Below are 134,779 nucleotides of genomic sequence, written 5' to 3' on the forward strand. Positions count from 1 at the left end.
TATGGAGAGGGACACTTGCTATGAGCAGACAGCGAGGGTTAGTTGACAAGTTGCTGGCAGTAGAGGTGGAAGCAAATATAATTGAGTTTAAATAGGGATTAAAGTTGATTATATTATAAAATTGCTATTCACAATTATTTTAACAATTATAAAATAATAAATATGAGTACTTAAAAAATTAGTACTTAAAACTGAAATAAAAAAATAAAAAAAATTGTTGGGTAATTATTTAGGAATAATAATAGTAATATTATTTAATATTCATTAAACTTATATATGTCATTTAAACAAAAATTTTAAAAAATATAAAAATAAAAATATATATTTAAATTTTTGTAAATAAAAATAAAAATATATATTTAAATTTTTTTAATTTATATATTTTATTTTTATGCTTCTAAAAAAAAATTTTATTATAAATCACAAATAACATATTATAAATTATATATAAAAAATGTAGTAAAAAATTATATATAAGTAAAATACATAAATAAATAAATATATTACATATATAACATATTATAATATTTTTAAAAATTGAACAAAAAAATTTCAAATATTTCAAAATTCATTTATATACTATAGCTTTTTGAATCAAATCTCTAAAATATATTTATATATACATAGATATATATATATATATATATATATTACTATATATAGATATATATATCTAGATATCTATATATAATATATATATATATAGATATATATATATATATATATATATATATATATATATATTTTTATCCCCCTGATCCCATGAAAATGGGAATCAGGGTATAATGTTTTTTGTGTAAAAGTATGTAACAGGCAGAAGGAATCATCGCAGACCCCACAAAGTATATATATTCTTGATCAGCACGATGAGCTGAGTCGATATAGCCCTGTCCGTCTGTCCGTCCGTCCGTCCGTCCGTCCGTCCGTCCGTCCGTCCGTCCGTCCGTCCGTCCGTCCGTCCGTATGAACGCCGAGATCTCAGAAGATATAAGAGCTAGAGAGCTGAAATTTTTTGTGCATACTCGTGTATACCATACGCAGTACGAGTTTGCTTTATTTTTTCGATAACTCATCCGATAACTTTTTATCGAGAATAATTGAAAAATTGATTTTGTTTTTTGAGCCTCATTGGAATACTATTAGACATAGAGACTTCAGATTTACTGTGTATATATATGATGAATACAAACATTTTGTAATCAACAGATTTTGGATACCACGCCCCCTTCGCCCCCAATTTGCAAAAAACGTATTTCAAGTACTAGAGACTTGTGCTTTAGAATGTACACACATTTTGACCATATGATTACGGTCTGAAAATTTCATTAGGATTGCATGTCTACAAAAAAAGTTATTCATCAAATAAATTCTCATACTATTGCCCACACTGCAGCGCAGCCCAAGCGCAGTCGCTGCTTACTGCGCAGTTAGCAGAGCGCGGGCGCGTGAGGGTGGATGCATGTGTATGTATGTGTGCGTGCATAAAAGAAGTGCAGAATGATAAGAATATCAGCTTGGAGGGTTCAGGGTATCTCCTAGTCGAGCAGTCTCGACTAGAGTCTTCTTACTTGTTTTTTTTTTACCTATTACATATGCTCGCATACAAGTCTCACAAGCCAGCCTCGCTTGGTCATTCAACAAAGTGGCCTAAAGTCAGCGTCCAGCTTATCAATGCGGCTCATAAAAACGACTAATACGCCCGAGTGCATTTGCATGCGAATTGGCTATGCGAACAGTCAGAAAGCTCAAAGCTAGAAAATTCATTGGCAAAAGTGTGAAAATTATAATAGATATCAATAAAGTTGTCGAAGATTCGCTTGATTTTAATTGCTGTCGCCGCCCGCCCTCCGGTCGATGTGGCCCCCGGCAGCGACATAAAATAGCAAATCTTATGATTTCAATTAACGGGCAGAGTGATGCGTGATGCTCAGCGCCATCAAACGCACCACCATCGATTGCAGCACTCCAGCGATTCGGACTCACACTCCCGCCTGATTCGGCATTAAATTACGTTTTTATTTGCCGTTTGCCGTTAACCGGAAATTGCGACATACGCACGGAAGTCAACTCAATAAATGGCCGACGTTCCACACGCTCTGTGGAGCACCTACATATACAGTAGAGCCACCTTCCGCACCCACCCACCCAGCGAACCAGCAGCCACTGCAGAAACTAGTTACACAAATTGCAAAACGAAAATAAACGAAACTCTATCACATTTATGAAACTTCAACTGTCCGAAAAATTGAAAAAAAAAAAAGAAAACCAGAAAATATTGAACAAGAAATTGGAAAAAAAAAAGAAAATTGTTTTTCAATTAAAAAGTTTTTTGCTGCTGCGTGCAGACAAATTTGGCATTCAATTTGCCCACAGGACAGCTCGCAATGTGACTGTCTGAGAGTGAAAGAGGGAGAGAGAGAGAGAGAGAGACAGTGTGTAAAGGGAGCACCTGCTCAAAGTTAACACAGCCGCATAGGCATTACGATATGTGCTCAGCTATTGAAAGATGCAATTTGCACAATTTGCTGCCTTTCATTTTATTGTTTTGTAAATTCGATATTGTTGCAAAAATATATTTAAATATCTTCAATTTGCATTTGATTTAACTAAAATCTTAATTACTTTTATGTTTATATTGTTTGTATTTTATTTTATTTTATTGCACAAAAAAGAATAGTTTATTATACTTTGACTTGACTGAAACTAAGGAATGTCAATAGTGCATGCATTTTATTTCTAAATTTAATATCGTTGTATATGTAGAGAGGTAGGCATTCTGAATTTGTATTGGGTTATATTGTAGTCTGAGGCTCCTGAGCTGTTTTATATGCTATATTGAGCTTAGTTTATGTTTCATATTGTGTTTTTGAAAACTGGAATATATTTATATGGCTGACCTATAAACAGAATTATATGCATAGATATCATAAAGCTCTACTATAGATACTCTATATAGTATATTTAGCTACATATAGATACTCTATATAGTCTACAACCCTACCTATCTATGGTATATTATCTATATTTATAGAATTCTACCTATAGATATATATATCTCCTATAGATATTTTCGATCTAGATAATATATACAAATGTTTTACTATCAGATATCAAATCTTTGGCTTTGCATTTATACTTAAATCATATTAGGTCTACACCAGAATATCTATAGATAAACCTAAGAACTTTGTAATAAACAAAAAAAAATCACACACCTTGTTAAATAACATTTTTATATTCGTTTTACGTTGATTTTTTTATAGGATTCCCGTAGACTTGCCCAAGAATTCTAAAAAATTTCATAGTAGAGACATAGAGCGGACTATCCTATATAAATTGAGTGAGCTATAAGCTTCAATTCCATTTGTATTACATTCTACTTATTGATAATTATAATTTGTTTATTATTAAATCTATAATTTATATGATAAATAGTTTATTACTAATTATCAACTATTCTCAAATTAAGTTTTTATTTAAAAAAAAAAACTCTTTCAAATATATAAATTTAATTCAATAAAATATACAGAAATAAATAGAAAATTTCAGTTAATATATATTTACTTATTTATTTTTATATTTCTATATATTTATTTATTTATTTATATCTGCATAAGGAAAGATTCTATATATACATTTACTTCATCTCCCAACACAATCTATAGCAATCCTCTTTTACTCATTTACTTCATCTCCCGACTGTCTATGGCAATCCTCTCATGTCTCCGCTGGCCACACACATCGATCTCAAGGTGTTAACTACCCTGTCTTCTGGCTGCCTCGCTTGTTTGCAGAGAGACGTCGCCGCGACCTTTTCGATAAGCTCCAAAAGTCTGAAGTTTGCTTAGGATTTAGCGCAGGGTTTACTTCATTTGATGTTTAACTTTTATTTTATTCTATTCTATTTATTTTGTTTTTTCTTTTTATTTATTTTTTTTTTTTTTGACTGCGGCCATAAATTATGCGCAGTGCGAGCATATTTTATGGCACAGGGCTGGGCCTGGCCAGGCCAGCGAGCAACACCTGCGGCTCTGCTCAACTTCCTGGCTGGGTCATTAGGCAGTCAAGGAGCATAATCGAAAGAGAAGAGAACAAGAATTTTTTTTTCTTTTGGGGGGCTTTGGTACGTACAGTTTGTTTGCCGATAATGTCGCCCGCATTCCAGTTTGCTTTCGATTTTTGAGATGCGGTGCACGTATGCATAGAGGCGAAACCCTTGCCAACCCCGTGAAGGCAGCCGGATAAGGCGATTTTTGTGGTCTCGGCGTGGCGTTGGCCATTGCTAATCTTAACACAACATTTAACTTGCCTACTTGGCTGGCTATCGTGAAGCCGCACCACCCAACCACCCAGCCACCCAACCACCCAGCCACCACCCACTGTGCAGTGCACGTGTGCAACATTACATTCGTCCCATTGCAGGCGTTCGTCTTGCTTCTTGGCCATCGTGCCACGCGCCACATTTCATGTTGGCCAAGATGCAATTGAGTTGAACTAATCCAAATATTATCGCAGCCATGCAATGACAATAAAGCCAACATCATTAAAAAATTGTATGCTTTTGATTAATAACGCCAGGCCCCGCCCCCTGTCCCAACACAGTGCGCCCTTTGATCAGCTCTCAGTGTGTTGATAAATATTTGATAGCGAAAAAAAAAATGCACAGTGTCATCTAAAGGAAACACACACACACACACACACGCACACAGAGAGAGATATAGAGAAAGGGATCCATTAGGCAGTGATACGACAATTTGTAAAAGGTCTCGAAATGTTTTTCAGAGTTTGCTCGCAAATTGCGTGGGCAGATGACAATTCGAGCGGGATTTAAATTTGTTTACCCGCGCGATATGCAAAGCAAGGCGAACGTGTCGGAGGTGCAACAAATTGGTTATCCTAATGGACAGCTGCGAATGGCTGCACAATGCCAGGCAAATAGATTATGTTCGCCTCTATCTGGATGTTCGAGTCAATATTTGTAGATATGTATGTATGTATGCATACACTGAATCAGTTTTATGTTTTCAGTTTTATGTTTTCTCTTTGCTTCGATGAGGATATCTAACGGAGATATATTTACTTTGCTAAATGTTAAGGGTTAGCTTAGCGAGGACGTCGATTGTGTGGGGCGAACTTTGTAGTGCTGGGAGTGATGTTAAGATAAGGATATGCCTAATGAGAGATTTTTTATTAGAATGATGTTGATATTATTAGTCACTGCACTGTCTGGCGATATCTTAGGATAGCAAACTCTGAAATATTAGTATCATCTTCAGCCATGCTTATCCAGGGTAGAGCCACTTTTGGATCTCGTATATAAACCTGAATAACCAGGATTGCTACTCGAAGTGCCCAGATGGACAATATCAAGCCGCGCTGTCTTGCTGTTATAATTATATCCCATCATAATGACAATGATAAAGATAATTATAGTTTGTTTTTTTTTTTATAAGGTGAGCTTAGCAAAAATGCTTTCTGCACACTTAGTCAGATCGTCACCCTAAATGATATATATGCAGGCTGAAAAACTTCCTCTTTCCGGAGGTACTTTTGCAGCCCAGGTGCATAAAATACCGCAGGACTGAGCATTATTCCTCCATAAACTTCAAGCTGTACTCGAACTGCTCTCGTTCTAGCTGCGCCCTATTCTTATGATTCCTGTGTCTAGGTACTTAGTAAACGAATCTACGTATACTAAGCAACTCAATTCATTATGTTATCTTTAATAGAGAATCTTCTCTGCCTATTCCATATTTTCTTCAATTAGTAAAATAATCTATACTAAGTAACTCTCTTCATCATGATCTCTAATTAAATTTCTTGGATAGGTTTAGAGACTTCTTCTATTCACCTTAAGCAGTAGAAATTAGCAATGTTAATAATTATAGTATTAAAATTTTTTTAAATTTTATTTTATTAAGTGTAGAACCGGTACAAACAAAAACAGGACAATAACAATACAGGGAGGTAAGTTAATTAATGAGCCGAACCCCCTACCGAGCTATGGGGATTTTAAAATATAATATTTAATGTAATAAATAATGACAATTTACAAAATTAATAATATATTAATAGTTTTCATCAAGTGGTTAAATAATTCGAATATTGATAATAAAACCTAAACTACTTCAAGTCATTAACATTTCTTAGCTAAAATTATGTAATTTCGAACAATGTAATTTGTTAATTTTAGATCCACACCATGCGGCTGCCCGGCTCTACTTGATTAATAGTGGCTTTAAGTTTTGCATTAGCTCAACGCCTCATTGCGCATTCCGTTCCAATTATAATTTCATGGCAGTACAAAAACTGTGGGGTTGGGGGTGGGGGTGCGAGAGGCTGTGCCGCGGCTCATTAGGCATAATTTATGAATGGGCTGTCAATAAAATACGAGTGAGTGTCCACAATGGTTAGGCATCGAAGTTCTCAACGACAACTTTCTAAAAACTCAACAGAAACGTAGCTACTTAGGCATGCGCACAAATTTATAATGTAATAAATCAGATCCAAATGGCTTCTATATACAAGAAAACCAACTCGTCGCGAGCCAATTATTTTAATAGTTTTTGGCAGCAACAACAATAACAACAACAACAACAACAATCAACTGAGTCAAGGGGCCAAACCACTCGGATTAAGCAATTCAGTGTGAAGTGCTGAATGTGTTCCATGCAGCCAAGAGCTTTCAACACCCCGTCAAAATGCTTTGACAAGCATCACGCTAAAGGAATGCAGCCTTAATGGCATATGCTCTATACGCATACCCCTCACCCTCCCTCTCTCTCTCTCTTTCTCTTGCTCATTTGTTGTGTTCATAAAAATACCAAAAATTACTTTCACTCAGTGTTGCCCGTTGCCCCATCTATAAAGCAAAGAAAATCAACTCGAGTAGCTGAGGAGAGAGAGATAGATCGAGTGGAGGGAGGGAGCAGAGAGAGAGGCGGAGAGATTAGGCGCCGCTTGCTACGTTAAACTAGCGATACAAACAAATTATAAAATGCATTCATTTTACGATCCAAACCGAACAGGTGACCACAGAAAGGCGTCGCCTAATCATCAAGTGTGAGTAGCTTAAAAGAGAAGACAACAACAACAACAAAAGATATTTAGATGAGCAGCCGAGACGAATCTGCTTAGCTGAAGGCTACAAAAAAGATAACAAATTATTTTCAAGCATGTGAGATAAATAATTAAAGAAAAGCATTTGAATTAAGCAGACCTGATATGCCAGCAGCTTTAATGAGCTACAAAAGCAACGGCGCCAATCCTAACTGTTGCCGGTGGAGTTTCTATGGAGATAAAGTGAATGAAATCTTAAGTTATAAAAGAAGCTGTTCAATATTATATAGTTGATATTTTGAAAAGCTTTTATCTCGTTATGAATTCATCATTTTTGAGAGTGTACTTAGAAATCTTGAATATTGTTTAAAACTATTTATATATTCATGAATTTCTATTTTGACGCCTTTAAAGTAATCCCCATCTGATATTCTACTTTAAAAAACTGGTGCTATGTCGTCTATAATTGCTTAATCCTTCCTTTATGGTTTTGACCAAAACTTAACTATAAAGATCCCTTGGTTTATATTTTGGGAATATGCAGAATTTGAAGATGAGCAGTATAAGAACTAAAGTATATGAACTGATCATGGTATAAGAACGGATAAACAGACAAATAGCGATGATAAATGTAAATCTCTTTTATATTTGTAAAGTATTCAACTTAAGGGAATCTGCAATATATAAACATAAAATATATTCTATTTGATTAATATCAATATTTACTCTAAAATAAATATACAATATTATAGACCAAATACTGACATTAATCAATTCAATTCATATTTTCCGATTACACATATAAAAAGAGTAAATAGAGATCATCACCTTATTGAAAATCCCAACGATTAGTCGTGCTAAGAACCCTGCCAGAGCCCAGCAATATGTTTCTTGTGAATATTTTGTTCAGCTCCTTGGCCAAGCCCACCATTTCTTATCTGTCTAAATTCTTATCACATTCAAATGGAAAAGCAACGTATTAGATCACTCGGCACTTTTATGAGAGACAGCCAGACAAATTGTCATTGCCAGAAATCTGGTTAAAGGTTGCCAAAGGCTGTGGCAGTGTGAGAGAGAGGGAGATAGAGGAGAACAGGAGAACTGCATAGAGAGTGAATGGGACCATAACTAAACCCTTTTGGCCACGTTGAGGGTCTTTGTGGCGACAACAATAATTCAAATGAGCGCCGCATTATTCAAAATCACGTGACAGTTGGCGGCGTTAACGAATCGAGTCAGTCACTCACTTTTAGTTGGAGAGACCCGCGACGCTTCCGTCTCTCCCTGTCTCACTATTACACACACTACTTGGCTGTGATTCATGGCGGACACTCATTATACCCGGCAGTTATCGGAAAGGGGTATGATGGACTAGAGAGAAGTACATAAAGTATTCTTGAAGATATTGCAGTTGTCATAAGATCTCTCTCGTTTATCGAGTTTATATTTTACTTCATTGGCCTAAATACTTTGCGGTATCTGCTAGTCGTGAATTCCCTACTACTCCTGGTTAGTCGTTGCTGCTGCTGGCCTTTTCTCCTAATCGCCTTGGCGACACCTTCGCTCGCTCGTAGGCGCGTTATCCACATCATCAAGCGCGCAGCCCCGCCGCAGAGTTGCCAGACCGTAACTAAAATGAGATGCCAAACAAAATGCAATTACGTGTGTGTGAGCGCTGCGAGTTGAAACGGGTTAGAGGGACCAGGAAAGGTCGCAGGGACAGGGCAGCGAATAAAATTCCTTATCGCGCAGATAGCCATACACAGAGTGGGGAAAAAGAGAGAACGAGAGAGAGAGAGAGAGAGAGAGAGAAGCTGGAGAGGGGGTCAAGATAAGTGCCGGCAACAAAAGGCGCTGCAGCAATTAATCTTCGCTTCTGAGTTGCCTTCCAGGTGAATTGTGTGGCATGCGCCCCCGGGGCACACACACGTTTCTATGTGTGTGTGTGTGTGTGTGTGCGTACATCCACTTCTCTGTACAAACAGAACCTTATGCTGCTTGGACTGCATTCAACTTTAACTTATTGAATTATAAATTATTGCGTGGACGCCGTCTTGGCAAGACCTTTGCCAAACGTGGCCAACAAACTTTTGGCCATTGACAGCTATTTGTATGCCCGCCCACAAAACGATAACAAGTATATTCATTCCAATAAAAAACTCTGTACTGTTGGCACTTTAGTTTAGTTTATCGAATAGCCATTGCAGCAGTTAAGGTCTGAATAGTTAGAGTATAATTGAGTCGCATAAGGTGGACAAATTGGAATTTAATGAAGCCTTCTTCCTAAGTAGGACTTCTCTCTAAGGTGGGTGAACTTTAACTTTGGTATGTATTATATACCAAAAAAAAAATTGATAGAAAAAATATATAAATAAAATAAACATATTTTAAAATTTAAATATTATTGAGTTCTAATATAGTTTGACTTACTTTTCTATGATTTCTACAGATTATGAATTTATGAATTCTATGGGCTTCATAAGTTCTACAAGCTCTATAGACTATGTAGTCTATAAATTCCGTGTTCTATTGGCTCTATGGGCTCTATAAGCTCTATAAACTCTATAGACTACATATGTAATCCACAGATCTTTTGCTGTATTCATTATATGAGTTCAACAAGATCCACATATTCAATTGCTGCTATGAAGTCCATAAGGATGGGCTCTTTTGGTTCAATGGATTCAATAACGATCAAGGATTCTATTAAGAATAAGCTAATTCAACTTTCTAAATATTATTTAGGGAATTTTTCCTCACTTTAAATTCATAAAACTATACAAACATATTTTCTTCCACGCAAATTTTTGCTAAACTAAGAGCGAACATCACGCAGTCGACCCAGCCAGACGGCAAAATTTCGCAGTCATTTTCGTTTGGCCCAGACCCAAAAACTCGCATGACCCTAGTAATTTGCCTTATGATTTTGGCCTGACTCGTCCGCAACGTGTGAAAAACTCAGTCAGGCGTAAGTGCGTCCGGGCTTATGGGTGTCTGGATTGAGGCTCTGGAGGTTCAAGAGGTGGCAAAGCATATGCTCGGCATTCACCTTTTGTGTGCATGGGTTTTGGCCACAGTTACGCAGCGAAGCGTAAGAGATGGACACACGTCTAATCACCTGGAAGTAATATGCAGTTATCTATGCGATTTATTGATCCCGTCTGACATTGAAACCCATAAAAGAGAAGAAGACCAAAAAATTGCTGATGCTTCAATTTGCCAATCCGAATCCGAACTCGAATTGAAATCCAGTTTGAAATCTATTAAATAATTTCAGTGCGTGACAAACATCCCATTGACCTAGATTTTGTAGTTTTCAAATATATTTCGAGAAGTTTTCGAGATGAGACTCAACGAATTCAATGTTTTTCTGTTTTCAGTTTTTTGTTTTCCACTTTTATCTTAAGTGCACTTTGAAGCATTTTATTTATTGCACGACTTTTTCTTTCTTTCTTTTCGGAAAGTGTTTCATAACTCAGAGAGCAGAGCTCGCAGTCTCAAGCCCCGAACCATGGACCACACGTCGCCTCTGTCAAGTGTCGCCCGTTTTTAGATATGATGGTACCATCGTCTCATCCACTGCAGAGGAGGCGGCGTGTGTGGCTTTTATTGTCTACACACATAAAAAAAATAATACAAACCAAACCAAAACGAAATGAAATTTACTATTTGTTACATTTTGGGCGCATCATTTGGTGTTTTTTTTTTTTATCTATCTATCGGGGTCTTTGCCTCTAATTGCATAGAAATGCGTCCACATTCATATATATGTCGCCTCAGATATTCGCCGGGCTGCGTTTACATTTTTTTATAGCTCACTGAGGGCCTTTGTCTGGCCTGGGAGTCTGGCATCGTTTATAGCGCGCTTCAATTTGATCTGCGCTCGTTGCGCAGTTATTGTCTCTGTGCTTGTGTCGCTCGTTTGATGTATTCGAGATAAGGGCGGAACTGAGCTCTGACCTTTTGGCAACGGGGCTCCAAGCCGAGGCCCATTCATCATTTGGCGGCCTGAACTTGACCTCATTCGACGAAGCAGCCGATGATAAGCTGTAGCAAGAGAAAAGTCTTACGAAATGTTATAGAGAGTTATCTGGAGAAGTAATGGAAGACAGATATACTGAGAGATTTTACAACATCCACTATAATCTAGCTATCGATCAGTTAGGTTAATATCCACATCAATTAATTTATAAGAATTTTTTTGTCTTAAACTCTAAGGCAATCGATTTTTTTTAATTCCATCCATATTCACTCCACTTTATATCGTTCTGATGTGGTGAATTATCGGTTCAGTCATCGATAAGTTAATGTATATGATAGGTATATATCATTTACTTAAATAATAAAACCATCTCAAAATCGATCGATATATTTATAGATACAGGCTTATAAACCACATACGTAAGTATTTTTCCCATGTTTATTCAACAAAATTAAATTATTTTGTACATGATATGATTGGGATATGATATGATTATTGATTATATACATTTATCGTCAATATAATAATGGTCTCATTAACAATATAGATGAGCTATAATTATTATATGCATTGAGGTAACCAGTTAGTGCATGTTGTACCCAGTCGGAGAATGGAAATTGGTCATCCTTTTCACTTTCAGCTGTGAACCTTTGACCTAACATGAATCGCAAACTATTCGGTAGAAATCCCATGTATAGACCCAAGCTCTTCAGTTGGTAATTTTCGAGCTCATTGCCTATCAAGACATCGTGATAGTAGCCAAAGCGACAGCTGTTGTTGCTGTATTTAATAGTTATCAGCAATTCGTGTGGCCTTTTCCAGCTGCAGACAATGCAGATTCTGTTTCATTGGCTTGGTTCTTGGCGGATGGAGTTGCGCACCATTTGAAGGCCTCCGGAGGTCAGTACGACAAGTCTCAAGTTGTTGTTTGGTTCGACACAACTTTTGACTGAGTTGCAATATCTTTTTATCTTTCTTATCTTTGTCCGCTTGGCATTTCCAAAGCTGTCTCTGCATCTCATGCGGTTGGCGTTCTTCATTCTCGATCATTGGTGTCCATTCGTGAAGCTCTTTTTCCATTTCTTTGCGTAATTCTTGAAAAACCTCTTCTTCTTCAAGTATGCTGGCTGCAAGTTGATCGATTTCGGACAACATATTGTTAATATCTAAATCGTTGTCATTCTTCTGGCTTGACGCTACTGTCAGCAACAGCAACAGAAGAAGAAATTCCATGCTAAATTTTTGGATTATTTTATTTGATTTGATTTGCTTCTGTTTTTGCTTAATATACAACTGTCGGCTCGCTAATTTTATACTAATCTGAGCAATGTGCGAGAGCAATATATTTATATACAGTTTTTATTTGAAGCTGTTGTTGAGTGGCTAGCGTAATATGACAAAATATGAATACACTACATCAATATTTACTGCATCACTGAATTAGTTAACTTGTTCTAATGAAGGTGGAGCTATGGTGGACTGATCAAATTATTTGATTTAAAAGAGATTTATCAGTGTCAACTTTTTGGATATGGAAATATTAAAAATAATATAAACAAAAATTCCAGGCCGTCATAGAAGAAATGTTTACGATATCATAGCCATAATAATTTTTGTAAAATACCATTAAAATTCTAGTAAAAATCCTTTTAAATTGTATTGAAAACAATATCAAAGTTTAACGTGTACAAACCGAATAAAATATTAAAATAATAATAACATATAATGTTGATCAGTGTTAGTGTATATTAGGTATTCCTGGAAATAAGATTGGGTGTATGCTCTAAATATACCCGGAAATAGCACAGCCTCTGAAAGCCAACCAAAAAATAACACATGAAACTTAATTTCTACATAAATTGAGCATATTCTCATGAACTAGGCGAAAAATTTTTTATATTAATTCATATATCTTTGTATTTACTCTAAATTGAGTTAATATGTAGAATAGCTTTATCATTATTAGAAATAGTTTACTTAGAGCTCACATTTCACATAAATAAGGAAATATTTAAAATACAATTTATTTCGCTGACTTTTCTTTCCATTCTGTTTATTTAGTTTTTTAACGATCCACTTCAGTTGAAACTTGATGCTGAATTTTGTCAGCTCTCAAGACTCGGGCGATAAGGAATTTGTTGGGCTGTGTAAAGCAATTGAAGAGGCTATCGCATGGGCTACTGATAGCCTTCACAAGTTCTGACTAAAATTATTTCGAATTACTTTTAGTCTGAGAGTCTGCAACCCCGTGCCTCAGTCAGTCGACATTTCCCACAAGTTCAGCGCGTCATTTGCCAAATGTGTTGAGCGTATATTTGAGATTAGAGAAGAGGAAGAGAGAGAGGGAGAGGGAGAGAGTGAGATGATGGGAAAGCGCGGTGAGGTAGGGCAATTGATTGATATTCGCGCTGGCTTTGACTGCTGTTTACCAAAGTGATAACGCGGCTCAGATTATGTTGTGATCCGATCACAACTACAAAGAGTGTGAGTGTGAGTGTGTGCGTGTGTGTGCGCATCATTTTTCACATCACGTGCCACACGCGGCTAGCAAATTGCGACATTTTGCAACACGCGTTTGCAACCTCTTAAATTTCAACAATTGTCGCATCGAGTACTTACCCTGCTCTACCCTCTGATAACTCCTGACCCCATCATCATCAAAGCAGCTGCAACAGCATTTGGCAAGCATTTGCCAGCCACACAGCCAGACAGCCAAATCCTACTACGTCTTGTCTGCCGCGACAGCCACTCAAATTTCCACACAGCCAGACCAGAGCCGAGTCGAGCAGACCTGACTAAAACTAACCCATGCAGTAGTAGACGAGACCACCCCATATCATATTCCTTCCTTGGCATTCCTTTTTCTTTCGCTTTTTTTGGCAGCTACTCTACTCTGCTGGCTTTCAATGCGGCTATAAATGGAATTAAAATTCCAAATTAGCTTGCTGCAGTTGCAAATAGTCAAAAGCAGACTCTGGAAATAAAAATAAAATAAAATGCCAAAGCATTATGAATTTATGTGCGGGATTTTAGCAGGATTTTAGCAGGCCCTTAAACCAGATGATTATTTAAAATATAATTTATAATATTAAGGAAATTTATGTAAAAAATTTAATTTATATGTTGTGAGTAAAGTTCTTGCCATAGAGTTGAGGTAGTCAATGATCTTTGAGTAAAATAAATATTGATTCAATTTATTTATTGGGACTTTTAACAAATGAAACTAAATTTCAATCAGATATTTAATTAAATTTAAATAAAATCATATCCGATTTTAACTATATATTATTATTTGATATAATGCATATTTATCTATATTTAATAATCTGATGTAATAGAGGCTTATAATAATTGCAAAATTCTGTTAAATTGTATATTTTGGTAAGAAGGTAATAGCAGTTATTCTTCAGAGAGAGGCAGTTCTTTGGCTTGGAATTTTTTTTATAAGAATAATAAGTATGTCAAATGCAGCTGTCAATACAGATGTATGGAAACCCTAAAAGATCAAGCTCTCTAGAGTGGGATGTCTGAGGTACGAACGAACAGTTTCGAAAGATAAATATCAATCTGCCAAAACCATATTCAATTTCCTTCCTTCGGGAGTTAAGCTCTTTTAGTTTCACTATTATAATATTGTTCTATGGCTTCGCCGAGATGATTGCAATCTTTAATCATAGTTATCTAGTTATGATGCTGCAGTGGATTTTAGATATATTCATATGAATTATGTAAAAATATTAAACTAAAATGTTAGCTTAGTTTTAAATACTTAAGCTATATCCCAAGACAATTTTTAAGAGAGAGAGAGAGAGAGTGAGTGAGGTCCACAAGTCGCAGAAGCCATATATATAGGTGTCCTGTTCAATGTTTGCCACAATGATAATCGAAATGAGTTGCATACTTATTACCACAATTTAGCCATCCCGCACCGCAACTGTCCAGCCGCGACCTCCCCCTTGCCATCGTCCGTTCGCTGTGTCCCGCCGTCCAAGGCAATCAATGCGCTGCTGATTGCGTTTTGCCGTAGCCGGATTTAAGCGTCATTATTTTGTGTAATCCCCTGACCCATGTGAAATAGGGGCAGCCAGCACGCAATCGAAGCTCAATTTTACTTTTCGGGAAATGCGTTCAAGTGCGAAAAAAGAGAGAAGAAAAACACAAAAATAAAAACAAAAACAACAACAGCAACAGCAACAACAACTGCACAATTGCTAATGGAAAACTGAGAAAAATCTAGGCTATCGAGGGTTGGAGTGGAAAATCGCTGGGTGAAGTGGACTGCAATCGTATGCGCACATTAGCCGGCTGTTTGTCATGGCTGTGGCCAGCTGCACCGAGTGCCAGTAGCTCCTACTAGCCCTCCTCCTCCTCCGCCTCCGCCTCCGCCTCCTCCACCCCCAGTCAAATGAAATTTGCAAACAATCGAAATTGAATTTGTGTCTCGAATTTGATTTTCGAGCTTGAGCTCGGATGCATGCGGCTGCAAATGAAGACATTTGACAACTTGATGACCGCGCATACATAGTTGCCACAGTGACACGCCCACACGCGGTGCCGCACAAAAGCCGAGGAAGATGGCAAGCTGGAAAGAGTACAAATCACTCAGCAAGTCGACGTCTGCGACGCATAAATGTCTCGCAGCGAAACTGCATTTTAATTGCCCAACAAAATTGAGAGGCGCTTCGCCAACTGACAGGCCATACAGGCAGGCCGAAGAGAGAGAGAAGGTCGACAAAGCATGGACTGGCAGATACCCTGTAGACTTACAAATTGGACTAGCTGTGAATGAAGTACGTAAGCATTGTTTTGATTTTGGTGTAAGTAATTGCACTAAGTGCATTGAGCTAATAAATCACTGAACGATTGAAAGACTGATTGACGGCAAAGCCCATCATCTATCAGAGTCTATACGAACCACTACAATTTTATTGAATGACTGATAGATTGACTGACTGACTGATTAACTGACTGAATAGTTGACTGATGGAATTTGTCTGACTGACTGATTGACTGCCTAACTGATTAAATGACTGACCGAATTGACGTTTTGACTGATTGATTGACTGACTGATTGACTGACTGATTGCCTGACTGACCTGACTAAATTGACTTTTTAACTAATTGATTCACTAACTGAATAACTGATTGAATGACTGATTGACTATGTTTGACTCACTGATTGTGCACCTGACTTTTATGATGAACTGACTTGATTGACTCACACTACTTTGATGCCTGACTGATTCATCACTGAATGAATAGACTCGACTGAATGACACTATTATTGCTGGCAACATGGCTACTGACTGATTGAAGATACTGACTGATGAGATCGACGATGACTATTGCTGACTTGATTATGATATAGATTAGGATGATGATAGCCTGACTGAATTAACGATCTGTTACTGACGTACTTGAGATTGATGAAGTTGGCTGTTCGGCTGACTGAAAACTTAAGGATTGCTGACTGGTAATGACTGCCGTAAGTATTGACTGGCTGACTTGACTTGGCATTTTTTAATACTTACAGCAAATATTCACTCTAGATCCACTTAACATACTCATCAATTTATTTACCTTTTACTCAACTCCTCAACTTGCTAAGAATCCACTCAACAAAGCACTCGAAAATCTACAGGGTATATAAACAACAAAACGACCACAACGGTCACAATCAGCGTGATTAGCTCGTAAAGCTGCGGCATAAAGTAAAAGGTTTTTGGGGTTTTACAAAAAGTTATGAAGTAAACATAGAGAAGAAAAGAAAAATGAAAAGACTTGAGACTCGGAACTTGGGAATATATCATAGAGCGTTTGCCCCTTTGAACAGATGCAGCCCACATGTGTTCCGGGAATGGGAAATGGGACTCGGAACGGGAATGGGTATACGGCAGAAATGTGGCTATGGCTATAGCTATGGCTGTGGCTATTGCTGACTGAGTATGGGGGATCAAGCCGCGTGCCGCATATACACGTGTGCCATAAATTTTATGGCATGTTGCATGTAGCATGTTGCCTGATGCTTGAGTTTGAGGCCTTTCCGGGTACGCTCTTTGAAGATGTTGTCCAGTCAAAGGTCGTTGCATCATAAAGCCGCGAACATTAATGACGCCTGGACGCTGGCCAGTTACGAATCGAATAGAACTACAAGAAGAAAAAGAGATGGAGAGAGGAAGAGGAAGGCAGCGACCTCTTAAGTATGCAGAGAGACATGTATGTGTATTTGTATATACATATTTGGATTATTTGTCGCCAGCGTTTTGTGTCGCCCACACAAACTTGCAATTACGTTGTTTATTCTCAATGACAAGAGCCAAATGGGAAATGCATACAAATACTCGCATGCACTGGCACAAAAACCAACTCTGGCAGCCAACATCAGCAGCGTCCGCCACCTCTGCCTCCGCTCCAGTATTGCCTCAGTCTCGGTCTCAGTCTCATCTTCATCGTCAACATCCTCATCAGCATCATTATCATCGCCATCATCATCATCATCATGATTATTGTTGTCCTTTGCGAGGGCATGCAAACATGCAGACATGGATGAAAAATGGAAGGAATCAAACGGCAAATAATGCAGACTACGACAGTGCCAACAATAACATAAGTAGAAAGTAAATATTAACTATGGAACACTTGAGAGTATCGACGAATCGTTGCTCTACTCCTGGCAAGTGGTGTCAGAGCCGAGCAGCGAAGAAGGAAATAGAAACTTAGAATAAAATGATAAATATTATAATACAATACAGTGCTCAACCCTCAGTTGGATTTAATTTTATAATAATTCTAACTTAATAATAAATAAATAATAAATATAATTCAATATATATAAAATAAACATTAAGAGACTCAAAAATATTAACGTCTAAAAAAAAAAGAAAAAAATAGTTCATATAAAACAAATTAATTAGTTAAAATATTTAAAAATATCTATAGCTTTTGATATCGAAATAGAAGTATTTAAAATAATATTTAAAAAATAAAATAAATAAAATTTTAATAAGTTGTGTATGAAATAATAATAATTTTATTTTAGTAATATTAAACAAAGAGGCAATAGCTAAAAAACTAAAAATATATTTATTTATAAAGTAATAAATATAATAAAATAAATGTGACCATTAAAGAGATTTGTTTATATATATGTAATGTTTCAAATGAAAATGTTATTTTAAATAAACTAAGAACAATGTTAAGTGTTTTTTAATGCAAAAAATTATAAATTAAGTGAATAATTATTTATAAATTGTTATTTATTGAATTTAAAATTTGTAATTATATGTTTTTTTTTTTTCTGGAACTAAAATAAAATACTATAATAATATAATAATTAAAAAGAAATTATTAATCAGTGCTAAACTTAATATTGTAATATATGAATTAATATTTCATTACACAATATTTTATTTATTTATTTTCACTTCATTTCTCGCTAATATATATTTCATATATTTAATTTACAAATATTATATAAATAGTTCTCTCTATTGACAATCGTTTTACTTGGTCTCTCACATAAGATTTCATAAATGTTTAATACTCTCCACGAGGAGTTATTACAATGACGCCAACGTTGGCTTATGTCTTGTGCTAGTTTCTTGTTTTTTCCTTTTTCTGCATATTTTAGCACAAAATGAAGAAATAATTTGAATGATACACACATACACACACACAGACACATCTGTATACAACTATATAATGTGTAGTAGAACCTAGTTCCAGTTGCTTTGCTCGACTGTGGTGTCAACACAATGGCACCAAATTATTTAATACTTCAAGTGTCTGTACGTACTTCTAGACCCGGATCTCTGTGTCGCCGCCTTGGCTGCTGTCCGCTTATTGTATATATGTGTGTGTATATTCATGTGTGTGTGTGAGTTCGCTCAGCAATTGCAAAAATTGTAAAATGTTTGTGTAATAGGCCCAGAGACATGTCACACTCACAGAGAGCATGCATATTGTCGCCAGACTCCATGGCTGAGCTCTTTGAGCGCAATCTGCAATTGCTTTTAGTTTGAATTTCATATTTAATGAAGCTGCATTTCTATTGTTGTGCACCCGAAAAAAGAGGAGAATTTGACATCAAATTGATTGTGTGTGACTTGGATTTTTGCCTATGCAACAAATGAGGCAACAAAGCTGAGCGAGAGAGTCGACCAGGGAATGCTCTAGAAATGTATTTTGTAAGGGTATGAAGAGCGAAGGAGTAGCAGAAAGTAAAGTGAATTATTGATAGAATACGTAAACTATAAATATTTAGAATTGATTAATTAATAAATAAGACTGGAGTATTCAGAGGGTGTAGAAATAATTTAAGATTTTTGTAAGGGGATAATATGATATAAATGAATATTTTTATAAATATGTATTTCTTTTAAAATTTCTTAAGGTATTATATTATAAATATTCAAGCTGTATATATCATATCATAGCACATTCATTTATAATTTAAAAAACTAAATTAATTCTACATCCACCAAGTGCTTGAAAATATGCCACAGTCCACTTGTGTGAAGTGCATTTAAATGAGTGAAAAGCCCAAATTACACAATGCTTTTCCGCACTGGCATGAAAAGTGTTGCCTAAAGCTAGCCACTGCATGGCTGAATGAATCCAGATGAACAGACCAACAGCACCGCAGTCCCTCTACCCAAAACTATCTACGAGCGACGAGCGACGAGCTGAGCATCGATTTTAAGCGTTGCATTTCAATGTTAATTTCCATTCGAGCTGAAAAGTGCAGTGAATATCAAATTTCAACTGACTGCTGACTTGCTGCTCGTCCACCATCCTCCTGTCTGCCACGCCCCCGCCCATAACCGCCCCCTTCGGGCGCTTTTACAGGCCATTGCAAGTCAGCACATTCCTGGATCATTAACTCAACTGCACAATTCGCCTTTAACAAGCAATTAAATCGAAACAAAAAAGAAATGCGCTGCACAGCACTCGAAGGGCTCGGGGTGAAACGAATGCCCGTAAAAGCTGTAAAGGTGAGCGAGAGAGAGCGAGAGAGAGAAAGAAGGTTATTCACAGAGCTAACGAGTGGAACAATGCAGTTCGGATAAAATCGCTGTGACATTGATTTATTTAACAATTACAACAAAACGTAAATTTTATAATTATTGCGCATGTAAACATGAATTGTGTCAGAGAGAGAGCAGGGGAGATTGGCTGAGTGAGAGAGAGCCAGCTAATGCCTGCGAAATGTCAAAGTGAAGTGACAGCTGCAGCAAAAAGTGAATGAGTTTTGAGTCTGGACAAAGACACAAACCCCTAGCGCCGTCTTTGCTTCAAATAATTACTTTTTGAGAGCAGTGAACACATCCTACCCCACACCACCCTGCAACACCCCCTGCTAGCAACCCCGTGGCAACGCGGCGCCCCTGCCCCTGCTCCTGCTGCTGCCCCTGCTCCTGCTGCTGCTGCTGCTGATCCTGCCCCCAATCGCGTCGTCGGGTTAGGCTAGCCCGCTCGCATATGTCGCCGTTGCGATTTTAATTTTGAAATTTATGCCAACAGCAGTTTGAGAAACTGCAAAGCGGTAAAAAAAATAGAAGCAAAGCAAGTTACACTCAATTTAAGGGGTGTGCACGACCAGGAGATATGCTGTAAATTGCAATTGACAGTAGTTGTGGATGAAAAAGCTTAGATTTTTTATTTATATTGTCAAATCTTTTGGTGTGTTATGAGAGCCTCTACGAGTTACTATTATGGGTCCTCTGTTTGGGTATATAAAAGATGGAAGCATTTGTGTATCTGCTAATAGAAAGTTTGATATGAAAGTAAACTAAAAACTTGTACTACATATGGAAAGTTTTAGATGAATGAAGAATGAAAAAGAGAAGGTAGAGCACTGCTTCAAGTTTGTATATAAAATTGATCAATATGATTGATCAATATACACATATATCCATATATCTGTGTCCCACATGAATCAGAGATATTCTTCATAGCTCTTCACAATATCAAGCTAGCCATTGTCCTTAACCCTTTGTTTGACTACAGGGTATCAAAAAAACGCAGTCAGCAGGTTGCCAAGGGGTTGGCAGCAGCAGCAGCGGGGTTGGGGTGTAGTAGATAAGAGGTAGCGGGAGTATGAGGGGCTGCGGGTAGTTGGCAAAGCAAATGAGGCAGCCGTATGACATTATTTGTGCAGCACTTTTTGCGTTTTAGACCCTTTATGTGTGTGTGTGTGCGGGTGTGTGTGTGTGTGCGTGTGGCGTTTGTGCCGAGTGGCTTCATCAATGGACAAGGCTCAAACGGTATCGGCAACATTCATCCTGTTCATCAGCCTCATCAACGCAAAGTAAATATTTGCATAATGTGCAACTGTGTCTGTGTCTATGTCCATGTGTGTGTGTGTAATTTGTGGGTGGCAATGGGCGACAGCAGCACTTGGCATGTTTACTTTACAAAATGCAATAACAGCAGCAAACGCACAGAGGAAACACAGCAGGAGGCAAGACAGTGAGAGAGCGGGATAGAGGGCATCTGTCTGTGGACGTTGCTAAACAAAACAACATTTGGTTACCCACACATAAACACACATGCCAAGCAGCAGACCGCATGATATATTATAAAAATTAATTGAAAAACCATTCGAGTTGTATTGAGTTCCGTTAACAATGCCATCAATAATTACTCCTAAGAAGACCCACATCTCCAATCGAGCTGAGCACTCATCAAAACTTGAAAATCATCGCACAGAACATGGCATTATGAAAGGCTAATCCTTGGAGCACCCATTTGTACAACAGAGCCAAACATAAATACGCACACACACACACGATTGAGAAGTGCTTGACGATGAATCATCAACAGAAAATACCTGGAAATGATGACCGAATGCTGTTCCTTAAGACGACCTCTGTATACACTAAGCTAATGGACAAATTTATATTAATTTTCTATTAGCTGTTAAAGGCTAATTTAAATTATAGAATATAATATTCTAATAAATAACAACAATTTTTTTTGTAAAAGTAAAAAATGTGCTTTAAAATAATTATTCAAAATAAATATGAAAATTGATAAAAATCAACAACAAAATATATAGAGAGAATTTAAATAATATTTTATCTAAACAAAAATTGATTTAGAAAAAATGTAATATTTATTTTGCTGCCGTAAATTTTGTTATTTTATGTCATCAATTTTGTTTAGATATATATATTTTATATGCTCCATATATATATTTTTGTTGATTTTTGTCAATTTTTATATTTATTTTGATATAACATATATAACATATTAATATATAATTCACAAAAAAATATATATTTATACAAAAAATACTTTTTAATACTTTAAAATTTTTAAATACATATAGGAAAAGATTTTTATATTTACAAAAAAATAATAATAAAAACAATAAAACTAAAAATATTAGAGCACTCTAAAAAAATGAAATAATTCAATAAAATACTTTGTAATGAAAAATTAAAAAAAAAAAATGTTAAATCATGTTTCAATATTAGAAATAATAATTATAACAAAATTTCTATTGATTTGTTGAACTTACATTTTTCTATTTATTTTAAAAAAACTTATACCAACAAACAAACTTCACAGTCAAGTCGAAATGCCTCCCTCCAAGTAGTGTGGAAAATTTTGAGAATAGTTGTTAACAGCAGCCGCTTCCTGTGCCGCCCGTGTCTTTTGTGCCAGATATTCCAATGCGAGAGGAGCGTGTCTCGATGTGGTGTAGGGTTATCTTTCATTCTGTTTCCATTTATCAAATGCAGTTCACAGCTGTCGTGGCTGGAGGAAGAACCATGCCTAAGTGTTTATCGCTGTCTCCAAGTGTATAGCGCCACGCCCACTGGACAGAGATGCTGCTCTCTCACTCTCGCTCTCTGCATTGAGAGCGAAATGTGTCCTGAATTGTACTTGAGATTCGTCACATGTCATTTGCGCTTATGTAAATAGCCAGCGAAGGGTGTTCAAGTGAAATTGATAGTTTGTGAATGCCATCGACACGCTGTTGCTAATTAAAATAGATGATCGATGGACCAGGAAATTTCGAGTAAGGGTAGTCAGCCTCTCGCGCGCGCTATAAAAAAGTGGCGCGTGCAACCCTTGAGAACCGGAAATGGCCAACGGACAAGAAATGAGACCAAGACTCTCTCACTCTCTCTCTCTCTCTCTCTCTCTCTTGCAGTCGCTCTTTGTAATGCTGTTAAGCCCCAGCTTAGCCACACCTCTCCAAGCCGAGCTGCCTGCATGCAAATCTCTTGTGACAACATAAATATAGCAACATGATTTAAGATCGTTGCGGGATCAGCCACACATTTACAGCTGGGATTACAAGTCGGCGCAGCACGCGGCAGCAGCTTCGATCGGACTCTACTATATACATACATACACTTATTGTAGCTGAGAGTCGCGCACCGGGTGGTTCGTGGTTCCCTTTTTTTATGCGAGGGGTTAGAAAAATTGTTGATTAGCCTTCTGCGCAAGCGGAAATGGGATGGCACAGCGTCCCGTTTTGTAGTTGGTTTTTTATGCGCACTGCTCCCATAAATTATTACTAAACGTGCCACGGCCTTTGTTGTAGCCATGTAATTGGGTTTGCCATGGTGCTGAAACTATATACATACACATACATACGTGCACGGACTAGCTGTAGGTAGAGAGACTGCCAGGGGCCTTCATAATCAAAAAATAACAAACTGCGCAGGATAATTGCAGCGAACGTTGTGTAAATTGTGTTTGCCCAAACAATGAGAAATGCGACATTTTTTCCCTGGGCTCTATGCCAGGTTTCGTCACAGGTAGTCAAAACGCGAGAGATGTGTGATGTATGTTTGGGGTGCGAATAGGTTGAAACACAAACTAATTCGCATAGCTGACTTAGCTATGGAGCAGGGGTGCTATCAATCATTGACTCGATCAGTTTCCCGTTAGAAAACTGATGAGTTAAATAGTCAAGATGTATGAGTGAGAAGGTGTAGATATATTTATTGAATATATCGATTCGATCTATTTATCGATCTATTGTTTATCTATGTTGTTTCATCTAAAAACTCTTCTTCTAGACCTAAAGCTTGAATTACCTCATCCATAGTCAATAAAAGTATCTTGAGATTATTTATGTACCAACCACAAATTTTTATACAATTTCTTACCAAAATCCCAGCATTGAGATAACATATTCATAATCCTAATCATGTCAAACTCGTATCAGCAATCACTCAAGAAATCTTTCTTATAACTTAATGCTTCATTAAACCTCAGAATTGATATTAACTGAATTAATTTCAAATTTTCATATGCTTAAAGTCTTTCGACTGCGCTCTAGCTAGCATAAGCTGCAGCTCATCATAATCAGATATCTTGGATAATCTCTCACTAATTTATGCCTACGCCTAAAGACATTGCAGAGATCTATCATAACATCAACGGAATCATGAAAACTTCACATTTTGGGCAAGCTGCTCCTCGATGCATATAAATAGGGGCATGTAAAGTTTTCTTAGTGCTGGGAATATTTTGTTTTCATTAACGATGCGATGTCAATTTCGAGGCATAAATTTGGAACGTGGCTCATAAAGTTGGGAATGCAAACAGCTGCAGCACAGTTCAAAGCAAGGGGTGTGGCAGTGTAGGGGGCGGGCATTACAAATATGAATAATGTAAATACGGCAAAGAGCAGGACTATAAAATTAGCACGAAGTGCGCCTCAAACTAATTGCATTAATATGTCAACATGCTGCGCTGTCTCGCTGTATGCGAGCGAATGGGAATGTGTGTCAGAGTGGGGGAGTGGGAGAGTGGGAGAGTGAGTGCATGGCTCGCACTACTTAGGATTACACAACAGCCAACAGCAATTTCGAAAAGTACTTAAAGTTTATTTATTTTGCGTCTGCTCGACACGCAAACATAAAAACCAAAATAAAGAAGAAAATTCCGAATTGAAGGGGGCAGAGGAAGTGAGAGTCCGCTCACTGAAGAAGCCGCAAATTAATTCAGTTGCCACCCACTTGGCAAACGTTTGTCGAGTAAAAATATTTTCTTTTAGATTTCAAATATGAATTTCGTATTTGTCTGCTTGGTAAATGCTCTCAAGTGCTCAAAGACTTGCATTCGGTTTTTCTTTTGCTGCTTCTCTTCTTTCTTTTTTTTATGATTTATGCGACTGCGATCGAGTCGAAAAATCAACACATTAGCAGAGTGTACGAGGCCTTTGAAGTGCCCCACGGCGAAGTGAGCGAAAGAGAAAATGAGGGGAAAAAATCGAAAACATATAAATGATGTGATAATTTGGCAAAATATTAAAACAATAATTAAAAATGCTTTTGGGTGTGAATTGCAAATGATTTTTTATAGAACAGACCAAAGTTTGTGGATGATCATAGATACCCTGTAGAAAGTATATGTAGTAGTATAGTATAAATAAATATATTATTAGTAAATACTGATAATTTTATAGTATTCAAAAAATTAAACAAAAAAAATTTTTATTGAATTATTATAATTTTTTTTTTTTTTAATTTTATAGAAATGTATATAAGTATATAATTGGAATCCTAAACAATTTTAATATTTTATTTTACAATTTATTAATAATAAAAATAATTTATAAACTATAAATGCCTATACCTATAATTAAAAATAATATATGTATGTATAAAAATTTTGTAAATATTTTTTTTATAAAATATATTTTATTTATATTGCAGAAAATTAGCGGAAAATATTAATATATAACAAAATATAAATAAAATAAATATAAATAAGAAGAAAATTTAAGCATTCATTTCCTTTTCAAACTGCAATAAATTACATTTAATACAGAAAATTCTTACAGGGTATCTGCAAGTCACCCACCCACTTAGCCCATCCGCAACGGCTTGTTGTGTTCTGTTTTTAAGTTGTGTCTCTGACACATAAAACAACATGCGCATGAAAAATGAAATTTATGCATTTTGTTGAAAGGGTTAATGGGGCGTATGCGCAATGCGCTTTCCTATGCCGCCAGCAATCGATCATTGTGTGTTTTTTAATTTCGATACATCCATGTAGTGCCAGAGTCTAAAGATATATGTTTCCATACTGAACTTTGCTCAGCAGCAAGTACTTCCCTAATTTATGTACAAAATTTGTTCAACAAATAAATCTGAGAAGTTTACAGAATTTCGTAATGAAAATAAACGATGTTTATTTATAATAAGGAAACTGGCCACCGAATTGGACCTCATTGAAAAGAGAGCAATTTGTATATAGTATATAGTAAATTAGCTATATAATATATGTGCATCAAGTTTTGGGTGTGTGATCCGAAGCTTTGCTAATTAAACTTAATATTGACAAATGATGCCAATGTTGGACAATGTCAAGAAGCTGGCGCGGGTGCACGCTTTCGCTCTCCCATTATGCTCTGCAGACACTCGCAGTCGAACGCCCTCGCACCCTTAAAAAGTGTTGACAGATCTGTGGATGCCGCATGTGTCGATGTTGCCGCCTCCGCTGATGGCGTCGCGTCTGCTGCTGCTGCTGCTGCTGCTGCAGCGACTGTAAATGATGCATGTTTAATTGCCGTCGCATTAATTAAATTTTGGTAGAGCGTGGCGTTTCTCTTTTGTGCGTGTGTGTGTGTGTGTGCGTGTGGCCTGCTCTCATTTACATACAGCGTGGGCCACACAGGCATTGTTTTTGTTGCTCTTGTTCCAACAGATATGCCCAATAAGTCTGTTAATGCTGCGACGATCAACCGACTTGACATCAAATTTCATTTTTTCTTGAGAAAAAGTTTTGTTTTCTAAGCGTCGCTGTCTGAGTAGCTTTGCATGAATAAATATTTATAGATAGTTATATGGACAAAAGCAGCGTTGACAGAAACCAAGAGCAAACAAATTTGTTTGAGTTTCCTCGAAGCAACTCTCTGTGCTTCTGTAGAATCGTATGAGTAGAAACTTATTCGGGGCTTGAAAGTTGATTGGACAGCAACTGCTTATGATGTAGGTATATGTATATATAACAGATATAAATATTGCTAGTCTAAGTTGAAAATATATCAAAGATATCAGCAGACTCGCAGCAGAGTCTCTGCCTCTAGCTTTTGCCAATCCAAAGTTAATTTCGTATCCTCACATTCACCGCCTTTCCAGCATAGACTAAAAATACATCTCACAGTAGTCTGCTCAATGCCTTAACTTCCTTCCCCAACTACCCATAACAAACCCATTGAATGACTTTTTCACTTGCTTCACTCACTCGTTAGACATTAACTGCGATTCAAGTTGAAGTCAAAGGCCGCTGTGGCATCTGGCGCTGCACACTCATAGATACATTTGTATCTTGACTTGGCTATCGGCGCGATTGTCGCATGATTAATTATACAAATAAGAAGCCACAGGCATGGCCGCAACAATAGCGACACCTTGAATGTGCCACGCCTCGATTGAATTGATTGAATGAGCGCATGAATAATTGTTAGTTGGCAATGGCAACCGAAATGTGAACTCATCTCTCGAGTCGGCTTGTATGTCTTATCTGACTCTGTCTCGAGCCTAAGACGACATTAACAATCTCATTGTTGTTGTTGTTGCTGCTGACTGCTGCTGGCTGTTGGCTGTTGTTGTTGCTGTGCCGCCTGTCTGCGTATTTAGCCTGTGATTCACTTTTTGGTAGACAATTTATACAATTTATCTGGCCTGGATTAGCTCCGACGTCCAGACACAAACGCACCCACAAAATCCTTTGGCCACTTGACTCATTAGGCGTACATTGATACGCCATCATCATCATCATCATCATCGTCATCATCATTATCGTCATGATTGTGGCTGTCATCATCATTGTCAGCCGGCAGCAGCAGTGGTCAGCAGCATCTTCTGCTGGTTTGCATGATTTGCATTAATTTGGCAAATGCTGTCGATGAACGGACGCGTCCGATAAGCGCTGACATGGCTCCAGCTCCAGCTACAGCTACAGCACCAGCTACAGCTCCAGCTCCAGCTTCGATTCGCTGGCCCATTAATTAGCCCACGCCATGACGTTCGCATAATAAATTACCAATTCATTTCGGGGCTTAGCATATTGTTGTTGTCGCTCGTGTTGTTCCTCTTGCTGCTGCTGCTGTCCGATTTGCTTTCGCTGTGGCCACAAGCCTCTCCATGTCCAACAAGTAAACTGCATTTCGCGCCACACAGCTCAGAAAGCACATTCCGCGAGGCCTCATTTGGGAAGCTGGAAACGGTTTTTGTTTCGGCCACAGGTTAATTGAAACATATTTGGGTATTCGGGCCTGATTTGGATAGATGCAATGGACCAACCAGAGTATCTGTATCTGTATCTGTATCTGTATCTGTATCTGTATCTGTATCTGTATCTGTATCTGTATCTGTATCTGTATCTGTATCTGTATCTGTATCTGTATCTGTATCTGTATCTGTATCTGTATCTGTATCTGTATCTGTATCTGTATCTGTATCTGTATCTGTATCTGTATCTGTATCTGTATCTGTATCTGTATCTGTATCTGTATCTGTATCTGTATCTGTATCTGTATCTGTATCTGTATCTGTATCTGTATCTGTATCTGTATCTGTATCTGTATCTGTATCTGTATCTGTATCTGTATCTGTATCTGTATCTGTATCTGTATCTGTATCTGTATCTGTATCTGTATCTGTATCTGTATCTGTATCTGTATCTGTATCTGTATCTGTATCTGTATCTGTATCTGTATCTGTATCTGTATCTGTATCTGTATCTGTATCTGTATCTGTATCTGTATCTGTATCTGTATCTGTATCTGTATCTGTATCTGTATCTGTATCTGTATCTGTATCTGTATCTGTATCTGTATCTGTATCTGTATCTGTATCTGTATCTGTATCTGTATCTGTATCTGTATCTGTATCTGTATCTGTATCTGTATCTGTATCTGTATCTGTATCTGTATCTGTATCTGTATCTGTATCTGTATCTGTATCTGTATCTGTATCTGTATCTGTATCTGTATCTGTATCTGTATCTGTATCTGTATCTGTATCTGTATCTGTATCTCATCCGATCCGGATCATTGCACTGACCATCGCATTGATTGTCTCTCCACTCTCAAAATACTTTGTGTGCGCACATAAATCAATAAGGTAAAATAACTGTAAATTACAAAAGGATGTTTCGAGGCAATAAACGTAATTTCCAACGTGAGTTTGTTATGGCCATCAATCGAGCACAGGCTGAAGTACGTTGATAAGATACAACTTGCAGCTAGACAGTCGTAAAGGGCTAGCTAGAGATGAAAAGATACTTTTTATAGTATATAGAACGCCAGACAGGCAGCAACTGTCACGCTCAGGTAGCGCAACTCCCCATTCATAAAAACCATTCGAGAGTAAAGCGTGCAATAACGGGTCGCACGTATCTCCCCCCTCGCTGTCTCTCTGCCGTATGCCTGTGTCCGAGGAATGCCAATGAATTTCTTTTCGCCAGCCTGACACTTGACGTGGAGACAAGCTACAAGAGAATGAGAGAGCGAGAGAGAGAGAGAGAGAGGGAGGAGATGTTGGTGCAAGCGGAGTTGAGTTACGCGCATGCAATGGCCATAAATAAATGCGAAATGCATTAAACGACGAGGCAGCAGCAGCAGCAGCAGCAGAGTCAACGAAAATCTGTTGTACTTCGCTCAGCGCACGTCGACGTAATTAATTAAAGCATTAAGTGCTAATTTTACGACAACTCGATTTGTGCGTCAGGCCCACCAGGCTCAGGCCCATGCCCATGCCCATGCCCCTACCCATGCCCCCCACACCTCACCTGCGTCGCTGCTGCGACCCCAAAGGCAATTTGCATGCTGCCATCGCCATCGGAATTTGGCAGCCAAGTAGGAAGCGAAACGTCTCGTCGGCTGTCAGCGGCGACAGGCGACAGTCAGAGCCAAAAAAGAAACAAGTTCTCCCCAATAGCCCACATATACATATACATATAAATATATATATTGCCCGACGATCTGCGATATCCAACAACAACATTTGTTCAACTTTTCAACTGTCGCCAAGATTTCCATCTGACTTACTGTTTGTCTTCCTCTTGTTGTTTGTTTGCCTCCTTGTTGTTGTTGTTGTTGGTGCTGCATCCTCCTCTCCGTTACATCGTCGCAGTTTGCACTTCATATTTTCAGCGGCCTTTGTTTGCTTTGATGTTATTTTTGGGCAATCTCTCTCTCTCTAGTACCACCGGAGGGCAACAAGGGATGCGGGACGAGGCACCTTATGAAGAATGCTCGTTTGTTGTTGCTGTCACACGAAGAAGTTACCCAGCAATTAATCATATGCATTGCTTTCTTCGCCTGTCTAGCTCGAGTCACTTTTGACTTCGTCTTCTTCTTCTTCTGCAACTGCTGTGTGTATTGATGGCAAATCGAATGGGCATTTGACAACTGCTAGCAAAATAGAAAATAACAAACAAAGAAAAGACAACCACAAAAAATAAGAAAAATATTATATTATTCACAGGCCTTCTGATTTGAGTAATTGGAAAATTTCATAATAAGTCTGGGAATTTATGGTGGGATTTACTATTAGGAAATCATCATATTATTAATATTAAATAATGAACAGTTGGAGCAAAATAATGAATACACTTTAGTTACCAAATAAATTATTATAATATAAAATTGAAAAATGTAATTTTATGTGAAACTTAAATTAGAATGCTTAAAATTTAATTATATTCTGCCTCGTCTTTTAGCGATATATCTTTATTTAAATCGTTTATTAAATGTAATTCTTAAATAATAAAAAAATAAAATAAAATAAAAAAAAATAAAATAAAATAAAAAAAAATAAAAATAATAATAATATTAAAACAAAAAATAATAATAACAATAATAAAATTTTTTAGTAAATAATTTTTATTAATAAATTTTTTTTTTAATACATCTTTTAATGAATCTAACAATCTTAAAACCTAAAAGAAATTTGTTTTCTTAATTTTCTAAATATTTCTTTTGCATTGTATATTTCATTTCCTAAATTTGTTTTAGTACTGCCAAGTGTTAGATCAGCTATGTTTATCTCTCTTCAATCTACTTCTACTTCTTTCCAAGGTAGCCTCCATCTCCCACTCCATCTGCATTCAATGAATCTTGATGAGCAATTCTCTGCCTGCCTGACTCGCTGCACACTTTAAATGTCAATTTAGCAGCCCGCACATTCCTGACTATAAAAATCTTTGGCGCATTTCTAGTTGCTTTGACATTTCTCTAACCAACAAACAGCCACAAGAATAACAACAACAACAACAACAGCAACATCATCATCACGATGTGCTTAAATGCAACAATGAGCCTTTGGGGCTTAGTCCATGTGTGAGAGAGAGGCTAAAGCAAAAGAAATGAACAGAAATTTATCAGCTTCATTGTTAGCTTTATGCCTTATAGACGCCCATTAAAGGATTATAAATGGATGGGCTATCTTTTTAAAGGGTGCTTAACAGAGATTTTATTGTGCAGAGCGGATTATTGTGGTTGAATTTTAAATTTAGTTTATAGCCACGCTCGGCCATAAAGTAATATTCGAAGTGAATAAAAGATAAAATAAAGTTAATTTTACTTGACCACGTTCACTGGAATTCTGTACTCACAGAGCTACCTACAGCTGCTGTATTCGATGGCCTGAAATCGCATCGACTCTTTGCCAATGTGCTCGCAAATTCAAATTCAGGTAGAGAGCCATTAAATTGTAACACAATAGTTGCGAAAATGTCTATAATTACACGAATTGGCAGGGGGAAGGCAGCTGGGCGAGAGGAAGAGAGGGGAGAGGCCATTCGGCATATCTTGAATGCATTGACTGCATATCCGCATTTTGCGATTGTGTGCAGGATGTGCGCAGGACATGAGTGTTGGTAAATAATTGGTTATGGCTATGCCATGCAGAGGGTAGCTGAAGCAGGAGCAGCAGGAGCAGCAGGAGCAGCAGGGAGAGGTAGCAACAGCAGCAGCAGCAGCAGCAGCGGCAGCTTAAATCAAATATATATAGAAATCTATATACCACTCGACTTTTCCCACAGCATTCGGCTGTCCGTGTCGGTGTCTGGCCGTCTGTCAATCGTTTTGATTTCTCAGTTTTTATGCACGCATTTCCAGTTTGGACGTCTGTCAGCCACAGCGAGCTGCATTTCATATCATTTGATGCCTCTCTGTCTGTCTTTTATTTAATTATTGCTGTAAATTTGTTCAGCAATATCATAAATTACAAAGCGACCCACACATACACAGCAATTTTTTTGATGGGCGTTGCTTATTTAAGAAGTGGCCAAAACGAAATTCAGTTTTATATTCTAAATATTTAGGCACACAAATTTGTGAAGGCTTTTGAGTGTTTAGGTAAATGTTGGCGGAGTTGCTATTGGAAATTTGCTTAATTAATTTTATTATATTTTAATTAAAAATTATGTTACAAATCTGTTTTAATTTATGTTTGGGTGCTTTTAAAATAATTAAAAATTTTTTCTTTATAATTTATGAGCAATTTTTTTAAACTATATATAACTTGGTCAGTTGTAAAATTCGGAATATTGAAGGTTCTTTTATAAATAAACTTCAGATGCAAAAGAAATTTCTGAATTTATTTACAGGAAAAAAAAAAGCCTTAAATGAGATCATAACAAGAGTAGTACTCTAATTATAAGATATACGTATATAATCTTAGTATTCTTATTATTAAGTATCTCAAGTGATATTCATATATAAACTTCATACTCATATTCTAAGAGACGTCAACCTTCAATGTTTCCTGTGTGGATGCAAATATTAACTGTATATCACATCCACGACACACCCTTCTATTCGCTTCTCACACCCACAGAGAACACACTCTGACAACAAATGACTTCCTTATGCCGAACATGCAAAAATGCTGAATATGCTCAGCAAACCTTCATTTATTTTCATTTACAAACAACATAAAGTGAACTTTAAATTTGGAGAGCAGCAAATGTGACTTAAGTGATCTTACAGCTGGTATATTCCTTTGGGGCCGACCGCAGCAGAGTGGATTAAGCAATGAACTCGAGATCTTGTTGATGCGTGGGGCAAGTGGCTGCAAAGTAGCTGCCGCTATTAAAGAGCCTCCACTTAAGCTGCTGTGTTTGTGCAACACCCCCAACAGCAACATCAACAGCAACAACAGCAGCGACAACTGTGGAATGTTAATGCGCCAGCCAAAAAGTAGCCCAAGCCCCACTCATGTCGCTCTGTCACCGTTGAAGGTGATTCAGCGGGGTGCGACACTAGCAGAAGGTGAACATCAATTTGAAAACTGAATATATATAGTGCGTATATTTTGAGAAACATTCGATGGCACGCCCCCGCTCATTAGGTGCTGCATACCCCTCCACTCTCTCTCTCTGTCTCTCTCTCTCTCTGTGGCCACACAATTATCCGGCACAGCATCCGTCAACACGGCCCAGAGATCCTCTCTATAACGAGTTGTGGAAGCGTGTTAAGTAATGAGTTAATCTGCGCAGCCTTCGCATGATTAAGTGCTTCAAGCAGCCTTCGCTGAAAGGGCTGAAAGGGGAGGAAGGCGTTGGAGCTGGTTGCTCATGTTGCCTGTAAATAGAAACATTTCGACTTGTGCCGCGTTCACTTGACTGATGAATTATGATTGAAGCTGCCTGAAAATGCGTGCACATTTGTTGTGGCCATCAATTCGTATACCCTGTGAAGGAGAAGTGCTAAGCGTACAGTTGTTAAGCTATCATTGAAGTCATGTGAAGAAAGGCTATTTCAAGTAATCCATATCATGGGAAAATACTTAATAAATATAAAGATCATGTAGAAAACGGAAATATCTCTTGCGATTTCTTTCAATATAGATATAGTCTTACTGGGTTTTGAGGAAGTTGGGCGTAATCTCTAGCCTTTTATGCTGATCTTTCTGAAATTCGATTCACACCTCTCTTTATGATATTTAAAAAATAATAATAAAATAAAAAAATATAATACAAATATTTTTTTAAATAAAAAATGTTAATAATAGTTAAATAAGTAATTTCAATGTGATAAATTATTTTTAATCAATAATAAGAGTTTATAATAAAAAATGTTATGAATCTTTAATTGATTTATTTTACTCTAACTATATACTATATGACTTAAGTATCGAAAAATTATTATATAATAAATATAGCATTGTTCTTTACAATAAATATCATCATTATAATATAAATAGTTCCTCAGAAATCATATACAAAAATCTTATATCGCATTTCTTATTACTCGACAACAAAAATTCATTCAAAATTCGCATATACTAATTTCTAGGGTATTTTCTAGTTCAAACTCCATCACAAACATTCTCTTTACATGTTTTCTCAAGGATTAATCGCGTAAATTAAGTTAATGCGAGAGATTAAGGAGAACGCTGTGATCATTTAGGAACTGGAATTCATAGTAAAACTTATCTGCAGAGCATTTAGCTACCAGTGTTGTTAAGCGGTGGTGCGGTGGTGCATTGCTGTAGTTGCTCTTGTGGTGGGTTAAAGTGGGTTAAAGCAAAAGCCGCTTTTGACGTCGCTACATTTGCGGCTTATCAATATGATAAATTACGATACAGATATCGACGAGAGCCGCGAGCTGTGAGCTGCGTAAAACGCCCGTCCATATCTAAGTAGGTGAAAGTGAATACAGTAGCCACTGGCTCTGATTGACATAATTGGGCTTAGCACATAAACCAAGAAGAAAAAAAAAAACAAATCAAAGAGAAGAACAACAACACGCAGACATCGCATTCGTTTATAGTTTATGATCGCCCAGACAATGATCAATTACAATGCGCAATCTGTATCATAAATATTGTCAGTTTGACTTTTATGAAGAGCAACAAAAAGCATAATTCGAAATTAAATATATATGTATATACATACATATTGTGGTATGTCTATAAGGCTTATATATACAAGTTTTTGCCCAATTAAAACTGTGATTAGCTGAGAGAGAGAGAGAGAGAGAGAGAGAGAGAGAGACAGAGATAGGAAGAGAGAGGAAGCGCAGCTAACTCATTCTAGAATGTATATATATTTGTATCAGTATGTGTGTGTGTGTGTGTGTTTGATACTTGTTGATTTTTGAGGTAGGTGAACACACAGCGAGCCATAAATTATAATTATCGACAAGATTAACTCTTTGCCGTAGCACTTAACGCCGATGACACATGCGCTCAGAGACGGCCTCTGCCCCTCCCTCTCCTCTGCTCTGCTTCTCTCAAAGCCCCGAAACCCCATTCGTAGTGTCCAGCTCTTCAGCCTGTTGCTGTTGCTGCTCGAAAGAAAGCCAACCGCAGATAAGCAGCAAAGAAGACACTAAATCGTATGCGATAGCAGCAACAACGGCAAATTAAAAAAATAAAAAAATTAAAGACAACTGCAGTTTGAATTGATCAATTGACCAAATATTTAATACCCTGTATATTATATATTTTTTTAATTTTAATTTTTATATTTTTATATTTTGTTTTTAAAGTATAATAATGTCAAAATGAATAAGATTATGAAAAATAATTTTTTCCTTTTCTTTTTTAGATATTTGAAACTTAAGTATTTTATATTTTAGATATTTTATATTTATATCTATATATTTTTTTATATTTTATTATAAAAAAATATTTAAATTCTAACAAATCAAATTTGCATTGTATAAAATATTATGTTTATGCAGAAAATGATAATGTGTTCTGTATATACCATAAATTGTATAAAAATAAAGTGTCCCATAGAAATAAATAAATAAAATAAATTATAAAAAAATAATAATTTGTTTTTCTATACAAAAAAGTTTTCCTTGCTAAATAACAACAAAATTCTTTGTAAAATATATAATATAATGATATCGCATTCAAGTATAAATGTCTTCTAGTTCAAAAAATTTTATTATTTACCCTACAAAAAAAAAAAAACCCTAGCATATATGTATATATTACCCCAAAGATAAACTTCTTTTAAAATTGTCTCTCTGAATTCCAGCGCACCTTGATCAATTTCTGATACCCTGTAAAAAATGTATAAATTTCCTGATAATTCCATGCGGCATAAAAACATGACACATGCCTGGCAGAAAAAAAAATTCAACAAAATAAAAAAAATCCAGTAAATAATGCATTCAAAATGTTGCCTGGTAAAAAGCTGACTGAAACATTCCTTGTTTTTGTTGTTAGTGTTCGTTCTTGTTGTTGTTTATTATTATTATTATTTTTTTATTTATTTTCTTTTCGTTTTCGTTGTTTTTTTTTTTTCGGTTTTGGCGATAACTTAAGGGAGACAATGTGGCAAGACGCTCGCCGTTGTCGGCGTTTCCATTGATATCTCTCGGGCAGTGGCAAACAAACGCAAGAAGCTCAAGAATTTATGACCCCCTGTGGCTTTATCGACGCCTCTGTCAGGGCAACCCTCCAGCGCCGATTGACAACAACAACAACAACAGCAATATTGTCACAGCTCTATAAAATGTGAAGAGAATGGACTTTGCAATGCAATGCACAAAGGTCTGCTTACCATGCCCAATCGAATGTGAGTGTTTGAGTGTGTATGTGTGTATGTGTGTGTGTGTGTGTGTGTGTGTGTGTGTGTGTGTGTGTGCTCACTGTACCCACTTCATTCAGCACACATTTCATTCATTGACTGTGATTTGAGACGCCTGCAATCGTTCGCTCTTTGGTAATTTTCAATTTTTTATTGTCGCCAAGGGTCGACGACGCTCTTGACCCGCGCAGATAAGTCTCAATGTGATGCGATCCGATCCGTTTGTCTCTCATCTTATCAACCCAGCTGAAGCAACCCAAATCAAATCTTACTTTTCCTTTCCAGCATCTTTTTTTTTATTGATGCCAACCTAATGCTTAATTATTGCAAATTGCATTTGGACTCTAGAATTAACACGAATTTGGAATTTTCATTCCGTTTCGTTTCGTTTCGTTTGCTTTCTGCGTAATATTTTAATTAGTGGCAACGCTCATAAAACTCGAAAAGAGACGAAACCCAAAGACGTGGCAATTTAACGACCTGCCAGTAGCAGGTCCCTCCACTACGGCTAAGTAGCCCCAACCGTAGGCGACTAAAAATAAAATGTTTAAATGCGCGTAAGAAATCGTCTTAAAAAACGCACATTAACTTTCCACATAAAAACAATCGTGTGGGCCCGAGACTCAAGCATTTCTTTGCAATAGCCTTTCTGCCCGAGCAGACGAGCCGAAACGGCGTCTTAATCTCTGGAGTAGAGACAAGAAAGACGTGGGCTTGACGTTGCCAAAGCCGAACAGAATTGGTTTAAGCTTTATAGAGCTGCTAAACAGGCAAACACTCAGCTGTGAAGCTTCTAGACTTACACACATGCGGGAAGAAAGACAAATCTGATTATTAATGTCCACTCTGAATAGCTTGTAGATCTCCACATATCAACAAGTACCGAGTGGAAAAGAAAAGCTGATTTTATATATTTTGTTTGAAGACCTCTACATATATCTACATATATCAACAGCTTCGAGTGTAGTGAAAAGCCAGTCCGAAATGCCATTAATCATCAATAAATAGATTTAAAAGCATATTAAAGCTTTTATACAAGTTTTCAGATAAGATATCTTTAAATCATAATTTTATCAGTCATCTAATGACTCAGAATGATTTAAAGAAAAATAGGAAAAATACTTAAAGCTATGCTAAAAAAAAAATAATAAAATAAAAATAAAGGTTTTTCCTATATATTTTATTTATAGCATTTATATAAGCCACTATTTATATGTTTAAGAAATGAAAATTTGTTATTATTAAATCATAGGGTTTGATAAAAATCTTTAAAAAAATCATTTTCATTTATTATAGATTTTTTTACATTTTTTTTTACCCTATATATACATATATAAATATTTTTTATTTTTATTCTCAGCTACTTTAATGACTTTATACATTTTTCTTCCACAAATACTATGCAGAACAGATTTTAAGCAAATGTGTTTTTTTATATTGTAATAATTTAATATTTTTCATAAATTTATAGCCTTATATGAACTCAGAGCTTTTTTTTTCAATAATAATTTTTTTTGGTAAGAATTAATTTACAACAAATATATTTAACAATAATTTAACAAATTTCAGAGCGTATAGAACGCTTCAAATTTAACAAAAATTCATATCTAAAGCTGTTACATATTTTACCTTAATTGAACATTTTAATATAATCATATTTTTGCAAATAATTGTAAATTATACAAACTAATATAAAAAACTTCTAGTACAGTATAGATGATGATAACATTTGTTTTAATTTAATCAAAAACTTTCGATTCTGGCATACCTCGCTCAGCTCGTGTCATTGCCGCTTAATTTGTATCCTTGGCACTTTTGCCCTCTTCGGTTTTCCGCTTCGACAGCCGCAGGTTGCTGTTCGGGGGCACTTGAGAAGCGTTTATGGCGCATGCTCTGCTTCTTGGAAGTCTCTAACGACTCAGACGTCTCTGTCTTCCTGTCTATCTATCGGTCTGACCGGGGCACACATCATCATGATGATGATCGTGATCATGATCATTAGTAAGATCATTGCTTCCTGTCTGCTGAGCTGCGATCGATCGAGATCGGATTCGACATTATTGGCGTTTCCCAAGTCGGTGCCCATAGTCCAAGTCCCAGTCCCATAATGTCCGCGTCTGCGTTTTAAATTTATAAATTCTCAAATTATCAGTTTATGGCTGCTTTTAGTTTTATGAACCGATCACGTACGGGCCATCAATGCCGCTGCCGCTGCCGCTGCCGATGACGATCTTTGTTTTTTTTTGCTGCGTGCGAATCTTTATACCCAACTGCCTTCCTCTCTAGCTCACCCTCTCCCTAAACCTATCTCGCACACTCGTTCTCTTTCTCACTTTTTATTTGTTTCGCTTCGCTTCATTTTCAGCGCATTTTTATCGACTGCACAACTAATTAAAAAACGCTTCGCTCTCGCATTCGTATTCACAAAACATACTCCAACTCCGACTGCGACTCAGCAACCCGATCTCGAGAGTCTAGAGTCCCCACTCGAAGTTCAAGTCTGCGCTGGCTGTCTGTGGCTGCCCTGAAGCCCTGAAGGGCTCTGCGCTTGGCGCATTTAGTTTGAAATTTAACAAATTATTTAATGATAGATGGTTGTTAAATTGTTGGCTACGCTCGGCTTAAGCCATGGCATCATTAGCTCTGCGGGTATTAAGTGATTATAGAGGACCTGCTCGATCGACTGACCAGCAAAAGCTGATTCATGCTTATGTGTGGCACATCAGTAGCTCCCATAATTAACAAAGAGCATTTTGATGTCTTGTAAACTGAAACTGAAACTGAAACTGGAGCAGAAAATATTTTATTTTAATTTTTAAGAATTTTTTAATATTATTTTAAAATTTTGTTGTATTTTATTTTATATATAAATTTTATGGAATTTTTTGTTAAATGTCCCACAATTTTTGTTGTATATTTTGCAAAGTTTATTATTTAATATAAAAATTAATATTTCTAATTGTATTTCTAGACTTTTTTGCTTAAAGAATTCTTTAAATCTCTCTATTCCTACAGAATTTCAAAGTCAATTTTTACCATATTTTAAGCCGCTTTATTCCCTTACTCAAACACCATAAAATGTTTTCAAAATTTCACATTAAATTCGACCATAAAAGTAAATCCAAATCCTATTAAACTTTAGCGTTCATAGCTAATGAAATTAAAAGTCAATTAAATTTGAAACTTGGGCAAAATAAAATGCGCGTGCATAAAATATTTATAAATCAAGCGCAAGAGATCACAATTTCAATAAGGCATAAATCCAGGCATTAATTTTTACTCCACATGTATTATGTTGCATAATTAAACATTAATATTGACATTGGATGTGGGCCACAAAAATATGACTGAAATGTGCATGCATAATATATATGTATATATAAATATATGTATATATGTGAAAGCATGAGAGACTTTGAAGATACTCTAGAGAACTAACTAAAAATCAATCAAAAAAATTTAAAATAAACAATAAAAAATTAATAAATATATTATAATAATTTTTTATCTACTTTAAAATAATATATAGCGAAAGAAAACAAAATGGAGAGACATACAGATAGAGGATTAATTTTGAGATTTTAGAGGAGAGACTTATGAATAAACTATTTAATTCTCTCTCTCTCCTCTACCTCTCTTTCTCCCTCTCTCTCTCTCTATCCCTCTCCACCTCTCTCTGTCACTCTCTCTTTCTCCATAGCTTCCAAATATTCATACTCTAGTACTCCATCGTAATACCAGTCCATAACTGCATCTCTAATCAATATATATTTGATGCTCAATAATTTTACAGGGTATTTCACATATTATTTAAAATAAGCTCATAAATTAGGCTTCGTATTTGCAGGCGTTTTGTAACAATTTCATGGGCCTTAAATTGAATACTGTTGATAACTATTTATCAATATTTGTGTTTTATGGCATTTAATTAATATTTTCAGTAGTCGGCGGCGGCGACCACCGACGGCGCGTTTGATAACAGCGCATTCAAATCCAATTCAATGGGTGTGTGCATCTGTGTGTGTGTGTGTGTGAGTGTGTGTGGGTGTTTAAATACAGCTCATACATGAGCTTCGAAATGTTTCGAAATCTAGATAATCATAGAGTGGATTCATTAAAACGAAATATGAGCAACAATACAGCAGCAGCAGCAGCAGCAGAGGCAGCACCAAAAAACAATGAAGCGTGCTATGTGGGGGTATGATCGAATAGCAGATAGCCTGCATGTGCGTATTGAGGGAAGGTTAGTTTTGTTAAATGTATGTTATTGACTAGAGATTTGCTCACATGTGAAATATTATTTGAATAGACTTCAGAATAAAGTTCAAGTAAACGATGTGTGTCAAAAATTTGTTATCGATTTTTATCGATTTTTAAGGCACTGATTATTAAGGAAAGAAACTTGAGCAGAGCAATTCAAAAATCTACCTGCTATTGAAACTGTAAGTCTTATAAAACTATTTTAATACAATAAAATTTTTCTAGCTCATATTCAGGTTCGCAAAATAAACTAGAGAGGGGAGATCATTTCATAAAATGATTCTCTCTCTCTCTATCATTTATTATCTCACTCAACCCCTTTCTCTCTCTTGCTCTCTACTTCTGTATATCTCTACTTCTAGCTCTCTGTCTCTTTCTCTCTCGCTCTATGTCTCTCGCTCTCTGTCTCTCTCTCTCTTTCGTTCTATCTTTCTCTCTCTCGTTCTGTCTCTGTCTCTCTCACTCGACCCCCATGTCTTGCTCTCTCTTTTGCTCTCTCTCTCTCTCTCGTTCTACCTCTGTATCTCTCTACCTTTAGCTTTGTCTCTCTCTCTCTCTCTCTCTCTCTCTCTCTCTCTCTCTCTCTCTCTCTCTCTCTCTCTCTCTGATATCAATCAAGCTTCCTCCACACCTAACAATCTACCCTCTGCCTTTCATTAGCTTGAACCAACTACAGGGTATCACAAAAGGCACCCATTTTTATGGCACTGCTCTCCGCACAGCTGCTGGCGGTCCATGTACACGCCCCCACAGCCCCTGCCAAGCTCATGCCACGCTTTTTGTGTGGCAAATAGTTTTGTAGATTTCTATCGACGCGCTGTGAGTTGTTTTTTGGTAGCACCAAATAAACAGCAGGCGGCATAAATGCAGCCCATATAAATGCGCACACACACACACACACACGCACATGCATACACACATACATATATCTATGTGGATCTATCTACGTATTTTGTTCATGAATTTGTATAATTAATTACATATTTCAATTGTGTGACATTTGGATTACGAAATTGTAATACTCATTCTTTTTGTTTAACATTTTTTATGCTTGTTTGGTTTTTTCTTGTTTTTATGTTTTTTTTTTGTTGTTGTTTATTTTGAACTGCGCAGCGGGTTTAATTATGTCTCATATTGAATTTCTATGCACACAACTCAATTTTATATATATATATATATATATACATATTCCTTTTTTATGCCTTTTTATAATTGTGAAGCACTTCATTGAATATTTTATAGGAATTTGAATGAGTCATACCATTCAATACTGATTTAGAGCGCAAATCGACTCAGACTGATTTATAAGACTGAAATGCAAAAAATTGTATTTATTTCTGTTTGTTTGTATTTATTTTTATTTTTTTTTATTTTTTTTTTTTTTAAGAGAATATATTCTATATATACGATTATAGTATTAATATTTTGCTGAACAATAAATTCTTTTGTATATGTTGAGCTCTCATTGAAATGCATAAATCTATAAACATTCTTAGCTTTATGCCTTTGCCTCTTAAAATCTGAACTTTGGCTTTTATAAATAATCAAATTATATTTCGCATTCTCTTTTATTGTATTCATTTGTTTGTTTGCTTTATTTTGATCAATATGCTTGTATATATTAGTTAAACCGTGTGGCTGAGGCAGTTCAAAATGCTTTAAGCACCGTCATTACCGACTAAAAACCGCCTCTTCTAGGTCTGCCTTCCACCTAGGAACCAGGAGCTACCTCGCATTAACTTGACATTAAATGTAGTCCCATCTGTTCTCCTGCGACCAGTCTGTACTTTTTTAAAGCATCTATACTAACTGCTCATTTGCTGTGCTCTCTGTAGTCTCTACTTTGACTCTACCGACAATTTCTTTAGGGCACTCATACGCCAGCTCCAGCCTATAACCAGTTACTGTAGGCAGTTCAATATTTGTATATGCATACGAGAGTCTAGAAACATTTGTATCGCTGCTCACAAACTTCTTCAATCACATTTTAAATAAACAATAAATAAATAAGTTTTTTTTTTCGGTAGTGTAAATCAAAAGGCAAGACAAGAAAAAACCTTGACACATTCTCCTAATAAAAATGTCAGTATGATGTTCATTTACTTATTCCTTCATGTGTCTATCTATTCATTTGAATATTTTAGTGTTTCTTAAGTTATGTTCCACAATTGAATATTATTATTATGCACAAAGAGGAAAAACGAGCTAACTGGCTCTCGTCTTAGTCAACGAAAACATGATTTTCGGTCGTCGTCATATATCAAGTGAATAATTGAGGCATAAATTCATTATCAAAAAACACACACAGTCAGACGGATTTTTAATTATAATCATCATTCACGTTGGCCAACTAGAAGGGGTTGGACCCAGGCGCAGAAGACGACACTCCTGTACATAAATTTCACACACTCGCATCCATTTCCTGCTCATTATCATATCCCTATGTGCCACATATATATGTATGTATATAAATATTTTTTTTCCCAGTATTATACAATCTACAGAGTTAGATGAGCATGCGCTCTACGCACAGCAGACAAACAGACAGACAGAGAGACAGGCGAACCTCTTCTCCTGGGCTCCACATGAGTCCCAACCCATCTGCGAGTTTCCTCATATGCTGCCTTGTCCAAGAAACCCACTCAATTTGGGTTTGGCTTTGGTTTTGGTTTTGGCTTTTGCGGTTCGAGTGGGCGAATCGTCTTGCGTTGCTTCGCTGCTCGTCGTTGGACTCCAAAAGGTTCGGGTTCAGTCAGCTCTACCCTCTGGAGATCTCAGCTGGCAATCAGGCTGTCACAGACGCTAATTTCAATTATCTCGAGTGTGTGCGTACGAGTAATTTGTTGACTTTTGAGTGCCGCTGCCAAAATGTGCGCAAATTTGCCCAAAGAGAGGCTGAAAACAGCACAGAGGAGGCCCCAAGTCTACTAAATAATAAATAAATGCGGAAATAACATCTTGAAGGCGTTCTTAGGTAGTCCGATTAAAGAATTACAAGAAAATGACCTTAAAGAATATATGTATATATGAAAAAAGACGAAATTTAAAAAGAAAAACACTAAATTAAAAATTAAATAAAAATAAACATTACAAAAAAAAAAAAATAATAATAATAATAATAAAATAAATAAATAAATAAATAAAATTAAAGCAAAATATCATGACATTATATTTTGTATTAATATTATTTTGATTTAATTTTATTTATGTGTTTTTATTATATAAATAAAATTAAGTAAAAGAATATACATATACTAAAAAATAAGTATTTTTTGATAAACAAGATAATTTATGAAAATTGAATATAAAATTATATATAAAATAAATAATTACCAAATTTCTGTTATTATAACATTTTATTATTGATTTCAAATTTTACTTATATTTATTCTTAACAAAAATTCAATTAAAGAAAAATGAGTTAATTTTGTAATTGATATAAAAATATTTAAGTCCACCTAAATTTTTTTTTTTTTTAATATTTAGTTAATGTGGAAATTACGCAAATTTGATTAAATTTAACTCTATATATTAAATAAAAATATTGAATTAGTTTATCATATTATCGGACATTATAATATACTGTTTTCAATTGCTATATAAAACCAAATGTTTTCGGCTTATTAAAGCTTTATAAAATATGCCAGACGAATCAGCTTGCAGAACTCAATTAAAACAAAATAAGCCCCAAGAGCCCGTGAGAACTAAGCTCTTGGCCTTTATTTATTATTTATGTCTATTAGCCTCTATTATCTCGAATGAAAACAAAAACCTCGCACAGCCATTTGAGTCTGTTTTGATTGGCATATTAGCAGACGGGCACAAATTAATTACGAAAAGTAAATGTCGTGTTAAATAAACATTCATTTCATATATGTACATAGATATCAGTCTATATAGCCAACTGAAGTGTAAGATTGAACTTTGGCTGACAATCAAAATGTCATTTCAATTCGTAAGCTAAGAAAATCCGCAATTGAGACGCAACTTACATGTCATTAACAAGGGCTTAGGCAAGATACACAGACTGAAACAGAGAGAGACAGTGAGAGAGAGAGCAAGAGAGATAGTCAGAGACAGTCAGTCAAATAACAATGTGACAAGTTGCGACTTTGACAACTACATTTAAATCGTTCCTTAAGCCAACAAAATATTTTGCCAGAGCCAACTGCGAGCGTTGTTGCCAAAGTTCGAGCAGTGGACTTGGTGAAGTGTGACAACAGCGCTGTTGAGTTACAAAGCATAGTGCTAATCCAGATTTAAGGCAGGTGCGTGCTTAGGGAAGGCATTGAACGTTGCCAAACTTCGGTAGAGGCACAAAGTGAAGTGTGGCAACGGCGCTATACTTTTAATAGCTAACTGGTAAGTGCAGTGTTGCCCAATTTAAGAACTGTGTAGTGTGTCGATATTTCATATATAGCTCTATTATGTATAATTTTGGCTATCTTGGTTAAAAAAAAAAAAAAAAAATTAATCACCAACAACTTTATTAAACTATTCACATACAGCGACGTTGCTTTCAGTGTATAATGAATATATAATTGTATATATATTATTTTATTATACGCATTAAGATATAATATTAGCTATCTTAGTCTAGATAAAAATTAGTCTAGATAAAATTAACTTCTGCCTGTATTAACATATAACATATAATATTAGGTATCTTAGTCCAAATATAATTTTTAAAAATATTTTTAATTTTATTACTTATTATTGTTATCATTCAATTATGATTAATCACCAACAACTTCTGTTTGCTTTCAGTGTTTATTGTATATATATAGTTTTATTATATACATATAATATTAGCTATCTTAGTCCAAATAAAATTTTTTTAAATATTTTTAATGTTATTACTTATTATTGTTATCATTCAATTATGATTAATCACCATAAAATTTATTCATACAAAGCGACGTTGTCTATTTTCACTGCTTATTGAAGTACGGCAACGTCTAACTATTCAAAACTCTTCCTTCGCACCCAACTTTTTGCTCTTCTCCCCCCCCCCCCCCCTCAATTCCCTTGACTCTATTTCATTTGCATGCAACGTTGCCCGTTTGCAGCGCTCGCTGAAGTGCGGCAACGGCGCAACGGTCCACTGTAAATTGGCCAATTATCGGGCATTTGAAATATGTTTTACCTGAACGTTTGCATTTGATGCACTCGCTCTACCTGCGGCACGCCAGGCTACGTGCATTGTACGCACTTGTGACCTTTTACGGTGAAGACAATGCACATTGTTGTTGCCGCAACACCTGTCCCCCCCTCTCTCTCCCGCTCCCGCTCAATACCTTTGGCCGTATACCTGACTGGACCTGAATGCACGCACAATTTTCTATATAAAAGATACACACCTTTATTTTACACTTTTCGTAAATGTATCTGTATCTCTCGAGCTGAGCTGCATTAATGAACTCAGTTCACACTCCAGGAAAGGTTGGCAGAAGGGAGAGTGAGAGAGGGAGAGAGGGGGGAAGAGGTTCGTTATTCAGTTATTGATTATTTAACTAACGTTTGGGAAATTAGGCAGCGATTTATAAAAAGTCTCGGTTTTTTTTTGGGGGGACTTGGGGTTTGGGTTATGCACTTTGATAAATTAATACAATATCTATGTCCATTCAATTGATTTTGAAAATTCATTAGCGGCTTCTAACGGACGCCGATATAAAAATATTATGCAGTTCCCTCTCCCACTCTCTATCCCTATCTCTCCCTCTTGATATCTAAAATTCTGTTGTGAAATGTCTTCAAAAGTTTTTTTTTTTTATTGCACTTTGGAAATGGATGAGCTAACAGCTGGAGAGCGAGTGCGGCACTCGTTCAGATTAGATAGCAAATGGTCAACATTATTAACTCACTTCTATTTTTTGAATAGAGCTCTTTAAATGTGCGAACAACTGGAAATTCGAACAAAAGAATGGAGAACAACAAATATACATGACAAGCTCGAGATTCCTACATGTTTCAAGTTTTAACGAACGCACAATTCAACGCCTTCAGAAGATATGCAAATAGTTCATGAATTGAAATTAAATAAAACTTGGAATAAAATATAGTGTTGGATAAAGAAAATTTTAGAATGTGCAGAAACCACCGGATGTCTAATTTACATTAAAAAAAAATTTATATATATATATATATATATATATGCATCCATCCTTTCGTATCGTTAAAAAACTATACATCAAGCAAAAAATAAAAAAGAAAATTCAAAAATTAATTACCCACCTAATTAAAAGAATTACTAGAGCATATTCGTGATTTTTACCATATTATGTTTTTATGAGCTATAAAAAATAGAAACAAAAGCGACAACAAGACATACTCTATATATAGACATGTTCGCTCATAATAAAAATTAGATTTACTTTAATATTCTACACAATTAATTGCAAAGCAAAGCAAATGTTGCCATTAAACACGCTTGGCAACATTAGAATGTTGCTGAACATTGCGGTGGAACGAAGCGGCACAGCGAAACAAAACAAAGCAAGCCGCTGCAAATGTAAACAAAGCGCATGTAAAGCCAAAACAGTTAATATCCACAGTATGCAACAAGTTTAACAGCGAGAACAAAAGCAACACACACACAGAACTGAGTCTTTTAACAGTGCAGAGAACACACACATGCACAGCCAAGCACACACAGTTGAGGGAGTAACGCGTTCTGTTAACAGTGCCAGTCGAGGTGCTGTGGATTGTGTGTGGAACGTGCGCTGGTAGCTTAACAGGCCGCAACGCTGAAAATGTTGCTAGACGGATTCAATTTGCTGCTGGTACTCGGGCGCTTCGGTTGTGCGAGCGGTTTCGTGCGCTGCCTTACGTTACGTTGCGTTACGTTCGTTTCGTCGAATTTCGCATGTTACACGGAAAATTTATAGTTCGTATCGTCGGCAGCGCGAATTGTCGTGCGTAACGGGCGAACGTCATTGGCTGCACGCGGTTTCCGGTTTCCGGTTCGTAGCGCCATGGCTTAGAATAAACAAATAATTAAAACGAGTGAAATATAAGTGAAAAATCGAGCTAAGTGAAACGACAAAAATCCAAGAAATAGTGAATTCAACAGAAGTTAGAAAAAAGAGAAAAACAACCCGAAAAATTCTTGACAAAATGCATTCAAATGAAATGTGTGCTCACGCATTTGGCTTACAGAATAAAAATAAAATCAAAAAGATCAAACAGCCAGAGGAGAAGAAAAATAGAAACAATCAAAATGTCGCCAGAACGTCGCCGACGCATCTAAAATTAGAGAGCGCAAAGATGCGTCAGTTGGTTGCATTGTTGCAACTGCTGCAACCGCTGCTGCTCGTTTTGGCTGGATTAAATGGATTAACACTAGTTGCCGCACTCAAGGGTAAGTTTTCACTCTGCATATTGCAACATATCTGCCCCTCCTCGCCCATCGTTTTGAAGGCCAAACCTGGCCTTCATATCCGGCCATTTGCACAAATCCTTTGTGGAAGTGCAACAAAGTCTTTCGCCCTCTTGCTCTCTCGCCTCTCCCCCGCTCTCCCCCTCCTTTATTTATTAGCCTCATTTGCTTAGTCTCCATTTGGCTATTTTTGGCTATAGCCAGATTGCAGTGGGGAAATTAAGGCAACGCGGTTTTTATTTATGCGCCGCGTTTGCTAATGGATTTTAATGCCGCTTTATAGACACGACATCATCGCACATTATTCAAAAATATGACCAGACAGACATGCAGAGTAGCATACTGTAGGAGTGTATATGTACATATGTATATTTGGGTGTATATGCGAGCATGTAGCTATACATATGTAGTTCCCTGGAACATTTACCGTCGGCTGCAGTTCACAGTTAGATTTTATAGAAACTGAAAAGTTCTTATGAAAAAACTAAAGAATAAAGCCGGAGCTAAGTTTCTATTGAACATTGTTTATAATGCTGCCGAATGATCTGGTTTTTAGGAATTGATAATATACTAGTTACTTATTCATATTTACAAATACATAGTATACATACATATATATAGTTCCATATCCCATATTTGATCAAAGACTAATTCTCCACAACTGGATCTACTCATCGGCAATTTTCCTTCTCCCTTCTGCCTTTTGCTCATCATCGCTGACTCAACGCACTTTCATATGCCAGCAACATGTCTCTTGTCATCATCCAAGGCTTTCGCTTAAGCATACATGTATAATATACACACATACATACATATATATAAATCTATATGTAATTCTTGTTCGATCTATTCTAAAGCTGCTACAATTTCCATTACACAAAACATTTGTTTATAAAGCTGCGCCGCATTATTTCCTCCCTCTCTGGTGGGCAATTAAATTGTCCCACAATAATCATGAAACCGATTGCGTTGCCTTAGATTCCATTTTCTTGGCCAATTACATCAAAAGCCAAACATACTTAATAAAAAATATAAAAAGAAAATACAAAATGCGATGGAGAAAAAAAAAATAGAGAAATAAGCAAATACAAAACGAAAACAGTTTTTGAGGTCTTTGTGTGGTTTTTGCGGTTAGTTTTTGGCTTTACGAAATTTTAGATACACAAACACAAAGAGAGCTATAGACACACACACACACACACACACACACATACATACATATGCATGCACGTCTAGTATATGTCTATAGACTTAAAGACAAAGTCGATTATTTTGCCAGACTTTGTCTTCATTTGATGCGGTTGCCCATGCAAAGGGAAAAGGGAAAATGCGCCGCTTCACTCACATGTGCTTTGCTGTGAGTGGAAAAACGTGGAAATTGTTGAGGTAGAAATTATGAAAAATTTTGTCTAGAGTCTTTTTCGAATTTAGCTGGTTTTAAAGGAGGCATATTTATAATGGGCAACAATTGAAAAAAAAAAAAAAAAAAAAATAGATGAAAAATAAAATGAAATAAAAGAATTTATGTAATAGAATATATAATATATAAAAAAAAATAAAATAAATAATAATATAATAAATAAATAAATACAAATAACTAAAAATGCATGAAAAAATTAAATTTTTAAATATATTTATTATATATTATTTAGACAATAATATTTTAATAATATAATAGAAAAAAAAGAAAACAGAGGAAAAAGCTAATGATATAAGTGTAGAATTAAATATCAGAAACGAGAAAAAAAAATATAAAAATATGGTAGAATGGAAATTCAAAATATTTGATTTTATAAATTATTTATTATTATTATTATTATTATTATTATTTTTTTTTTTTTTTTTTTTTTTGTACTCTAACTAGTTAAAGAAGTTTGAGTCAATTTTTTTTTTTATATTTATAATTAGCTTATATATACAGAGTCACGCCTCTTGACAGCTATATATGTATATTCTCTATATATCACATTAGCAATCGCCATAAATTTGATCCAATTTACATTTGACTTCACATTCAAAATGTTTCTAAATTCCATAAATCAAAATCTAAAGTTTTCAGATAAACTAATTTCATGCAGAGCTTAAGCTGTGTGTGTGTGTGTGTGTGTGTGTGTGTGTGTGTGTGTCAAGGGGAAATCCCCTTGAGGTCATGTACGCTATCTTACGCTCTGTTTAGAGTTCGCTGCATTAAGTGAGATAATACCAATAAAGCTTAGCAAAATGGTCACCCTTAACCCGAAAAAAAAGGAATGCTGCAACGTGTAATCTAATGCTTATTAAACGCTTTTTAATGCAACAAGCGACCAGCGGCACGCAACGCCAGCGCCCAATGTCGATTGCCAGATATATATATATATGCAGACATTTATATATAACACGATTCAACACGCAGCCGTTGAGCTGTGCGGCTGGCCATGTGGCAAGTGTTGCACGCGACGTTGATAATAAATTGTATAAAATTATCTCTCGCACACGTCACACGGCAGCCACCGAAGGGGGTGAGCTGAGCAGGGGCCGGCCAGCGGGCGGGTGGGTGTGTGTGTGTGTGAATGTCTGTGTGTGTCCGATTGAGAGCTGGTGGTGGGTCAATCGCTGGCTGCTTGTGCAGCAAGCACTAGCAAACACTTACGAAAAAAACAAAATAGAAGCGGAATCAGAGCGGGTCATAAAAATTATCTGCTGCTAAACGCCCTCAACATGTGACAAAAAAACAGAGAAAGGAGGGAGAGAGAGAGAGATAGAGTATAAGTGAAAGAGCTAGAGCTTGAGCAGTCTGCTCTTAATGTTACTCTGGGGAGCGTTTCGCCCAGCTGGAATGCAATTTTTGAAAGAAGCAAACGCTAGAGTAGAGCGAGACAGAGACAGAGTGAGAGAGAGAGAGAGAGAGAGAGAGAGGGAGAAAACGCAACGCTTTGTCCCGCGGGAATTTCTTAAACAATTTTGTTTTATTGCCTAGTTGAGATTTTTGGCAGAAAGAAAGAGAGAGAGAGAACAGACTGTAAAAAAAGTGTTACAATTGCTGCGGCTCAATTTTCGTCTGGCAAACGTTTTAGGCCTTTGGCGCTTTTGTAATTTTGCAAAGTGGCTTGTTTTGTAGCACAGTGTAAGAGCTAAACAAAAACAGCTAAAAAGAGAGAGGAGAGAGGCCAAGGAATTCGCTCACTGTAGGCAACTCATGTGCATTATGCGAAATTGGGCTAAGTAGCAGTTCGGCTAGCTGAAGCAGTTCCTTACGATTTTTGTTGTTCTTGTTTTTGGGTCGTGGGCCATGGAGGCGTGGCTGATAGAGAGTTCAATCTGTGCGAGACATGTAAATGAAGTCAAGTGCTGAGGCTGCTGCGGCTGCTGCGGCTGCTGCGGCAACGTGTTATTTGAACAATCACATGATTGGCTAACTGATTTTGTTGCCTGCGAAAAGATACTTTCAGCTCGTAAACCGAAAGCCCTAGAGTTATGGAAACTAGGCTAAGTGGGCAACATATACATACATATATAAAAAACTAGCTGTAAAGTCCCATTCTCTGCTAAAAAACTTTGTTGGAGCAGATAATTATCTGAGGATTAGCATTTGAGAGTTTCGTTAGGGCATTTGACATGCAAGTTTACTCTGTTTTTGTTGCCTGTGCTATACGAACTCAGCTTCTACTAAAGATGATCTATTGATGTTTGGTATACAGCTTTATAGTGATTATATGTGCGAAAAAACCCTAGAAGCTATGTCATCTCTTTAAGTTCTAGCTGATTTCAGCAGCTCCGAAGCTGAAATTCGGTATCCTGGCAAAGTAAAGTGTAGCAATTGATATACAATAGTATTGCTTCAGAATTATAAGTTATATAGACTGTCATATAGACTAACCTTACTTTTACTGTCCATTCGAACTCAGCTCTTAATAAAGATAGAGTAAAATTTCATATATGGTCTGACTAAACTGATACGCCAGAGCATTTTATCACTAATTTTGTAACTGAATGTGTATCTAACGCGATTCTCTTGAAGAACAGACTCATATAGAACCACTATACTATAGAATATATACAGAACTCATATCTGCTCAAAAACTTATTGAAGATTGATGCTAAGAAGAGTTTCCAAGCTTAATCTACAAACGAAATAGTTCTCCAGTCTCTAAATCTAGCTCTAATTATTAGAAGCAACTATTTCGCTAGAATCGACATCAAATATTTGTAGCTCTATTGGAGTCTTCGTTTTGCGCGTGAGATAATTGATATTTTGTGCTATTTTTTTATTATAATTTTTTGCTTTTAATTAAGCGCTTGCAATTTTTGTGTCCACTGAGCTGAGTTATTTGATCTGCCACGGGCAGCTCTTTCCAGCTAAATAATAATTAATTATGAAAAACCAACTAGCGAACAGGCCGAGTCTCAATTTAAGCTCTCCTCCTGCCTGCCTCCCTGCCTGCCTTCCTGCTGCTGCTGTTGCTGCTGGGAGTCGTTGTCGAGTCTGAGGCTTAGACAAGCGCCAAGTTTTGCCTACGCAAATACGCAGAGTTTTGCTTCCTGGACATGGACGTGATTCTGGACATAAACTTGCAGCAAGCCACACTCTATATAGATAGATGTGTATGTATGTATGTATGTATGACTCTGTGTGTGCAACGAGTCGCCTTTTGTAGTTGATGTTGCTTTACATAGCCGTGGGTTTTCTTTCATGTCTTCCCATTTCAGCTCGCTCTGCGCGATATTAAAAAGAAAAAAATAAAAATGAGTTGGAAAAAATTAAGCCTGGCAGCCGCGTTAAATGCAAACTTTCAGCCGTTATTTTGGCTATTTTTTTGCAGCTCTTTTTTTTCGGCTGCCCAAATGTTGCACAGTTGTTGCATGCAACGAATGCTTGCAAAATGCTGGAGTTTTTCCTTTTCTTTCTGTATGATTTTTTCAAGAGAAGGCGTTGCTCGTACTGCCAAAAGCTCGAAGCGTTTTGCGAGCATAGAAAAATAACACAGAGAGAAGTTGAAAGGTGATTTGGCAGCTAGATTTCCCGCTGAGCTATAATCAAGCTGGCAACCAACACCAAGGGATACTCGGCCATACGATTTGAGGCTGAGGCTTCAAATTCTGCTGAGATTTTAATGGAATTTTTATTTTTCTTTTTCTTTTGCGGTTTGTCGTGACAAAAACTGTTGGATATGGCTATGAATTTATATGAAAGATTTGTATTGAAATCGAAAGACTTGGACTAGATGTATGATGAGCTATAGAGAATCGAGTTCTCATTTATCTTATTGATCACATTATTTATATAGAGGGTCGAGTTCTTGTTTATCTTATTGATGACATATTTCTTATATGCGAGTCATTGATGATTTTAGGAAATGTTTTTATATATGATTCATGCTATATTATTGTTTATATTATATTATATTATTTGTTTATATTATATTGTTATATGTATATATTTTGGCATATACTAAACATTATATACAAGCTGTTCCACAACATATTTTTAGTTTTATTTTCACATTTGGCATTCATATATACTATATATAGATTTTTATATAGTATTTATTCTATATTCCATATTTTTCAAAGTCTCATAATTTCTCATATTGTTTGCATTATTCTACTGCGGTTTCAAAGTCTTTTTAGGGCTATTCCCGCACTCAGCTTTCCAGTCTGCTTCTCTTTTAATCTGTTTAGCCAGCTGCTTTTATTTTATATTCATATTTCTTGTAGTCAAGATTATCCTAGCACATTTCATGAGTAATGCAGCACAATATTATTTTATGTTATACTATAATTGACTATATATGTATATCATATTTGCTATTAAACAATATTTTTTCAATTGTTTAGACTCGCAGCCGTTTTGCTATTTTTATAATAATTTTTATTACACATGTCTGGGATTTTTTATGCATATTTGATATAGCTTATTCAAGTATTTGCTGATTCATTTGCTTGTTTAAATATATATAGTAATTCATAGTAAATAAACTAAGTAGACTTAACAACCTAAAACAACAGTTTTTTGTTAAAAAAAAAAAAAAATAAAAATAAAACTAAATAAATAAAGAAAAATGAAAATAAATAAATGAATAAAACATGCATTTTAATTTATTATTTTCAACAAATATAAATTATATAAACTTTTTTTGAAGAAATCAGATTGTTAATAATAAAATATATATTATATATAATAAAAAATATATATTAAAATATATATATGTATGTATATAAGATTAAAAATACTTAAATCAACCAATATTTGAATAATTATATAAATTATATTAAAGCATATAAAAAATTACCATAATTGCTTTATATTTTAATATCTCTGCAGCCCATAAATTGGCCGCTGCTAATTGCCCAAAAAAGCCATTTAAAGCATAAATTCAAGAGTTGGAAATAGAAATATATAAATATGTGTATATCGAAGCTGGCAGCTTGATTTGCGGCTGTTGAGTAGGTTTTGTGGTTCGACAAGGATTTGCTGCAGCGTGGAGCGTGCAACCAAAAAAAATAAGAGATTTGCATATTTGCACTTGATGAAGTTGAAGCTGAGTTGGAGCTAAAGCTGAAGCTAAAGCTGTAGCTGTAGCTAAAGTTTTCTGCAGCATTTGGGAGTTGGCAGTTGCCGGCAGCGTTTCCCAGTTGCAAGTTGCAAGTTGAGATTTGGTTGGCTGAGAGGCGCTGCCTACGCGGCGGCACACAAACAAATTATATATGAACAAAAAAAAAATTTGCTAGCCGAGTTGCCTTGAGTCATCGTTTGTGTCCACGTTGAGCGTGCCACAGAGTCGCCAACGTTGGCGTTGAGGCACGTCGCCAACAACAATAACAACAACAACAACAGCAACTGCAGTCTGCAAAAAAATAGTTTATAATTTGCTAACAAGCCGATCGACGGCGCCAGAGCCGTCTGCAATTATGACAAGTTGACAAACGGCTTAATCCTAATCTCTTTCACTCCGACATTTCATAAACTGTGCAATTTGGTGGCCCAAAAGCAGATGCCACAAGCGTAGTCGACGCTGGCATTTAAATCAATAAAAGAATGCTTAACGTTTATCGCATTTCTGATATCTAATACCAAGGCAAGGCGAGAGCTGTGATAGTCAGACAGCCGGACAGCCGGAAAGACCGTGTGGACCTGCAACGTTTAGGCCGCCCAAAAGCTCAACTTGGCCCAGTCTCACCCCTCCTCTGTGGCCGTCACTGGCATCTTCCGCCTCGTCGAGTGCGACACATGCAAATTGGCCATGTTGCTAAACAAGTTTGCCGCTCTGGCTCTGGCTCTGGCTCCAGCCGGCACTGGCTCTGGCTCTGGCTCTGGGCGCTGCTTTCTTGTAGTCACCTGCGTAAGCGACAACGACAACGACAACGACAACCATCAACGGCGAGTCGCAGCAATGTGCAGCAGCAACATGCAAAATTGGACTGCGCTGCGTGCAAATAAGGCTAAAAACGGCCAACAACTGCAATGAGAGCCAACTGGGCAAGAGTGAGCGACTAGAAGATGCCCTAGAAGGCAAACATAGATTATGATTGCCATGAAAGTTCTACATTTGTAGTTTATTAGTGTAACTAATAGCTGCTAGGCAACCACATACTCTAGCTCTTACAGTTGTCGAGTTTTAAACAAAAAATGAGGCAGTTCTTAAAGTTCTCGATCTCTAAAAGAATTGATCTATAAGAGTAGACAAAATTTCCATCTTATTTGATATAATTGAGGATCCCACATGCCAAATTTATACATTTTAGACTTTATAGTTCTCGAGATATAATGAAAAGATCCTAAAAATCTCAAGCAATGCTAAAGCTATGAATAAAATGAAATATTTATTAAATTTCAGTATTTCAAGAGAAACTATAACAAATTTGTAGCTTTAGACTTTAAAATACTCAAGCTGGATATGAGAAGATAATCGGTCTTAAAGATCTCGAGCAGTGAATGTAAGAAAGTAAATCTGCTTTACCTTTAGCCCATAAACCAAGTTTTGATGTCCCAACTTATATATTTCCAGAGGTATGCCAAAAGTTCTTAAACATATTTTAGAAATAAAAAATAAAAAATATTAAGAAAATATATATTACCAACACAGAAATTTATACGAAAAAGTAAAAGCATATGCTTTCACATTCCCAATTGTTCGTATATCAAAATTAAATATCCTTGGTTGGGCCAACTGTTTTCGATAACTCGTTTACCCAGTTGCGAATGGCTTTAGGGTATACCAAGTACTATAAACAGACGCTGACGCTGCCACGCAGACAATCAGCCATAAATCTAAATGACTGTCAACCCGTGCAAAAGCAGCAACAACAGCAATAACAACAACAACAACAACAACAGCAGCAACGGGAACAACCTACTATGGTCACTTGGTCTTGCAACATGTTGCCCACAGCTTGAGTCAGAGTCTCTCTCTCTCCCTCTGTCTCAGTCTTCGACTCATTTGCCGCCGCCTGATAAGACACTGAAATATGTTAAGGACCCGCATTCGATATTGATATTGCATTGCCATCGCATTTAGCATAAACATTAAAAACTTTGCTTATTGCATACGGAATATTTGCAACAAATCGTGGGGAACTCCATGAGAAATAGCAAGGAGCTAACGCGATTGACATCTTTGGAATGCTAGACTAAATCTAGTGGTTAGGTTTGAGTTGTATTTGAGTCAAGAAATTTAGGAGCATTTATATATTAAATGAACTCTATTTGATTATAAGATTCATAAAAATATATAAGGGAAAAGGAATTTTAAAAAATAAACTAAATAAAAAAATAAAATAAAAATAATATAATAAAAACTAATAAATAAATAAAGAAAAATATATATAAAAAATAAAAATAAGCATTATTTATACAAATATAATATTTATACAATAATAAATATGTATAAATAGAAATATAATATATATGTACAATACAATTAAATAAAAATAAATATAAATATAATTATATTGAAATTAAAAATATATACATGCATAATAATAGAAAAATAAGAATATTCACAAAATATAATACAAGGAAAAAAAATAACATGACTTCAAAAATTATAAATGAGAACATAAAATTAATTTAATTAATGAAATCATAAAAAATAAATAAGTAATAAAAAATAAAAAATAATATAAGAAAATATTTAAAATGAATATATATTTTAGACTTAATTTTTATCAGTACTTATGAATGTGTTTATACTTGAAAATTTACTTCAGTTAAGCTCGCCATATTTCAACCAATACCCATACCACTAATTCCATTCTCTTTATATATTTTTTAACAAGAAAGGTCTTTAAATATTTTTGTAACGATCTCGGCAATGCATAAGACTTGATTTACAGCTGCAGTTTAACGGAGATTTTAGCTTTCCGCTTTTACATAAATGCAGCAACTATAAAGGCAACCCACGCGCTCATATACATGCTATATAGGAGTTGATAAACCCTAGTAGCTTTTCAACTAGTTTTGTCATCAAATTCATTAGCTTTAGAGTTGCAGCGATTGGCTTCCACTCCGAGCAGAATGCGTTTATATATATATATTTTTAATAGATGCCAAGTGCGAAGCGGGTTTTCTATTTAATTTATTGCACTTTTGCGCCGTGTGGCAAATGGCTAAAGAAATGCGATAGGCCAATCACTTGCAAGAGTGATGCGACACTTTGAATGCGACAGTGGTAGGGGCATGGGCAGGGGCAGGGGCAGGGGCAGGGGCAGGGGCAGTGGCAGGCGGCAGAAGACAGCTCTCGAAGAGGCATGCATTTAAGATAAGGCGTCACTTGTCGACGTCGCCGTCGCCTTGGCATTTCTTATATTTCCCTCGTTTTAGCATTATTTACATTTTAAAAAAGAAAGAGAGACCGTCTTGACTGACAGCAGACGCCGTGCCTCTGCCTCTGCCTCTATCTCTGTCTCTGTCTCTGTCTCTGCCTCTTGCTTTGTTTTTAGACTATATATAAAATGTAGCCTAGGCTCAAATTACAGCGTTCCGACATTTGTTTGAAGAGTTTCGGTTTGTTTGGCTGTTTTTTGTTTTATCTTCTTCTTCTTCATTCTTGTAAAGTAAACATTGCAATCGAAATGTGAACTGGAACTAGAACTGGGTTAGCCGGGTGTGGCTCAATGTTAAATATTGAATCACTGACGCACCTTGTGGGAAATTCAGTACGCTGTCGACTTCTAGGAAAATTTCGAAACATTTATTTGCGCAGTCATCGCGGCGAAGATCTGCGACGCTGCATGATTTGCTCTTATATAAATTGTCGCATCGATTATTATCGATTAATCGTTTATGCCCATGCCTAATTGGGCATTCAACTGAACAGGCTCTACGTGCATCGACTGCATAAACTCTTTTGCTTCATAAATTTCGCAAGAAAACCAAAGAGAGAGGGGAGAGCAAAGCAAAAGGCAGGAAAATTAATTACAAAACGCAGCTGCAATTTGTGCAGCTAATTAATCATGCACAAGAATTTGCATGACGATCCTTGGGGCCAGAGCAAAGGACAGCTGAGTGATCCTCAGCTGAGCAGACAGCAGACAGCAGAGCGAGTTGGGCGTCTCAAGAGCTGCACAGATTGATGTGCGGGCATCGCGTGTCGCCATCTCAATCTGCAGCTCGATCTGCTCACTCCTCACGCGCTCCTCTCACTCTCTTTCTCTGGCTCTTTCTTTGGCGCTGATCTACACAGCACGATCATTAATAAACCGCTGTGAGCTGTCAATAAAAATCAACGTCGAGACTTGAAGATTGCTGTGAAGAGACTGCAGATTGTTGCTGTTGCTGTTGCTGTTGCTGTTGCTGTTGCATTGATTCACACTGCATTGCTGTGCGGATCAACGAACAGTGATCAGTGATCCCAGATCGTTGATCGTTGATCAGTGATCCCTGACAAACTGACATCGTTTGGCACTTGCTGTGATTTGGCTTATGGGTGACAATTGGCTGGCATTGATGTCTGTATTCAAATGCAACTGTTGCTGTTGCTCTTGCTGCTGCTGCTGCAGATGTTGCTGTCGCTGCAGGAGTTTCTTTTTTATTTTTTTGTAAATATTTACTTAACATATAAACATTCCCAGGCATGGCGCTGTTTACTCCCAGTTCAAGTCATAATTGCAGCAGCAACTGCTGCTGCCAGTTACAGCAGCGGCAGCAACATGTCGCCTTATAAACAATATTCAATAATGCATAGAAGCGGCGAAAATAATGTGTGTAAGAGAGCAAGGTAAAGGCTGCTGCTTCATAAAATAATGATGATGAAAATGTTGCAACAACGACAACGACAACGTAAACGCTGTTGTTGCTGTTACTGTTGCTGTTGTTGCAGTCGAGTAGTCGGGCAGCCGGCTGACAATGATGAGGCATGATGACAGACCAACAAATCGAAGGGCAACGCGCTGAATGCGCCCATATCCAAACAGATTCCCAAAGGAAGAGCAACAGCAGCCCCAGCTCAACTGGAGGAGGCAGATTGAGCAGGGAGCGAGCCTGCAGCCAAAGTTGCCACCGTTGTTGTTGCTGTTGCTGTTGCTGATGTTGCTGCCGTTGCTGTTGCTGGTTTGGTGGTGGCAATCGTCATCGTTACCGCAACAGTGGAATTTATTGTAAAACATGCAGACAAAAGCGCAGCGCACATGCGACCAATCGCCAAAGCAACTCGAGGGTTAAACTCAAGCATGATGTGAGCAATTTTTGTTTCTTTCTTGCCTTTTTCTGTTTGCCTCCGCTTTTGTATTATTATTGTAGAGGCCTTTAGGCGTGGTTTATGCGTGACAGCTACTCATGATCATTTTTAGATGGAATAGTTTCAAATGTTGGCGTGTACATATTTAGCGATATGGCAACGCTGTGTAGGAGCTAAAAGATAGCGGAAACTCAAATCGAACTAAAATAGGAAATATGAATAATGTGAGAAGTAATTGCCAAAGTCTGCATGGCTTGGGTAGTTCTTTTAGAGATATATTACTGTCTGGCAACGCTGTGAGCTAAAAATATGACCTAAAATATACAAATCAAGCTTGTCTGAATAACTATTATAAACTCTTTAACTCTAAGTTGATATAGCATATATAATATTCTAAATTTTCCTCAAGTTTTGTAAACATATGTCAACGCCAATCCATTTTTTCGACTCTAAATGCATGCTTATATGTACTGCATTGCTAATTATTTCTCTACGTTGCCTTGAAGCTACTCTAAAACTCGTTTCTAAGCACAAGCTCCACAATCTGGCAACTCTGTCATCGATCTGCCACTCCAAAGAGTAACTTCACCTTACATAATTTCAATCAAACAGCTCAAACGCATTCGCAGTCACATTAAACTATAATCGCGTTCATCTGGCAACATTGTTCGTGATGCCCCTTCGATGGCGCTCTTCGCCTTTTCATGCACGCATAAACATAAACAACAGCAACAGCAAAAAAAAAAAAAAAAAATACATTTTCCTGACCCTGCGAAACACTTTCCATGTGTCTGTCGGACGGAGCAACAAAAAAGAGCAACAACAACAACAACAACGTCTGCCGTCGGGCAGAAATTAATTTTTCATAATTTTTTGCGCCCTTTTTTGAGTGCAAGTCGTGTTGTTGTTATCGCAACTTGTTTCCCCCATTCGGGTCCGCTCGAGTCCTGCTGGGGGTCAAGGCTGAGGTTGAGGCTGGAACTGGAGCTGGGGCTATCTCTATTAAAGTTGATTGTCAAATGCGGCGGCACTTAAGTGATTTTCATAGCGCTTTAATTGAAGTCAAGAATTTGTGGGCTAAAAGGAAAGCCGCTCGCTCCAACTTGGCCAAAAGCCGCCGGTGTTAATTGCCAAAGCCCTCGCAGAGAGCTGTCCCTCTGTCTTTCTCTGTGTGTGTGTGTGTGTGCGTGAGTAGGCGTGTCCAGGCAAAGTTGCAAACTGTTGACAGAATGACGTGACAACATGCAATGTAAATTGTGAATTGTGAAAAAAAGGCGAGATAAATGAAATAAAGCCACGGTTGAGATGCCAAGTCATATCTCTATTAGGCAGCGACAGAGAGACAACGCAACAGAAGGAGAGAAACATCAGCTGCAGATACAAGTTGTAGATAAGTGTGAGCGCTGCATAAATTGTCAACAGGGTGCCACCACGGCGACAGGGTGCACCGGGTCAACGTGCAAGACAATGCGTAGCATGAGAAAACAATGCGTAGGGGTCAGCAGCAGGAAACAGCAAGCATCAGCAGGAGCAGCAGGAGCCGCAGCAGCAAACAGAGTTACCAAGAAGAAGTTGCATTAAGTTGGCTTAGCAAATTTTCATGCTTACCTGCATGCACACAATAACTCACACAGCCAAAAAAGGGAGCGAGAAACAGCAGGACAAGCAGGGAATGCAGGGGACGGTTTGGTAGGGAGAGACCAAAAGCAATAAGCAACAATTTTCGTAGAATCGGAAACCAGAGAAAAACAACAACGAACAAATCAAAGGAGATTGAGAGAGCGAGCAAAACAAAGCCAAAGTTGGCAAAGTTGTATAATTTCGCATTGGCAGGCTTAATCCCACACAGAGTCAGGTAAAACCCACACACAAACACGCACACACACAAACACGCACACACACACACACACACACGCACATTTGCCATAATCTATATGCAATAAAGGCCAGCGCAGTCGAACAGAAAAATACGGAAGAGAGTGAGGCTAACAAAAGAAATCATATTATATATTAAAAATATACATATATGGTTAGATATGAGATACCCTGTAGAAAATACAGAAAAACAAATAATATTTGACAGAAAAAACATAAATGAAATACAAATTATACATACTAGGCAACATTCTTGATATAAAAATGATATATTTCAATCAAATATAGTTACTTAAGTCTATTTTAAAGCGCTGCAACCTCAAGGAACTCAGAGTTGTCCAGTGTTAGCCCTCTGAAATTCGTTATACAAGCATGTATGTCTTTTACAATGATTATTAGCAACAAGACTCTTAGATAATCATCAATCAAAGCCTAAGAAACGTCAGATCAAAGTACTCAAGATCATATTATGATGACCAAGCAATATACAAAATTACCTACATTTTATAAAATTGTATGCTACTAACTTTAAGCAAGTTAAAAAATACTTGGACACATGTAAAATTAGATTAAAATGTCATTCATCGACATAACTCAGCAAGTAGCCTCATTGAACTCAGCAACCACCCAAGCAAGGGCTATGATATTCGGTATACGAGTTCTGCTTAACAAAAAAATGTAAATTTATATAAACTCTTATGTAGATCTTTACATATACATGTCATATAACGTAAATAAAAATTATTTTTCAACTTACAAACTTCAACAATGTCCGCCAAACAGTATTTGCCCGTCAAACATGCCTCATAAGTCGATTTTGTTTGTTGGTTTCGACAGCATAGCCAAATAAAAAACAAATCAAACAAAGAGAAAAGAAAAAAAAAATAAAAACAGCTGCTTTTGATGTTGGCCAGTGTTACAAATTAAATTTTTAGCTCAGTTCTATGTGCATGTGTATGAGAGAGAACAAAAAACTTTGCTAATAAAATTTAACAATTTTCATGCTGCTAAATTTTTATGATTATCTGTTTGAACAGCAGGAGCGAAGGGAGTTTGGACAGTTAGAGCAATTTCCATTGCCATTGCCATTTCCATTTAATGTGCAAAGTTTTCCTTTTGCCTAATTGAAGCAACAATGCAAAGGCGGCGAAGAATTATTTCAATGGAAACTTCAAAATGGCCGACAAGACGATGCTCTCTCTCGCTCTCTCTCTCTATCTCTGTCTGTCTGTCTCCCGAAAATATTCCCTTTGACCAGACAAAGACAAGGTCAAAGGCAATTTGTGCCGCCAAATAGAGTAGAAATTTTGTTGGTGTCTATGGGCGCTGCGAGGTCTCTAAAGAATCGAGTGCGTAGGTAGAGAAAAACGCAGCCGATTAGCTGCAGCACACTAAACGAATGCCCAAACAATAGTCAGACACTTACACACACACATAGACACATATATCTTTGTGTGTGTGAGTAGAAACAAGAAACGCATTCTCAAGCTGAATGCAACACATGGCTTGGTCACACTCCAGACACTAGAGCCGAGACCCAAGACAACGAGTCATAAATTTCAACCAAAAATAATAAAAACCAAATAGTCGAAAAAAAGAAGTGCACACAATAGAGCAGGCAAAAGAGAGGAAAATAGAGACAGAGAGAGAGAGAGAGAGCGAGCAAGGGCGAAAGAAAGAAAAATAAAAGAAAAGGTTCAACAACAATGGCATTTGGTATGTTTCAAGAGTTTAGGTAGAAGACAATTTGTGCTGCTCGATGTTGGTAACAATTTCTCCTCTCTCTATCTCTCTCTCTTTAGATACAATGTAGTCGATAAAGTTAGGAACTGCAGGAATAAATATAAAGATATAGCTATATATGTATATGTCCTGCAAGGCAGGCAGGTGGCTTAGACTAGACGGAGGCAAGGGCAAAGGCAGTTTGGGTGAAAGGCAGCATTTGGAAACTGGAACAGATGAAAGCAAGTCGATTAGACATTAGTCCTAAAAAGGAAGTAATACCGAATGTAAAAGGAATTTTTAATACAAAAAGATGTAATCCAAGCAAAGAAAAAGTGGAAGATAAGTATAGGTAAAATGGGAAATGTTTGCTGTAAAAGCAACAAGTTCGAAATTTTATGATAGATAGAATACAAATATAAGGAATCCCTTAAAAGTTAGAAGTATCATAAGTTAACTTGGAAATTAAAGAATTGAAAAATATATAAGAAATAGCTAAATTGGAAAGAACAAACGAGACGCTGAAATTCAATACGTATAAAGCTTTAAAAAAATTGTGTATAAATCGATAATTGAAAAAAAGCCTTTAAACATAAAAAAAAAATAAATAAATAAATAAATAAAAAAATTCTGAAAAATAAGATTATAATAAAATTAAGAGAGTAAAATAAATAATAAAATAATAAAAGAAAATAATAAACTATTTAATTTATTTAATGATTTTTATTGTTTTTAATTTAATTCGAAAATTTATTTCGAAACGAATTTATGTTTTCTTCATTTATTTACATAAATTATTTATTTATTTTTCGCCCTGCCTTCAACATAATTTTGTGGCTATTAATAAAACTAATTCTCTGAGAATATTTTTAGCTAAAAATTCTAAATGTTTAGCAATTAGAGTCAAGCAAAAAAAAGAAAGACGAAGGCCCACTGCAACTTTATGCCATCATTAAATATAAATAAAATGAAAAGATTTCACTGTAATGGCTCTTTGATTAAATACCCAGAAATTAGCACGATTTCATGGCTAAACGTGCCACTGAAGGCATCATTAGAGAACTCCTCACATGCGAATTGGCCAGATGAGCGAATGCACTTGCTAAGCGGCAATCGAAAGAGAGAGAGAGAGAGAGAGAGAGGGAGAGGGAGAGAGCGGTGTATCTTAAGTATAGCTAATCGTAAAGACTGAGCTGAGCTTCATTTAACTGATAATAGCTGCAAAATGGCCGTGGGCCGATCCACATATAACATCGTTTATAAAGATTTGCAGCTGAATGAGACTTTAGCGCAGCAAGGCCCACTTAGCCGGGACCGACTGGCAATATCAGTGTTTAGTTAAATTACAGGCTTTACGAAAAGAGTTGGGTTATTTCTGTGCCGTTTTGAAAACGGTCTAAGCGCCCACACGCGGCCAAAAATGGCAGCTAATTGGCAGTGAATCGAGTTAGACTTTCCTGCACGCATGATGCTCGCCAAATAACATGCCAAAGAGCAGAAAAAAAAAGAGAGCCCAGCTACGAATAAGAGGAAACGGCTAAAAGGAATGCCAAAAGTTTAGCTCTTGTATCTTGCGCTGTGTATCTCATAGTTTGCATAGCTAATTAGCCAAGCAGCAGTCGCCCAGTGATGTCGGTCGGTGTCTGATCATTGATCAAGTCTCTGGAGTTGCGAGAGTCTGGCTGCCGCTCCTAACGAACGACGCGATGTACGTAAATGTATTATCTGCTGGAACGTTCTCACATTAGTCACGCGTTTAACATATTTCGTTTTGTACGTTTAATATATTTTGTATCTTGCAGATACAAAACTCTGCAGACGTCGCTGTCGCTGTCGCTGTCGCTGTCGTCGTCGTCGTCGTCGTCGTCGTATGCAAATAATTTTCACGTATGCTGCGTAGCGGACAAAGCCCTCTCTCTCTTTGACTCTATCTCTCCTCTTTCCTTCTCTCTCTCGCTCTCTCTCCCTCTTTCGCTCCCCCTCTCTGCTGCTATCTGATTTGCGACAGTCGAGCGTCTCTCGCTAGATATCTGCCCGTTTATATATGGCCAGGCAGCTGTAGCTGTAGCCTGAGCAAACGCGAATTAGGAACGCGGAATGCGATCGATACGTGCGGTCATCTCTACCAGCAGCCAAGTAGCAACAACAGCAGCAGCAGCCGCCGCAGCAGCAATAGTTGCTGCTGGAGACTTGACTGCAACATGTTGCACATGCTGGTCAGCGATTCGTTTGGCAAGGCAAAGTCGTGCGCCTCGGCCAAAGGGGCAGCTGCATAGCCAGACAGACATAGCTGGCAATTAAGGGGCGGCGGGCAAGGGGAGGCGTGGCAATGCGCAATTCTTAACGGTAATTATGTTGTTCGTTTTGGCAGCAAAAGCATTTTGCGTAGCCCTAACCAAGCAACAGTTGCCACAGCAGCAACAACAGCAGAATTTCTGCAACAGCAACAGTTGCTGTTGTGTTAAATTGGATTAATTTGACAGTAAAATGCAAATGAGCCCAAATGCCAAATGCAAAATGCAACCTGAAAGATGCTGCTCCATGTTGCGCTGGCAACAAATTATGTTGCTGTTGTGTGTTGCTCCCGCTGCTGCTGCTGCTGTTGGTTGTCGGCCGTTGTCCTGTCGCAAAACCCTGCACCGCCCACTTGTCTTGCACGCCTCGCAGCAGCCAGTGCTGCCGTTGCTGCTGCTGCTAAATAATCAACATGTTTGGGGCAGGCACATGTTGCCGCCGTGCAGCAATAATTTTTAAATTGAATTTTTTTGTGCGCCCAGAATAAAAAAATAAAAACAAATACGCAAGTCAAGTGAAGCCTTGGCTGTTGTTGTTTTTCTTATGGCTGCTGCTGCTGCTGCTGCTGCTGCTGCTGCTGCTGTTGCTGTGTTGCCCTGCAGCAACATGCATCAAAAAGCCGGCGCCCGTTTTTCATATTTCTCGGCTCACATGTTTTTTGCATTTCGCCTTCTCCTTTGCTCGCGCTTTTAATTCATTTTCGCTCAACTCAGCTGCGTCCGCAGATAGCTTAATCGATTTGCCAGCAACAGCAGCAACAACTTGCTGCAGCAACATTGCTACATGCTACACTGATAAATGGTGGGCAATGTGTTTATTAATTATTGTGAAATAAATAGAAATGCAAGCATAAGAACTGAAAAAGAACAACAACAACAACAGCAACAAAAATAATGAAAGACAGCAGCAGCAAGTGACTTTGCTCTGAGGTGGTCGCTGGCTGCAACATGCAACATGGCTGGCAACATTTGAGTCATGTATTGCCTCAAATTGTATGCAACCAGCTGACAACAACAACAACAACAACAACAACAACAACATTCTGTTGTTCATTTTTGGTCATTTACAAATAGAAATTGCATTGATTTTGCTGCTGCTGCTGCTTGCCTTTGGCTACAGCAGCAACATCTTTGGCTCTCTTGATCTGGCCTGCACTTTGATGATATATCGCCGCCAAGCCAAGCTAGCTCAGTCTGTTGCTGCTGTTCCTTTTCCTCTTCTGCTCTCCTCCTCTTGCCATCCATATTTGATGTGCAGTTGCATGTTACATGACGTTCTCGTAAGTTGTCATTGGCCAAACGAGCCACAATGTTGTGTGTTTAGCGTTTTCTTTCTATTCACTCAGTCGCTCTGCTGTGCCCCATCTCCCTCTCTCTCTCTATACTCCTTTTTTTTTTTTAGCATTTATTAGCATTTTGCCCTTTACTTGGTCCGCTGTTTGATGTTGTCCTCAGTTGTCCGCTGTCAGTTGCTGCTGCTGCCGTTGTTGCTGCCGTTGTTGTTGCTGTGTGTGGCAACATTTTCAATTCAATTATATTTCATGTTCATGTTGCATCGATTTACATTATAATTTGTGTCTGTAACGGAAGTCATTTGTGGCTACTTTTATTACAGTCTATGCTTAAAGCTGCTTTCCAGCTCGACTCTTGCTTAGCTTGTTGTAATAATCATTTTTTCCCCCTTTATTTCAAACGATCTGCTAAGAGATAATATGTAGCCAATTAAAGGAGCTTTCAGCGTGTTCAATCTAGCAACCAAGCTTTAATGAGCTTTAGAATTTACTTTAGTTGTAGCTGATAAAAGTCTTTAAGCTCTTAATAAAAATGTTTTACTAAATGAAAACTAATTTTAGGAAGTTTTTATTGGTAATCATATTATTTTTAAACGATTACTTGAGCTGTAAGCTCTCAACTATGTTCAACCATAATATAGAGGCTTTCAAAGATATCAAAAATATGTACTTAGAGCTTTCAAAGCTACTTCACACAGCTTTTATGCTAAGCTCAGCAGCTATTTAAGCGATCTTCTAGGAACTTTCAAAGCTGCTTTACACACGCATATCACATAAACATATGTAGCTCGCATTCTCATTTAATAGCCCATCAAGCATGCTTCAGTCTATTCAAATCACGAAAGCTTTGAGTTTCCAAGTGCTTTCAAAACAGCTCAATTTCAAATGTTCAATCTCTCTATTCAACTCTCGTTTAGATTCAGCTCGACTCGACCAAATAGTTTTCCTCCACCAGTATAATTAAATTTCAACTTTCCCATTCTCAGTTTCTCTTTCAATGCCCGAATTCTGATTAAATGCCAGCTCGATTTCAGCGCCCACATCTCAATCAAGTCGAGCCCCTCTCACTCCCTATAAGTGCTACTTCTGCGCCGACAATGAACTTAATATTTGGTGTAACAAATCGTCTCATAATTTTCTGATTAGTCAGGCTGGCAAAGAGGCGCAGCCCTATATGTAGATATATATATGTATATATATGTATAAGCCCAGTCAAGTGTCGCTTTCATTAAGCGCATCGAATTTCCCGCGCACTTAAGAACAATGACAGCTGCGAGAAAATTTCTTGATGAAAAATATATTTCCATAGAGAAATATTTATCTCAAATATATTTTGGTTTTTCGAAACATATTTCAACAAGTCTCAAAAGTATTTTCAGAGATATTCGAAAAGCCATTTTTCTAAACACCTTTGACACTCGTCTTTGACTTCAATGGGCATTTAGCCAGGCAGTCAATCACACTCCCGTATATCAATCAATCCATCAATCAATCAATTAGGCACTCTATTGCACATCAAGTTTCCATTTTGCCCTCTCGCTCTCATCCTCCCTCACCCGTTCTCTATTTTCGTGTTAATTTCGAGCCAAAGTTTTTAGTTGAAGCATTTTTCCTCAGTTTTCCTCCATTTGTTCCCTCATTTCTTCGCATTTGCAGCATTTTCCCTTTTTCCTTTTTCCTCGTTTAATGTTTATAATAATAAGCAGAGTAAACAGTTTTCCACGACTAATGAGCCGCCCCCTTCTGCCGCTGCTCGCCCGGCTGCAGCCTCCTCCACATGCCTCGCAGACATGATCTAATGTTATGACAGCTCATCAAGTGTCAGCGCAGAATGGCATACGACCCGAAACACCACGGCCACCTCCCGCCTCTCGCCTCCCACCTCCTGCCACTATCCTAAGTGTTTCAGCGTCTATTTCACTAATGACATTTACTTTCAACGTTTATTAAATGTTGTGTGAGCTGCTTAAATCAGTTTTGCTGGACATGGCCTCTGATAGAGAGAGAGAGAGAGAGAGAGAGAGAGAGAGAGAGAGAGAGAGAGAGAGAGCACAGAGTGGAGTAGAGGGGGAGCATGAGGGCGGAAGCAGCTGAGGCAGGAGTCTGGGCATTTAAAAGGGAACTGGGCTGACTGCACTGAGCGAAAAGGCTAGGTTTTTGGTATAGAAATTAGATGAACTCTTTTGGATGAACAAGTTCTAAAGTCTCTAAGTGTCATTTTCTCCTTGTACCAAGCTAATCAAATCGTTTGTTTTTATCATTTTCTCTTTACCTCTCGTTCCATTTAAATCGATCTTCCTCATCTCTCACCTTAAGAAGAACTTATTACTTTATTTAAATAATTTTCTCTTTTTACTTTTTCTCACTTTCTCACCATCTCTGTCTCTCTCTCTCTCTCTCTCTCTGTTCTAACCTAACTCTATTTTCTTCATCTCTACCTCTCAGTCTTTATTTCGATATCCATGTCTTCTTCACATATTCTTTTTTCCTCTTTCTATCTTTCACCTATTCTTTCTCTCTCTCTCTCTCTTTCCTTCACTTATTCTCTCTCTCTCTCTCCTTCACTTATTCTTTCTCTCTCTCCTTCACCTATTCTTTCTCTCTCTCTCTCTCTCTCTCTCCTTCACTTATTCTTTCTTTCTCTCGCGCTCTCTCTCTCTCTTTCTCCTTTTCATTATTTTCTTTCCTCCACATCTTTTCGCTGAGTGTATCTGTATCAACCTAACATATTTCCTATATCACATATCACATGAGATGTTTCTCCCTCTCTCTCTCTTTTTCCCTTTCTGTTTCTCCCTACATTGCTCCCTTTTTATTTTCATTTTGTTCGGCTTATAAACCCTCTCTTCTCTTTTTCCTCCTGTCTCCCCTGCTTCATTCTCTTTCATCCTCTACTCCCAATTTGTATTATCATCAGGTTCAATATTAATAACTTTGCTAAGCATTTTTGTTGTTCTTTTGACTCTGGCTTTATCGTGGTTTCTCTTTCACTTGAAGGCGATTTCATGGCTCGTGATTAAGTTAGTTTTTTTTTATTTCAATTTTCGTTTTTTTTTGTGTTCGCTCTTCTTTAAAAGCCTATTAGCTTTTGGACTTAATTTCTGTGGGCTGGTTCAATGTACGCGCCATAATTATGCGCTTTTGGCAATTAAACGACAGCCGGACCCCCGAGACGGCTCCAAATATGGATAGTGTCATAATTCTTGTCAGTTTGCGAGCCCCCAAGGGCACAGGCCCAGGCACACAACTGAAATGGGAGGAGGATAGCAAAAAATAAAGGAGGGAACAAAAACGAAAACTGCATAAACATTTGCTGATTGAAATCAACTTTGCCATGAAATCAATCATCGCAGCAGACGGCGGCCCTTTTTTTTTTTTTTTTTTTTTTTTTTTTTTCGTTTGGCCCTCGAGTCGAGTCGATTCGACTCTGTGTCCTGCTGCCGCTTGCTTATCCAATGCTAAAATCTTTTGGGCCTGGCGGCTTTGTCGTTTCGAGCTTCAGTGTTGAGTTTCGCGCTTCAAGTGGCCCCCTTAACAATTGCTGTTGTTGTTGTTGTTGCTGCTGTTGTTTGTTGCCTGCAGGACATGCAACATGTGACATTGAAACCAACAACTTGAACTTTGCTCATGACTCATTGCTGCAGCAAAAACTTTACTCTAGCTAAAGTCTCCCCCATCTTAGAGTCTCCCTTTCTCTCTCCCTCTCCCTTTCTCTCTTCCGCTTAGCTCATTTATTCATATTTACATTTAACATGCGTTTTTCCCGTCGACTCTTCTAACGAAGTCAGCGTAAATCGATATTCAATAAACGACATCTGTGTGCATTTTTTTTTTCGTTCCTTTTCATCTCTCAATCTCTCTCTCTCTCTCTCTCTCTCTCGCTCACTCGCTCTCTACGATAATGATCTCTTTGTTTGAGGTAGAAGCAGCTGGGCTGGCATTCAGTCAGGCACTCGGTCTGGATGGTAGCTGGCTAGCTGGGTAGCTTGTGCCCAGGGGTCGATGCATATCTGTCGTAGCTGTCAAAACGAACATAAATCGAGGAACCAGGAACGTAAAAATCGCATCATTTATATGCGGCATATGCGACAGTTCCCTGAAACAAAGCTGGCCCACTCTCTATAAGAAAACTACAATTTATGCAGTGAAATAATTAAGCAACATTTTTAGAAATATTTTATAGAAAATTGGGCAAGAAAAAAACAAAAATTTTGAAATTTTTCATATGAAAAAGATGTTAATAAATATATTTTTTTTTTCCTATATAATATGAATTGCAAAATGGATATATGTATATTCCTTAATAAACGTTTTAAAATAATTTTTAAAAAATTTTAAAATCGGAAAAAATGCTTAAATGTTTGTAAGAATGCAAAAAGAAAATATATTTTATTTTATCTTAAATTTTGGAAATAATATAATGAAATTTTTATAAAAAAATATTAATAAATAAAAAATGTATAACTACTTATTAAATGAGAAAAATAAATTAATAAATTTTTTGAAGAATTAAAATTAATTGATTGAATAAATATTTCAGTTTTGAAATAAAATAATATATATTTTTTAACTCATAAATTTTGCTCTATTATAACTCAACTACTTTATAAAAGCTTCTCAAATATAACCCCAAAATCTAATCACACTCTCCTTCTTCTCTTTCTCTTTCTAGGTAAGCACACATAAAATACGTAAAATATGCCAAGAAATACCGCTGAATATACTACAAAATACCAACAGACTGAGAGCAAATAGTTAACAATCTATTTCTTTCTCTAGTCGAGCAGGCGAGTAAAATAAATGTGGAGCATTTGGAAACTGTGTCACGCCCATAAATCAAGCCTCGCACGACTGACACATTCAAAGTTTCCAGCGGCCCGGCCCGCCCAGTCACAAGAGACCTCAGCCCCCAGTCCCCAGTCCCCAGTCCCCGCCATCTCCCATTCCACACCGCACATCTATCAAATATAATTAATAGAAAAGTTGTCGAAATGTCAATGGCTATGACAAATCTAATTAATTTTAGCTTTTTTTCCACTTATTTAAACAAAGAGCGAGCACATTTGACAAATTATGAAAGCAAGAAGAGGAAGAAAACCACAAAAAATATGAATTCATATTGTCTTGTAGAGCAGACAGGTTCCTAACTCAGTGTGTGAACTATGAGATTCGTTGAAAATAAGCTTACGAAACGAAATTCAAATCGAAATACTATAAGACAATTCAGAGATTAAGCGAAAATGATTAATTGGATTTCACTTGATGTTATATTTTCTAGCTGTCATATGCGAGCCGTACATATGTGAATGTTAGGGTAGGCCCCAGACTTATCAGCTACAAAAGGTCTGACAGGCGCGTATTTAGTGTCAGCTCTTATCTCCGATTTGGTTCATTCATACGAACTGCTTGTCAAGTATTTCATTATAAGGCAGAAATGCTGTTGGTGTTCCTTTCAATAAATAATTGAATACATTGCATTGTGTGATTATATATGTATATATATTTTTACAATATATGTATACTATTTATTGTCAGTATAACCTCGAAAAGGCAAGAAATATGCTTAAATAATTGCTAAGAATTATTAATGCTTATTATTTATGCTAAAAAATTAAAAAAAGGAAATGTTTTCAATATATTTTTTTTTTTTTTTAATATTTTACATTTTTAAATTATTTTAAATATTTTGGAGTATTTTCATTAAGGTTTAATGTCTCCTTTTTACATCGTTACTTAAGATTTCTGACTTTTATGTTCATAATATTAGCTAACAAATTTAAAGTTTGCTTCAGAAATACTGAGAATTACATAGAAGAGCTATTTTAACTGTTAAGCACACTTTTTGGCTACTCAACATAGCATCTAACTGATGCGCTCTTCTATGCAATTCTCAAAGTTATATAAAAAGCAATCTAAGTGCTAGAAGACGCTGCAGTGTTAGCCTTAAAAATCATGAGAATTACATAGGAGAACACTTTAATAAGCTAGAAACTCCTCTAGGATGTGGAGCATTCTAAACAACTTTAGATGGCCCTCTATGTAGTTCGCAAAATGGCATAAAAGAACATCTAAATATTTCTAAAGGGTTCAGTACAACTCTTAAGCTTTTAAAACTGTTTGACTAACATCTAAAACATATTTTTACTTTCATATGTTTACGTTTATCTTATAACCCATGCAGAGCATTTTCAAGTCTGCTTTGGTCAACACTAAAACTCCCCATAACTTTTCATTTACACCAATATATTCAGTTATAATTTTTTTTTTTTTGACAAATGGCACGCACATTGTAATGCAAATTTTCGATTCAAGGTAACCCGAAACCGGCTAAGCTCAGCGGTTTATCCACACGCCGGGCTTACATCATTTTTAGGTCTATTTGCATAAAGCACTTAATAAGTTTATGAAGAGTGAGATAAGCGCCTGCCTATACAAGTTCTTAATGCAATTTGGAAAAAATGGAGAAAACCCGAGATATAAACTATAAACGATGATAAAGCCTGAATGGTAAATGGAAGCAGAGGAGGAGACGAGTGGGGCGGGAGCAGGGCGGAGCAGGAGGCTCATATATGTAAATATGCCATGTGACATTGATCGCTGTCCCATGTGTGAGCGTCCTTTATTTTATCTCCGGCTGCTTTAAAAGGATTTCAATGTTTTTTTCGCTGCTGCTGCGGCTCTTCGGCATTTATGAATTTATCGATAAGCGAACCCTTTTTTTTTTTGGTTTGTTGTGCGCCGGAGCCTTTCATTCATTCATAAAAAAGATAACAGCCAATGCATATTTTTTGAACAACTTGCAGCTAAGTAAAAACAATGGGCGGCGTATGTGGGGGAATCGAGGAGGCGTGGCCACACAAGCACAGGGAGAAGGCTGTCGAATTTAATTAACAGTTGAAAAACAGAATCGCACAGGGAAAACCCCAAAAGTCAAGACGAAAGGAAACCAAAAGAAAAAGCTCAGACAAAACAACGGAAAAAACGTGGGGAGTAGTAGACTAGGAGATGACCTGTAAATTATGGATATGGGCGTATGAATATAAGAAATAAATAGAATTGTACTTAGAAACCTTTGAAAGTCGTTGGATATTATAGATGAAAACATTAAGAAGAAACGAATGATTTTTAGGGTATAAAAAGCGCTATGAAGAAAGTGAAAAAATATGTATAAAAATATGTGTAAATGAAATGAAATTGCAGAGGCTAGGATATATAAAAGGATGTTCAAAATTCCATTTAAACAAATCCCAAGTAAAGCAAAACTTTTTACTAGGATGTACGGGCAAAGTCACCCGCTTACCCCTCATGGTATTTTACAGGGTATTCGTTACAATTTAGAGTGGCTGGCCGTGTGGTTCGAACCCCAAAGGCGGCGCCAAATTAACAAAATGCGTACAATGTGCAAAAAAACAAACGAGTCTAAGGGAAGAGAAATAGATGACAGAGGAAGAGGGGCAGACAGAACGAGCATGTGGGCGAGAGAGACAAAGCGAGTATGTGAGTTTGTCTGCAAAGCTGTCTGAGAATTTTCCCTATTCTCAACATTATCCGCACCTTGGGGCGTTTTGGCTCATTAGCGCGGCAGACAGCTGAGTGCGCGTGGGTGTTGGCGTGTGGAGGGGGGCGTGGCGCCGATGCTGGCGTTGCCAGACGTTCGGCGTGCGCTGGCATAAATTTGACATTGGAAATATTGAAAGAGCAAAAAAAAACCCTCGAGAATTGCCTTTGCGGTTTCTTCATTCCAATCAGATGTTTCTGGCCCGAAGCGTTTTTTTTGTGTATATGCAATCAGGATATACGGATATATCCTCATATATCCCCATTCACATATCCTTATGCTATTTGGCATTTATATTAATATCAGCTCGCGTTGAATAATTTATTTGATTTTTTGATTTCTTGCATTTTGTTGCAATCCAAATAAACAGAAGGCAATAAAAATGTTGTCTTTTGCTTACATGTTGTACCCCCCTCCTTCTCTCTCTGTCTCTCTGTATCTGCTACCCTCAATGAAAGTCCTCATATTATGGCCATAATCCCCGTTGGTTTATTGCGGTTTTTATGGCCAGGCTGTCGGCTGTCTTCTGTCTCCTTTGCTCCTTGTGCATATTACATAAATGTGATAATGATTTATGCGACTCCAGGTTCCGACTCACAGTTCCGACTCCTGGCAACTGGTTCCGTGCGCTCTGGCTGCTCCAGTGTCTTGGCCCACATCCGCTTTGTCGTAAATACCAGCATTTAAATAATTGGCAGCCAAGCAGCTTCCGCTCTTCTCTCCCTTCCAGCCCTAACTCCCTATACCCATCTCCCTCTCTCGCCCGCTGACGACCGCCTAAGCAAACAAACAACAAGCGAGGCGCGCGCAAACACAAAAAACAAACACAAATGAAAATACAAATAAAGTCGCTCTCTCTCTCTCTCACGCACACACACACACACACACGCATACATTCATGCATGCCAACGGGAAGAACAATGCGCACTTTACACCATTTTTCTTACACTTTGCATTGCAACAACAACAAATACCGTTACCCTCTCGCTCCCTCTCTCACCTACACTCTGGCAAAGTTTTATTGCACTCTCAGATTTGCAGGAGCAAGTTTTAAAGTGGAGAATCATTTGTTTCGCCTCTCGTGAATATTGCAATGCATATTTGTTATACGGGCTTTCAATAGACAAGGTAGCAGTTGATGCGAAGCTGGTATTTGAGTTTTAATGCCGTTATGCAGGTGTACACGTACTTCTATTTACAGTTGAAAGATTCTACGGCAGCAGCTCAAGCGCGCATAACCTCAACAACGTGCAGTGGAAATCTTATTAAAAAGTATTTAAGTTCTTGTATAAGATTTGCTGTTGCATGCTGGTGAGCTTATAAGAGTTACCAGCAAGCAAGTATAAGAGCTTTTATATGTGAATCTTCTAATTAGAATTGTTAACATAAAAGTTCTTATACATGTATACAAATGTAAAACGATCACAAAATATAAGAGCTAAATTCATGCTCACTTGTGATAGGCCACATCAATACGTATAAGACAATCTTATACAATCTTATACGCTTCTTATATCGATTCCTATTTCCTTGCTCCCTTCAACACATTAAATTGTTGAATTTAAAGAGATTTTGTTTGACTTACGGCAGGTTTTTCAAAATTTTATTTAGTCAACTACAACAATATGTAAACACACATCCACACCCACACTCGCACACGTGCAGACAATGCTCTCTTCCTCTCTGCCTCCTTTACACAAACATATTTACTTACATAAAGCTTAAGTGGCAAAAGTTGTGCCAGAGGCTTACAAAACTCTTAAGCCCCTCGCCTTGCCCGACGCTAAGGCAACCCTTTTGCGCCATCTCAGCTCTCTTCTGCTCTCTTCCGCCGTTCCGTTGCCCTTTAGCATTCATGGCTAGTTCTCATAACGTTCGCGTAAGTTGCATGCACATTAAAAATTAAACATTCAACATAAATAAATAAATGGTAGCAGAAGTAGAGATAGCAATAACAACAGACAAATCAAAAACTTAGCTCGCATTGTTGTTGCCGTTGTTGTTGTAGCCACTTTGCTGTTGCACTAAAAGCTTATAAATTATTGTCGAGTTGCCATGTTGAGCCATTGCAACAACAACAACAACAACAGTTACTCTATTGGCAGTGAAGCACGCCCGTTGTCAGGCTTTGTTAATTTTTTAACAGCAACGCCAACGCCGCAGTCGACGCAGCCGACGGAAGCAGCGCCGCAGTGTCAACGATACAGTTAGTTGATTCCGAAAGCGAGCTTTTACAGCTATTTGAAGCTGTCACAATTTGACTTTTGTGCCTAATTTCTTTACAAAAAGTTTGCCTTGCCAACGCACATTTGGCTCGAGGCGCAACACTAAGGAAATTGTATAAAATTTAAACATGCAAATTCTATTTTCAATGTGTGTTAGCAAATTCAGCCAGTGGTGTGAGGGAGACAAACATATCATAATCAGTGGTTTTCCGGCAGGCTGCATTTACAGCTAGCCCAAGAATTTGACTCAACAGCTGGACGTTTTCCACCTGCACTCGACTCCATGTCCAGACGGGCAGTGCATTTGGTGTTTGTTTGATTACAAACAGATGCACAGGGGGAGAGAGAGAGAAAGCGAGGAGTAGAAGAGTGGGCGTACGAGAGTGAGCGAGAGAGGGCAAAGGTATCATAGCGATGGCAGCGCAACTACTTACATATTTGCATACATGTATTTATGTATGTTTGTATGCATTTGTGCAGTTGCTTCATCTCCTGTCTGCGGCTTTGTCATGTAGCCGACGGCGCGTCGTCGTCGACGTTGATGTCTTCGTCTTCGTCTTCGTCTTCGTCTTCGTGTTCGTATTCGTCTTTGTCGTTTGTGTTTGTCGAAAGTTGTGATTTTGTTGCTGTTGTTGTTGACATGTTAATAATGATCGTATATTGGCGCAACTGCTCTTAGCACCCAACAGAGCCGCAAATTAGCAGTGGAAGAGAGTGGAAGAGCGAGGGTGCGGAGGGCATATAACAGCTGCTGCTGGGATACGCCTCAAAGGCAGACATTTTTATGCTTATGCCAGACAAATAACAACAACTGCGGCAACAGCAACTGCAAACAACAACAAAACGCGCAAAAGCACATAAACTAAGATAACATACGCACAAACAGCAGCAGCAGCAGCAGCAGCAGCAGAAGCAACAGCAACAACAACTGCATCAACAGCAGCCGTAGATTTCTTAACAGCGGCAACAACAAATGCACTTCCTGTTATTATTGCTGCTGCTGCTGCTGCTGCTGTCTCTCTCTCTCTTTCTCTCTCTAAAGTTTCTGTTTGCATATGTGTGTCTGTTTGCATAGGTGTATGTGCGCTTGCATGATTTCAACGCCGGCAGCACTTTGCTGTTTATTTACACAGACTTCTTTTACATTATTTCATATGCATAAATTGCCACCCACACAAACAAATGCACTTGTACACACATGCAGCAGCACACACGCACACACGTACAAAGTGCGTACGAACACCAAATGAGCGTAATTAAGTGCAAAGTCAGTCTTCCTTTGCTACTCGCACACACACACACTCACACTCCCACTCTCTTTCATTTACTCTAGTGCTGGCTTAATAGCAAACGAAGAGCAGAGCTTCAAAGCTCTTGTGGCTTCTCTTGCACCGCAATTTTCGGAATACATAGCAGAGAATGAGAATACGCTACGCAGAGAGCGTTAAATCAATCAGTTATCAATAGAGTAGAGTATTCAAGAGTCTTTATTACTTATACATATTTGTTATTTTTAGAAGCTCGTGCACGAAAGCAAAGCAAAAGAAACTTTCGTCTTTTTGACTTTGCGTAGAAATTCTTGTTGTAAATTCTTACTTGATTTCCAGTGGTTTTTGCAGTTCGGCTGCTGCAAAGCTTATCAAAGTTTGTTTTACTTGAATTTTCTACCTTTTTGTTCATGTGTTAAAATTGCATGCATTGCTTTTTTCTTTTCCATGCGTGCTTGTGTTGATTTAGCCAGCAACATATGTACATATGTATGCATTTTTGTTTAAATAAATATTTTGTTAGCTGCACAACGATTTTTAGTTGGTCAAAGGTGCATACATGTGGACTAATAAAAAAATAATTGTAGAAGAAAAAAAAAACACGCACACAAATAACGCTCTGGTTGGTTTGTGAATTTTTAATAATCAGTGCTACCGCAGTGCAGAGGTTTGTAAGAGCGAGGGAGATAGAGAGAGGGCGAGCTTTTCAGTTGACATTTACTTTATATTCAACTCGTCTCTTCAGGCATTTCATCATTTAAATTAGCAAGCGCTGTCGCCTTGACAACAGCAATAACAACAACAACAACAACAACAATAGAGAAGCACGCAATGCACACACACACATAGACACAGAGAGAGAGTGAAGAGAGCGGCCAATCAGACAATGGCCACAGCATTGCATCAAACAAAAGCGTGAAACGCACAAAAGGCTGATGCTTCTGCTTCTGCTGCTGCTGCTGTTGCTAGCAAAGCACAAAAGCAATTGACAAATTTACCAAGGTGCGCTCGTTCACTCTCACTCGCCGCTCTATCCCTCTCTCGCGTGCTAGGAGGCATTTGAGAAATGGTTCACAGCGAATTCACTGAATAGTGATTTTTCATAGTGATAACAATGGCTCGCTCTGATTTGATTTGATTTGCATGCGCCATACATACATACATATATTTTCCGTTATAGTTTTGTTTTCTCCTTTTTTTCTGCCCATTCTCTTTTGCATTGTTTTTGTTGTCGCTGGCCTTAAACTCTTATACATACATTTCTGTGCTGCTCTCTAACTCTTATATCGCTTCAGTCATCGCTCTCTGTCGCTCAGCTCTCATTACTATCCGCTTTCAATAAATCTGCAGAACTTAATTTCCGGCTGAATGATGTTACTATCCAGCATCGAGCAGCCAGCATCGAGCATTTACCATCTCCATTTTCCATTTTCCATTCTCTCCCACACATACATAAATTTTCACCTTTAAGCGCTTTTTGTAATTACATTTCAGTCGGTTCTCCATTTCGCTGGACATTCTTATACTTGTTGTTGTTTTTGGCTGCCGCTTTTAATAAAGTTTATCTAGCGTTGTCCTTTGTTTCATCCTTATCGACATGCTTGTAAATTTATGTTTAGTCTGCTCTTTCACTCACTCTCCCTCTCTTTCCGTCTGCACCGTGGGCGAGCAAATATTTTCTTGGAGTTAATTGAATTTGTGGGGTGGACCAAAATTCAAGTGAATTTCAGTCAAGAAAATTTCATTGCTCCTTAACAGAATTTTAGGTGCCTGATGGGGGGCGACTTGTTCTGCTACATAAGAACTCCTAATGGCGCATTAATTGCTTAAGTGACAAAACTTGTTTTAAGGAAAAACGATATACGACCTGTCCCTAGAGGGAACCACTTAAGAGAACACGAACATGTGTTAAATCTTAAGTCTCTGGGTGGGATCTGTGCCAGAAAACTCTAAAGTACATATTTCAGTGTTGAATCACCCAAGAACTTATATAAATCCATTTTTAAAACCTTTTCGTTCCTTTTTTAATTTTCCAACTCTTTTCTGCTCAACAGGCGAAAATCCACATATCATCGAACATCCCATGGACACGACGGTCCCTAAGAATGATCCATTCACGTTCAATTGCAAAGCCGAGGGCAATCCACCTCCAACGATTCATTGGTTCAAGGATGGACGCGAACTGAAGACGGACGCGGGCTCACATCGCATAATGTTACCCGCGGGCGGTCTATTCTTTCTGAAGGTAAGTCTTCAACTCTATCATTATGTTACCAGACTCTCCACCATCCAGCTGCTCCACAACGATTTCTCCTCTCGTTTCATCGTTTCTTGGGAATCGCAACATTTGTGCATCAAAATTGTTGCTCATATTATTTTATGCGCTTCCGATTCGTTGCATTTCGATCGGCAAGTAAAACAAAGTGCAGACAGCTCGTAATAAAAACAACAAGCGATAAGAAGGCTCCCCTTTACAAGCCTGCCGAATTGTCTAGGCTGAAGAAGTGTTCTCGTTGAGCATTAGGGATGGCATAACATTTGAGAAAAGGGGTGGGTAAAGGAAACCCAGAAAATATCGATGAGGCACAATAAACTGTGAACTGTTTTTGACACAAATATTGGGGGTGAAAATTATATATGAGATATGGAAAATATTTTAAATAAAGAAAATGGAATAATATTAAATAAAATTACTATTTTTGGTTAAAAAAAAAATTTAAATATGCTCTGAAATACCTAGAAATGAGAAGTACTTATATGTATTTTTTTTATATAAAATAAAAAATGTTCTTTAATGTTAATATTATTAACTTTTGTAAGCTTAAATATTGTTTTCTATGATTATGAATTTCATTTGCATCTTAATGATTTCGCATTGTATTTAAATATCGTTCCGTTTGCCATCTCTAAGTCTTTCTGCATTCTCTTTCCCTTTGCCTCCTCGTTCGTGCGTGCACATTTCACAATTCAAGCTAACGAGTCTTAATGCAGGGGCAGACGATGGGGGGTTGGGCGCAGTCACCCTCTGGTAACCACCCCCAACTCCCAACCCCTGCACTGCAATTTTTGTCAGTTTCTTTTTTGCCCTTTTTGCCCCGCCCTGAACTTTGTTTATATTACATTTTTGTACACCCGCCGCGCTCAGTAGATTTTCATTAAATGCAACAAAAATGTATTTGATATAAAATTTATTGTTATTTTTTCTTTTGCTATTTTCCACTTTAATGGAATTTAACGAATTATTTCGAGTTGAGCGCGCTTTGAATTCACTTTTTGTTAAATTTCTACAAATTATTTTTGTTTGACGAATGGGTTGCAATATTCTGGACACCAGTGTCGAGTGGGCCATGGGACAGGGGATGAGGGCTATCATTATCATTAAAAATCATCATACACTCACTTGCGCATATCTCGAGCTGAACAGAACCCGGAAATTCGAGAAGAGTTGCCGCCGCCTACCCCTAGTTAATTTTTATTGTTTTCAATGGCATTTTTGGAGTCGTGCCCCAATCCTAAGTGACTTGTCGGCCGGCTTACAGTTTGTTGCCAATTAAAACTGAAGAGGCCAAGTGATTAAGGCACAAGCATACACACGGACAGACACGACCCTCTGCAGAGGGTTGTCTACTTGTTTTTTTAATTAAATTAAATTGCGTATACGTCGAGTGGACTGGTTGGTCAGCAGTTGAATTTGGGTCTAGAGTTTTATTTGATTTTTGGTCGAGCGCATTTCGTTTTTGATCTTTGCACCGACACGTGTCGCCTTAAGCTCATAACTACTTGCAATCATATTACACACATCTCTTCTGTAAAGTATCTAATCTCTAATTCTCCCCCTCCTCTCTTTCTTTCAGGTCATACACTCGCGGAGGGAGAGCGATGCGGGCACGTACTGGTGCCAGGCGAAGAACGAATTGGGCGTCGCACGTTCCAGAAATGCAACATTGCAAGTAGCATGTAAGTTAAGACGTCTATAAGTCGGAAAATTTAAGCACAGTCTATTAAGCACTTTTGTATAAGTAAATTTTCGATGATACTCGAAATTTACTGAAAATTTGAGGGAATTTGTATGTGAGTTTAGGGTTACTGATGTATTGGGCATAGGTTTATTATAGCTATATCGTATTGAAAAGAGTTATCATAAAGTAAGAAGATTGAATAACAAAAAAACTTGCATATATGAGGAGGAAAATGAAAGTCAAACTGGATATTTTAGTAGACATAAGTATTTGTATCATCTACAATTTTAGCTCGATCATTATGAAATATTTCGGTAATTTGTGAAGCAGCAGCCGAAAACTTATATATAAAATTTAAGCCAAATCGCGTGTAATTTAAGGGTTGATGATTTACTCAATATAGGTTAGTGGTAACCAAATATTGAATATATATAGGGCAACTCATTGATTTAAGTGAAAAATATTATAAAAAATGGTTTTGCTTAAAGAGAGGAGAAAATCGATTATGAAATACAGCATACCATCCGCAAATTTAGATATATCCCTAAAACCTCTTTAAAAAACGTACTTTAAATCCTCCTCAAACTTATGTAAAAAGTTTTACAAAAATCCTATGTCAGTTAACCTTTGCTATTCCAACTAAACAAGGTTTATCTATACCAATATGACTTTTTAACTAACTGCTCGACTGCCTTAGCTCATATTCGGAAATCTTTTTGTTGCCAGCATAATTTTCAACAGTTATTTTTAGTGTTAGCACAAAAGAACACAAAACTTCATGTAGGCACAATTCCAAAAAAAAAAGAAAAACGAAGCCCCTCTCAATGACGTTGATCGATTGACGTTGCACATTTACAGCTAATGAACTTTTGTGGGCAGTCTGACTGGCCAACCCTTCAGCAACTGCATTGCATGTCCAGTCGCTGTTGCTGTTCCTGTTCCTGTTCCTGTTCGGGTAGACGTAGCACGTCATGCACTCGCATTGCTTTCTAATTAATAAAATAAAGCCGTTCGCAGTTCGCAAAAATGTTTTGTAATTGATATCCAGAGCAACAGCAGATGGAACGATTAGGTCGATGAGGAGGCGGAGCGCACACGTTCACTGTATACTGTTTATTTTTGGGGCTGCTTGGCGTTGCCAGGGGCTGTTCCCAAGCAGATTAATTAATATTGCGTAGCCGCAGTCGAGAAAAGGATTTCAATGTCAGTCCTTGCAGTCCTTGAGCCTCGGTTGAAAAGAGCCATCAGCATTCGGATTTAATAGTCTTCACCTGGCTGGCTCTCTCAACAATTGTTTATCTTTAACAACATTGTACGGTCCACTTGGATTGAATGCTGGATTGGTTCGTAAGCCTCGCATTTAGTTTGCCAAGCTGCTTTTTGTGTTGCCTTTGGCGTCCAGTGAAGCGCATTATGCGTTTATTGAAGTGCATTTTGCATTTTGCATTCTGCATTTCACAATTTCGTATTTTACATTTTGTTATTCTCCATTTAAATACCCTGTATATGTAATTGACATGCAAAGGGGGTGTTTTGAAATGAAGTACGTTTTGTAACAGATATTTTAAGTGATTATTTAGAGATTAAGTTATGGATAGGCATAGCAAAGGATTCTTATGTAGAAGAAATTGCTCTGAATGTGAATGAGAGGGGAAGCTGAGGAACAGTCGTATGAGCTTTGGAAAGCTGACAGTTAACTGGGCTAAATTTAGGAAACATATTATTTAGCTAACTATATATGTAATTTCTAGATTTTCATCCTCAAGTTTATATCATAGTCTATAGCTAGAAATTGAAGATCATCTTGGCTTGAATGAAGATCAGAAATATATAGCTGAAAGACAGTGGAACGAAGGTTATTTAAGAGTTGTTTCAATAAGTCCAACTAAATCTATACTTGTTCTCAGAGTACTCTCTATATGATATAAGAGCTACGATTTATGAACTATGATATATGATGATCTATTAGCGCTGTAAGCCCATTACCAAGTATATACTACGGTATATGAGCTACCTTTGAGTAGAGTTAAAAATTCATTCTCAGTCACAGGATATTTGCTAGTCGAGCGTAAGCTCGCTGATTATCAATATTGCAATTTCAGCTTGTAAAATGCGTAAAAAGAAAAATAACAGCAGGAAAATACGCATTGTAAATGCCAAAGCTTATTAATATTGCAGCAGCAGCAACAACAGCAGGAGTCGAAGTAGCAGCAGGAGTGGCAGCTCAAAGCTTGGACAGCACATCATTATCAAGGTTTTATTGGCATATTGAGCGCAAGCAGGTGGGCGTGAGCGTGGGCGTGGGCGTGGGTAGATTTCAAATGGCAGACGGCATTAAGTATGAAAAAGGGATAAAGCAAATGCTGCTGGATGTTTGTCCCTGAAGCCGGTGTCCGTTACTCCAGCTCCATCTCCCCCCTCCCCCCCTCGCCCCGCTCAGTTGGAGTTATTAATATTGAATCAATCAAAGCTTAACCCGTAACAAAATTCACTCGTGCGCTCTCTCTTTCGCTCTCTCCCTCTCGCTTACACACTCCACCATTCATTCTATTTACAGTTCTGCGCGATGAATTTCGACTGGAACCGCAAAACACACGAGTGGCCCAGGGCGAGGTAGCGCTGATGGAATGTGGTGCACCGCGTGGCTCACCGGAACCGCAAATCTCCTGGCGCAAGAACGGACAAACTCTGAACCTGAACGGCAACGGCGCCAACAAGCGGATCCGCATCGTCGATGGCGGTAATCTGGCCATACAGGACGCCCGTCAGTCGGATGACGGAAGGTATCAGTGTGTGGTCAAGAATGTCGTGGGCACTCGCGAGTCGAGCACCGCCTTCCTCAAGGTGCACGGTAAGTGTGAAGAGCTGCCATAGCTCAAGTACTTAAGGAAGACGATTTTATTATATATTTATCCTTCTCTCTCTATCTCTCTCTTTATATATATTGTAGTTCGTCCCTTTCTCATACGCGGTCCACAGAATCAGACAGCTGTGGTGGGCAGCTCCGTGGTGTTCCAGTGTCGCATCGGCGGCGATCCCTTGCCGGATGTTCTCTGGCGTCGCTCAGCCTCCGGCGGCAACATGCCTCTACGTAAGTATCCTCAGAGTGCTATATGATTATCTATAAACTAAACTAGTACATAACTGGACCTGTGGCCGTGTCATTTACATGCTCAGTCAATTAAACGGAATTTAGTTCCATTTCAAATGAAATTTAAGCCATATTTGCATGGGGCGAATAGTTTTTATCAAGGCAACTGTCATGGCTCGAAAAAAAATAGACAGAAAATAAAAACAAAGTTAGTTTCATGCGGTTACTTTGGCCTGTGGCCTTTCATGTTTACACAGCAATGGCATTTGCTGAGCTACACTGCGAGAAATTGTTGACAGAGAAATTATTGAGATTGATTTTTTTATGTATCGGAAAATGCACCGGAGATAGTATTATCTATGCTGGAATGGAAACTCTTTAGAATAACTGAGTGCAAAGTATTTTAAAGAACTTGTAAATATATTCAAGTCTTATATTATATCTATTAATGATAATTCGATTTATTAGGTAAATATTAAAGTTTTGTTTTATTATGTCTTTAAATAGTTGAATCGAAGTTTGCTTTAGTCCTACGGATACCTTAACTTAACTCTAGATCAAGAAAAATATAAATCCTTGCAAACTCCTGCCAAATGAGACTAAATAGAAAATTTGAGCTGCGTCCCAGAACTCAACAACTTTCCAGGTCTTGGGAATTTTTAACTTCTTCGCTCTCTAGGTTCTCTCTCATTTCTCCACAATATATCCCACATTAGCTTCGACTAGGTCTCTCCTCGTTTGCTCAGTGTAATAAACACCTATGCGAACAGTTAGTTAGTTGTTGTTGTTAGTGCGATTGTGGTTGTGGGTGGGCCATGCCACGCCCCGTTCGTCGTCGGCCCCCCCCCCCCCCTGCCGTGTGTAAACACAACTGTAACTTTTAATTCCGTTAATTGCCAATCTCTGTTGGCAGCAATCAACAATTTTGCTTGCACAACACTCGACTGTTGCAATGTTGTCCTTCAGACAGGGACGCACTTTTCCCCCACCCCCAAAGAGTGCAACTAACCAGCGCGAGAGAAAGGGGGGGTAGGTAGCTACACAAATGCATGGAAGAGTGTTGGAAAATGCTCAGCTCATACACACACACACACACATACACTTGATCTGTCTCCCCTCTGCGAGCTAGTTACGCTGCTTTAAACTGCCCTCGCAGCCAAAAGCCGTAAAAGAAAATACGGTAAAAACACATTCCGTCAGCTCAGACGAGACTTGAAGTTGAGTGAGACAGAGATAGAGAGAGAGAGAGAGAGAGAGCGAGAGAGAGAGAGCGTGGGCTAAACTTTTGTTAAGCAAACAATTGGCACAGTGGCCACTGAAGGAGCAACAACAACAACAGGAACAACATCCCGAACAACTACAACAACAACAGCATTTAAAACCTATTTCGCAGTCAGTCAACCAACCAAAAAGAAAGCAGCTTGCCAAGGGGTAGTTAGGGTGAGCCAAGAGAAATGCAACGCATTGAGGAAAACATCTGCGAGAGATATTTGTATACGAAAGTAAAGCAGGGAAAATGCAATGCCATGAAGGAAAAACCAGAAATAATTTGTATAGGTATCATATGTAGGTAGTCTCATCTTACAGGGTATTAGCATGTCGATCTCCATCACAATAGTGTCCTCTACCAGCTTCCTTTTGTTAGAGCTCAAGCTCCGTTTGTTGTTGTCGTCGTCTATCTCGTATTGTAGGACACAACCACAAAAGCTAGCTGCTCAATGTGTGTATCCGACCCCCCCTCCACCCTGCCCTCTAGCCACCTTTGGCTAGCTATTCTTGGCTTACTTTGCTGCGGTTATTTGAACTCCTCAGCTGGCAGTCTTGGCCATTTTTACGCTACTTGAACTACTAACGAAGTAGAAGAAGACGTTCGAGTTAGCTGCTCGTTTTGGACTTCCTCTCACATGTTACTTACCCCACTCTCTCTCTCGCTCTCTCTCTCCCCATTGCAGGCCGTGTGCACATACTTGAGGACCGCAGTCTGAAGCTGGACGACGTCACGCTCGAGGACATGGGCGAATACAGCTGCGAGGCGGACAATGCGGTCGGCTCAATTACAGCCACGGGCATACTCACCGTGCACGGTAAGTTAATTGCCCCAGAAGCCAGAAGCGTGGTACCCTTCCTCCCTCCCTCCCCAAGGCTTCATCTACTAACAACCCGGTGTTTGCTTTGCTCACTTCCACAGCTCCGCCCAAGTTCATTACACGGCCCAAGAACCAGCTGGTCGAGATCGGCGATGAAGTGCTGTTCGAGTGCCAGGCGAGCGGTCATCCTCGTCCCACACTGTACTGGTCCGTCGAGGGCAACAGCTCACTGCTGCTGCCCGGCTACCGGGACGGTCGACTGGAGGTCAGCCTAACGCCCGAGGGTCGCTCGGTGCTCTCGATAGCGCGCTTTGCCCGCGAGGACTCCGGCAAGGTGGTCGTCTGCAATGCCCTGAATGCCGTCGGTAGTGTGAGCAGCCGCACCGTTGTCACGGTGGACACGCAGTTCGAGCTGCCGCCGCCCATCATTGAGCAGGGTCCGGTGAATCAGACGCTGCCCGTCAAATCGATTGTGGTGCTGCCCTGCCGCACGCTGGGCACACCGGCTCCACAGATTTCCTGGTACCTGGACGGCATACCCATCGATGTGCAGGAGCACGAGCGACGCAATCTGTCCGAGTCCGGCACATTGACAATCTCGGACCTGCAGCGCCACGAGGACGAGGGCCTGTACACCTGCGTGGCCACCAATCGCAACGGCAAGTCATCGTGGAGCGGCTACCTGCGCCTGGACACGCCCACCAATCCGAACATCAAGTTCTATCGCGCCCCCGAGCTGTCCACCTACCCGGGTCCGCCCGGCAAGCCCCAGCTGGTGGAGAAGACCGACGATTCGGTGACCCTCAGCTGGACGCGCAGCAACAAGGTGGGCGCCTCCAGCCTGGTGGGCTACGTCGTCGAGATGTTCGGCAAGAACGAGACCGATGGCTGGGTGGCCGTGGGCACCCGCATACAGAATACGACGTACACCCAACTGGGCCTCGTGGCGGGCGTGAACTACTTCTTCCTGATACGCGCGGAGAACTCGCACGGTATATCGCTGCCTAGTCCCATGTCGGAACCCATCGCTGTGGGCACGGTGAGTAGAGAAGGGATTCGGGAATTGACTCAGGGCTCTCGCTTAACTTTAATTTCGATTCGAATTGCAGCGGTATTTCAACAGCGGCTTGGATCTGAGCGAGGCACGCGCCAGCCTACTGTCCGGCGATGTGGTCGAGTTGACCAATGCGAGCGTTGTGGACTCTACCAGCATGAAACTCACTTGGCAGGTAAGAGTCGAGAGCCTAAACCCGCGCCTAGCCACTCCAGCTAATAAATTTTGTTTGCTTATGCAGATCATCAATGGCAAATACGTCGAGGGCTTCTACATCTATGCGCGCCAGCTACCGAATCCAATGGCAAACATGCTCACGGCCAATACCAATCCCTTGCTGGCCTCCACCTCCGCATCGGTGTCGGCCTCAGCGTCGGCTTTGATTTCGACAAAACCAAATATTGCCGCTGCCGGCAAACGTGATGCCATGGATGGCCAGGAGGCACAGACGCAGAGCCAACTCCAAAGCGCGTACAGCACCAAATATCGCATGCTCACCATATTGAATGGCGGCGGCGCCTCGTCCTGTACGATGACGGGACTCGTGCAGTATACGCTCTATGAATTTTTCATGGTGCCATTTTACAAGTCAGTCGAGGGCAAGCCGTCGAATTCGCGCCTTGCCCGTACCCTCGAAGATGGTGAGTATTTCATTTCAGTTCACATTGTGGGAGCAGCCTTTCGCTGCTGCTGCTGCTGTTGCTTCTACTTTGATGTATTATTTATGCGTGGCAAAAAGTTGTCTATGCAGTTGCCTAATGAACCGGCTAAATCGCAGCCCGAAATCTAACAAACCATATAAATGCCAGCACAGGCCACAGCCGCAGAGCAACCCTCTGTGCGCCGCGGGGGTAGTTCCATGTGACAGCCAATGCAGCTGAGGGAAGGGCTGGGGGCCCGAGCTGTACGCATTGCAACAATAGTCTAATACAATAAAAGGATATGAGCGCGTTACATAAATGCCAAGCCAGGACCTCTCACTCACTCTGCTTCCCTTATCTCAGCTTGGCATCAGCTGCTGGGATGCGGGTCCCATAATCTCATATAATTTCGAGGCTCGCATAAAAAAGGGAGAACTCCTTTCGGATATGGCAAATAAAAAGTATGTCAATCATTGAACACTGCAAAAAGCGAATCATGCGGAATGTTTAGGCACAGCTCAGGAAAAAAGGGAAATGCGAACGCCACGGGCCCAAGTCCTGGGACCCTCCCTGGCTCCAGCATAAACGCGACAAGCACGTCTTGAGCACACGTGAAGCAATTCATCCGTATTGAATGCCTGATGTGATGATTTACATGTGTCGCAGGTGAAAGGATTCATTCGCCCAATGACTCGACAGAATGTTGTCTGCAGCTAGAGCTATGTAGCTCAACCTGCAATTACAATATCTTTCAGTAGGCGTTTCAGGTGCGGGAGTAGAGAAACTATTTCTGAAAAATAGTTGCAGAGAAAGATATTCGCAGTGTTCTGTGCGTGACGAGTCGGAGATATTTGTGTCGAACCAAATCGATAAATGATAGATTACGATGTTCTAGTTGGAAATGAACTTCTAGAAATAGACGGGCGAGAATGCACTGAGAACTTTATAAATAATCTACTGGGCTTTAGGTCTATGACTTCTGATTGAGTCTTGCCTAAGACATAATGAGGAATGAAGCTCTTAGGGAAGGCTACAGGTCCATCTAGACTAGGCTCTTCTTGGCTCGACAGTTTTCTGTGCTTTCAAACAGAGAAGAGATCAACAAAGACATTGAATTTTCTGGTTCTACGCTATATATATAGAGTCTTACTATACTAGAATATGGAAATTATCTTCCATATGGAATATTTTTCTTTCCATTCATAAAATCCCATATATGGAAGCATTTGCCTGCTTATATCCTAGTCTAAGGATTTCATTCCATATAAGCTCATCTTTTACAAATCTTAAAATAAAGCCGTTAGCTAATCCAAAAAATGTCTACAGCTCTAGGCAAGTTTTCTTTTCGTACATTTCGTAGCTTAAATAACTGTTTAGATATCACAGTCGAGTTCGACATATCTCCGCGAAAAGTTGTCGGATTTAGTTGACTTTGGCTGATATTGCGCCGAACTTCAGTGGACTAAGACACATGTCCTGCAGATGCGCTTTTGCTCCAACTGCAGCTGATAAGACTGTCCAAAAATTCCATTCAGCTCTTCCACTCTCTCTCTCTCTCTCTCTCTCTTTGTCTACCCTCTCAATGCCCTCTCGAGCTGCAAAAATGCAAAGACTTTAGCGAAACTTTGCAGACAGGTTTATCGCTGCATTTTATCACCCGAAAAACTTCAAAAGAGCGCACAGTTCTCAATGAGACGACTTTTTACGAAATAATTAAATACAAAAATAGAGAAAGAGCAGCCAGAGTGACAGAGAGGGAGAGAGAGAGAGAGAGGTGACTGTAAACAGCAGCGATGCAAATGTCAAGCAATGCAAGCCGCAGAGGCAAACACTGAGTAGAGGAAGGGAAGGACAGTGCCGCAAATAAGTCAACAAACGCTCGACTGCCATATAAAATGCACAAACGTCAACGTTAAAGCGCCCTCTGTCTGCGAGTAGATGCATTTGTCTAAATTGCGCTGCGTTGCGTTGCTGCTAACCAAATCAAAACTCATTTCGTATGCATCACATTTCCACCTGCGCGTCTGACTTAATCCCCACTGCCAGCAACAACAACAACAACGACAACAACAACAGCTCAAAGAAATTGCCAACGCAATTGTGTAAAGATAAACAACAATTATTGCTGCCTGCGAACGGAGGAGTTGTTGCCTCTTTGGTGGCTCCGCAAAGTGTTGCAGCGCCTTGCCATGCAATTTTGATGCGCGTTTGTTAGAGCTTGTTTCGAGCAGGGATGGGGGCAGAAGCAGGAGCAGGAGTAGGAGCAGGGGGTGGGAGCAGCTAAGCATCCACACAGGAAGCATTTGGCGCAGCTCCCACAGCAAAGGCGGAACTGGGCAAGTAAAGGATATGCAGCTAACAAAAAAGGAGAACAACCGGGGGTGCTAGAAGCAGCCGGGAGGCTGAAGCAGACTAGTGAATACCCTGCAATTGCAGAGAAATTGGAGGCACATAAGACAAAATATTTTTTTTTAAGTAAACATACTTTGCAAAATAATAAAAGTAAAAATTAAACAAAAAATTTATAGCAAAAGAACATATAAAATTTCATATACAAATTTATTATAATCAAATTTGTTTAGAATATTCGGTTAAAAAAAAATACTTGAAAAAAATTATTTTCTCATGAAATATTTATCATTTGTCTGTATCAAAAAATATTTTATATAATTTTTTCATTTAAAATATAATTTTATTTATATTTATTTTTTAATAATTTATACTTTTATTATTAAAAAAACAAAAACTCTAATTATGGAGAACAAAATTTGAGAAAGAAAGGCAGTATCATTAAAAAATATATTTAAAAAAAAAAAATAAATAAATTAAATGGAATATTAAAAAATATAAGGAAACTCAGAATATAAATAAATAATCATATAGGTTAAAAAAAAAAAAATAATAACAATATCAACATTTGAATAATTTGTTATTCGCTTCAATAAAAATAAATGACAAATTAGGAAATACAGCAGATAAAGTATAAAGTAGAGAAATCCTTCAGATCATTTGACAACACTATAAAGTAGTGTTCTTGTCAATTCACCAGTGTGAGCAGCATTCAAGTCTGCAACTCAGTTGACGGACAGATGATGCACTTAGAGCTGAGTTGGTTTGATACGGTTTCGGTAGTGCGCAACTCCGAAAATGAGTATAAACATCGAGTGAAATGCGTCGTTTCGATTGCAATTTTCCAATTGGTTTGTCAAATGTGAGGTGCAGCACATTTTTTTGGCTCCTTTATTGTGTTGTAGCTGGCTTTTGCTTAGCTACAATTGGCCCGAGGTCGTGTATGCCACACAATGGCAGCTACGTGTTAAGCGCGTCATCAGACACAGCTAGCAAAAACAGAGAGGAAAAGACGAAATCAAAAAACGGGAAAAATGGAAAGCAAGAGAAAACCCCCATAGACAAAAAGCCTGACGAGCACTTTAGCATGTCGCAGCAGCAACAAAGCGAGCACGAAGAAAGAAAAAACAAAAAGAAGAAAAGTGAGAGAGGAATCGCAGCAAAACGCTTCTAAGTACACCTAACCCTATACATATACATATACATATATGTATATATATATCTCCACCTAGACAGTCGGCTATTTAGAGACGATGTCGTTGCTTTGTTTTGTTTCGCATTCGCACGTGTGTTTATTTAAAGAAATTGCCTCAGACGGAGCAGCGAACGGTGCTGTGACAGCAGGAAATAAACAAACAAATGAAGATGAGCTTTTGAAGTGTGCCCAGAGCATGGGTTGTCGCTGATGAATGCAGCCGCTGCGTAGCCATCTAAAAATATAACCCTTTCCCCCTCCCACCTGTCGCACTCGCCCCGTCACAATGGGCTGTCGGCCTCTACCCGGAACTGTTGCCGAACTACACTCAAGTGCCAAACCCACTAAATGGCAATTAATTAGAGCAGCAGCGGGCGCGACTCATTAGAGCAGCTGGCGCAACAATCAAAAACGCATTTCAAGCCGTAGACCCAAAAAGCCCTAACCCATCCAAACTCATCTTTCATTTTTTTGTTCCTTTTCCTTTTTAGTGCCCAACGAGGCGCCATTTGGCATGGAGGCCATACTGCTCAATGCCTCTGCGGTCTTCTTGAAGTGGAAGGCGCCCCAGCTGAAGGAGGAGCATGGTAAGTACATCCGCCGCTATCTGCCTCGCGCCCCAATCAACCCCTCATTAACCTTAATCCTCATGTCTGACCCCCAATTGCAGGTGTTTTGCTCTACTATCACGTCATTGTACGGGGCATCGATACGGCTCACAATTTCTCGCGCATTTTGACAAATGTGACCATCGATGCTGCCTCGCCCACTTTGGTGCTGGCCAATTTGACGGAGGGCGTCATGTATACGGTGGGCGTGGCAGCGGGCAATAACGCTGGCATCGGACCGTATTGTGTGCCAGCGACATTGCGACTGGATCCGATAACGAAACGACTCGATCCGTTTATCAATCAACGGTAAGTTGAAAAATTAAGCTATAAGTACAGTAAAAACTCCAAATGAAGAACTGTGTATTCATTTATCCATTCACTAGAGCACAGATAAACTGTATAAATCTTTAAATATGCTCAAGTAATGCCTTTGACAAGAGAACTGATCCGTTTTCTCTAAGCCTTTTGGCTCTACTCAGGCGCAGCCAACTTAATAAGCTCACACGGCAATTGAGCGTTGCCAGATCGTCTCAATTAATCACAATTCTGAGTTTTGATATTTATTTGCATTTTTGATTTGGTTTCTTCCACAGCTATCCCATCAATCAGGATCATGTGAACGATGTGCTGACACAGCCTTGGTTCATAATTTTGCTGGGCGCCATATTGGCCATCATGATGTTGTCCTTTGGGGCCATGGTGTTTGTGAAGCGCAAGCACATGATGATGAAGCAGTCGGCACTAAATACCATGCGAGGTGAGTACCAGAAACCGTAGCACTGCCAGCAGACGAGGGCGACGCGCAGACGGTGCCCGGCCACATCCGAGCTGCATCCGTTGCGTTCAGCTAGTGGCGCTTCCTTCCTAGCCAGACTTTTTGCATTTCCACAAACACACACACATACAGAGATTTACATATATAAATAACACTAATTTTCCATTGTTCGCGACACACACACGCACACACTCCGGCACAACAAAATAGGTGCGAATAAATATTTTAGCAGGCAGCACAGCAGAAATTTTCGTGCCGGGCGCATAATAGAAATGAACATTTCGCACGTGACGTTCCACGCCGGAGAGGAACTCCAGCCGCTTCCTCTTCAGCTTTTCCCCAGAGTCGGTTGCAATTATGCATTTAGTTTTGTGTGCATTATTAACCAACAAGTTGAGTGTGCCTGTGTGAGTGTGTGAGTGTGTGTGTCCCTGGCATGTTCAACACTTGCATTTGAGGACAGACCTTGTGGTCTAATTGAAATTAGCAGCATTTCGAGAATGCCAAAGGGCCGCACCGAGAGGGGCAGCCCCCGCCCGCCTTGCATGTGGCAACTGGTGCTTAGGCTTTCCGCTTAGCTGGCTGCAGCACAGTAAACGCAACTCTTTGGCTTGTGGCGCGACGCAATAAACAAGGCCACTGGCAAATTAAATACTGACGCAAGTGGCAGATACGATTCCAATTTGGGTTCGCAAATGGGATGTGATTAAGTGGGAAATCGTGTATTTTGGGGAGTAAATCAATGAGTAGCAAAGGATTAACATTCCAAGTTTATTAAAGATTTCTTATAGTTACTTACATATACAAACGTCGGTGACTAAATACTAGTGCTGTTCTCTAAGTAGCTCATACTACTTTTTCATAATCATACTGCTGCTGCCTTTCCATATTTATAGTACGTTTTCATTGTCATTCTACTATCAGTATTTCATCCTCACACTACAACTAGTATTTCATATTTATAGTACTATAAGTAATAGGAAAAGGTATCCATACTGTCATTATTAGTATATACTTTTAGTACTATTAACTATGTACTGTTACTACTATTTCTCCGTAATACTACAATACGTTGCCATTACTATTTCTACGTACTAATATACTACTACTACTACTATTTCCACGTACTACTACTACTAGTTTTACGTACTACTACGTTTTACGTACTACTCCTACGTTTTACGTACTTCTATTACTACTATTTCCACGTCTTACGTACTTCTTTTATTACTATTTCCACGCACTACTACTACTATTATTTCCACGTCTTACGTACTTCTTTTATTACTATTTCCACGCACTACTACTACTACTATTTCCACGTTCTACGTACTTCTTCTACTACTACTATTTCCACGTTTTACGTACTTCTACTACTACTATTTCCACGTACTAATACTACTACTACTTCCACGAACTACTACTACTACTATTTCCACGTACTACTACTACTACTAATTCCAAGTACTACTACTACTACTATTTCCACGTACTAATACTACTACTACTTCCACGAACTACTACTACTACTATTTCCACGTACTACTACTACTACTAATTCCAAGTACTACTACTACTACTATTTCCACGTACTACTATTACTACTATTTCCACGTACTACTACTACTACTACTACTATTTCTACTTACTCCTACTACTACTATTTCTGCGTACTCCGACTACTATTTCCACTTGTTACAACTTTTACAACCATTACTACTACTTTCTTATACTTGATGCCTTTTAGGCTAATATTATTTATTCCGTTTATCGTATTACTGCTTCTATATCTACAAAATACTAAATATATCTACTATCACTATGTCTATCTACTACTACTTCTACTACTATTACTATCTATTACTCCTACTCTCAATCTCATTACTATAACGCCTACAACATCCACTACCACTACTCTTTCAACTACTATTTGCTGTGATACCTCATCTCTTCTATGTTTTACATTTATCCATCACATAGTCATCATGAAATGGAGCTTGAAATATTTATGAAAGCCCTGCAAAACAGTAGCTTTATGGGAAAATAACTTTTGCAGCGAAAGCGCATCACAAGTACAAGCCCGTAAAAGCTGCTGGCTATTATTTTCAATTTCCATAGTTTACACACTAGTTTACAATATAGTTGTGATTTTGCTGTGAGCTGTCCCTGTAGCAGCAACAACTGCGCAACTTTGGCATTGTTCAACAAGCCGCAGCTAAACGGGAAGCACGAAACAAAAATAAAACAGAAAAAAAAAGAAATGCTAAAAAACGGCGCCCGTTGCATATTCATTGGGCGCCAGTTGCAATAAACTAAGCAGCAAAAAGCGCAAAGCTCACCTGGATGGCCGTAGACAATGAACAACAACAGCCCCCAATTGCCACGCCCACCGCCCATCTCCCACAAACCCCGCACAACAACAGGCGCCATAAAATACTCGCTTGATGCGCAGTTATAACCCGGGGACAGTTTAATTGCTGTATTTTTTATGCAATACGTTTCCTCTCTCTCTCTCTCCTCTCTCTCTCTCCACTCTCTTTTACTTTATTTGAGCTGCTCGAAAGTATGCAACACATTTTTGCACAAGCGCCAACTGGAAAATTGACAATAATTTATTTGATTTTCAACTGTGTGTCTGAGTGTGTGTGTGTGTGTGTGCTGTGACAATAGGGTAAATTGCGCATACGCCCCCTGTGACCCGCCCTTGGCATAATATTATTTTTAATGCGCTGAATTTATAGCACTGCATTGAAATCCCACAAGCCAAACGAATACCAAAAAATAAAATACTTTCGCTCCTCAAATAATTGCTAGAAACTCTAATTAATTATTAAAGTATATAATATAATATAAGATATAATAAAAAATTTTTTATAGTTGGGATTATTATACTTATTATACTTAATATTTTGATTAAAAATGTGTAATATTATTATTATAAACTTAAAATTATGCCTTAGCATTTGTAGAAAGCTTACAAATTTTATCAGCATAATTTATATTACAAAAAAAAAAAAATTATGATTATATATAAAAAAAAAAAATTAAAAAAAAAAAAACAAATGATTGCATACAAAAAAAAAATAAATAAATAAATAAATAAAAAACTAAATAAAAAAAATTTACATAAAAAAAGTTATAAAATTTTTAAAAAATTTAATTTTACTTTTTGTTTTATTATATTAATAAAGCTGCTAAAATTTTGAAAATATATACAAATGCAATGGCATAAATTTAAAACTCTGAGAGCATTAGAAATAAATAAAAAAAATTCGATAGAAATATTCATATTCACATCAGCATAGAATATTCGTTTGGGATTAGCCCAAATTGGATTTATTCAACTTTAAAACAAAGAAAATATATCGTTTAATAAAAATATAAACAAATTTTCTAAAAAACATTAAATTCCAGCCAAAAGCCGTTTTTGGCACAATTGCGAATTGGTTTTTGGGAACATCCAAGAAGGACTTACGTGCAGCTTGTCTCTGCCTATGTTTTGTTTGTTCATTTAGGGCAACAATTTATTTGACTCACACAATTTGTAGCAAAACATTTAATTGCTCTCACTCACACTCTCCATCTGCCTCTCTCTCTCTCTCCCTCGCTCACCTGCAGGCAATCACACGAGTGACGTGCTTAAAATGCCGAGCCTATCGACGCGCAATGGCAACGGCTATTGGCTGGATGCCTCCACGGGAGGCATGGTCTGGCGCACTTCGCCCAGTGGCGATACCCTCGACATGCAGAAGGATCACATAGCGGACTATGCGCCAGTCTGTGGTGCCAGCGGTGCCGGCTCTGGCGGCGCCACCACCAGCGGCGGCAACACAGGCGGCATCGATGATATTCATGGACATGCCGGCGAACGCAATCATCAGCGGTAAGTTTTTCCACATAGTTACGTAGGTAGACACGCCCCCCTCCACCGTCCATCGTCCACCTAGAGTAAATGCGCATAGCGAAAAAAGAAAGGGAAATGGGAAATTTAACTGGGGACCCACTCAAAGCGACGACAATAAAAATTCACCAAACTGTGAAATTGCATTTTTCTGGCGCGTCGCAAAAACAATTTTTTAACACAACTTTTGTAATACCGTGTGGCCACTGGAAGTGCTCAAAGGGGGTATATTTAATGGGTGAAGAGCTATGTAACACTCTAGAGTTGAAGACTCTCATATGATTCTTGAGTAACATCGATAGACAAAGCGAAGAAGTTGCAGTTGAAATAGATTAATTTATCGATATACTTTCGATTCTTGCTCTCAGCAAATTTTGCATTTTTCCTGTTCATTTTTATAAGGATATCGATCCACACACCAGGAATAACTTAAAAGACAAATTTATAATATAATTTGTTTATAGTTTGAACAACTCTAAAAATGTTTCAATTTATCGATTACTCTTTAGCTAAATCGATAAAGAAATATAAACAACATTCCTTTTATATGTTACACTATGATATTTGATATTTCAATGACATTTGAGCAACTTCGAATAGTTGAAAAAATGATAAATGTTTCTTATATTCTTTCCACTTATATGAGAATTTATGATATTTCAACAACTTCAAGTAATTGATAGAAACTCGATATATATCGATATTCCTTAAGCAGCTCTCTTACATTCTAAACACTCTTAAGATGTAGTAAACTTAGTCGCCTATACCCCATCTAATGGCAGCATACTCCCACTGTTTTCGTTGGTAGATTTTCGTTTTCGCTTTTTAACAGGCGGCGCCGGGCCAACAAAAATCAAGTTAGAAATGGAGATGTTGGCGCGCTATTTATGTTGATTTTTGCAGCAGCAAGTGGACAGCTCCCTGGCGCTCTCGGCTCTCGGCGGACAGTTCACATTGGCTGCATAGTTTTTCAGGCACAGCTCCAGCACTGGCACAAATGTAATTATTGAAGTGTCGAGCAGTTTGTCCTCCTACCTGCTGCATATACATTTGTCTAGCTTTAAGAGCTAATAGCTTTAAAGTTGAGCTGAGTTCCATTTAGCTGTTGGCTAACTATGGAAAGTGGGTGTGAGTCTATCGCCGTAAATGGCTGGAGTTGTAGTTAGATAATGTGAACAGAAGTCAGAGATGCTTTAATTAGGCGTGCATTATTTATATTTATAGAGAACTCATAGTTCAAAACTTTCAAAATGAAAATTGACTAAATTCTATTTATATTTGAATTTTTATACCTTTTTTTAAATCGAAAAATTACAAATATAGATCCTTAACTACTCACAATATTATTAGCTTTAAATTGATACATTTCTTTGCTAATTTGAGCCACTTTAATTTGTGCAAATATTTTGTTTGGCCTGCCCGAAATATGTTTTGGTCAAATTGTTTTAATGTTTTCTCTTTTGCTGGTTACGTTTCGTATAAATCATTTTCGACTATGGTGGAATGGTTAATCAAAGCTGCAAATATTATGTATTTAAATGTAGAGGCTGCTGGTAGAGCTGGCAACTGCAGGCGTGGCTAATTTATTTGTCTGGCAATCAGAAGGCATAAAATAATTGTTTGCATTTTGTTAGATTTGTTTAATTTTTCCGTTGATTCGCGCTGCCCAAAAAGCCGTAATTGTTATTTATTTGTGGCCAATTTCACGCATAGCAGAGCTCATAGATTGAATGCAATTAAATCAGAGATAGAGAGAGAGATATATAGAGAAATATATACTTTAAAATTATGTTCCATCCGATGCTTAAAGTGCGATTTGTAGGATCGAATAAATTCGAGAGTGGATTGTAATAACTCCACGGCGGCGGACAACAATCACAGCTGTCCGCTGAAAGGCAATTAAATGCCAATCAAGCATAAAACGCAGCTGAAGAGCAGCGGGGCGCCAAATATCAATAAAATATAAATAAAAATAAATGTAACGAGCAAATGAAATATATATAAATTTATATAAATCTCGATATATCCATAATTTAAAGGCAATTTGCATGGCCAACAACTGTATATAAATCTACATATATACATGTATATTTGTGTATATATCTGCAGCGACATAATTAAAATTATTTTCGCACACTTAATTAGACATTAAAAACACAAATTGAAAATGTGCGCAAATATATTAATAATAATTGCAACAAACACATTCACGACTCACTGAACGAACTGTGCACTGACAATGGCAATAACAATAACAATAACAATAACAAGCGCAATAATCATAACAATAACAATATAAAAGTAATCACACTTTAATGAGTGTCATATGTGTGAAAATAAAAACAGCTCTGCGTGCAGACAAAAATGAATGCATTCGTTAGGTTTCAATTTTGATGCTGTTTTAAGAGTCCGCTAAGAGCCTGGGCAGCCTCATTAAATATTCTAGTTATGAGAGGCCCTAATGAGTGCAAGAGTTGACTGTGAGGTATATCAGATATACTTTGGTCTCTATCCAGGCTTCTTATGATTCTGTAGGCAAAATAATTTTCTGAAAAAGAAATTACTTTGAAAAACGTATCGAATCTGAAAAGGCGCTATATGGGGAAAAAATTATTTAAATGTAGAAAAGTATAATTTAAAAAAATATGAAAGATCTAGAATCATATTATCTATCTAAATATATTTATTAAAATTTTAATATATTTTTTTTTTAATTATTATTATTATTATTATTATTATTATTATTGCTATTATTATTATTATTTAATTAAATATCACTATCATCAGAATGATATCAGAGAATGTATTTTTTCCTCATCATAAAAAACCAATTCCATTTGAAGATTATAAACCTTAAATACATATACGTATGTATATATATTCAACTGAATAACTTTCTTTATATGGTGTTATGTACAAATGCATTGAATATATTTGTAAATGTTCACTGTAAATAATTTTCAACATATTGCATAACTGGCATTTTTCAGCACTGCGCTGAATTCCATTAAAAATAAAGTTCCCTTCTTTATTTGAATATAATTCAATTCTCCATTAAATATTTCTACAATTTCAACAAATGATATACATATATAATAAGACCTGCAAATGTATATAAAAAGAATTATTGTATCAGCTTATGTGCAAAAAAAAGTATTAAATTTTTTTAATACTGCTCAACACTATAAAGTAGCTCAGCCAGGTGGCAGCCCTTGTGGGCTCGTAATATCCCTCCATTCAATCATTACATACACTATATTTTTTACAATATATATATATATATTTTTTTAATTTTTGTCTAATTAATCCTTCTAAATTCAATAATATAGCTATTTTTAAAAACATTTTCAAAGTAAGCTCCACTTAAACTACTTACGCCCTTGCAGTTCCCCTTTTCCATTGACATTTAACGCTGACCCCAGTCAGTTTTGCTTTCGTTTTTTTTGGTTTCACTTGGCACAAAGGATTCATTCAGCGCGCAGACATTTCCCTTCGCCAAATGAAAACTCATTAAGGGCATTAAAAGCGTATTTTGAAATGCACGCACCAAAGTGATTTTTTTTTTTTTTTTTTTTTTTTGCATTTCCACCTCGACTGCACCATGGCGACTCCATCAATACGCCGTATATACATACGTATATATATGTGCATACATATTTTAGTCAGCTTTTAGCTCTCACTCACCCCTTGCTGGTTGCTATTTAATCCGCTTTCAGTATTTAAATACGAAAATAATGTTAAAAATTTTTGTGTTCACCTGTTTTTTGTTTTTCTGTGACCTGTAAAAGTGTTATTGGAAGGGTATTTTAGCAGACTGTTCCTTAGGTGAAAATTTTTACATACAAAATAATTATAATATGATAATATGCATATTATTCACATACATTCTGATTAGTTTCTTATATATATCAAGAACTCGAAGCTCTTGAAATGATTGCTGTTTGTTCTAAAGATTTTTGAGATCTTGATTGAAGAAATAGGCTTTTTTAAGGTTTCTAAGTTTCAATACCTTTATGAGCAAGACATTAGAAATAGTATTTAATTTTGTTGAAGATATTAAAATGTACTTTTCTATGTATAAAATATAAAAATAACTTTCAATTTGGTATACATAAAATAATATACACCAAACAGTTTCTATATATAAATAAAAAGTTATATAAAAAATGTTCTACACATAAAATAATATCTCAGCTATTGCAAACAAATCAAAAGGGTATTTTCAAGTCTATCACTTCGCATCCTCAATTCGTTTTTCTGATACATTTCGCTCAGCTAATTTAGGTGAGTGCGTGAGCTCCATTCAGTGGCTCTGCCCAGGTGCAGCTGATGATAAGCATTATCTGCTGCTTAGAGCGCCAACGCCAGCTCCAGCTTCAGCCTTGTACATTAGTTGGGCTTAACGGCTGGCGCATGGAGCTGGGCAGTTGTTCAGGTGTGAATATGTAAAATGTTAAATCCGAAATATAAATTCCATTTTTACACATGAGCACGCGTCCGCCCTGCATCATGGGCTCTGTGCTGCCGCACGGAGGCGAAATGCAAATTTCCGCTACGTATGCCGACCGCACGCCATAAATTCTCGACCTCAAGCGCACAGGGCAGGGCATCCAAAAAATTCGAAACGAACCGACAAATTTATAACCGAAAAATGTTTTTACCCCCTCTCACTCTCCCTCTCTCTCACTCTTGCTCTCCCACTCTGTGGGAATATTGTAATAAACAAGCGACGGGCAATAAATGATGATTTTTTTTGTTTTTGTTTTTATCTCTTCATTTGCAGCTACGTGGGCGAGTACTCGAATATTCCCACCGACTATGCGGAGGTGTCCAGCTTTGGCAAGGCGCCCAGCGAGTATGGACGTCACGGCAACGCCTCGCCCGCACCGTACGCCACCTCCGTCATACTCAATCCCGGTCAGCAGCAACAGCAACAGCAGCAGCAGCAGCAGCAGCCTCGTTATCAGCAGCGACCAGGCCCGAACTCCTATGGCATGCAGCGACCCATGCATCCGCATTACCAACAGCAACAGCAGCAGCAGCAACAGTTGCAGCTGCAGCCGCAGTCCAGCGGCAACATCTATCAGCAAATGTCCACCACGGGCGAGATCTATCCCAGCAACACGGCCGGCGCACGCTCCGTTTACTCCGATCAATATTATTATCCAAAGGACAAGCATATGCACATGCACATCACCGAGAACAAGCTGAGCAACTGCCACACCTATGAGGCGGCACCCAACGCACACCAGCAGCAGCAGCAGCAACAGTTGACGGCGAGCGTGCGGCGGCAGCAGCTGCCGCATGGCTGCAGCATTGGCCGGGACAGCGCGCGGTTCAAGGTGCCGGAGCAGACGCTGGCCAAGAGCCATCAGCAGAATTTGCTGGATCTGGATGGCTCCTCGTTCTGCTACAACGGCCTGGCCGACTCCGGCTGCGGCGGCTCGCCCTCGCCCATGGCCATGCTGATGTCGCACGAGGACGATCAGGCGCTGTACCATACGGCCGACGGGGATCTGGATGACATGGAGCGGCTCTATGTGAAGGTCGACGACCAGCAGCAGCCGTCGCAGCAGCAGCAACAGTTGCTGCCTCTGGTGCCGCAGCAGCAGCCGCAGCAGCAACATCTGTCCCAGCAGCTGCCGCTCGATTCGCAATCTTGGCGCGCACAGAGCACTCGCTCCAGCCGCAAGGCCCACGTGGAGGAGCCCCTGGCCAAGGAGGCCGCCGAGCTGATCTATGCCCCCGGCAGCGTGGCCAGCGAGCGCAGTCTGCTGAGCAACTCCGGCAGCGGCAGCAGCAGCCAGCAGCCCTGCCACAATGTCTGACCCCTGGCCGCGTCGAAGGCGCCGGCGCAGGTGCAGGAGCAGGAGCAGGAGCAGCTGCATGCCAGGGAGGTGCGTGAGCTGCTCGCCTGGTGCGAACGCTTCAACAACGGCGGCGCCGAGAACTTTGAGTAAGCAAAGGGAGTGAGCAAGGGGCGCACACTGAGCGCACTGACTGTAGAAAAAGCGAAGAAAATACGAGAAGTTCAAGCGTCTTGGTTAACTGAAAGAATAACGGGAAAGTAGATAAGAGAAGTTGGAGTAAATAAGTGAAAGTAGTTTTATCTGTTAACCGTAAAGTTTCTGTAAAGCTGAAGAAAGAAGAGCTTCAGATAGAGTTTTAGGTTTGTTTGATCCAACTATGCCTTTTATATATTTTAATAACCTTTTTACTTGAAAGCTTGATTAAGCAAAAGTTAAACAATTTTCGTTAGATGGCTTACTTGGCAAGCACATATTTTTATTGTCATTATACGGTTTGATAAGCCTTCAGCTTTAATTGATATTCAAAAGAAAACATTAAAGCCATGCCTTCAACACTTTTTCTTTGTATAAGAAGCTTTAATGAGCTTTCAGTGAGCTGCAAATATCATTAGCAAAGCAACTTTAAAAGCTCCTGCAGACCCTATGATATTTTGAGATACGATCGAGCTTTAGACTTAAAGCTCAATACAAGAATTTAAGCAATTTTCAACAGCTTTTACCATGGCTTCCTTAATTCCTTTCCTCAAACTCTATTCAGTTAACCAACGCATTTGAGCTTACCTACGACAGTTTACCACGAAATTGATTTGATATATTGATTGATTGATATGAATATTGTTACAACTAATTTTCTTTAATGTGACTAAGACTGAGAGCATTTTCTGAGTTAAAGCTGATAATTTCAATGGAAGTAAACAAGTTACTCTTAAAGGTTTCGTTCGAACTAACTAACTAACTACTCATATATAAAGCGGACTTGCTAAGAAGTGCCAATATCTATGGCTCTATGCTAGTGATAGACTAACTAACCCACTCTCTCTCCCTCTCTCTCACACTTTCTCTTCTACTCGATATCACTTTCTCTCACTATAATTGCTTTATACCCAATTAGGCTTAGTTTTTAGTTGTAGACGATTGTAAATGTTATCGAAACGTATGATAAGTTCCTCCAAGTATGCGGGCAGCTGAAGGCCGGCGCTTAAATGATGATTAGTTAGATTGTTGCCTAACACAGCTTAATTACGAACTAAAATTAACAAATCATAAATTTAATAAATTATGTAAAATGTAAATAGTTGATTAAGCTAGAACATAGACGAGTTTTCAATTGAATGTATTCGTATATGCAAATAGGACGACGAATCAAATTGTGCATATAGTAATTAAAAATCAAATAATTGTAGCAGAGCCCATTTATTTAGTTGTAATACACAAACACAAGCACATATTACTTATAAATATAAATTTATACATACATACATATATATAGAGACTTACTTATGTAATTAGTGCGTAATTACCAGCAGGCATATATAACAAAACTCCTTCAATTTAATGGCTAAACACAATTTGTAAACCCCATTAGATATGCATTTACACACACACACACACATGAATAAATAAATAAACATATACAGATATATTCAAGCATAAAATATTAAGTACATAGATATAAATATACATATATATTGATGTGTTTATCGTAAAATATTCGTATGTTGTTTATCCATTAGAAAATACAGAAATTCAATGTATGTCTATGTGTAATTATTGATATTGAATACGCGTATTTACAATGTAGCAATTAAAATGCAAATAAAAAATGCCATAATTATGAAATTCGACAAAACACGCACACACGTCTCTTTATTCGATGCATTATTGTTTATCTGCATTGTGGACTTCATCAAAGATGAAACTGATTCGAAATTTTAATTAAATTAGCTCTCTATTTGCTTGCTGTGGGCAGAGTTGTTTAGCTATTAACTAATGACTGGGCAGTGAAAGAGGATTTATATACATATTAGTTGGTTAATCAAGTTCGTGTGCCGAATGAGAATGGAAGTCACTGTTAATGGTAATGAAACTGCAAAGTATTCTAAGTGGGCTCTACTTGAAGGTCTCCAGTTATTGCAGCTGCAAGCACGTCGAATACATCCGATTTCTACTGCAAGCAACAGAAACTAACTGAAGGGGCTCACAAATGCATATAAATAAGTTCTATTACCAATAGTTTATTCACAGCCAGCAGCTGCAGTCCTTGACCAGACGATTTTTGGTGCACTTCAGGCGCAGAGATGGCATCATCGAATGACATTCATAGTAAAAGTATATTTTGTATTCATTCAAATCTTGGAACAATTCACTTGGAAGACATTTAGTTTATATAACTAGCATTGGTATCATCTTGCAAAATTACAATAGAGCAATTAGCACGCTCAAAAGACACTGAACTCTTACGAGGCTCAACCGGAGGCAATGAAGAGACCTCATTTTTCGATCTGCTGCGACAATGCACAGAAGTTGAGGCACAGCTGACAATACTATAAGAATATGGATTAATTGTAAATAATATAAATACTTGTAAACATGCAATGACTACAGCTAACTTAAGCTAGCCGGCCCGCCCACATTAATAGAAACTGAAAACCTCACAAAGAAGTTTCAGGAGTACTCCGTATGGCTTAATATAAACATACATTATAACATAAAGAAGTTTATTTTTGGTTGCGCTTAAAAGTAGGCAATGATTTTTTACAAATTGCAGTTGAATAAAAATTGGAGCTGCTAGACTGTTGAAAGTGGCTCAGAGACAAGTTCAATTACTCGGCTGCCACTAAGGCGACTAAAACGCTTGGGTTTTGCCAAAACAATTATATAATGTCAGTTATATATTTAGAATATTTATAAGTCCTTCTGTGAATATCAGGCTAGGCTATTTATATTATTGTCTAACTGTGTTGTCAAGCTACTATATTTGCATTGTACGGATTAAGCGCTTAAAAAAATAAAAAAATATTCTCCTATAGAAATCTTTTATATTTCAAAAATTCCAATGAGCAACTATAAAATTGAATTGTAAAAAAATAGTCATGATTATACTTCTTTTTTATTTATTTTTTTTTTTGTTTTATTTTAAAGAATTCCTGTTTTGCAGCTTCTGTCTTAAACTCTATATCGCAGTTATTATAAATCTAAACTTAAATTATGAGCTAGAAGAAATTGACAGCATTAGTTGAAACTTTGATTTTTTAATAAACATATTTTATATATATATATATAAAAAAAGAATATATATAATCCAAATATATGTATATGTTTTCAAGCAACAAAAGTTAAATATAGAATAAATGAATACAGTTGAAATAAGATAAATAATTTTCTATCTATGTGTTGTTATAGTAAAATATCTGATATACAGGTTCTACACTTAAAATATAAATAAATAAAAAAATTATTTGTTGGGACTCATAAGTATTTGTTTATGCTTATATGCAAACTTCACAAGCTCTAATACAAACTTTTAGTTTAAGAAATTCACTCACTTAAGCCCTGTTCACAGCCAAAGTCGATTCGCAACTGTGCCAAGCCCTAATTTGATCGGCGCACAAAAGTAGGCAACATAAATTTCAATTCCGGCGCACCTGCCCACCAAACAAATGGGCGACCAAGTGCTGGGCTAATTGAAAAGTTGCTGCCGTCGCGACGTTGCAATGGCTACCCCTACTTAACTTAGCTGCCAGCCAACGCCTCACGGCGCATCTCCCGGTGCATCCAGTTGCAACAGAGCGACGCGCTTTTAATTAGCTGCAAAAACCCAAAATTATGCATGTGTGTGCGCGCGTGTGTGTGTGTGTGTTGTGTGTGGGCTGTGCCCATTTTAACTGCAAAATAATTACGTGCTAGGCAATTAATTGCCAAGGGGTTAGAGGAACGCTGAAAAAAAAAAGGGAAGGACGGACAGCAGTGAGAGCGACTCACGTGCGCCATTTGGCAACATCCGGCAGCCATTTGTTGCAAATCGACAGCCACTTCCGGTGCGTGCTTTGGACAGGGGCCACGGCACACAAGCGGCAGGGCATGGCAACATTTGTTATGAGCGGTTTGCTTAAAAAAAAAAGAGGAAAAAATTCAGGTAAATGCACTACAAAATGAGCTTAATGCAAATTTAATCATCAGTTGGGTTGGCTGAAGGCGAGCGGGGGAGCGGAGAAGGCAGTTTGCAGAGAACTATGTGCAACTATATGTGCAACTAAGAATGTTGTTTAGAATGAGCTTGGAATTGTTGAAATAGAGACTAGATTTGTGTGTTTATTACGAGCCAAAAGTTAATTTTTATATGCCCATTCATGAATAGAAAAGAGTATATTAATTCTTTAATCTATCCCTATGATTGCAAACAATATGAAGTATATACTCAATATGCTTTGAGGATCCAAGAGAGTTGTATTTTTTATTTTTTTATTTTATTTGTATTTCTTTAAAAATAATTTTTATTTTATTTTTTGATTAATTTTATTATTTTATTTTATTTTTTTTTTTTTTACCCCGTATGCCATTAATAAATAATAAAATAAATAAAAAATTGTTTTAAAGCTACAAGGTGTACTCCACTAACCTCTTCATGAGTTTATTATCTATTAATTCTGCTAATTTGGGCGTGCCCGATAACTTGCTTTAGCTGTCTGACATTAACAATATTTACAAAATATAAATAAATAAATAAATATAAATATATTAAATATAAAAATAATATAAATAAATATTTCTATTATTTTTTAGTTTTATTAATATGAATTTATGAACTATAAATTGGAATTAATGTGGAAGAATGTTTGGTCCGCCTTCTTGAGAGCTTTTGCATTCTCAATTAATATATATTTACGTTCTTTCAAATCTAAAATATATATTGTATATTCATAAAGCTCTGATGTCGCCTTGTCTCTATATTTTGCTGCTATAGCTAACTCAAATTCCAACTATTCAAGCAAAAATCTGCTATTTACAAAATAAGCCAAAATCCATGCGGAAGCAGACGTAAACATGATTTCTGTCTTATAGCCAGAGACCTATTACAAATATAATAATTCGCACATTAAATCAATTTCAATGAATTTCTATGTGCAGCTGCTCGTAGTCCATACAAAAAAAATTGACTGCTTCCATCTGGTTGATTACACTGCCCATATGCCCATTACTTTGGCTCCCAGAATATGCTTTAGCTGTAAAAAAAAGAAGAAGAAGAAAACACGATGTGCGCAATTTGCGCTTCATTTTGAGCCGGCGTGAAATGGCGTTTTATGCCCAGGCACTTGCTGCGGCAATCAATTATGTAGCGAAATGTTGGCAGTTCATAAAAGTAGCTGTCATTAATATGTAAACAATCGCAGCAATTGTTTTCGCAAGTGCCAGCCGGGCCGAGAGACAACAGCGCTGCGATGTCTTGATGCTGCCTGTCTGTTGGCTGTGAGCACTAAAACAAACACATAATCATTTTATTAGCAGCAGGACGAAGCGGAGGCGAAGGCAGCCAAAGGATTCCAGCGATTCGCCTCGAATGGCTGAGCAGCTCATATTGGACTACGTGTTTGGCCATGTCTCGTTCGTGTTGTTGTTGTTGTTGTTGTTGTTAATGCTACTTGAGTTAACATGTTGCACCCGAGATCCCCATCATGTGTCAAGTGTTGATGCTCATGGGTGTGTATGTGTGTGTGTGTGTGTGACTTGGCCAGCACGTGGAAGTTTTCTCGTTAGCGAAACTAATTATCCGTTGTCGCTGTCAGCAAAATATCGTTAAACGCTAGGTGACACTCACACGCAGCTGCATCCCAGTGTGTGTAGAGCACTTGAAGCTGCTTGAATGGGCCTGTGCATGTGCGTGTGACGCTGACCGCCATTTACTGCCAACGTCAACAGCAAACTAGGCTAAAATTCAACTTTAGGTGTTGGAAAAGCAAAAACTGAGCGAAACTAAGTTAGGCCAGCGATATTTGAACTGATTTTTGTTATGCTAAAGTTATGTAGACTACGCTACAACTGTACACAGAATCCATTTGATTAGATTGTTAAAAAACAATTTTAATGAGCTATAGTGGAAGAGATCGAAATATGACCGAGACGGCGATATAGTAGAGGCTCAACTGTAGAGCTGTAGAAGAGCAATTGCAAATCGCAGAACGTTATAAAATCTGTAATGGTTCTATATATTCTAATCTTTATATTGTCTGCAAAGGCTTCTCTAGATTAAAGACGTTTGATATAATACAAAATCATTTTTCGTAATATTTATTTTTAATATTTATTTTTAATTAAAAAAAATATTTTTAATAAATATTCATTTTTATTATTATAATTTCTATATACAAATTACTACTAAATAATAAAGATTAAAGGAAAAATCTTTTTAAATTAAACAATAAAATTTAAAAATAAATTTAATGTATATATATTTTTTTTCCTATTATTTATTAAATATTTCATAATAATAATTATCGTACATCATTTTTATATTGTTATTAATTTTTGTTTAATATTAAATTTCACTTTTCTTTTTTAATTTAATTTAGATTTTGTGTAACGAGCTCAGATTACATTTCTATCGATATCCTGTTGAAATGGATGGCATTTTCATTTCCAATTCGAAACAGGTACGTGAATATGGACTAAATGTTGCTTCCCCTTGCATTCTATTCACACTGGTTAAGCCTCAGAGTAGAGGGCAGCATTACAATCTAAGAATTTATTATGTGCTCATAGAAATGCAATCAGCGTAAATGTCATTTGGTGCCGGAGCCTGTTAGGCTCAGCTGACTAAAAAGTCATTGAGCAACCTGTCCCACAGGTGGGGCAAATGGAAAAATAAAGAAAGCGGCTGGCAACAACGGCAAAAAACTGGGGCAACTGTTTAAGTAAATTAACAATTCATTGCATGAAAAGTTTTGAGCATTTTGTTTGCGCACATAGAGGAAACACAGCTCGCCCATTGACAAGGCAGTTTTATTGTTGCTGAAAAAAAAACTGAAAGAAAGGAAAACTGAAAAGCGAGTCGCAAACGAACAATTAAACAAACAACACAAACAACAACAACACAAACGGAAGCTGGCAAACAAGCGGAAGGCTCTGGCACTCAACTAATGGCAGCATAATGCGTTTATTGTGGAATCACAAGAGCAACAGCCAGCAGACAGTCACAGATGTGGATGTCGATGTGGACCAGGCCGCCCATTGCTACGGGGAAAGCCCCGTCGCGTCAGTGCCGGCAGAACTCCCCGAGCAAGCGAAGGGCGGCGCGCGATAACCCAGCGCAAATGTCAACGCAAAAGTCAATCAGAGCGAGGTGCGGCATGCTCTGTGGGTGGGTGGGTTGTTTTGTTTGGTTGGAGTGGGCGGGTGAGGGAGTTGCTGCTGCTGCTGCTGCACAGACATTTCGCTGAAACTTAATAGAAACGTGTGCGACGACCCCCGCCGATAGCCAACCCCTCGCTGCAGCTCTTTGCGCCCCAACAGAAAACACGCACGCACTTTTCAATGGGCCGCAGACAGGCGGCAGACAGCGCAGCATTCAAAATCAATTCAATTGAAATACGTTTTTTTTATGCCCTAGAATTATCGATTGAGAGAGTATGATGATTGTGCAAGAGGGTATGGCAGAGGCTATGAAAGAATGTCAGATTGACGGAGATATTTTTTATATTGAACGAGATGAAGCTAAGTCGATCGTGTCTTCTTTGCATATCATCTCCCACTCTCTCTCTCTCGCTCTCGCTCTCTCTCTCTCTCAATCGCATCAATCGATATTGCTATTGAGGTCAGAACTGAAAATTTCAACTAAATATTTATATTAGTTTTAAATTCTTTGATCAGGTTCCAGTTGTTAATGGTTAATTCACAAGTTAGCCTTAATTTTAGATGCATTACACTTCTTTGATTATAAAAGAATTTTTTAAAAATAACTTTAAATTTACAATTTTTTAGTTTTCTTTCCAATTAATTAATAAATTAAAAATTAAAAACATGAAAAAATATTTTATATTATTTTTTTATTAAAGCTCAATATTTTTTTATTAATTTTTTTTTTTATTTTTTTAAACATTTAATTTTGAGTATTTGTAAGAGAAGTGAGCACAAAAAATTAAAAAATAAATAAATAAATAAAGATTAAATGAAAATTAAAAATTTGTATTCTATTCAATCCTCAAATATCGATATATAAACAAGGCCCAACTTAGGGTATCTTCTAGTTCAGCATGAAATTGTCAAAGATTTTCAATAAATAACTCAGCATAAGCAAAAAATATTGATAAACTTAGGGTATCTGCTAGTCTTGCTTCAAAATATTAGATGTACTCCATAAAGAACTGGGCGCAGGCAAAGAGCGTTGACTGACTTAGAGTATCTACCAGTCAATCACAGCCAATCACATCAGTTTTACTTGTTTGCAGCACTGGGAATTGGGGAGTTGTTTAAGCATCCACCACCCACCCAGCTCAGTCCACCTCGGCCCCACAGAGATTCGATGACAATGTCGCTTTTTGTTGTTTGCTGCTTGAAAAACTGCCGCTGAAAAGTGCCGAAAAACTGTTCATTTTCATTTTCATTCTCATTCTCATTCTCATTTTCATGTCGAGTGGCGGAAATGAATGATTTCCGGGATGCAGCCGCATTCAGAGCCACAGCCATGGCCGCTAATGAGACGTAATGTGACGTTCATGACTGGTGCTTACGCATTGGCCGCCAATAGGCCGCCAGAGTGGATCTGCTGTCTCATCGCACTCGAAATTAATTGCCAATGGCCGTAATGTCGTTTGTCAAAAGCTGTTGCATACTTAGCGGCGCGATGACAAACCAAACGAGTCGAGTCTCGCCTGACGCCAGATACTTATAGCTCATTAAACAGGCGCGCGCGCACGCTCTCACTATCAAAAGTGCAACTCATGACACGCCCACACAGCAGCCGCCGAGCTGCAGGGCTGACAGACAAAAATATTTGAGAGAAAAAACCGCTAAACGTTTAATGAATCACATAATGAGGCGGAACGACGAAAGATTTGAAAAACTTACTTTGAGTAGCGATTTTTTTTTCTTTTTGTAGTTAGTTAATATTGAGGAAAAGTAAATTCATTAATATTGATGTTTTTTCATTAATATTTGTGTACTGGGGTATGTAAAAAAGAAGAAAATGTACGTACTTTTGTGTAAATATATAGATTGAGAGCTAGAGAACCTTGAATAGCAACGATAGTTATTAAATCAATAGTCACGATTGAGATTAAAGATGCTTATTTAATCGATGCGCGATAACAGCTTCTGAGTAAAAGAAGAGCTAAAAAGCTGCAATAAAAATAAATTTAAAAAAAAAAAAATGCGCTCTAGAGTTAAGGAAAAAATTTGCAAATATGTATAAAAAAAAATATATAAATAAAGAAAATATTGTATATGTTTTCCTTTATAAACTAGCAAAACATTCTGTGACTAGAAGAAGAAACCCCATACGTCAATATGCATGAATGTGTGTAAAAAAAAAAACTTTTCTAAGAAAACATTATTTCCTTCCCCTTATACCACCCTCTAATAAAAATCTTAATACTCCTTAAATAACCAAAAGAATTTCCTAAAATTTCCGTGGACTTTTCAGTTGTGAGGTTACATGTTAACAAATGAAACTGGATTTGCGTTTTAAAAGCAGAGCTATAACTTGTCTACAACTTGTAAATAACCTTCACAGGCTTGATACGTGTTAGATGATTTCGTTTCAAAATATTCGTAAATTACTGGCAACAGCTACTCAAAGCAGCATAAAGTTTGCTTGGACAGCATATAAATGCCTTCGTGCTCAAATCCCCAATGTATTTACATGCATTTTAGGCCTAGTATTTGTCTTACTAATATATTTAATATATTCACATACTTCACTCTGTTAACCTTAGTCTATGCCTGTCTTAGTCCATTGTCAAATGTCAACTTTATCTGCATGCGCCCTCAGTATCTTCTGCTTGACCAGCCAGTGAAATCCGTTCAATTAATTACGTTCAAGAAATGCTTAGCCAGATTTGTGAATGCTTGGCCAGGCAGGACATTTGTCACATGCTCGCTTTCATCAGTTCCATCATCTTCATTGAGTTCGCTCATTCCTGCGGCAGGGTAGCCGCCCTCAGGCTGAGTTGCCAAGTTTTGCGTAGTGCTGAGCTTTTCAATATTAATTGCATAGCTGTGGCCTGGGGTCAAGGGACATCCTTGGCGAGGCGGGGTCAGAGCAAGCACAAAAGCCCTTTGACCCATGTCCTGTCGCCCAGGACTTTTGGCTTTTGATGAATAGACAAGAATTCGACATGGCATGAACGAGCATTTTAAATAAATTAGTTGTATTACAGTTGCATTCGCTTCCCTCCACTTTTTTCTTGCTCTCTGTGTATGCGAGCAAATAAATTGCGTTGTCAAATTGATTGGGTTCTGATAGAGAGCTTTGATTAGCTCGCTAATAAATCAAAGTGAAAACTCTTGACTTGAGAAGCGAAGACGTTCATATCAAAATGAAATATAAATGAAGACGGAGGAGAAAAGTTCACAAATGAAATTCACTTAAGAGTTTAATTAGAAAGCAGACGGCGCCAGACAAAAGAGTGGAACGATTTATGCCTTCAGGTTATAAATTAAGATAATAAACCACCAAATTGTTATAAGTTAATTAAGCTAAATGAAAAGCTTTTAAGCACCGAGCACTCGCAGGCATCCAATGTGGAGCCTGCGACGACATCAAGGTGAAGTTGGACGAGCAGAGAAAAAAAAGAAATAAAATAATAAGCAAAACGAGAACACGGAGAAATACCAGAGATAGTATAACCGAGAGCAGGCGGACAGGTTGAAGGATGTCGGTTGAAGTATGAGCAATGACAGCCAAAGCAGTCCACGAGGACTCGAGCACTCCAAGACCCCAAGTTGGAGCCTGAGAGCGAGCTGCAGCAGTAGTTAGCCCGACCTGAAGACAAATGTCTGCCAATTTGGCTAAATGGCAAAACTCGGATAAGTAAAATAGTAAAACATGCACAGGAGCATAATAAAGACAATAATTATTATTGTCATGTGTGTGCACTGAGAAAAATCAACGAATGGAAAGATAACAAGAATTTATAAATAAATATATAAGTGTGAAATTGATTTATTTGTTATATAGAAAAGATCAAACAGAGGCATGTAGTAGAAAGAAATGTATAAGAAAATAATAGTAAAACTAAATATAATAAGAAAGAAAGAATTAAAAAAAAACTTTTAATAACTAAAAATTTGCAAAGCATAAAATAAATAAATATATAAATATATAAAAATATGTATAAGTAAAATATTTTTAATTTTACTAAAATTAATTACATAATTTTTTAAATATAGATTGTTCATTCGAAAAGAATAAAAGCATTTTTTTTTATTTTAATAACTTTTGTAACTTTCTTATTATTTTTCCTAACTTTAATCATGTAACAATATTTCATTTCTATTATTTTTTATTTTATTTTTTAATTTTTGCCTCGAAATGAAATTTATTTACCATAAATGTAAACCCTTCATATTAAAGTAATAAATATATACAAATATTTTATACACAATTTTGTAAACAATTTTAAACTAATCCAAACCCCTTTCCAAATTAAGAGAATAAATATTCTTGACTTTTTATGCCAGATTTATTTTTCATACATTTTTTGCAGACATTTTGAATAACCATGTACTTTGCATTAGACATACATACTTTTATAAATGTATTCACATAAAAATATATGGAATACTATACTATATTACACTATAAAAATAATATTTACAAACACATACATGTTTAGAAATACATCTAACATAATAAAATATTAAATAAGTGAAATATGCGCAACAAAATAAATAAACATGTTTATTATTGATTTTATTATTGCTATATTTGGCAAACACATTTAATATTAAAATTTCAGCTTTGTCAAAATTTTCGCAACATTTTGTCTCAGTGCATGCGTCGCAAAGTTTCTGCGTGTGTTCATAAAGGGAACTTTGCTGAACCAAAATGCCTGACAGACAACGTGCGTTAATTATGGCCATCTGCTAGACGACGCCAGACGCTCCTCAAATAGCATTAAGGAAATTGCCTTGAATCGCATACCTATGTGTATTCACCCATACACACACACACACGCACACGCACACCATTTCTCACACTCATAGACAAATAGTTGTTTGTTGTTATTGTAGTTGTTATTGTTGTTTAGCCTGTCATTGTTTGGCCATCAACTGTCTGAGCCGGAGAACCGCTTAAAGGCTTTGCGCATATTTAAACTGAGCCGCTTAATGTTGGTAACTGGCAACTGCATCGGCTTTTGACTGGAAGCTATTACGGTACTCGTTATTGACAATATGATGTGCTGATTGGCATATTGAACAGTTAGCAGCATAGCAGACAATGACTCTCGATAGCCCGCAACGAGATAGCTTAGCGAAATGCCATAAAATGTGTGGGCAACTGAGAGTTTTGGCGAGCTGCGTGAACGAAAGCGATCGATCGATATTGATTTGAAAGTCTGCGCGAGGTTTTAAAGTTGCCATGGGGAAGTTAAAGAGCAGGAGCTTACCGAAGGAGTATAGTTCAACTAGTTGCCTTGCTTGGAGAGAAATTTATGTAAGAATCTTTGAGTTTTGAGTATAAAATATGCATCGATAGAGCCTTAAATTAGATGAGAAATATCTTTGTTTAGGTAAAAACCTAATGAGTGGAGACTATAAAGACTATAAAGCTTTAAATATTTCACTAATTCTACTGGGTATAAGGGTGTTGAAATAATGACAACATATTATAAACATAAATATATGTCTTTATTAATAATAATAATATCATATATACAGTGAGTAACATTAATATTCGTGTTTTTTTATTTTTCAACTTCAACCGCCCATAAAACCTGTAATTATTTACTTGAAATTAAAATGTTTAAAATATGTTGTGATTATTGCCATATTATCAGAGATCTTACAAAAATTGTAAGCCCAGTAGAACTAGTGAAATGTATAATAATTTGTTGAAGAAAAGCTTCTCCTCACAAAGTATATAATCATATCTCTAATCAATGATTTGAATTTAAAAAAATAATAAAATACCAAGCAAAGCTTTCACACAGATGATATACACATACACATTAACAATTAAAACTCAATCACTTGCAGTGCAGAGATTTCATAGGCTCACTAACACTATGACAATTAGAAAAGACTGTATAATATTCACAATTATTATTTTGTCTAAGATCCTGCGTAATAGAGCATGGAACACAAATTTTCACTCAGAAATCTATCTCTATGATTTACTTGAGTAAAACCCTAACTGCTAAGACTAGAGCTCAGTCTAGCACACACCTTATCAGCAGAACTTTCAGAAGCTCACAAATATATCAAACAACATTTGAAACACTCCCAGCTTTGTTTATCATTGCAATTAGCATGCATTTGGCTCAGTCAAGCCAAGCAGCTCACTTTAAATATGAAAACTACTAAATTGAATCAATGTACATGACCAAATCACATACCAAAACATGTACACACAACCAACACACACACACACACACACACACACAAGCACACACATGACCACACACACTCAAGCAGATGCGTAAGCAAACATTTGAAATGGGAAACACTCGAAGCATACATGGAGCATATGTGCTTAAACAGATCTATTTGTGTGCATTCAGCAGTGCCACACATTCAGCCACATGATATTTGCAAATGACAGTTTGTATATTATATCCATCTATCTATCTATATATATATATATTAAGTTTCAGAGCTGCGCTGACAACCCTGGCGCCTTTTGCCTTGCAGCTAGCTACTCGGTATTGACAGGGGCCAGAGTCTGTCTGAATGATTTCTCTTTAGCGATAATATGAAAGTGAATTCTTTGACGCTTTTCATTCATTCGCATTCGCATTGGCCGCTGCAGGCCACATTCTGTTCTGGCCATTGTTGCGTGTTCCCTTATTTTTGTTGACTTGTGTTCCTGGCGGGGTTGAGCTGCGATAGTGGCTGGAGACTACTTGAAGTTTGGCGTAAACTTTGTTAAATACACAACATTAATTTGATTACAAAATTACAAAGCAGTTCGAAAGGTGCCGCCGGTCATGATTTGTTGTTCAGCTATGAATACCCTGTAGGTTGTGATAACGTGGGGTATAACAGGGTGTAAAACATGAGACTAAAAACGTTGAAAGCAAGTAAAGTTATTTGTTGGTAAGTTAATATGTAATTGAAACTTTTAGCTATTGCAATTCGATAAAGTTCTTATTAAGTTATCGATTTGATCAATTTTCCTATTTAAGATTCATGGTATTTTTGACTTGACTTTTCATGAGCTGCTTTGATTTACTTACTGCATGGGACCTTGCCTTTTTCTTGGCTGGTTTTCCATTAATCAAACAAATAGATATTCTAGAGTACGAAAATTCGATAATAATCGATTATTCGTCTTCCTAATTCAAAACACAAAAGTGTTAGCTTTCATAACTCCTTTAAGAAATCATATATAATTTAAATATAACCTCATTTACCAAGTTTTTGGTAGTCGAACAAGTCGATAATTTTAACTATTGAAATTCGATAAATATCGATTTTGAATTAATTCAGTTGATGTGCAATCCGTTTAGCTGTTAAAGCGGCCACAACCATCGCCACTAGTCAGCAAATCTTTGCTCCTACATTTCTTACACCAATCGATTGATTGGTTCGTTTCGATCAAAGAGTTGATAGGCAAAAGTGCGCAAAGTATTTGCCAGTGCAGCATAATTTTCAGAAAGCCTCTTGCTCCCTTAATAATGTGTCAAAATTTGTGCAAAATATTTGACTGCTCATCGAGGTGTTCGCTAAGTGTAGCCGCAGGTCAAATGCGGCTCATCTTTGGGCAATGGAGCAAAGGAAAATACAACTTGAACTGTTTCGAGCAGCTGTTCAAGTGCTCTTCAGCATTTAATGAGTTGTAGCCGACAAATAAACGCTGCCACCCCAGAGTATATTAAAGTACTATGTTTCAATGTATGTATATATGTATGTGTCAAGGTATGCGCTCTTAGTTCGCTTGTTGTCAACTGCAATTTGTGTGCTTAACGCTGCCTGAAATAAGATTTTTGGGGGACAGCGTCTCACTGCTCATGTGGTTATTGGAGCTTACTGTAATGGAATTTTTAAGTGAATGTCACAAATGCAGGAGCAGCACAGCAGCTGCTCAAATATGCAAAGACTTTCGCCCACCTAATGTTACGTTACGTATACGACCTGCTGGCATTATATACATGTATTCTTTTTTCGTCTCCTACTTCGCGTCACCCCCCTCACAATATGCTCAACTTATTTTGTAGACAATAGCGATTTTTGTGTTTATTTGAGCTTATATGCACATCATCTATCATCAGCTTAACACAATAACAACACGCCCAGTGTATGTGTGTGAGAGAGAGAGAGAGAGAATGAGGGAGAGCTGCATCAATTTTCATAGTTCCATTATTATGATTGTTATTAACTTAAATAGAAAATACTCGACTGTTTCATAAATCTTCGCTCTCTCGGCACGCCCGCTGCGCCACACACTCAAACTCTCTGAGGACTCAATCTGCTTGGTTTGGGGCTTCTTGTTGTTATCTGTTTGGCGTGGAGGTCGGAGGCATGTTGCGTCAAGTAGATTTATGTTATGCTGTGCGTATGCTGGCTGCGAGTTGTATAATTCGCAATGATGAGTTCTGCTGTGATTTATTTTTTCTGCTCGCAGAGTTTTTTTTATTTGATTCCCAGCTGTCAAAAGTACAGCCACAGCAGCAGTTGACACGAATAAATATATTCAAGAATTATTGGCTAAGTTTGTAAGCATAAAAAAAAACACTAGAATAAAAAAAAAATACAAATAAAATTGTAATTATTGTAAAAAATATTAAATTTGCTTTGCTGTGTAAAAATAAAAAAAATAAATAAATAAATAAAATTAAAGAAAATCTTGTCCGCTGAATCATATATACACGCTCACATACAAGAGTGCACACGCATACATATGTATATATGTGTTCTTATATCTATCTCCTTCTCTATCTCACAGTCTCTGCCTAAGAACAGCAAATGATGAAAAAGAACCAAAGTGGATCATTTATGTTCTCTTTATGTATGCAGCAGTACTCATCTGGTATTTATATTTGAGTAGAACAAAGCTAGAATGCTCATAGCAACAGACAGTGCTTCCATTGGTCACTTTAGGCTCGACGACAACGATCTCTACCTGGCGTCGGGCTCAACATTTGAGAGAGACTAAGGCTTGAGTAAAATTGGCCCTATATAAAGGCAGCAGCTGCAGCATTGCTTCAGTCGACCGGTCGCAGTGCAGTAGAGTGAAGTGTCTGGAGGAAATACTAGGAGGAAATACTAGGAGGAAATACTAGGAGGAAATACTAGGTGGAAATACTAGTAGGAAATACTAAGAGAAAATACTAGAAGGAAATACTACTATAAATTACTTTGAAGAATTTCTTTGAGAAAAAATGTATATTTCCTCTACGTTTATATATATATATATATACATATACATATACCTTAATGCTGCTAATACCTAAATATTAATCTCAAAGACTAAATTTAATATACAATTTAACATATAATCTTAATTTGTAAAATAAAATAAAAAATAAGAAAATGTATTAAAATGATTATCAATAAAATTATTATTATTAGTATTTTTACTATATAAACAAATAAATTTAGATCCATTATTAATATCTTTATTATATAAATAAATAAATTTAAATCTATTATTACTATTTTTATTACATAAATTAATTAACTATATTTTATATTATATTATTACTACTTTTATAATATATTTTAATAAATTTAATTCTATTATTAGAATATGTATTGTATAATTAAAATTAATTATCAATATTATTAGTTTATATAAATGAAATTATAATTATAACTTATACAATTTAAATAAACTTAAATTTGTTAATAAACTTAATTATCAATATTATTTTAAAATCTAATTAATACATAATTTTTTTAAGTCTTCAACATCCGTTAATTAGCTATTCAGTTAATGCATGATAGCCCCATTCTGCTGCCATTTGTGTGCTTCACCTCGACGAATTAGGCAAGTAATTAGACGGCACAATTAGAGCTCTGAAAGCGGAGACAAAGAATCGCGGCGCACAAAAGGCGCAAACTTTTAATAAATCCGTAAATTACTTAATTAATAAGCGACTGCTTTTCGCGGTGACGACAAATGCGATAAGGCCAAAAGGATAAAGGACGCGACCATAAACAAAGCGCTCTAAACTATGCAACGTTTGCCAAAGGATTGTTGTCGGTTGTTGTGTGCATGGCTGCGTGTGTATGTGCGTGTGTGTATGTTATGTATGTGTGTGTGTGCTTGCCGCTGTATAGAAGAAACGAGTAACTTGGCTGTTTAGCATTAAGCCAAATTGCGGCAGATGGCGTTTGAGCAAAGCAACAACAGCTGCAACCGAGAGGGGGAGGGAGAGAGGAAGAGTGCAAGACAGATGAGAGAGACAGCACGCAATAGAGACTAAAGAGTCAGTGCAGCGTGTGAGTGAGATAGAGATACAGTGACCAGGACAAAGGGCACAAGTTAAAGGTATAGACCAGCAGTTACCCTTTGCTAAGTTGAATTTCCTGTGAATATAAGCGAAAATCGAAAAATTTAAAAAGTCTAATAAATTATAACTGTATTCCTTAACTGCTTAAGATATAGATGTAAGTACTCAACATCTGTCAAATAAATTAAGTGTGAGTATAAACAAATAGAATAACATAAGTAAAGGAGCACAAGTAAAATCATCTATTAATACTGTAAATATAAATAATGAAGAAAATATTTGAAATAAATAGAATTTTATTTTAATTGACACATTTCAATATTTTAATAAGTTGGAATTTCTTTCTCTATCTATTTGTTATATATTTCTGAACTACACTTAATAATCAACTGCTCTATGTATAACGTAAAAATCAATGATATATAAATATATTTTATATTTTTATTTATAATATATGTAAATATAATAAATGTGTTGGAGGTATTATTTATATGTTTTAATACTCGAATATGAAGCACCAAAAATAGAGCCTATTAATGGATCAATAGCTCCAGGTAAGAGATGACTATGATTATTCGACACACCTAAGAATATACAAAGATGAAGCCTGCAAATGTTTGTCCTTAACCTGAAAATAATTAATGACAGACAGAACTTTCATAGAATAAAAACATGTTTATGGAAATATTGCAATCATTAAGAATCTATTATGTTAAAAATAAAAAGCTTTTTAACTAATATACCAAATAAAATAATACCAAACTTAAGTTTAATATCAACATTTCATTAAGGCTCTACTGAAAACGGAGGAGTGTAAGAGAACACATTCAATAATCAACAGCTACACTCGCATATTCATTTCATTCCCCCACGCATATACGTTCCATGCCAATACACACATCTCTAAAGAAAAATAAAAGCCAATATACCCCGCTTCACTCACGTTTCACAGAGTATGCGAACATATATCAGGTTGTAGTCGCTGTTAAAAATGGTCGCATAAGCGATTTTTATTTCGCTTTTGCAAGTTAATTTGCGCACTATTGTCCTGCCCGAGGGGAGGATGGCCGAGTAGTTGTATCGCTGTTGTTGTTCGCTTTGTTCCTGCTGCTGTTGTTGTTGTTGTTGTTGTTGTTACGGATGTTGTCGCATTTCAAGTCTAGCCTCGGCGTTTGCTTTTGTACTGCTTTTTCGCCTTTTGCACTTTTTAATGTAATTCAATTTCAATGAAATTTAATCGCCCGTACATGCGGTCTACCCCAACGCCCCTGTGCCCCTGCCCCCCTCTTATCCGTTAACTAGTTGTACCGCCTCCCACCCACCCCCACTGGCTAACTACTTCATGGCTGACATTTTAACATTATTTGCGTCATTTGTGGTGGTTAATTTTCAGTGCGCGCTTTTACTATTCAATTATGTTGACCTCCCCCGTTCCACCTCCTGCTCCGCTCCATCCCTTTAGGCGGATCACATTTTTTATGCACTCTTCTTTATGGTGGTCCAGCAGAGCTGTGCGTCCTGTGGGCAGGTCCTTTTGTGCGGGCGGCGCTAATGCTGCGCCTGTTGTCACATTATGTGTAGTTGCTCTCATTGTCCTTGTCCATTATCCTGGCTGTGTCTGCGCCTGTGTGCGCTCGCTTGCATTGTTATGAAAAATTAAATAGGCATAAATCATGCTAATGGCGCATTCAAAAAATTTATTATGCTTTAAACCCAGCATAGAGCCATCAATTTATTTATGCATTCGCAATTATGCGTGGACCACCCGTTCGCTCATCGGCCACACGTCCATGGGGTGGATTCCGTTGACAGCCGATTGAGTCATAGTTTGATCAGAACGAGTCGCTGCAAGTGCCGCCGCCTCGCATATCAGTTGTTGTTTCTCCATTTCAATGGCAATTAGTTGATTGAAATGAAAGCACATTAGACGACTTTAGGGTTCGCCTAATGCATTTTTCTTTTCTGAAAGGTCTTTTAATTTATTAGAGCTTTTAACACCATGCAACTTTGTTTTTTTTTTTTACTTATACCTAAAGATTAATTGGCGTTAAAAGTAACTTTTATACATGTATTTAATAGTCTAGAGCTGCTTTATTTTAACCAAGATAATTTTGCTAATTGAATTTTCCTAGATTGATTTAGCATTCATGATTATTTTACTACCTTGAGTAAATGTCAAGTAACTTTTCTTATTGAGTTCAAAAAATCTGTAAATTGTATTTTACTTACTCTGTATCGCCCTCGTGTCCTTATTCATTTACTTTTATTTATTTTTTTATAAATTTAAAAATATTTTCAATTAATTTCTTAAAATAAAAAAATAAATAAAAAAATTAATTTATTCAAAAAATGTTAAAATTAATTCTTAGATTACTTTGGATATATATATATTTTATATCGTATTTTAATCAAAGCTGAAATTATAAATATTATTTGACAAATATATTTTATATATTAATAATTTGGTCATCATATTCACTTAAATTTAATACAAGTCAAAATTTGTTAAGTCATAAATTTTTAAAATTCAGAATAAAATAATAATAATGTAAAGACAAAAATGTTAGATGATAAAAAATGCGATGAATTGAAGAGATTAATATATTTTTGCTTATATTTATACAATATTTTCTAAATTTCATATTATCATTAAAAAACAAATTTTGTAAAAGTGCAAGCCAAGCTCAGCTGGCCTATATATTTTTATTTATGTAAATACATTATGTATAAATTGTATGAGGCTCTATTACGTTATTTAATTACATATAAGATTTTCGCAGCTCTACTTTGCTTAAAAGTGACCCTCTCTCTCTTCTTCTTCTGCTTAAGCTATTCACGATCATCGCACTCACGCCAACTATCGGCAGCCTCACTACCCATCGATATGTTTAAGTATCGATATATGTATAGCTTGAATATTTAGTGCTGTTTCCCTCCAAATTCTTATTGGCCCACTACAAAACAAGAATAAATTTTGCATTTCTAGTTTTCCGCACATTTGCAACAACAATAAAGATAATTTGAATATGAGTTCTGACAGAGTACAAATCATAGTCTTGCAGTGCGCAAAGCTAATTTAAGGCCAAAGCCAGCAGCTAACGACTCGCAAACAATGCCTGAGCGTGAATAATTTGGCGGGTGGACTGGTGGGGGCATGGTATACCTCGTGGCTCTATGTATGTATGTATGAATGTATATTTAAGCCAGGACAACGGCGACCCACATAATGCAAATTGCTTTTATAATTTGCACAGCAGCGACAGGCGGGAGAGAGCGATGTCATTCATCAGCCTTACGAAGGACACGGAACGACGCGGATTTTCGGGTTTTTAGACAAATTTCCAGGGATTAAAAGCAGCAGCTGAGCTTGGCTTGCACTTTAGCTGGCTTCTTCTTCTGCTTCAGCTTCTGCTTCTGTTGCTGCTGATGTTTGTGTTGCATGCCACGCAATGTTGCAAATGCGTTGCAGCATTCTCGACGCGCGAATTTAGTTTCGTTCTATTTATTATGTCTGCGCTTATCTCCTTTTGCTTATATTTTCATTGCCAAAAATATTTCAAGTGGGTTTCAGCAGCATTTTATTTGCTTTTAGGATTTCCCCCTTTCGTTCAAACGTTCACTGCAAATTTTTCATACACGCCACAGCTCGAGCTGCAGCTACAGCCACAGTGACTGCAACGGATACAGATACACACACACACACACACATACATATGCACTTGCTACTGCAGCTGCAGATACAGGAAGCAAGCGTTGGCATTGAATGCGCCCAGCGGTGTCTGTCAGTAGTTTTCGGCCGGATTTGCCGAGCTGATGCTGAATATAGAGTATGTCTAGACGGATGTATTAGCTACGGAGTGAAACAGCTTAGGCATTTGTCAACGTTAAATTAAATGAGCTGATGGACATTGTTGCTGTTTGTATCAATAATAGATCATTCATCCATGTATCAAAAATAAATAAATCATACAACTGCATTCAAATTGAATTTCTGTATAGGATGAACTTATCCTAGAAATGTAATGATGGGAAAGGTTTTGTATCTTAAGTCAGGGCTCGTTGAAATGTAGGAAATCAATAAGTATTCCCAATTATTTGCGTAGGCATTTGCATCTGGACTCTCCAAAGAAGATACAGTTGTACTTGCTTTAACATGCCCCTATGGGCATAGATATAGTCCCATACGTTTTTGATCTTGGTTTCGATTAAACATTCCCTATCTTCTTGATCTTGTATCTTGTAGTCAATCTGAGCAATATATACACTTCAGCTAATATGACTTTTGGCATACTGGAAAATGCATTTTACAATTTTCCATTAGCCTAGCGGGCGTATTGAAAAAAAGTTCATGGGTATTCAAGAGCCTTTGCTACGAATTTCAAGCTTCTAGCTCCAAAAACTTATAAATAGTTTGCATTCAAACGGACGCATGGACGGACGGATAAGACGGACATTGCAGAAACCCAATATACTCACTTTAGTTGGAAGAGTGGGTATACGATTTTTTATTGTGATTGAACACATTGAATAATCGTATAATGTGTATGATAAAAATCTATAACTGTGATATTTCTAATTTACCCAGTTGAGGATTTTTTGTATATATTTTATGCACAATTTGCCTTGACTTAACTATTAACTACTTACTAGCTTCCTACTATATAATTACTAATTACAAACTAACCACATAAGCATATTTAATCCACAATTCTACAATCCAAGACAAATTGTTATTTGTCCTTCCCATCTAGTTTTAAGTCACAACTAAAGCTTTTTCATTACCATTTTCTTTACCATCTAAATATATCAAACAATGTTCAAATTAACTTCTATGTAGACATGATATCTCAGCTGCATAGACATCAAATAAGTCCAAGCTCTGCATAAAGAAAAAATAGCTTGCTTTAAGCAACATGAACAAATTTGGAAATAAAGCATAACTTTTTTTTTTTTATTTGAATTTATTTATTATTATATATTATTTATATATTATTAATATTAATATATTATTATTATTAATATATTATTAGTGCATTCGCTAGTCGAGTATTTGATGCATCGTATTAATCTTAGTCGCCTCGGCTTGTGCCTTTGTTTTAACGCTGTTGTTTTTGGCCTTTGCCCACCTATCGTGGCATTGTTGTTTACATGTTCATTCGCGGGATTTTTCACTTGAAATTGGAAAGTCGACAACGACGTTTTTCGTTGCTCCACACACTCACACACACAGACACACACGCATACAAAGAGTTAAGTCCCCACGTGAAGCATGGCCAAAGCGCCGTATGTATGTATGTATGTGTATCTGAATGGGAATTTGTATCTGTGTCTATGGCTACATAGAGTAGAGTCGAGTCGAGTTTGGGGGTCGCTTATTGTTTGGCCAGCATTGTAGCATTAAATGAAGTTTTTGGCTTTGGTTCGGGGTCCGTCTTCCGTTTTTGCGGTTTTGGCGTGCATTAAGCTTGTTATAGCTTTAATTTAGAGCCATGCTTGCGAAATCGCATCAACGCAGCTGGAGATCGTTAAATAATTCATGTCAGGCCCAAGCCAAGCAAGGATTGCAAAAAAAAAAGGAAAAATGGAAAAAGAAGAGAGGCAAAAGTAAAGACGCAATGAAAGCCAAATTAAGCAGTTGCAAACGTTTAGCCCGGCAAAAGCAGCCAGCGCAGCTGGGCGCCCGGGACGCAGCTGATTTACGGTGCAATAATTTTCATCTCATTTTCATTACATTTGGGCTTAGCTCGAGGAGGATGCTCGCCCCTTCCCCGCTCGTTATCCACGCGCCAAGGTGACTAGGTGTGTGTGTGTGTGTGAGCTCTCACGGTGCCCTATGCGGCCTGCTTAACTTGTATGCTATTTATCATTTAGCCAAGTGCTTATACATAAGTTCAAATGCCATTTGGAGTTGGGGCTGGAGACCAATAGGCCCGACTAGAGCTAGACAGCTGCACGGTTTCCTCATAAAAAGCTCCTTTTTTCCATGCATTTCTTTTGTCGAGTTTCAAGTGGAGCCATTCGAGCCGTGCAGAAAAAAGGATCAACAAGGCACTCAACACGAGCGGCGGCAACAACGATTGCAATTGCAAACGGCAGCGGCTGTGACACTTCACAGCCTCGACAGACATTACATCAATTAGCGCACAGGTGGGCAACAGGTGGCAGGCAGACAGCGCTGCGCATAGTACAAATATTATCATGTTAAACAGAATGTCCATGTCTACGGCTGTTATTGTTGCCTGTAGTGCTGGCCGGAGCGAGGGTGCCCTTAAGAGTTCCTAGTGAACGGCGAAAGAGGTTAAGGCTGTGAGGTGACTATTTCCTTAAATATTGAATTTTGTGGAAGTACATGCTTTTCACATCAAAATATTTTCATAAAAAAAATGTAATAAGCTTATACAAAGGCTCGACAACTCTTGAATGCTGAAAGCTGTTGCCATAGTTTTCATATTATTAAATAAACCCGTCACAGTGAAACAAAAAATATGATTGCATGATTATAAAGAATGGTGGGAATATATAATAATAATCGTATGCAAATCTATATAGGTATGTAAGAATATACATTCAACATACATACATAATATATGTATGTATATTTCAGTTTATGAATATTACAGAATTTTAAAATTGTTTCGAGTTGCTGGAACCTATTGTAGCTGTAAGCTGATTACTATAATATAGAAATTATTACCCATAAAAAAAACGAAAATTAAAAAAAAAAAATTGTAAACAAATTACATTCATATCACTATGCACAGATATTTTTATGTATAAAATTAAAGTATATATATTTTGCAAAAATTTATTAAAATAATCAACATAGTATGGTATAAATATGACGCAAGCTTAAAGGGTAATTAAATGGGTAGAGAGAGAAAAAAATAAATAAATTGTATATTATTTATATGTGTAATTAGACGATATGACTTTGTGAATAAGGAAATAATATTAAACAAATATATAAGATTGTAGTACATTATTAAAAGAAATATAATATGAATAAGCTAATGCCGCTCATATGGGATATAGAGTAGACTTTCTTTTGATAACTTACCTATAATGTGTTTAACAAAAAAGACCTCCATCTACTTGTTTTGTAAATGCTCATGGAAGGCTTCATTGACTACGCATAGAAGAATCACAATCTGAGGAGCCACAGTACTTCCCAGAACTGGCTACTCGAATACCGAAACTGGAGACCCATGAAGGGACGACGAATTTTGCGATCATGGATTGAGCAAATAAGAAAAATAAAGAAACAGCTGAACATAATTTTGATGAGTTATGATAATTGGAAAAAACGTTTGCCAAAAGTATATAATATATGTTAAGGATTATCTTGAACGTTACAAAATAGATATATCATAAAAGCAAAAAATGAAAAGAAAAAAAAAGAAAGAAAAATATATATAAAAGATAACAGGCCGTGTTTATTTAGATAAAAAGTCTCTATAACAACACAACTAAAATATTTCGTTTATATATACAGTTTTGCTTTTGTGTAGATTTTTTTTGTTTCTTGTTTTTTTTTTTTTTATTTCCTTGCTGTTCTCGTTACACTGAAAAATTTAGTAAATCAGCAGTAGTTTAATAAATTTATGAATGATTGCTTAGTTCAGTTTGAGAACTTTTGGTCTGATATGTATATGGTCCGGCAGCGCTGCTTCAAAATTTTTGCAGTGAGAAATTCTGGCAGCACTTGCTGCCGTTATCAGGCAGCTTCGACAGTCTGGCAGCACTAGCCATAAAATGAGTTCATTTAATATTTAACAATTGGAAAATCTGCCTATTATCCGATTAGAAATTCAAAGTAATATTTTCTCATATTATTCCGTATGTAGCTATCGATAGACGGTTTCTATCGATAATTTTTTCAACTTTTATCTCTAGCTTTTCGAGCTGTCAAATCTGTCAAGGCTCAACAAATTCTTTTCAAGCGAACTTCCGACCAAGAAAGTTCTCCTGATATCAAACTTTAAAAGCAATACTATCTCTCGAAATTCAAGATGTTTCTCGATGCATTTGGAGTCCCGAAGGACGTAACGCCTGAGAATCTGCACGAATATCCATACCATCTGGTAAGATTAGCAATAAGCAAGTGAGCCCCTCGATTTTGCAATGTCATGCGCTTTTCAGCATGGCGTCATGCTGCTAACCTCGCCCGACCACGAGGTCTTTATACCACCACGCTGGCATGGCACCATCTACAGCACTGAGGAGATCTTAGATGGCTATCGCAAGCGCTTTAAGGTATTTCTGAGCCCTATCCAATGCCTCTTCGGATCTATGGGTTTTCTAGCGTCTTCCATTCTTTTAGCCGGACTGCTCGCTGCTGACATTCCATGCCATGGAACCGTATGAGCCGGAGCTCATCTGCTGCGAGCGCTGTGTCGTCGAGATCACCGTGCTACCGGCTGGCCAGACTCTGTACAGCAGCTCGGATATAGTCGTGTTCCTGGTGAAAATCTATGAGGTTAACACGCTGATCACCAAGGAGCTGGGCACCGAGCTCAACTTCTTCCCCAGCAACCATCACTACCACGTGCGCATCATGAACGAGGGCATCGACATACTCTATGTGGACGACGGGATCTACACGGGCCAGGCGGCTCCTGCCATGAACTATCAGCATCAGTGCATCCAGAATCTGCTGAAGAAGCTGCAGCCATTGGGCGTGAAGAGCCTCTCGGGCAAGCCACTGCCGGAACAGCTGGTCAACATGTGCCGCAAGGTCGAGCCCGCTGCCAAAAAGTAACAATGCATAAATTCCTGCTCCTGCTTTAGCCCGGTCTGAAGCATCTGACTGAACGAAGAGACTTACGTAGTTCTTAAATGGAAGATTGCAGCAATATCGCGTATCTACAAGTTTATTTAAATTTATAGATTATACTCAGCAATAAAGAACTCCAAACCCAGAATCTAAATAGCATATCAAATATCTTTTCGATATTCGTGATATTGATCTTTTGAGGTTTTCTAGTTTTAATTTGGAAAACTTTCGCGATTTTCTTATCTAAATATTTGTATAGCCAAAAGTACATCGAAATTCTAACCCACTTGCAGACGCTTACCGCCGCCTTCTTCAATTTCATTTAATATTCACATGTAACTACTCTAAATCAACAAGTTCTGTTTATACTTCTCATTTCTGGAATACTTGTCAGGCATTCATAACATTTCACGCTGTTGTCCAAGTTATGCAAAGTGCGTTAGGTTCGGCCCTTTAAAGTTCTGCCCAGATTAGTATTCATAACAAAATGTCAAATATACATATATATATGCATTATATATAAATATATGTATGTATATATTTGCTGTGCCATCGCAAATCCCTGGGGCAACCCGCTGCGTGACATCTTTGGTCTCATTTTGTTTTTTGGCTGGCCCAAAAATAATCTTTTGGTCTTTTCAATGCGGCCTTTGGCTATTTTATGGCTTTGCAATCGTTCTGCAACTGTGCCTGGAATATCTAATGGATGCGTGCAACTAATTGAGTTGCTACTCCTTGCTGCTGCTGCTGCTCCCGCTGCTGCTCCTGCTCCTGGCCAAAGGATTTGCTTTCGCTATTGTGGATTCATGTTTGCAGTGCGAAACCAAAACCTTTTTACATAAATTCATTTTTGGCCAAAATGGCTTAGTCTTTAATGGCATTAGAATAAGCTGCAGAGGGAGAAGAAATAACATATTAAGAGATTCAAAAGTCATTTCGAAATGAATAGAAATAGCTAAGCAGTGTCAAGCCAAGAGTTGGGAACTTGAGCTGAAATAAAAAATAGTTTTTATGCAGCTTTTACAGCAATGCGTTTTCAAAGTTATCGAAAGCGAATATCGAAGCGATTGAAGTGAAGGGGAATGGAAAATGGGAATAGAGGAAAAATAAATAATAGAAATAAAATGTAAAAACGAATAAAAAGCTAAGCAGCTTGCGCAATCATAAAAAGTAGTTTCTAAGCACGATTTACAGCAATGAAGCATATTCATGTTATCAAATATACTAGACTTAAGCTAGTTGCAGAATTCTCGATTGGAACCATACTTGTAGACAATATTTATAATTATTTCTCCTAAAATTCTAATGCACGATTCATCATTTTGTAAGGTAGCATATCCCAACACTATGCAGAATAATCGATATACTATCGATAACATGTTTTTATGCAAATTGCCATTTAGAGTGACCATATACGCACAGCATATTAGCAACTTTTTAGTTATCGATAACATTTTATCGTTAGGAAAACCAATAAGACTATCCATTCGCTACAACAGTTTCGTCTTATAGTATAAAACTCTATACAATACAATAAAAGCTACTAATATAAACAATGATATAAATCAGTCAGGTATTTAGAACGTGTGATACCATTACCGATAGCTATATTTCAGCAACTGTTGCAGATATCGAGCACATTTCATCTCGCAAATATTTAATAAGATTTGCCATTTCATCCAGACTCCATTCTTTCGACGCCAGTTTCATTTCACCTACTCCACTACCTTCGCCCGGAACTCTATTGCCTTCCGCATCCTTGTACAATAGAGCTGTTCACGCAATACAAGCGCCCGAGCTGGGGCCCGTGTAGCTCATAAATTTGTACAGCACATACTCGTATGACAACTTAAGTGCGGTCAATGTTTGGGGTGCCGGTGCCATTAGGAAAACAATTACAGACCACGACCACTGACGGCCACAAAAGCAGTGCGTGAATGTTGTTAGCAGGCGAGGCGAGGCCAGGTCCGGGCCGAGTCTGTCCAGCACGGCAGACGCTGAGATATGTTTGCGTCGTCCTTTACAGTGCGAAGATAACATTGAGCGCGCTGCCCCGGCTCGGGCCATAAATTACGAATATGTCGTCGCTGGTTGCTGCCGCCGTCGTCGTCGCTGACGCTCGGCTGTGTCTATTAGCAGCCTTAGAATGTCCGAGTTTGACAGTGCTTAGGCTTAGTTTTGGGGTTTTGCCACTGAGCCTCGAGCCTCGAGCCTTGGACGCGGCGAACCCGTTTGCTCTTGCCAAAAAGGGGGCAGCTCGTTTATCAAGTGCAGCCAGCCGCGACAGCTGCCCGGACATCTCTTGGTCGCCTCCACCCCATCGCAGGACGCTGCTTAAACGGATTTTAAAGCAATGTTTGAGTTGTGATTGTGGATTAGAATGCTATATCCGGTGACATTTAACAGACAGCAGACAGCACGGACATATTAAGTTCTCTACATTTCTTTCTTCAAGAGGCATGATAACCGTGCTCTATGTGGGAAGGTCGGCCAAGCTTTTATCCCACGCGCTGGGTCAGAGGGAAGCAGCGAGTCAGTTGAGCAGGTATAAAGCTGAAGGCATTCCCTGGCTCAGCTGGAAACGTGGCCAACAGCTGAAGATGTTGATTGAGATTATTATAAAGTCATATAAATATTACTTCAGAGGGCAGAAAATTTTTGTTATTTATTTATTAGTATAAATATTAATATTACTTTATTATAAAGACATATAAACATTACTTCAGAGGGCAGTACATTTTTTATTTATTTATTAGTATAAATATTAATATTACTTTATTATAAAGACATATAAACATTACTTCAAGGGGCAGTAATTATTTTTATTTATTTTTAAATTTTTAAGCAAAAATAATTTGATAAAATTTTATATGCTGGAATGCTTGTAAATATATTTGAATGCTTTCAAATTGTTTATAAGCGAGTAACTATTATTATTATACTATTATATACAATTAATTTACATTTAGATGAGGTATGCAGAAATACCAAAACTACCATAAAGAATAAAGCAGGCTTATTAAAGTAAAAACCCTCATTAAATTATAAACATTTTCAAATTATCCTCACGACCCATCAAAAAATTACAATAAATACCCACACTTAATCCCTTCACTAAAGAGTTGTCATATTTCAGTTAGCCTTCGGAAATCAATGCCAAGTCGTAATTGCCTTAAACAATTTAAATCGCTTTGACTGGTCACAGTTTAGCCACGCCTGTCATGCCCATGTCAGGGCAGTTGGTTCACATAAGATTAGCCTGGAGGGCTGGAAGGAGCCAAGGGGGCTCACAAATAAATTCTAATGCTCAAACATAAATTATACAAAGTGGGCAGAGAGAATGACGGAGAGAAGGAGTTTCAGTTATGCGCTCACGTAATGCATTGGTCCCCAGCTCGGGCCAGGACTCCAACTTCAATTCCGACTCCTGCTCGGGCGTCACATGTGTGTCTAAGTGATTTTCAATAAGTTGGCAACAGTACGAGTTTGGGGCGCGGGGCTCGAAAGTTTTTGGGGCACGATTTTTCACAGCTACAGATGTCTATATATATATATATATATTCGTGCGGCAGGCCATACGCAGAAAGTGGCATAATTTATGGCCTCAGCCGGTGGGCGGGGCAACGAGTGGGCGACGGTGATGGTGGGGAGACATATATGTCTGTGTGTGTGTATGTGTGTGTCGATTCTAGCGAATTTTCGCAAGCGTCAATAATGACGAGCGATTTCTCACTGCGAATGGCTGGCGCTCATTTCGCCCAAGCACCAGCCATTTGCAGCAGCTGCGACCTTTGATATCCGCAGCCAAATTCCCACACAGCGGTGATGCGATGCCACGTCCAAGTCCAGCTACTGTAGCTGCTGTTCCCGCTTCTATTCCTATTGCTATTCCTACTCCTATTCCTGTTTCTGTCACGTAAAAACAAACTTGATTCTCGGCCATCAAAAACGCCATCAGTCTTCCCGATGTCTGACAAATGTTTTCTTTGACTTGCCCCGCCCAGCTGCCGCCTCTGCGCCCGTCACTGCAAATCGGCGACGTGCTCGCTAGATTTTCATTTCGCCTCATATTTTTCGCTCAAATTATTTTTTAATCACAGCTCAGTTGTCACTTCAGACAAGTTTCCCTCCCCCTCTCTCTCCCCCTCTTTGTCTCTCTAAGCATAAATCAATATATACTAAATTAAGTTATACAAGTTATATATTAATAATATTGCATGTGTTGGAACAGTCGACGTGCTCTCCATGCTCAGTTTTTTTTTCTCCATGGGCCCAATATGCATTTATCATTTATGAAAGGCAATCAAGCATTATGTTATTATGGATACATATCTGTCTTCCAATTTAGGAATGCTGTGGAGATATATGAGCTTAGTTGTCCTCTTTGTTTGCTTTTATTAGTCGATTTACTGCAAATTGATTTTAATAACATTTCGATTTTTATAACTTTCTATTCTCCCTTGGCTATCAACCTTGTTAACTCCAAAGCCAATCTCTTGGAGCCAATGGGCTAAGATTGAGCGTTTCATTTCTATAATTCTTTCAACAATAACTGAGTTAACAATCCGATGTGTATCCATCGAATGCTAAAGCCAGTAGATTATATTTATTATGTTTTACCTATAATGTTTTGCATTTTATTTAAAGTACACTCAAATAGTTTATCAAGTTAACTAGATTTTAAAATACTATTCAGTAGGATGCGGCTATAACGACTCTGCTTATAGAAAGCTCGATATCTTGGCTGGTTCCCATAACGTCTGCCGGGTATAAAAACGTAAAATCATCGATCCCTTGAATGTCGTTATAAACGGATGCTACTCT

At 37.6% G+C, this 134,779-nt stretch overlaps 2 protein-coding genes and 1 long non-coding RNA gene across 3 annotated transcripts; all 3 read left to right on the top strand.

Annotated features, from left to right (window-relative positions):
* Positions 1 to 47,591: 47,591 nt before the first annotated feature.
* On the top strand, positions 47,592 to 105,415 carry robo2 (roundabout 2). The gene is made up of 14 exons (XM_030382988.2): positions 47,592 to 48,194; positions 80,155 to 80,345; positions 81,955 to 82,057; positions 84,617 to 84,910; positions 85,010 to 85,150; positions 87,103 to 87,234; positions 87,339 to 88,276; positions 88,347 to 88,466; positions 88,533 to 88,932; positions 92,968 to 93,063; positions 93,147 to 93,393; positions 93,681 to 93,844; positions 97,481 to 97,745; positions 102,547 to 105,415. Exons 1-14 carry the CDS (start codon positions 47,951 to 47,953, stop codon positions 103,589 to 103,591), a joined length of 4,380 nt encoding a protein of 1,459 aa, XP_030238848.1. The 5' UTR covers positions 47,592 to 47,950; the 3' UTR covers positions 103,592 to 105,415.
* LOC149091619 (uncharacterized) lies at positions 57,258 to 63,387 on the top strand. Its single transcript, XR_016196493.1, has 2 exons — positions 57,258 to 57,856; positions 57,900 to 63,387. It is a non-coding gene; the product is annotated as an uncharacterized LOC149091619 (long non-coding RNA).
* Positions 105,416 to 128,828: 23,413 nt separating the features above from the next.
* LOC115562157 (uncharacterized) lies at positions 128,829 to 130,109 on the top strand. Its single transcript, XM_030382992.2, has 3 exons — positions 128,829 to 129,263; positions 129,322 to 129,435; positions 129,503 to 130,109. Exons 1-3 carry the CDS (start codon positions 129,192 to 129,194, stop codon positions 129,938 to 129,940), a joined length of 624 nt encoding a protein of 207 aa, XP_030238852.1. The 5' UTR covers positions 128,829 to 129,191; the 3' UTR covers positions 129,941 to 130,109.
* Positions 130,110 to 134,779: the final 4,670 nt, after the last annotated feature.

Source organism: Drosophila navojoa, chromosome 3 (assembly GCF_054131105.1).
Source record: "Drosophila navojoa isolate 15081-1374.11 chromosome 3, UAZ_NAV_1.0, whole genome shotgun sequence".
NCBI classification, from domain to species: Eukaryota; Metazoa; Arthropoda; class Insecta; order Diptera; family Drosophilidae; genus Drosophila; species Drosophila navojoa.

Excerpts from the sequence above, each read along its gene's own strand:
- robo2 (XM_030382988.2), top strand. The coding sequence starts at position 47,951 with ATGCATTCAAATGAAATGTGTGCTCACGCATTTGGCTTACAGAATAAA. Across the intron at positions 82,058-84,616 it reads TGCAACATTGCAAGTAGCAT|TTCTGCGCGATGAATTTCGA; the intron begins GTAAGTTAAGAC and ends TTCTATTTACAG. Across the intron at positions 88,467-88,532 it reads GCATGAAACTCACTTGGCAG|ATCATCAATGGCAAATACGT; the intron begins GTAAGAGTCGAG and ends TTGCTTATGCAG.
- LOC115562157 (XM_030382992.2), top strand. The coding sequence starts at position 129,192 with ATGTTTCTCGATGCATTTGGAGTCCCGAAGGACGTAACGCCTGAGAAT. Across the intron at positions 129,264-129,321 it reads ACGAATATCCATACCATCTG|CATGGCGTCATGCTGCTAAC; the intron begins GTAAGATTAGCA and ends TGCGCTTTTCAG. Across the intron at positions 129,436-129,502 it reads GCTATCGCAAGCGCTTTAAG|CCGGACTGCTCGCTGCTGAC; the intron begins GTATTTCTGAGC and ends CCATTCTTTTAG.